The following is a 144,179-nucleotide window of genomic DNA, read 5'->3' on the forward strand; positions in this document are numbered from 1 at the left end:
ACTTAAAGCACTCAGGGTTCACGCTGCGTCTTTACGCTGATCTCGCTGCTGGATTTTACCCTCGTGCGCTGCGCCCCCGATGTTACAGGTTACATGTAACGTAATTTTGCGCACCTGAATTCAAGCGCAACGCACCACGCCCACCGAAGCACCGCTGGTTCTGTGTCGTTAAAAACAAAAGAGCATGAAAAACAATTACCGACTCTCCTACTGACTTTAATTGGGACATTTTGGTACGAGTGGAAGGACATTAAACGTAGCGATTCACGTTTTGAAGGCTGGCCGCTGATAAAAGCACCTTGCTCCGAGAGGGGGGGGGGGGGGGGGGGGGGGGGGGCGCAGTAAGAGCGGTGAAGCACAGAGCCGCAGCGCAGGTAGTTAAAAAAAAAAATCAGAATAAATAAGAACGAAACTTATAAACAGACTAATTGGCGTTTTAGACTGTATCTGGTTAGCAGATCTGTTTTCTGATCCAGCGTTCAGCCATGACTGGTTCTGAATGTGAAAGAAGCTGAACCAGCACCGCAGAAGGCGGGTCTAGACTTAGCTCTGGATGGACAGAGCTGTGAACGGATCGTATGGGTTTTGTTATTTTTATGTTATTTTTATTTTATTTGGTACAAACATTTACTCGCCATGTGGCAGCTAGCCCTCTGAAATTCACTCGCCAAACGGGAAATTTACTCGCATTTGGCGACTGGCGAGTGTTAATTTCGGACCCTGCTTATATGTAATGTAGTATGGCATAGCCATGTACTGTGCATATAAATGTAGGCTATGAATATAATCAATATCAATGTAGGCTATAAATTAAGTCCACTTTCTTGCATTGCTTCTGACCCAACAACTTCTATGCCGTTTAGTCTTTTATTGAATTTGCATTGTATTAAAATATGATAACCTATTCAGCGGTCACAGTAGGTAAATGCCGCCACTTGTTGTCCTTGAATTTGATGTTCACCAAGGTGTGGGAACCCTGGATTCTGCTTCTGATGGTGTGGTTCTGTTTGCCCGATAGAAGCTGCTCTATAATTTCATAGAGAGGAGTCCCTGAATATATTCGGTATGGCGGTATGATATTAGGAAAATATGCGATAGTAAGCAGTCTAACTGCTGGGAATAAAGGTTTTGTTGATAAAAGTTGCATAAATGCATCTTCTGCTATTGGCGCAAAGATGCAGTTTAGTTTTAGTTTCTGGATGACTTTAACAAATCATCTTATTAGCATAAACAACAAGCATCAGCAAATATACTGCTAAATAAAATCAAAGGAACACTTGAAAACAGGTCAAATCCTCCTGGATATCCGTTATGATCCACGTCATTAGATAAAAATTAAGATTCTCAGCCTACAGAGGGCTAACCTGTAAAACTGATGTGGTAGGCTAGTGAAATTTTCTGAAATATAATTTTAACTACTCCAAATGATACTGATCAGCTTGTAGGCATGCCTGACAACGTTGGGCCATGCTCCTGATGAGGTGGTGGATGGTGTCCTGGGGTCTTCTCTTCCCACACCCTGACCAGGCCATCTCTGAGCTCCTGAACAGTCTGAGGGGCAGCATGGGGGTGTTGAATGGACCTGAACATGTCGTCACAGAGATGCTCCATTAGGTTTAGGTCATGGCAGTGTGGAGGCCCGTCAGTGGTATCAACTCCTTTATCTTCTGGGAACTGTCTGCATGAGGCGGGTTATCGTGAACCAGGAGGAACCCAGGACTCTAAGGGTGCCATTGCTTATCCCGTACAGGTCTGTACGTCCCTCCATGGACATGCCACTCCAGACTTTTGATGTTGGCAAAATTATTTTGTAGGTTATAGAATATAAGCTATAAGATTCTGCTGCGCTTGCTTTACTCCTCCTGCCCCGGAAGAAAAGCAAGGCCAGCCTTCTTCCGACCTGATTTAGGTTATTAAATGCAGCACGCTCCTCTACGTCTAGAAAGCTGAAGTGCCCTTTACCTTTTCTTTTTTCCCTTCATTAATGGTTCTTGGTTTGAAAATAGCAAAAGAGTTCACAGTCTGCGATTTTAGGTTTAGACGAAACGTCAGTGTTGGGAAAAATGTGCTTTCTGTACACAAGGAAAATGAAAGGGATCCGTTTGATCATTAGCACCAAAATATCAATCTTACAGAACTGTGGCGAAAAGGTTTATGATGAATGTAAAATGCCCAAAACATCCAGCAAAGATATTCTCATTTGCAGATATTCTCCACAAACTTAGTAAACGCCTAATATTAACTTTTCATCTGCGACGAACAGATCCAATCTTTGGTAAATCACAGACGGTCTGGCCCACTAAACGCAGCAGCAACGGGGTTTCACACTGCAGCCTCCCTGGAGAGAGCAGCCTGTCTGCGGGTCTCTACCGCTCCAAACAAGTCCGAATACAGAATCAGAACTAATAATAATAATCCTGATGAACTGACTGCACAGATGACGTTTAGAGGTGTACTTTCTCCCCTAAAAACATATTGAAACTACTTTTTTCTGATAAATTAAGGGTGTAAAACTATCCATAGGCTTGTAAATGCCTCATATTCTCCGTACTCCCTCCTGTGGCGGACTGTTTAGCAGCTCACAGTCCCGCCCACTGAACAAAGCCCACTGAAAAGTCCTGCTCTCAGACCAGGACCTGTTTTCCTGCTACAGTAAAGCCCGGGGAAAGTGAAATCTCCCAAGTTGAAACGCTAGACTGGGCCTTTGAGGTTTAATGGAAAAGGGCCTGTTGTCTTCTTCAGTTAGCAATGGTTGCCTTAAAAGAACAGTCGGCTGCAATCTTCAATCTGCATCACAAAGCCTCGTGTAAGAAGCAGTGAAAGGAGGGTTCAGGACATCCAGGAGTCTGCAGCGTGCTGCAGAACAGTGGATCCAAGCAAAATGTGATAACATTTTATCATTGTGCTGCCACCGGTGCAGTGGCTGCTCAGCATCCACAGCAGAAGAATGGGAGGGCATCTGGAGATCATTTTTCCTGCAAAGAAAAGGTGAGAGCCACCATGAAGCCTGTGTTATTTGGTTACATCTCCAAGGAAGCGGGCTTGCTCACCTGTCTGTTCAGGAGCACCACCATGAATAAAGAGTGGGATGGGAAAACATCCCACTCACCCCTAACCACCCAGGAACTATCTGGTGTTGAGCCGTCTAGTGTTCACCAGAATTGAGTTCTGTGTAACAAGACAGGTTTGATGAAGTAGCTCAAAGATCAGACCGCTGAGATCCTAGACCAGAGGTCTGCAACTCCAGTTCTCCAGGTCCAATGTCCTGGAACGTTTGTCTCTGCTTCCAAACACCTGAGTCAAATAATCCGGTCATTAGCAGGACTCTGGAGAACTAGACTGAATACTGAGGAGGTCATTCAGCCATTTGCTTCAGGTGTTTTCGACCAGGGACACATCTAAAGGTTCCTGGACATCAGACCTGGAGAACTGAAGATGAAGACCCCTGTCCTAGACCAACAGCCAGATCTAAACCCAGCTAAGAAACTGGTCAGTTTGAAAAAAAGTCGATAAATAGAAGGTGTCTTCACGCAAAGTAGAACGCTTTAATTGTATGAAATGTTTAAGTTTTAATCGGTATACAATAGAAAACAGATCTTTGCATGTTAAAGTGAACTTTGCGTGAGCTCCAAACCCTTTGATGGAGGCCGTGTGGACAGTTAACCATCAGTGGCCCACATGCTGAGTCACAAACCGGAAATAAAGACAAATTAGCAGCCTAAAAATAGTTTGAGAGAAGCCATAAACAACATCCTGTGACTTGTTCATGCATGATGTACACCAGTTTGTTGTAGAGCCACCATGCCACTTCCTTCAGAGCAGGAGATTGAAGTGCTGTGAAAGTGTCTGCCTCCTCACAAATTTGTCAGATTACCTCTGGTTATGTCCGTGTGTGTGTGTGTGTGTGTGTCTGTGTGTGTGGTGAAGCGGTGTCGGTGGACGTGTGTCTAATAGTAATAAGAAGGGTGGCTGCAGGTCGGCACACTGCGGGGAAGCAGATTAAAAGTGCTTTTGACCCTCTTCCTTCCCTCTCCTGTAGCATTTCCTCTGTCACTTGTCCTCCAGACTGATTTTCATCCCCCGACTCTCTGTATTTCCTCTCTCCTGTCTCTTTTGTTTGCAGAGTTTTCTTTCTCCTGCTCTCTCTGTCCTTATCTCTGCCCTCCTCCAGTTGTAAGTTGTCCCTCCCGTTTCATCAATCTCCTCGCTCTCGTCCCTTTGTCCTCTTCCAATCACGTCGCCTCCCTCTCTGCAGCTCTCCCACTCCTTTCCTTTCAAACTGACACTTGGATTATACAAGTTGTGTGCTCTTCAGTTTGGTCACAAATGTTCAATGAAGTCATGTAGGATTTGGAGTCTGCTGTAAATGTAGCAGCCCACCATTATATGCCGGGCATCAAGGAGGAGCTGACAGGTTGTCAGGGGAACCAAATTAGCCCGCGGCGTATGATTTCCAAGTTCTTGTCGCCGATGTCAAACGGTGTGGGTAACGTAGAGGGAAGGTGAAAAGATAAGTTAACATGTAAACTTTTAATGGTTTTAGGTCATTTCTATTCTACTCGGGGCATAAATAGCACAAATGCATAAAAAAACACCAGATTTCCAAACATTGAACTGAACTGGTTTTTATTTTTGGAGTTTAGAGAATTGAATTTATGTCTCTGCAGTTTAAAAGGGATGGTTTGGCTAATTTAAATCAAAGATTGAGGGTTTTATGGGGTAAAGCAGGTTCATTGTGCTAGGTCCCCGGTTCAAATCCCACAGACTGTCACCCTGGGTCCCAGAATGCTCCCTGGGCGGCGCACATTGACAGCCCTGTGCTCCCTAGAGATGGATTAAATGCACAAGACAAATTTTACAAATAAAGATTCTTCTTATTTTTTAGGTGAGGTAAAGTTATCAGGAGTCGTTTCCTTACCTGTTGTAGTGGGATGTCATGTGGCGTAGAGTTTGTAGAGAAGTAAAATGAAACTGTAGAAGGCTAACAGCTAGCCTCTGTTTCAGCTAATTATAGCAGTTTGAAACAACTCCTGCTATAAATGTTTATATCCCAGAGATACAATGCTATATCAGGGAATATTGTTGGAAATGATCCTGGCGAACTGATTGGTGGGAGCAGAAAAAGCTCCTTCTGAACGGTCTCTTCTGAAAGGGTGAATATCCGCTAATGGATGAGAGATTAATCTGTTCTTATGGAATTATTGACATTTGCACAAAACCTCACTTCAGAAATTGAAACCAACGCTTTCATTGGATTACCTTGCATAGACTCATTCCTGCATGCCAAGTCTGAAACAAGGAGAAATAAGTCTGGTAATCCTAACTAGTATAAAACACGAATCATTTAGTCTGATCTATTGTCAGACAGTGAGAGGGAAACACGATAAATTTGTTTTATAGTGTATTTAACAAGGATGCACGACGCAGAGAAAGTGATGCAGCGCACGACTGTGGGAGCAGAGAAGCAATGGTCGGCCATATTTCAGCCCAAATATTCCTATCCGTGCATCCGTACAACTTCTACATCTGATTTCAGCCGTGGCTGTTGATTAGGAAAGGTCCTTAAACTACGAGGCTGTTTTTTCTTTACAATGCTGTCTCAACCTTTTCTGACTTTATATGATGTTGAGCAGCTAATACAACAGTAGCTGTCCTTCAGTCCTCCTGCAATAGTTGATCATGAGATTTTTGAGGCCTCTTGAGTTCATCTTGTCTCTTCTTTCAGACATCTAGAGAATATATACTATCTACACTGCAAAAAAGGATCTAAAAATAAGTAAAATGTTCTTAAAATTTGTGTTTTTGTCCTTGATTTGAGCAGGTAAATAATATCATCTGCCAGTGGAATAAGTATTTTGACCCCTAATATAAGATACTTAGACATCCTGCACTTGAGATAAGATGATGGAGATCAGTTCTTCTTATTTCAAGTGCAAAAGTCTTATTCCATTGGCAGATCATCTTATTTACCTGATCAAATCAAGGACAGATACACTCATTTTAAGAAAATGTTACTTATTTTTAGTTCTGTTTTTGCAGTGTATGTAGAATTATCATTGGACATCGCTCATGTTTGAATAATTAGACTTGGCTGGTTCAGAATCCTTCAAGTGGGGAAAAAAAATTCTTCAGAATGTATTTGATGTTCAAGATTAATTTAAACGTTTTGACTTTATCAGAGAACAATTGGGGGGGAAAAGTCCGACTTAACCTAGAGTTTACATTCCAGAATATTTGCTCACCTTCTTTTCTCTCCTCTCTCTCTCTCTAAAGTCCTTGTGTAACAAGTTCTGCCTCTAAACCCGGCAACCATAACCGGCTGCATCAAAATCCACTTAAAATGCTGCGAACACCATGGGATAGACATTTGTTTTCTCAATATTGAGTAAGATGTGGGCCGTTAATTTTAGCCCGACGTTCCCCAGCATCCTGCACTACGTCGACCGCAGCTTATGGTAAAAGGATTACGGCGAGAACAAACAATGCATTCAAGCATCAGAAACCCATTCCAGGCCATACATCAAGTCGCTGTTTGTTAGCGGTGTCTAATTTGATTTTAATGGGAAGTAAATGCCGCCTTCATGATGTAAACAGCAGCTGAGATTACAGTAGAGCGCCGTTTGTTTGCTTCCGAGCGGGCGCTGCTCGTCCCTTCTTTGCGTGAAACCGATTCGCTCGGACGGGCTCGGGTCTTCTGCCTTTTTGAATGCGTGACTCGGATCGATGGCGAGGAGCCGCTTAGGACCTGCAGAGGGCAGCAACAGGAGAACTCTGCATCCTCCCGGTGTCCTGATAATGGCTTTCGATTGCCACCTCCTGCCAACCTGAGGCCCTCTCCTCTCTCTTATCTCGCGTCCCAGGGGTAGGCCTCGCTAACGCGGCCCCTCTCTCATGCCAGACAGGAGCAGTGAAGCACAATCGTAAATGGCAGCAGGTGCAGAATCTTGAGAATAGTCCCTAGATGGGTTGTTATTTGTCTGATTAGCTGCCCTCCCCCCACCCCGCCCCTCCCCGTGGGTTCACTGCAGGCCCATGTGGAACACGTCTTCATGTGATTAGAAGCCCTGACGGCACAGAGATGAGAAGAAACTGATAACGCGGCTTATTTTTGGTAACTTGCCTCCATTCCAGAATCCAGATCTTCACGGTCGTGATTGTGATAGCTGGTGCAGAGGGGAGGAGGATGACTGGAAGTCTCACAGATTCCCCCCCCACTGCCACGATACGAAGCCGTCTCCATGATCTGAATAACCGAGCTCCGCTCCGTATGAGCCGAGCTATTTGCTGCTTTCAGCTCAATGAGTCCGGCTCAGTTGAGCCGTCCCGCCCTGATTTGTTTCATCTAGATAATAGATCACATCGCATCCGATATTTTTCAGCTCCTCCGCCTTTCCTCTGCCTCATCTCGCCTTGCATCTCCAGTAAACTAGTTCATTGTTCACGGTTTGTTACGAGGCAGCGACTAGGCCTGACGTGTCCTATATTCTGTTCAGAAGTGTCCGTGTCTTTCTGCAGGAGTTCTTTGAGAATCCGGCGTTCAGGCCCGACGGTCTGAAGCTCTACCCGACCCTGGTGATCCGAGGCACCGGTCTGTACGAGCTGTGGAAGACGGGCCGCTACAAGAGCTACACGCCGAGTGCCCTGGTGGACCTGGTGGCCCGCATTCTGGCCCTGGTGCCGCCCTGGACACGAGTGTACCGGGTGCAGAGGTGAGGGACCTGAAAGCTGGCAGCCTTTCAACTCAGATGTTTGAAAAGTGACTAAAAAGGTGAAGGCAACACCAGTCCGTTGTTAGCTTGCCGCTAGCCATGTAGGGGCTGCAGCAGGCTGTGGTGAGATTAGAGCAGAACTTCACTTGTTGGCCTACATGCAAAGAAAACCAACCCTGGACTCACCGTCCCTACAGCATAACATGGCGGTGGCAGTGTCATGCTTCGAGAAGGTTTTTCTTCCACAGTGACATGAAGGCTGGTCAGAGTTGGTGGGAAGGGTTAGAAGGGATCGAGCTGAAATCCAGGGAAATACTGTTAGCTGTAAAAGTCAGCAGAACAATATGTGCACTGCAAAAAAGGGAACTAAAAGTAAGTCAACTTTTCTTGAAATTAATGTATTTTTCCTTGATTTAAGCAGGTAAATTTGCCAATGGAGTAAGATTTTTGCACTTAAAATAGGAACATTGCATCTGTATCATCTTATTTCAAGTGTGGGATATCTAACTATTAGCCTGGGTGCCATTCCGAACTTAGTCCCGCCCAGAACGTTTTTGGTCGGGAAGTTCGGTCTGGCATTGCTCAATAGTAGCGCGAGTATGCTCGCCCAATATCTGGCAGGCCAATCAAATTGTCAGGGCGGGCTTTATACGATGATGGACAGATGATCAACAGTAACGTAATCAACCACGTCACCAAAGCGCGCTTGGGTTGAATTCGTTTACAATAACGATGGCTGCCGCTGGAGAGTTGAGGTGTGTAGATTCTTCTATTAGGTCTGTTCTAGAAGATATCGACAGGTTCGTGTGTTGAAGGACTCCTTGGATCCTTACATTCTTTTTGCAACACCGGCAAAAATCGTTAACGCTCATCTTCTTATGCTAGGCTAACCGTTGGGTTCCGTTGACAACAACTATGCGTCGCTAAACATACGTCACACACTCCGTTGCTCTTATTGGTTATAGGTCTATTCAATTGAGTGAAGAGGAATTTTTTTTCCTGGTTCGTTCGAAACACGCCCCATAATCACAGCTCTATGGAGCAGTATCAGACTCAAATTCTGACTAGAATTGAGTATGACCATGTCAGGCTATCTAACTATCTTATTTTAGGGGTAAAAATTGGCAAATAGTCTTTTTTAGCTGCTTAAATCTAGGAAAAATACATTAATTTCAAGAAAATTTGACTTACTTTTAGTTCCCTTTTTGCAGTGTATACAGCCAGAGCTACCAGGGAACGGCATTAAAGTAAAGCTGTGCTAGAATGGGCTAGTTAAAGTACACACCTTTATCTAATTGAGAGTGTTTTGCTTTAAAGTAAAAAAATTAAAGTAAATATTAGCAAAGCAGTTTTGCTAAATGTTCTTGATTTGTCTTCTAGGTGTTTTTTTTTTTTTTTTTTTACAATTGTGTGCTAATGCGTGTTGCTTTTTTCATATAAAATACTTTTAGGTTGGTGGTTGTAAAATGACAATGGGAAAAAGTTCAAGGTGTATTGATCCTTTAGTAAGGTACTGAAAATGCGATCTAAGCGGAGGAGTAACTGTACCCTAACTAATTAAGCAGTTTTCTGCCGCTCCTGTAACATTTTCTGCTCCATCTCCCTCCTGGCTGTCCCCACCGGCCCATCAGGGACATCCCCATGCCGCTGGTGAGCTCCGGTGTAGAGCACGGCAACCTGAGGGAGCTGGCGCTGGCTCGGATGAAGGACATGGGCACCGAGGTGAGACTCAGAGGCTTTTGGCCGTCGCCTTAAAGGTGGGATGTCAGCTTTTTTTCAGCTAATAGGCTTTTCCAGATGGTTTGCGATCCATAAAAGGTTCCAGTGGCGGCTACCAGCAGACAAGCGGCGATAGTCGGAGTCGCTTTCATTCATGACAGGGAAGGATGACAGAGTGAAGAGCCTCTCAGGTTGAAGACTGTTGGAGCGCAGAGTGAGTCTCCTCCTTCCTGCACGTCTAAGTGGGAAGTAGATTACAGCCTCAGCGACAGGAGGCAGGAAACCTCTCAGCTTCCCTCAGAGATGCACGACAAAATCTACCCTCAGATAAAAGCTGCGGGGTCCACAGCGCCCTGTTGGCGTCTGATAAAAACAAGAAAAGTAATAGTAACAAGTACAAGTTCAGTGCTTTCTTCGTTTTGTACTGCAGCATCTATTCCTTTTTATGCCCCGTTGCATTTGAATACAGAGTGGCAGAATCTGCCTCTGAGCCGCGCTGCGTTCGACGGCACACATCCCACCGCGTACAGCAAACCTGTTGTGATGCAGAGCAGAAATCCTCCAAAGTCTGACCCAGTTTCCTCCCGCCTCTTTCTTTACGCATAGCGTTTCGCCTGATTTGGAGCTTTTATGTGTTTATCTGTTGCCATCCAGGCAGAGAGGAAAGTTCTCCTCTCTGACTTCAAAATAAATCTAAAAAGTGGCCCTTTTTTTTTTCCCCTCTGGAAAGTTGGTACTTGTCCTTGAATCAAAAAACCTTTAATGTTATGGTCTGTACGATTTTAGACCTGGATGGGCACGAGGGGTTGTCATGGTAACAGCAAACAGACACCTTTTGTTTGATCCATAATCCTCCTCTATCATCACACAAGGAGCCATAGGCCTCTGATGTCAGTCTGAGACGCTGTAAAGTTTTAGGTTTAATAAATAATACTGCCTCACTGTAATTTTAGAGAAAGATTTGGAAGTTGACATAAAATCCTTAAGCTGTTCAGCTCACCTCTATCGTTAACCTCACAGCATAATTGCCTTTCAGCGTTTTCAGAAAAGGAAAATAAAACTCTTTAACAAGCACAATACAGCTGTTATTGATTTTGTAACCGTAAGCGAAAGTAAACTCAGTTCAATTTAAATGTTTGGTGTAATGTTATGTGATTTCTTCATGGATCTCCTGTACCGGTCCGTCTTACAGCTGATCTGGATAAACCTCTGACTGGACACACTCTGTTGTAGGACAGACTGATGAAGAGGAGGCTCAGGGTTGTCCATAATGGTCCTAATGTTATGAAAAATCATTCTTTGCAAAGTCATCTCCAGAGGTTGTAGAAGCTTGTTGATGTTCTACAGGTCAGTTGTTGTGATGCTGCTACCCCAACAGATGATGGCAGAGGAGATCACTCTCTCCACCACAGACTTACAGACCAGCAGCAGCATGTTGCTGCAAACCCTGAAGGATCTAAGCTTCCTCAGGAAGTACAGTCTGCTCTATCCCTTCTTGTAGACAGCTTCACAGTCCAGTTTGTTTTCCAAGTGAACATTGAGGTATTTATGCTCCTCCACCACCTCCGCTTCTTCTCCCAGGATGGTAATCGTGTTGGTATTGTTCCCATTTCTCCTGAAAATCTACATCTTCTTAGTTTTATCCACATTCAGAATGAGATGATTGTTTCCACACCATGCCACAAAGCAGTCCACCAGCTCCCTGCACTCAGATTCCTGTCCATCTCAGGAACTCTGTCTTGGTAGTCTGAGGTGTAAAGAGTGAAAATGAATGGTGAGAGTACAGAGCCCTGTGGTGCTCCTATCCACATCAGTCATGAGTTTCTGACAAAGCAAATCAGGCTGAACTGTATTAAATGCACTGGAGCAATCAAAGAACATAATCCTTACAGTGCTTTCGGCCTTGTCTAAATGACAGTGGGCTTGTTCAAGCAGGTGAATGATGGCGTCTTAAACTTTAGCAAACTGCAGGGGTCCTGATAGCTGCTTGTTTGCTCACTCAGGTGGGCCAGCAGGAGTCTCTCTAGAACCTTCATGATGTGGGATGTCAGGGCAACAGGCCTGAAGTCATTGAGGATGGATAGGTGTGTTTTCTTTGGTACCAGAACAATGCAGGAGCAACACTGGAACCTTCTGGGTCCGACTAAGGTTGAAGAGGTGCTGCAAAACCCCAGAGAGATGCTCTACACAGGCCTTCAGGACTCTGGGGTAGACACTATCTGGACCTGCAGCCTTACTCCGGTTCAGTCTCTCCAGCTGCCTTTTCACTTGACTTCTAGAGACAGACAAGTGAAAGTTTTGTGCCAGAGGAGGGTGTGATGACTCTTTGGCTGTAGGCAGGAGATAAGGATGCTGAGCTTGCTGCTGAACTGAACCTGTTGAAGAATGGGTTCAGCTCATTGGCTCTCTGTTCATTCTTCCATCTCCTCACAAGTCTCATCTTCTTCATCCCTGACCACACGTCTCATATATTGTTCTGCTGAAGCTTTCTCTCCAGCTTCTTCCTGTACACTCCCTTGCTTTCTCTTATCTTGACTTTAAGTTTCTTCTGTATACTCCTCCGTAATTCCTGGTCTCCCTTCCCGAAGGCTCTTTTCTCAGTCAGCAGGTCCTTCAGGTCACTGGTGATCCAGAGTTTGTTGTTGGAGAAGCATCTCAGTGTTCTGGTGGGGATGCTGTTATCCTCTCAGAAGTTTATATAATCACACACCCAGTCACGGCATTGACGTCCTCTCCATGTGGCTGGCACACAGCATCCCAGTCCCTTCCGTTATTGACTAACTAAATGGGTAGCTACGGTTTTCCACAAAAAAATGACTTTGACTAAATATGAAACGTTTCCGTTCAAAATAAAATATTATTTCTATTTATTGTATAACAATAATATTTCTAACTTTCTTACCTCAGAAGACATTATGCCCCACAACCTGTGAAGTCCTACTGGTTAGCCTTTTTCCCTCTTCTCATGCACATGCATGACACTGGTGTCATTTCAACTTGTCGCCAGAGGGGGCAGACGTCAGCAAAAATCCTGCAACGTCCACAATGCACCTTTAAATATGTAGCTAAATGTTTGATGTGTCACAAGTAAAACAATGAATAATAACTTGGATTGGTTGAAATAAGTCTGTCTCGCAACCAGCGACGCACCAATATAAACATTTTAGGCGAGTATCTGATATTAGTATTGCTGCTACCAATGTTTACCAATGTTATATATTGTCTATTTCAACAGTGAAAAAAAACAACCACACTGCTGACATTACTCCCCTACTTTATAACCCTGCACTGCATTACTATCACCATCTCATGCTCAAATAAATGGTCCTCACACTGCCCAGAAATACATAACTAAATGGCAACAAGAGGGAAATAAACATGGGCTGTTGCTATTGGCCCAGTTTTACTTATCCAACCGGTATGTTAAAATATAACATTGGCCAATACCCATTTTAATGCCAATATATTATGCATCAATGCTCACAACACGCTGGACTGTCATCTGTTTAAGTGTACCTGATTATAGGTTTTTCATCAGGCTCCATTTCTGCATCAGAGAACAGCGGTACGTCTTGCAGACCGACTGAATCTGAGCAAACTCACTGTGAACAACCTTCTTTGCCACGGTTCATTCTTGAAGTTAGAGAAAAAATTGGGATTTGCTGCTCACCGGTCCAGCCCTCATTCCAGTCATGAACAGACCAATTGATGCATTCAGGCACCTTTTAGCCTTGTCCTTTGCAACTTCTGCTGCTGTTCTAACTAACTGGAAACACCTTCCCTGCATTTCTAGAAGAGGGCTCTTTGTTAGCACACCTGTTAGTGGACCCGATGTCTTGAGATATTGCATCCTTAACCTTTATCGGTCCATCTGCTGCTCTGTCTGCAGTGTCGAGATGTAAGGACCCGAGAAGTTGGCATTCAGGAAATCCACCACAAAGTCAGGCCTTACCAGGTAAACCTCACAGAGGAGAAAGATCCTGTCAAAAAATGTATTTACTCTGCTTTGAGTGAATGCTGGTATGTCTCTGAAACCTGCATTCCCGCCTGACCTACACGTCCGTGCAGGTGGAGCTAGTTCGGAGGGACTACGTGGCCAACGGCGGCTGGGAGACCTTCCTGTCCTACGAGGACCCGGAGCAGGACATCCTCATCGGCCTCCTGCGCCTGCGCCGCTGCTCCCCTCAGACCTTTCGGCCGGAGCTGAAAGGCGGAGTGTCCATCGTCCGCGAGCTGCACGTGTACGGCAGCGTGGTCCCAGTGAGCAGCCGCGACCCCAGCAAGTTCCAGCATCAGGTGACGGCATTTACGCCCGAAACCGCCGCCCCCGGGCCGCATTACAGCAAACTCCTGGTGGTGTTTTAATGCTCCCCGCTGTCTCCCTGTGCAGGGCTTCGGTATGATGCTGATGGAGGAGGCTGAGAGAATAGCCAGAGAGGAGCACGGCTCAGAGAAACTGGCCGTTATCTCTGGTAAGAACACAAGCTGAATCGGTTACCTATAGTCCCGTTTATAATCGCCTTCAGTTCTTTAGTGGTTCCTAAACATCCCGACTAATTAACAGTCTAGGTCAGATGGATTTAGTTGGGTGTTCCAGCAGAGCAATGATCCCAAAGAGGCATCCAAACCGGTTAAAACAAGCTAACATCGGGCTTCTGGTATGGCCCCAACCTCAATCCTATTAATAAAAAGCTGGGTCTGAGGCAGGATGCCAATCAGATTATGAGAACCCTTCCAGTTTTACCAAGAAGATTGGTCAAACATCCAAGCCGAGTTATAGCAGAAGCTTGCTGATTGCTTCAAAAAGTAGCCCTGCTCTCTGTACAACTAGACACTTCTGACTGGAGCGGTGAGCAACTAGTGGTATGTCAGTCTAATGAAGGCTTACCGTGTCTTTAGTGGGAACACCGTCTTACCTTCACCGTCTTCTTCTGCAGGTGTAGGAACCAGAAACTACTACAGGAAGATGGGCTACGAGCTGGAGGGGCCGTATATGGTGAAGCAGCTGTACGGCGCAGGACTGGACTGAGCCCAGCCACGCCGTTCTTATCTGGATGGTGCATACAGAACCACATATACATACAAATTATCATTTTTTTTTTCTTTCTATTGAAACAATAGTACTGGGAAACAATCGGTGCCGTGTTTGCAGAGAAACTCTCCCAGCAGCATGGAAGGAGATAATGCTCGGGTTGTTTCCACAGGCCATTCATCTGCTATTATCTGAAGCTGCTGCATTCGCTCTGCTTTATTCAGATAAGGAGGCGCGCGAGAGGACACGGGGAAGTGGAGCTATTTGGGACAAAGCCAGCCTCCTCCGGTGGAGACTTTCCACATCAGAGGCGAAGGCGGGCCAGACGGGGGCGCTGACATCTGACATCTGAACCTTTGAAGGGCCTGACTTTCCTCACCGGTGACCTGCATTTAATGTCAAACAAGAGACCTACAGGGGGAGTTCTGATTTGACTTGAATAATCCGCGTTTGTCTGGGATTACAGTCACGGTTTCAGTTAATCGTGTTTATGTTGCAATCGTGTGAAAGAGCCCCCCCCTTGCTGGAGTCGAGCGTTCCTGAATGGACACCAGGAAATCCTCGCCGTAATTGAAAGATTGGAAACTACGGGGCGGGAAACGAGTCTTAGCGTTACATAAACTGCTTTTTAAACCCCGTCTCGCGTAATCGGGTTTGTTTCTTGTCTGTCACTCGTTCTGGAAGTATCCTAACGAACGCTTTCTTAAAGAATAAAGTATTTTTCAGTTATATCTGTCTCTATTTCAGCGTGTGACTCTTCCTTTCAGAGCCGTAAAGAGTGGCTTCGGTGGTTCCCAAACATCCCGACTAATTAACAGTTTGGGTCAGATGGATTTAGTTGGGTGTTCCAACAGAGCAAAGATCCCAAAGAGGCATCCAAACCGGTTAAAACAAGCTAACATCAGGCTAACAGCTAACAATAAATACTTTATTCTTAAAGAATAAAGTATTTTATTTAGGTATATTGTTACCCTGTGTCTATTTCAGCATGTGACTCTTCCTTTCAGAGCCGTAAAGAGTGGCTCCTGTAATGTATTCCACCAGGTCAAGGGTGCCCGGCCCTTCCAGGGGACCCCTGATGATTGCCCTCTGAGCCTGTTTACCTGCCTCATTTGATCCGGCCTTTCCAATTACGTCTCCATCAGCCGCCTGTCTGCTGAGCTCGGACTGAGGGCTGCGTTCAGCGGCGCCGTTACTGCAAAGGATTTGTCATCTGAAAAATAGCCAGCAGTAAAGGACAAAAAAGCCTGGTATAGATCCCAGCTCGGTGGGGGGGACTGAAGCCGAACGGACACGGCTAATTTCCTCGCCCGGCCCCCCCCTCCCCGTGCTGCTGTTGCAGTCTTGACGCAGTGAGCAATAGGCCGCGTTCAGGCTTCTTCTCCACGCCTGCTCGCCCTCCGCTATCAGCTGTGAAATCTGAAAGGACTCCCCCGCTCCCCCCCCCCAACCCGGGCTCAGGGTCCGTGCTGAGCCGATCCGGCGGCCTCTGCTCTAATCGTCACTGCAATGTAAGCGTGTGGAGGGCTCCTAAAACTCTGCTGAGCTGAAGGTTACAGGCTTTATCTGCAGAGCTTACGAGAGGAAGAGCACGCAGCCCCGCTTCCTGTTTGCACAAATCGATTTTGCTTTAATACTGGAAGCACATTCTTCACCGCAGATATATGCTGTCTATGTAATTGTCCGTCTATCCCGCTTGGGTTCAGTATTTTACCTTCTGGAGGTGTATATATGTAGCATAGCCTGTCCAGTTCGACAGCAGGGACCAAAGCTGGTGTGGAAAAAGCTGTCGCCAACTGGACTCTATGTGAAAGGTGGCAAAAAAGAAAGTACTTAAGAGGTTAAATCAGCATTTTTGTTCCACATGCCATGTAGAAGAAGCAGCAAGCTTGACAGAATAGTGGCAGCATCATGCTATGGGGGAGGCTTTTCTTCAGCAGACTGCGGAGCTGATGGGAAGATGGATAGAGATGATGAATCCAGGGCAACTCCACATAAAGAATATGTCAGAGGCCTCAAAGAACATTTAGTGGGGCAGAAGCTCACCATCCAACACGACGACTACCTTAAAGAGCCAGATGACGGACAGGGCCAAATACAAATCCAGCCAGCACTTAGGTTTTTATTGGTTAAAAAAAAAAATAAAAGCCATTTGTCATTCACCACTCTTGATTAAAGTTGAAAATGGTTTCTCCTGGTCCCATTTTTCCCCGTCACAAAAACCGCCACAAGTCAATACGGGACAAATCCGTCCGTAACTATATTAATGTCTCAGTTCCTAAGTGGGCATGAATAATTTACTGAACACTGATTTCACCAGTTTATTAATGAGTGTTTTTCATCTTTTAACCTTACCTGCCAAGTTCAGAGGGTGGGGCTAACTTTGCCCTACTCAGGACTACTGGTCCAGATGTCAGCCAATCAGATCACAGGGCCTAAACCTCTGAGCCACAGCCAGTCATGTCATACTTTATTTTAGAGTATAATGCAGCAGCCACAACGTGAAATAAATGGACAGCTAGCGAAACAATTATCCACGAGTTTCACAAATAAGGAATTTGTGAATTTTACTTAAAATGACATTTAAAAGATTAAATGTAAACAACTGTGGATCAATTTATTTTATTGGGTCAATAAGACACTGATCGGTCATTAGGTCTCAGAAGAAACCCGCTGCTAAAGAATAATCCCAAACTGGACCCCAATTAAGTTTCCTCAGGAGTGAAAGTTTGCTCTGTAATAAATCGGTCCACGTTGCTCTGAAAGTTTCTCGCTCTCGCTGGCCAGACTGGCCAGCTGTAAATTGATGCCTTCCTAATGCAATTTCAATTTTGAGTAATGGGGCTTAAGAGCCTTTGGCAAGTACAGATTAGTCAAATTAAGTTGGCGCGTCCTACAGACGTTCTTTTTAGCTCTAATGTGATTCCTCCAAGCAGCTCGGCGAAGAATTGAGAAAAAATATGAACTCCTTTGTGGAGTTTTTGTGCTGAAAATGCGAGCCTTAAAAACGCCACAGAACGGGTCATCACACAGTAACACCTTAGACGATGGACACAGCAGCAGAGGTTAGAAGATGTCTTTATAGAAATTAGATTCCATTTAAAAAGACATTTTGGATGAAATCATTTCAGGCTTTATAGAGAGCAAGAGAATAAAAAAAAAAAAAAAAAACAGACAAGGTGTACAGGACTGAGACAGATGACCTGTAATAAATACAGTGGATGTGGGATTGATCGGATCAGGACCACTCCTGAACCCTGGCTTTAATTTCCTGTTCATAGGAGGACAGTTTATCTGCGAGATCGCCCAGCTTCGTACTACTTGACTTTTTACCACGGACAAAAAAATATGAACTTAAAATCCTCATTATTGAAATTACACACAAAAAAAACTAAACACCAAAATTCAAGTAATACTTTAAAAGCAGAAAGTTTAAATATGAATCTCGTTATATGCTCTGGAAGCACTTTCAAAGAATTTTTATTTAATTAGCAATTCCCCCCATTACCTGAATAATAATAAAATTGTCAGAGGTAGAAAACTCTAGTTTAACTTAAAATTGCTTCCAAATTCATCTTGGATTTTTTTTAAAAACTCTGGAGAAAAAATATATCCAACATTTTGAGGATTTGAGCTGCCAATCATCTACATTTGGAAGGCCAAAAAGTGCCACAGTCCAATACATTTGCAAAAAGTATAAACTATTTATTGATAAAATACTGGAGACCAGTCCAGCACAAATAAATCGTAAATATCAAATGAGCGGAGAGCTGATTTTACTAAATTAAAATCAGACGTAGTCAGAGGCTCCAGGTCTTTTAACGCTGCAGCGCATTTTATAGTTCAGCTTCAGTCAGAGGAGGAGGACGGGTGCAGCGGATCGCTCCGCAGAGACGAGCAGCCATCGCATCGCTGTCGTAAAATCGACTCATCCTGTTAAAAAACCCGAAATCTTCCATTTTGACTTCAAGAAGAAAAAAACAAAAACAAAAAAACTTATATACACATGTACTGTTTTCCCACGTTAAAAATATCCCTGCAGACTGCAAAAGCACAAGTCAACTATAAAGAAGTAGCTGTGAGCTTTTTTTAAGACATGAAAGCTCAGAGAGCGCTACATTAGGTTAGACGTCCAAACATCCCAGGAGAGTTCAGCTCCTTTTTAAGCAGGTAAAATGTGTGTGGTGGTGGGAAAGGCTAAAGCAAAACTGATTGAGAGCCTAAAAGACGCAGAGAACCAACAGTCTGCGGTTCCAGGTAAAGAGCAGCAGCATCGGTTCATCTCCAGATAAACAGAGGAAACTGAAACTGGCTCGTTTTAGGGTCTAAGCAACAGCAGGGTGACCAAATGAAACTCATCTGGTCCCATTCCCCTCTCTCTGGACTCTGGAGAGCCACTGTGTGTTTTATACATGCAGTCATGGGTTCTTCAGTGACTGGACTGCTTCTTACTAAGGAATCACAACACGTTTTACTGAGTTTATCCATTTTCCCTTAACGTGGCCGCCAACACTCCACCGCCACCACCACAGCAGCGCCACCTGAAAATCGCACGCTTTCCTGTGTCTTTTTTTGGCCCTTTTCCCTGAGGCAGCCAACAAACTGTACAGGACTACGCAGCAGTCATGGTTTATTGGGGTTTCGGTGTCTTCTGAGGGCACGGCTCATCAGTCGGAGTCCTGTTTCAGAGCGGAGCGCACTCTGGCCTCCAGCTGGCCCGCCGAGGGCCGAGCATCGGGGTTGAAGGCGAGCATGTCTAGAAGCAGGGCGCACATGGCCGGGCCAGGAGGGGGCAGCGGCCGGGGCGCCCTCTTCATAGGGACGCTCAGCTGGAGGTCGGCGTTCTCCCACAGGGCTTCCCCCAGCGGCATCAGCCAGCGACCCTTGCACACGTAGGCACCTGCATGACAAGCAGACACAGGGGAGTCAACGGCGGCGAGCATGTCTGGACAGTTGGAGGGTCTCCTTCTCCCCCTGAGTTACAGCATGGATGTCACTTTAAGAGGCTTAGATGCTAAAGCTCATAAAACACAGAAAATTCCTACTGACAAAAAAAGACAGACTTCAGAAAACATGGGTTTATTATAATTAGTGTAAAGGTTATTTAAACTTAATACTAACGCTGCGGAACATACTCCATTGTCGATACCCTTTTAGATGCTGTAATAACCTGGCAATAATAAAGAGCAGATATAGTAACGGTTGCGTAACAACAAGATGTTCATTGTAACAAAACCAGAGAGTAGAAGGATGTTCAGCTACTGTTTAGAAAAAGTAGATCACTTCATTGAGATAGTCATCTCTTCTGGTTTAGGTTATAAACCTCTTCTTCTCATAAACTTGTAACCGTTTGCTTCTGGTGACTCTCAGCCATCTTTAAAGCGTACAGTGAGAGAAGTGGAGCTGCAATGAACGGACACTCACCGGATACATAAACACTGGAAGTGCGCAGCAAGAAGAAACTAGAAAGGAACAAACTCCTCATTGACTTTAGGTGAGCATGTCACAATGACTGGCATGTGGGACAACCAATAGATAAGGTGATCCCCCCCAGAACTCTAAGTCCAAAGAAGATCGTCTGCTATACCTTTAACTGAAACCTTGTTAGTTTCAGTCTGTGGTCCAACGTTTCTTTCCTTCCTCTCCTCACACCAGGGCAATGGACTTTTTCATGCCTTTCCTTTTCTTCGCTTATATTTTTATCATGTACAGCACTTTGAATTGTCTTGTTGTGAAAATTTGCTTTACAAATAAACTTGCCTTGCCTAAAAGTCTCAGAGCTCCTGGTAAGAAGCAATAAGAGGGAATGTAACCAGGCAGATCCTCCAACGCTCAACGAACAGTTTGGAAATGTTTGAGACGTCGATATAAGGGGAAACGCCCAGCATCCTAAACTTCAGTGGCCACCGTATGATTTAAAGTTTCGACTGATTTTAGTCAATGAATAAAGTCCTTCATTTCAGGTAAAGTCTCTATCAATATACCCATGAGCCGGTAGGGAAGAATGTTTTCATGTTAATTTGCTAAACATACAGTAAGCCTGTGTCAGGAATACTCTTCTATAGGTTTGTAGGCACAACGGCACATCTAACAAAGAAGATAATAAAACTAACTTTCAGTGCATTTCTTCAAACAAAACAGGCAAAATGTGTAATGGATGAATCAAAACACTGAAGACTTAACCAAATAGGACTTATAAAAAGGTCTAAAGTTAAAATTAATACATTTAAAGACCTGTGATGACTTTTTAAGACCTCGTAGAAACTTCATCTCTAAGTCGGACTGTGCCGTTTCCAGATAAACTGCAAAAAAGGGAAGGAAAACGAGAATCCAGGGATTATAGTTTAGACTTCGTCAATCTGCTAAAGCTAAAGGTCAGGCTGGTAACCCAGAGAAAGACTCAAAGCCTCTTAAATAATAAAGACAAGGTAACATTTCCACGTGAAACGATTTCTACAGCATTTGCTGGAACGCAAAAAGGTGTTTCATTATCTGTGACATCAAAACCAAAAATGTTTCTTGTAGCAGGAGCAGGCTTGTTTGTCAATATCCAATCGGATCGGGTCTTGCACTTCCGAAAATCAATACGACTCATTTTCACGGTTATGTCTCCATGATTCAATCACACTTCACTTTGATCACATCTGGGCCGTACAGAGCAGGTGTCTGTAAAATCTGGGCCACGCTGCTTTGACATGTTCGTGAAAAGGCCATCAAGTGACGAGTGTCACCGAAGCTACAGTCCAGCATGTTGACGGTTTTCCACCGACGCTGGTTCCTTTTTCTTTTTCCTCTTTAAGAGCATCAAACTACTTAATGTTTTTAGCGCTCAGGCTGATTGCTACACATGTCAATCTCAGACTGTCGTATAGAATTATGCAACCCTCTTGAGCTTCTCCGTAGGGGGAAAAAGTGATTGAAAGCCATAAGAGGTCTTGTTTGCAGTTTACTATCACCTCCCTTGGTAGGGGCCACACAGCAAATATTTGGATGAAAGTTGTCTAGCAAACAAAATATCCCAACTTAGCCTACAGCCAAAACGCTACGAGGGGAAAGCATTTTAGAGGGAAACATGGTGGCAGCATCATTGTGTGGGAAGATGGGTGGAGCTAAGTTTAGGGCAATATTGGAGGAAAAGCTTTCGAAAGCCTCGATAAATCCCTGGATCTGATACAGCTGGTCTGGGTATAGAAAGTTAAAGTGTCTTTTTTTTCCCCTTCACCTTCAGGCGTGATTCATGGTTTGAAAAAATATTAAAATTGTATCTTGGTTTGACCCACTCGGTTCATAGTGGTCCTTAAAATAATGTTGCTCTTCAGTTTTTCTGGACTTCTCGGAGAAAACCTTCCCGTTTCTCCTCGCCCCGCGGCCAATCACTGAAGAGAGGGGCGTTCACTCAAAACTCCTCTCAAGTCGGCTCGCATTGGCTTTACTCCTCGGCAGGGTCGCAAACACCTGAGCAGGCCCTGAAAAAAAATTGCCCCTGAAACGCTTGAAAGTGGGCGGAGCCATGTGGCCAGTACGAGCCAGTGGAGCTGGGGCTTTATAGGCTGAATCTGAATCTTCCAGCAGGACAGCTGAACATCTTGCCAGAGCTACAGGTGGGTAGTGGAGATCAACGGATCACGCGTCAGAACGGCCCAATCAAAGTCCAAACCCAAATCCTAACCAGAAACTGTGGCAAAACCTAAACGTTGTTGTTCAAAGACCTCCAAAACCGCAGAAGACTCAGGCCGTTGAAGAAAACGTATGTCACACATTTCACATTTATGTGTATTCGTCCTTCGTAAAAATGAGGGGAAAAAAAAACAATCTGAAAATGTGTATCATCTCCCTTCCACTCCACCTTTAAGTCGGTCCATCACAACACAAACGCCTGAGAAAATGTGAAAAAGTTCAGGGGCTGTGAATACTGTCCTCCTGTCAAGAAGTTGGGAAAACTCCTTTTTAATCTTTTCACCACATGAAGGCAAACCCAACCTCTTGTTCTTAGCGGCACATGAGATAAGAGTGCAATAACTTGAATTGGTCATTTGTCATGGCTGGACGGTTTGATTAATAGAAAAAAATTCTGTAGATTAATGAAGGTTAAAACGAGCGTTTTATTTGCATCTCCAAAATCTATCCGCTTCCAAAATGAGAGTGGATTATCCAGGAGGTAAATTAAGAAGGCATCAACCGGTAGTTAATCTTGGCGTTAGCATTAGCATTCATGAGCAGTTTTTTTTTTTAGGAGTTGTAACCATCTTTCAGCTTGTTTTTATTACTAAGAACCAATCATACGCTAAACAGGGGGTGTGAGGAGTTATGATTCTTTGTGTTGACAGTTTAGTTATTTGTCTGAAGCTTAAGGGGACAAAATCCAGAGCTTTAAACCCATTAAACAGGTTCCCCACTGTTGTCTTATCAAATAAACTGTGCATTTTGAAGAATGCATTTGAAGAATGAAGCAATATATAATATAAGCAATATTTGAAATATATTTTAAAGGTTTTTCTACCTAAACTGAAAAGAAAACTTCATGATTTATGGTTTCTTTCAAATCTCTTGTGCAGTTCAGGTTTTGAACAGGAAAGCTGTTTGATTTGTATGATCCACAAAAAGAAGAAGAAAATTAGACACTAAACATTGTACTTAATTTTAAACTTTATTTTTTAAACTTTTATTTTGTTGCAAAGAAATCTTATTTGCAGGGCCTAATTGTGTTACCCAGCAGGAATGGGCCCATATGGGATCCTGATTAAATTGTAACCATGATAACCCGATCTCAGTCAATAACGGTATTTTTCACAATTAAAATAGAAATGTGTAAAATTTTTTCATTACAGATGCAATAACTGAATGTATTTTTGTGCTTTTTACGCAGTGTATTATAAGTTTAAAAGACGTTATTCGATGATAATAATTGACAAATCGAGTGAGTCCAGGCTTTTTATTAAGCAGTGAACTTCTCTGCCAAAGACTAAACAGGCTGAGGAGCCGTCGCAAAGCAGCAGCTCCTCCACTGTGGGCACGACAGGGGATGCTAACAGAACAGCATGGCGTGCGTACAAGTGTTTGACAATTCACATAAGAAAATCTAATTTACACGATAGGTGACCATTTATTTAAAAGAAAAGTCCCTGGATGAAGCCTTGTTTCCTCCGGAGGATTGTGCACGAGCTTGAGCCGCATGTTTAGTCTCGTGCATGTCGGCTGGGAGGAGACCAGGAAGGAGATCGGGGACAGCTCCTTTCAGTGGACCTCTTAGTTTTTATAATATATGTCCAGCTGTGTAAAACGTTTAGGCATTTAAACATATCTTACTTTTAAAGTAGGGAAGAGCTCGGTAGCCCTTTCTGCAGCCAGCTAACAGCCAGTGTGCAGCAACAGGTTGTAACAGGGCAGCACTTTGTTACCCTGTGGCAACTTCTAGTCTCTCCAGTATCTTAAACGACATCATTACAAAGTGTTTCCTGTTTTGCAACCTGTTTTTAAGCTTGATACCAGTAACTGGTTCAACCTGTTGCAGTCAGCTGGCCTCTAAACCCCCACAAACCTGGTATGTGTGGTACCGTATTTTTGGTTCTTTCATAACTACAGCCAGGTAAACATGTCTCCTAACATGGTTTGCCAGGACAAAAAATAAATAGAAGTAAAGAGTCTTGTGGGGTAATGTTAATAAAATGCACCATCATCTTTTTGTTTCAGACTTTGTATGTAGCCAAAAAAAGACCCTGATGATAGAAACAGACCTATAAGGGCCTTAATGCCATCTTTCAGAGATATACGCTGGTGCTGGTCTTTGTAGAGACATATAGGCTAGAACCGAGAGCTTATACTAAACTCTCTAATATACAAGAGATCAATCAAGCTCCAAGTGGAATAACTAGGGAAAAACAATATTTAGAGGATGCAAAATAAAAGCATAACTAAATGTTTCCAGTATGACCTTAACAGAAGACAACATAAAACTTCCAATGTTTTCATAAATGATGAAATCACTGTTGAAGCAGAAGTGATCCGACTTGGCCAGCTATGCTAAGGCTGTGTCAAAGTATATCCAAGGTTCCTGATTGTAGACTTGGCAACGGTGGCAAAAGGAACAAGAGTTTCTGTTCCAACAGAAACGCTCTTACCCAGACACAGGCAGGGACTTCTGTCTCTTTATTCACTCAACTGAAGAAATGTAAAATACTGTGTCTGCGTAGTGGGGATGAGAAAAATCTGTAAAAGCACTCAGAATGATACAAAGACGTTGCATTAACAACAGAAAAATTAGGGGACCCAATGCGACACCTTGAGGTACGCAATAATGACGTGGACTAGCATTCAATGTGTTATTTGAAACGGCTACAGAGGGAAAAAATGTTTGATTCCAAACTCAGACATGGAAACGTCATGTGTTTGAGAATCGAACAGTGCTTCAGAATGCTAATCTAGATCTAGCCGGTCATCTTTGCTTCCGTGTTGAATAGTGAACTTTCCCTAGGTTGAAGGCAGAGTTAAAACAACCAATACCAATACACTCCTTGCAGAAAAACAGGGTGTCCCACCGCCCTCTCGGAAATCTGATGCATAGAAATGGACACTTAAGATTAAGATAGGCTTCATAGATTTACTATCATCAAAGAATGTCAAATATCTGATAAAGATACCAGACAGCCTCTCAACATGGATAATCTCATATGCTGCCTCTCTGCCTTGCCTCACTGACAGAGTTTGGCTACCAGGGCTAATTCCACTGAAAACCCTTTCTCCCCTTCTCACTCAGCCAAATGAACTATCAATGACTCAGAGAGGTCTGAAAGGCACTAAACTCCAGCGTAATGGTTCATATTCCCCTGCCACCAGCTCTGGCCAGAGCCATTTTTTGAAAATAAAATGAGACGTTTGTATTACGGCCATTTCATTACTCTGTGACAGTGGAGCACAGAGGCAGAACCGAGCCCTGCGCTTTGGTGTATTAAGACGTGTCATGGCTACACGGGGTTCTGACAGCACCACGGGCCAAAGCAGGGCACTTTTAAATCTCAGTGGTATGTGGGACATATATGGGAGGTGACTTCATTCATGATGAACTAGACGGAGATTTGGATGAAGTGGTTGGGGATCGCCATCATAACCTCTGATTGTAAAATATATCATCCAAATAATAACTGAGCTTGCTAATGTCATATGTCAGTTTTATAACAATGATTCAGCCTTTTTGCTCAGTAAAAAATTATAACCGTAGTGCCAAAAGTATAGAAAAGGATTCATAATCAGACGATTAAAAGAAGCTCTTAGCTTAGAAGTGTCTCTACTCTGACCATTTTCAGTCAACACACAGAAAGCTCCACATTACCGGCCCGACCTCCCACTTTATTGGTAACCTGAAATGTTCTCACACACACATCCTTGTTTTAAATGCAAAGTGAGGACCTTGGCTTGACTTCCATTCATTTTCAACCCTTTCTATGGCCTTACCCTGCCTCTAAACCCTAACCTTCACCAGAATATATCTAACCCTAACCTAAAGCTAATTAACACCTTAGTCCTAAACCCTAGTCCAGAAAAAAACTGAGGACCCAAAAAAAGGCCCTTACTTTACATCAGAGTCCTCACTTTGGAGGTGGTAAAATACAAAAAACATGTTCTCACTCAGATTTAAGTACAAGTCCATACACGCACAGCAGATTGGAAACCAAGTCCATAAGGGCTACTCTTTGCGAACACACACAAACGTGGACAAAGTCGATGGTATCCCTGATAAAGATGCACAATAAGCCTTAAAACACATTCAATCTCACAGCAGAAAGTTTGTTAAAGGTCAGCCTTTATAGCTATAGCCTGGCCATCCAGATTGATACGCTGTATACACGGCATATCCGTCTGGAAAGGAGCTGGTAGAGCCCCATTTTAAAGGCGGCACTAACAGGGTCAGCGTCAGCAGGTTACAACCAATCACAACTACGGATGTAACGTGAAAAACACCAAGCGGTGCGCTCTGTTTTTGTAATTTGTAGTCCGTGAAACAGGTCGTGCCATTGAGCAAACTCTCCAGTGAATGAATTTTTGCCACTTTTGTCTAGAAAGGCTGAGGATACATGGTGTACTCACATGTATCACATGGGCCAGCTGCAAGCTAATTTTCCAAGGCCCCAAGCAACAAAAAACTCTGTATGCATCTCGACTGTTAGGGGTCTGTCCCAATCCAGGGGCTGCATCTTTGAAAGGACCCGGTCTATGTGGGCCAGGTCCTTCGTGGACCATGATAAAAAGAAGACTGGAAAATATCGGCTTATAGATAACGACGGTCCAGCCTCCACCGACTGTCCCATCTTTACTTTAGCTTTACTCATGTTGCTGAGCAACCGAGAAGCAGCTGTGAAGCCGAACAAACTGAACCCGAAAATAATCCAGTTGGTCTGTAGGTCTACACTGTTTTGATTTTCCCCTGTACATATGCATTATGGACCACAATCCTCTATTTAAAATGTTGCTTTATCATCGTTTAATCTAGTCTAATTCATTAATCAGCCAAATGTTTAACTTTATGTTGAAATATACCGCCAAACGAAATTAATTGATGACAAATACCATTTGTGTAATTTAGTAAAACATTTTCTAACTTAAACACTAGACCATGACTTTCTGAGCAAAGCTTGAATCAGTTTACTTGAAGAAACATCGACATTAGATATCAGACTTATTTTTCATAGCGGAAAGCCAGCAGAGCCACAAAGCTAAGTGCCGGGAGAAAGTGATTTTATGTCACAGAAAGCTTAATAAATCAAAGCTAGTAAAAGAGGGACAAATTCGTCAGCCGCATTTGAAGGAGTATTTGAAGGATTGGTGAATTGGGACAGCCTTCGTCGCTTCGCTGTGACGTAATCGGCCAACAAATACGTCCTTTGAAGGATGCAGCCCTGAATTGAGACAGATCCATGGTCACAGAAAAGCACTGCTGCATTATGGGTAATTCTACCAGTGAGAGTGACGCATTGTAAAGTCCTGCCCTCCGCGCTGTGATTGGTCCGGTCTGATTTAGGGCGGAGAGTATGGAGCCTTACAAGACTGACTTACGCCCTATGTAATCCTGTTCAGAAACACTTAGATATATTAGCTGAAATGGTCCTTCCATCCTGAGTGTAGTCGATACATTATTTATTCAGAAATAGGATGAAAAGAATTCCTTCCCTCCCCCCCCCCCCTGTTCCTCAAGTTCTGGGGGTATCATTCTTATCTATTGGTTGTCCCACATACCATCATTCTGACGAGCTCACGTAATGCCAGTGTGTGTGAATGTTGCTTGTTAGTTTCCTCTTGCTGGCTGCACATGCACACTTGTAGTGTTTATGTATCCGTTTAGCTTAGCGGCTAGCTTCAGTGTTAGCCGTTCATTGTAGCTCCACTGTTCACGCCATAGACTTTGAACATGGCTGAGAGTCACAAGAAGCAAACCAAGTACAAGTTTATGAGAAGAAGAGGAAGGCCTCAGTAGAAAGAAATAAGACCAGAGTGGATTTGGGAGATTTTTTCACAATGCTCTTCAGCTCCTCCTGCAGGTGCTCCATAGGATTTAGGTCTGGGAACTGAGTTTGCCCTAAAGCAGGGGTGTCCAACTCCAGTCCTCGAGAGCCGGTGTCCTGAAACTTTTAGAGGTGTCCCTGGCCCCACACACCTGAATCAAATAGCACAATTAGCTCCTCAGTATGCAGTCAGGTTCTTCAGAGTCCTGCTAATTAACTGATTATTTGACTCAGGCGTGTCAGACCAGGGACACATCTAAAGGTTGCAGGACACCGGCTCTCGAGGACTGGAGCTGAACACCCTTGCCCTAAAGCAAGGGTTCCAGAGATGATTTAGTTTGAGAACATTCAGAGTTCTAACTTTGCTATGTTAGTTTTATATAGCAAATTTATGCCTCATCGTGGAAAAGGAATTTCTTTCTCAAAATGTACAAGTTTTGACATCAGAGAAAATCCAAATATTTTCTTACTAATATGCGAACTGAATCTAAAAATGTCTGGGTTTTTTTTTGTGGAAATGTACTCCACAGTGGCCAATAATGTTTTTTGATGTTAGGGAGTTTGTCCGGTTGCCGGTTCCATCCTTGGCTCTGACCGTCTCAGTTGTTGTGTCCTTGGGTGAGTGACTGGTGTGTAAAGCGTTTGTGGGTCTAGATAAAGCGCTATACAAGTACAAGCCATAATATTACGAGAATAAAATCAGAATATTGCCAGGACAAAGTTGTAATATCAGGAGAATAACGTTAGACAGGCTTCAAAGTCCTGATAATAGTAATAATTCAATGCTGAGCCCCCCCCACTACTCTCCTCTCCTCTGACGTTTCCTGGTCCTCCCGGCACCGCATCCTTTCGGCACGTTTTTGTATGAGATCGGCTGGAGTAAGTTTCGGGTTCGGGGGTGAGTTACACTTTAAAAATCTCCTGTCGTGTAGCTGTACATAACAGTGGGTATGAAGAGTTATGTTTTCTCTACATTCATCCCTTGGCTTGTACCAAACTCAAGCAAAACACTTTAAGGCAGGATTAAGGTGCCTTTTTGGCATCTCTATGTGCTCTGTGGAAAAGGCGAGGCAGCGATGGGGGTAGGAGTAAACCCGCATCCATTACTGGGCCGAGAGACACTTTAAATATAACTAAATGTTACATTTATTTTAAAGGAATCATTAGTCATACCGAAAATAATGCCACTCATTTTGTTAGAAATTTCCCCAATTATTCAGATCCTTCACTGAATTACTGACTGAAGTTAGAGGCTAGAGTTCCTAAATGTTTCAGTGAGAGGTTATTCTGCTGCAGTGACAGCTAATCAGGCTTTTTACATCTGTTTTTTGCCTGCGTGTCTTTGTCTTCTCTCTGCGTTTCTAACGTGTGAGTTTAAAAGAACAGCAGTCTAAAACAGAGCTTTAGTTTTACCGATGTAGGCTAAGGCTGATCCCGTCATCAACAACATCATGAGCAGCGGTAGGTAAAGCTGTGCCACGTTCATCTGATCTATCCTGCCTTAATGCAGCCTCTGTAGAGTGGAAGGCGGGAGCGTAGACCGTCAGCTGGTGTTCTGCACTCGGGCAACTATAATCCATATCAACAAGTAGATAGTAGAGCTCATCACTCATCTCTTTGCCATTTAGATGGGATTGCACCTTCCGCCCATGATGAATGTCTGATGTATAGCAGCTGACATTTTTAATATGCGCCCCGTTCGTTTAATCAAACTTGATTCAGGACCATGCGTCATCAACCCGCTCGACCCCGACACTCAACCTTTTCCAGCACTTCCTCTGAGCGCTTACCGAGGCATCACTCTCCGCCCACCCCTCTCCCGTACGGTCACTCACCCAGCTGCTCCTGCGTCGTGCCCTCTTCCACGAAAGTGATCCTCTCCAGGACGGCCCAGAACATCACGCCGAGGGAGAAGATGTCCGCCTGGGCCGTGTAGCTCAGCCCGCCCCACACCTCGGGGGCCATGTAGAAGTCCGAGCCGCACGTGGAGGAGAAGTGCTGCCGGCAGCGCTCGCCGTTCACCACTGCGCTGCTCATCTTGCTCAGACCAAAATCTGCCACCTTGATGAGATCAGAAGCAGACAAAAAGGGTGCTTTGTGAAAACGTGCACAGAGATCATGAGCCAAGCGGGCCACCGTGAAGGACACGGGTTTATTTCTGCACGCCGTTGCCAGAGGATTTGTGCGTCCGACTGGGGCAAAGTGGCCCCATGCGGTGATCCCAGCAGACACGCTCAATGACGACAATCTCAACACAAATGACAGGTCACAGCAAAGCACCCGTGAAGCCTGCTGGTAATCGCTGATCAATACTTCACACTACCTGGGCCTTTTTCCAATCGGTTCAGCAACACACCGAGCTAAATAAACGCTTCTTCAATAAGCAACAACGTGCAAAAGTCTTGAGCCAACGCTGCATTTCTGCTTGTGTTGCTTTCTTAAAAACCCTGAACACAGAGCGATATTTGACGTCGACCTTTCTGAGGGAGCCTCAGCGGCTTCTTTTTGGGCTGGAGTCATATGTAGGTTCTGCTTCACAGATTCGGTCACGTCTCCGAGCGGAGACCGAGTGACCCGGTCCGAACCACGCGTTTATTTCTCGCACCCACACGGGCTCCAACTCCAGGCATAACCATTCCCACATTGATCGTCGAGCGCTGCTCTAGTTCGTTTTTCCTCACCGAATGCCAAACATGTCAATGTCCCAACTCAAATGCTTCATTACTCCTAATACATTCTATTGAATATCCATGGCTTACATGACTGATGATGGATCCTCGCCCCCTGGGAAACGCTGATGGACATCCCTCTCTGGCCCCCCGATGCCTTTACAGCTCGGGCTATTAATTCGGGAGTGCCAGGATAATCATAATCAAGACAAACTGAATTGCAGCTCACGCCCAGACCACTAAATTCAACTCACAAACACACAGGCCGGCCGCTCCGAGCTCCTGTTCTGATGCCTGAGACGGGAGTGTGTGTGTGTGTGTGTGTGTGTTCAGGCAAGCGTTGTTTTCATAGCCGCTTAATTTCAAAGGCCTAGTCTGAAAGACATTGATTCTTGGCACTTGCTACTCTTCTTTCCAGACACGGCGTTGCGTTAGGCTCAGCGTTTGGTCAATAGCTACTTATTCAGGTGCAGCCATCAGCCATCTTGTTCTTACTTATTTGCAGTTCTCTGTGTTGTCACAATTCAACCGTGAACTTCAACGGACAAGGAGAGCCTGAATGAGAGGAGCAGCCAAGCAGCCGGTATGAGCATTTTTCATCGTATTTCCTCACAGCGCTAGGTTTATGGTCGTAGTACACAAACAGTGTTGGATTTACCAAAAGCGACCATATCTGAGGCAGACCCGGTGACTTACTAACCCTACCTTGATAACGGGGCCCTTGGGCGTCACGCAGACGAGGACGTTGTCCGGCTTCAGGTCTCGGTGAGTGATACCCAGACCGTGCAGGAAGGCCACGGCGCTGCACAGCTGAAGCAGCACACCGTGGTTCCGATCGGCATCCGGGGGTCTGGAGAGCAGGTACCGGTTCAGGTCGCCCCCGTCGCAGTACTCCATCACCAGCCACAGGGCGAGGCAGCGCAGAGATCCAGACTGCTCCTCCTCCTCCTCCTCCTGCTGCTGGGCCGATCTCTTCGTGGCTCGGCTCGGAGGCCGGCGCGGGGTGGAAGAATCCGACCCGGTCGATTTCTCCCTCGGATGGGGCTTGGCTCTGGCCAGGAGCGTGTTGGTCTTGTCCTGGAGCCTGGAGGCCGAGTTACACCTCCTCGGGGTGTTTGAGGAAACCTTACTCCTCTCTTGACCTCTCTGTGGCCCCACCACAGTGCCCTTCAGCACGGCCTCGACAAGTGGCAGAGGCAGCTTTCCAGGCTTGAGGGACTTGAGGCTCCTGGATCCCGTCTGAAGGAGGCAGCTGTGCAGCGCGATGACGTTGACGTGGTTCTTGGCGGTGGCCCTCATAGCCCACAGCTCCTGCAGGTAGAGCTCAATGCACTCTGGGTTGCTGCAGGGCAGGCGTTTCACAGCCACCCGGTGGCCCGTTTTGGCCATGTGGCCCTCAAACACAACACCATAGCTGCCTCTGCCCACCTCCCTGTCCAGCGTGTACAGCTCGTCCATGTTTCAGCGGGCAGCCTGGAAACAGACCGGATAAATCACGTTAGCCTCACACGAAACGTTGGTCGCCAGAAACGACGCGACGCCGAGAAGCAGCGACCTGGCACGCGCGTTCAGGAAGAGATCAAACTAGAAACATTACGCTAAAAACATAAAACATACTTCCCGAAAACGTCTTTAAGGTTAGCAGGGACATTTTTTTTTTAAACACAAACACTGATTCAATCTATTTTCTCTAACGTACTGAGCGTTAAACACAACGCTGCCTGCTGTTGTCAAAACGGATACGGGAAGCGAAACAAAGAAGGTCTACTTTTTTTTTATTTCCGACTTACCCACACGGCAGCAGTTTTTCTGACAAACGTCGAAACCGCAGTCGATGTAAGTTACAGGGCGTCTCGAGCGACTTTAAACCGCATTGCTTTGCTTTTAATGTGGGAAATCGACCGAAATTAAACAGAGGAAACCCTCCCAGCAGAAAAAACAAACAAGATAAACTTCCGAGTTTTCATTCGGAACATCCCGCTATTGCCGAAACGTCTGCTGTCATTGGCCAGTTACACTAGCTCGCAAGTTCTGATTGGCTGTGATTCGAATTCTCGAACGTGAACAATACAGCGATCCTATTGGTCCTACATATGTTGCCGTCTGGAAGACTGATTGCACACAAAGATACAACACAATAAATGACGTTCTAGTTTCAGGTCGTTGTATGCACAGAGTCCACAGACACACACACACACACATATATATATATATATATATATATATATATATATATATATATATATATATATATATGTGTGTATGTGTGTATGTATATATATATATATATATATATATATATATATATATATATATATATATATATATATATATACATACTTGGGTTACATTTTTTAAAAGTAGTTGAATTGAAGGCTGAAGAGTTTAAGAGTTTAAGATTGATTTAAAAAAAGGTTTGCGGGAGATGATCATTATTTAGCTTTTAACATATTTAGAAAACTTTAATATGAATCTCTCCCACGCTTAGTGACAAACAATATTGTAAAACTATTTATTTTTTAAATATTTTGGCAGTGGAATGAAGGGCTGGATTGTTAATGAAAGAAGGAACATATTTAGAAAATCAATTTAAATTAAGTTCAGAAAGCTGTCATGATTAAAATAAATAAATTTTTATGATCTATTAGATCAAGATTTAAGAAAAAAAACTGTAAAGTTGTTTTTGTGGTTCTCTGAGTTTAAGAACAAATTTTGTCAGATGGAGGAGCGATTACTTACATTCTGTGGAGAAAAAGGTTTCACTTATTTTTATTTAAAATAAAATACAGAGCCTCATCCTGGGGCTTTGCTGGACTCTCATCCTTTGTCCTGTTATCAGTATCAATATTTAAGTAATTAAGACCTGTATAAATAAAATAGTGTTATCAGTATCAATATTTAAGTAATTAAGACCTGTATAAATAAAATAGTGCTTATTTTGAGTAAAACTGTGTTGTGCTATTGAACACCATTCAATGTTCTCTCGTTCTGTTAGGTATTGTCCGGTGAATATCAGCCCAAGGGCTGATATTGGGACAATAGTTGAAAGAAGTGATTCGAGCACTGACGTTCTTTTAACAGCAAACTCTGCACACATACAGAATAAATGGCTGACAACTTCTTTTCAAGTTCAAGAATTTATTAACAAAGAACATCACTATAGAATTCTGTTTATCTGAATTAACACTATATCACTATATATTCAATCAATAAATCCTCTAAGGATTTGTTGATTGCTAAGGAACTATGTACACACAAAAGACAAAACAACATGGTTGATGATCATCATCAGAATAATTCAGTGAATCCTGGTTCACTGCAGATCTGAGATAAATAACCAAAGTTAAAGAACATGGAATAAATACCTGTAGCTCAGGTGAAAATCCTAATTATCCTGGTGATGCTCATTAGAGAAAACCTTCACTTCACATCTTGCCTTATGATGGCATGTTCAATTGTCTGGCAAGTGCTGGTCCAAATTTATTTATCCCTTGCTTTCTCATTGTGGTAGGAAAATCAAAAAATATATTGCAGCTTGACGGATCATTTTATTGCCGCTTGCTCTGAGCGGCGAAAAGACAGGATCCGTCGGCTGTTGTGGGGAAGTCAGCGGACCAAAAAGGGATCCAACCCCGTAAGGCTCCACGTCTCAGCCTTCCGGCCACTGTTTTCACTGCTCGCGGCTGCTTTAATCTTTCTGCACTAGTCGACTCCGGTTCTGATTTCAACCTGATATATCACTCGTTCGTCTGGCAGACCATCATCGAAACCGAGCCGCTGTCCACGCCCCTCCAGGTTTCCGCCCTGGATTGGGGAAGTCTTTTCAGGGTGACCCACTGAATTAAGCCCCTCGGATTAGTTATCTGGAAACCACAGAGAGCAGCCCTCCTTTTACGTATTCCCCGTAAAACATGCTTCCATTGTCCAGGGGTTTCTCCGGGTTTTCCGAAGAGGACGACCGCATTGATCTAAGCCAGGTCCCAGAACCTTACCTGAATCTGACGTTGGTATTTAGCAAAAGCAAAGCTAAGTCACTACCTCCCCATCGGCCCTACGATTGAGCAATAGACCTGCTGTTTGGCGCTCCTCTACCTGCCAGCCGACTTTATAATCGCTGAGCGATTATAATTGATATAATTCCCTCTGGAATTACATTAACGAGTCGTTAGCTGCTGGCCTCATCCGCCCTTTTTCCTCCCCTTTGGGAGCTGGTTTCTTCTTCGTGGGGAAGAAGGACAGATCTCTCCGCCTCTGTGTAGATTATCGTGGGTTAAACCAGATCACAGTTAAGAATAAATACCCGCCTCCCCTCCTCTCGTCAGCCTTCGAACCCGTCCAAGACGTCACCGTTTTCACTAAACCAGATCAAGATCAGAACCAGAAATACTTCAATAATCCCAGAGGGAAATTACAGTTCCAGTACAACCATCCATCACATACATCACAAACATTTTGGGGGAACAATTAACTGAGGCCTTGCTGCCGAGGACCCCGCTTGAGGCGGTTTCCATAGGGCACTGCCTTTAACTCTGTAGAAAGATAGGAGACACATTTGGGGAGGGAGAGGAAAAAAATACATATTTCACACTTTATCCTAATTCCAGGATACAGTTTGAGATATCAAAAACCTTGCACGAGAAAAGCACATATGACAAGACAACATTTATGCAGGTGGTTAATGCTCTAGACTAGTCGCATGAGGTTTGTGTGTTGTTGTTGTTGTGTGTGTGTGTGTGTGTGTGTGTGTGTGTGTGTGTGTGTGTGTGTGTGTGTGTGTGTGCTTGAGTGAAAGGTGTTATATTTCCATGAACACTCTCCAGAGGTCATTGTCCTTGATGTTGTCACCGGCCCACAGTTCAGAAAGCATCCACAGATGTCCGCGGGGGAGGAGGGAACGGGGGGAAGTTCTGAGCTCTCTCGCCATAACATCCAGGGGAGTTTTTTGATAGGGGAGGCATAATCCAAATACACAATTTGTTATGAGAACAAGCATACACCAACCTTTCCGTCAGGTTTGAGTCCTTTGTCGCCCCGTTCAGCGGGTCTACTGTCCTCCAGGGATTTCCCCTCCAAATCCATTGAAACTGGACCCCCGCTTTACCGGTCCCTATGAAATTGAGTCAATTGTTATAACCACAGCAGTTCGTCTTTGCCTCCCTCCGCACTTCAGAGTCCATCCCACGTTTCATGTTTCCCTAGTCAAACCTGTCCGATCCAGCACCTTAGGCCCTCCGGCAGAACCCCCTCCTCCCGCCCAGGATCGTAAGGGGTGCCCGGTTCTCCCGGTCCAATGGATCGTGGACTCCCGTCGTTGGGGTTGTGGATGGCAGTTCCTCGTCGACTGGGAGGGCCATGGTCCAGAGGACTGGACCTGGGTGCCCTGGGTGTCGTTGAGGTGACCTTGGTCCCCTCAAAGACACCTACTGGTCCTCTCGCCCCTCCATGTCCTCAGGGCTGCCGGGTGGCGGCTGTTGGGGGGGTGCGGGGTGGTGGTATGGTGTCAGGGTCCTGCGGGCGGTGCCCGTCAGGGTGCCACTATTTTCCACCCTCTCTTTCCGCAGGTGGCTGCTCATGAGCAGGGAGGCATGAAGCCGTAGGGGCTTTGCATTAGGTAGACTTGGGGGAAGCATAAAAACGGACGACTGTCAACACTACGGTGCCAGAGTGTTAGCCTTTGTGGTATGACTCAGTCGGTCTCTGTCTTTACAGCATCCCTCGCTCCGTTCGTCTAACCTGTGTTTCTTGTGCTCCAGGTTAAATCTGCTTCAGATCCCATTCTGCAGCATTCTCGGATATCCAGGAAAATCCCAAGCCGTGTCCGGTCGAAACCCTCCTTCGTGATCTCCAGCTGGCAGCCGGCCAGTGACACTTTCCCGAGGCAAGCCCGTAGGACCCTGCTCACCCTCCATTGCCCAGCCTCCCTGCCTTGCAGTCACCTTCTCCGCCCCAGCCCTGGTGTCCCGCCTTTGGCAGTTCTTCCTACAGAATCCGCTCACCTCCTTCCCCCTGGTGGATTCCCTACGTACCTGCGATAAGCTTAAGACTTTGAGAGTTCTCCCCGCTCGTTGTCTCAGCATTAACCTCTCGTTCTGTCTTAAGAGTTGTGACCTCGTTCCCACAGACCCAGACGTCCCCGTCGACTCCCTCTGCCGTCACTCACCTAGTTATTTAATAAACATTTTTGTACCCTCGTACTTTGGTCTCCTGAGTGTGATCTGCATGTGGGCCAAACACCTTAAAACCATGACAAATCTGATTTAACTTTTGGAATGGTGTGAAGTTTAGTAACCTAAGCATTAAAAAAATAAATAAAAAGAGGTTATTAGGCATAGTTAAGGTCTGTACTAAAATTGTTAGCGCTGATTTGAGAGACCTTAATCTGTTCTTCAGAACAAGAGTGACTAAGAAAGCTAGATCAAACCGATACCTGAGGTCTTTTATTTCCTTAGCTGTTGGGTTTTTAAATCATTCCTGATAAACTGTGTGGCTGATATTATTCTATAAATGTAGTTTTAATGTCTTGAGTTTTTGGGCGAGTGTTCACTGTGTGTTGACTTCGTGGACTCCTTTGTGGATGAATTGGGGAGAGCAAAGTATTTCAATTTAATTCCAATAGTCCTATGGAAGAGATTTACATAAGTCTTATTATTTGTTACCATGTCTCATACAATCCCAATAACAATGGACTGTTGTAAATTTTATTAAGCGAGTTCAAAGGGTATGAATACTTTTGCAAGGTGTAATGTCATGTCTGACACACAAAAAAGACCCTGAAGTTCAGATTACATCTAGATAACGCAGCATAGAGCCTCAATGATAGAGGAAAAACCTCACCTAGACGGCATTAAAAAAAAAAGATTTTAATGGTCACAAAGACCTGAAGGAGCAAAACACATGTTCGTACACAGACACACACACAATGAACGGGGCTGCTTCAGCACTGACTGGTATGTGGTGGAAGAACAGCAGCAACAAGGGCGATGACAGTTAGCAGGGTATAGCTTCGTGTGCGAGTATTCTTGGATAATATAACAGGATACATTGTGAGTCACTGCGCTGAGAGAAGCAGCTTTGATGAGTGTGCTGATGGGATCCATGGCTTTTATCAGCAATGCCAGTTATGAATACTCTTCATTACTTGGAGATGATGGAGTCAGTCACACTTCGCTTGTGTTTTATCTCAAAGCGGATGCTCTTTATTCTATTTTCATATCTCACTTGCTTTGAAAGGTTTGTTTTTTTATGTGGCAGATATAAGGTAAAGGATCAGAAAGCTTCTAAGATGAGGACAGAGAGCTAGAATTTGATTTATCCGGGCTTTTTTTAACTAACTGAAGAGACATTTCAGAGGTGCTGGAAGCACAGCTGTCAATGAGGCCAAAAAGAATTATAGTTGTAATCACCTATGTTTTCCGACTAATGGCGTTTCTGTAGGGGCTTTGCATGCCAATTAAGTAGTCCACCAATCAGGAGGGCAAAAGTAATTATTTTCTTGATTGAGGTCAGAGCCCTTGTGTTTAATCCCGAGGTCTATCCCGAGCTTCCCGACACACGGACGGCAAACAGCAGTAAATATTTTCCCGGCATGACATACTCACTTCCACAGCAGTCACTCTTACAAATGAGGATTATCTTCCTCAGCAAGACAGATCTCCATTAGAGTCGAGCTCTAGAGATACACAGTTCCAGACAGAGGTTTACTCATCGTGGATATGAAATTCAGATTAAGTTTGCGCTCGTTATTGATGTGTTAAATATATATATATATATATATATATATATATATATATATATTTTTTTTTTTTTTGCTTTGAGTTGATGCTCACACTTCACATGGAACTGTTCATCTCTGCGACACAGAACCCGTCTCCTTCCTAAACATCATGATGGCTACACGTAACTAGGTTTTTCTTTTATACCTACAGCCAAGAGTTGGAAAAGATGAACGTCTCACCATCAAGGAAGACCCAAATTTGTCAACAATTCTCTTCCTAATATCTTGGCTGGTTTGTTTCCATTTGTCTACAATGCCAAACAAAAAAAAAACAGGGATATTTGAGATTTCTCCAATGTTCTGAATTGCCCTAACAGTAGTCTACTATTGGGATTTCCGAAATTTGTTCAAACGAATGGTAAACCTTACTGTCTGTGAAACTTTCTCATGTTCCTGATATTCTAAACACGACAAATGTTGGTGAGCCTAACTGACCTACAACAGGAAACGTTTAATCGGTCAGACAAGGAGAAAACATTGGTTCATTTTCTTTTTAAACAGTATGTAAATATCTGGATTCAACTGTACATATATATATATATATGCCATTGGAAAGCCAGTATTAAATGGCGGATTATGTAACAGGCTCCATATATACGGAAACTTGATACACAGCTCTAAGTCGGACTGAATGCTTACGCTCAGAAATAAAAGTTGCCCGGGTGCCAAGTGGTTGACTCTGCAGATTCCCGAGCTGTGGTGTAATTCTTCTCTCCTGTGAAATTACGTCGGCTTCTTTTGGATGGAAATGTGGTCCGTCTTTTCTTGGGAAAAAAAAAAAAGAAATTCATTTTCTGTCCCGCTGTTAATAACAATCGGCTTTATCTTGACAGATGAAAGCCAGAGCAGCCATAAACCACAGTATGGATCGCTCACCGAGTTTCACATCATTGGATTTGATTGTGCGGCAGGGCTGTAAAACACATCAGCCGGATAAGAAGGAGAGGCTTTCGGATGCAGCTATCTGTTAGAGTTGTAGGAATAGTCGGCAGGAAGCTCATGAGCCACCAGTCGGCACTTTTTAACCCACCCCTACATCAACACTGAAAAAACCCCAACAAAAAACAAGAAAGCTCACTTTCTGATCTGCTTTGCTCCGTATTTTCATGAAGTCATTAGAGTAGTGCGGGGAGTGGAGGTTTAAGTTTTTCACTTTCTTACAGCCATTAGAGAAACAATTACGACCTGATTTAAGTATTTGTAGGGGGTGATGTCTCATTAGTTGAAAACACAGTTCATTACAAGGAGATCTCTTTGGGCGCATGAAATATGAGTTTTTATGTATATTTTTTTCTTGGAATTAAAGATATAATTTCCTCTTCATGGTTTTGCAACAGAGCATGATGAATAATTTGGATGTGTTATTTCGTCTTTATTTTTTTTTTTTAGGAACATTGTGCCTTCTTCGTTGTGTGAAAGAGATCAGTTGCACAGCTTCATTCATAGAAATCAATAAATGCTTATTATTTCCCATAGCTTTAATGTGGCGATGTGGCTGCTTCTCACAGCAATTACACATTTCTATCGGGGGCTATTTATGTTTCTAATCAACATATGTTGTTATTAAAATACAAAAGCTCATTCTCTTCACTACTGGAAGGGGCTGGCTCATTTCCATGGTGCAAATAATTGATATAACATAAATTCTCTTGCAAAACTATACACACACCGTAAACTGTTTCACATTTCGTGACGTTACAGACACATATTTGATTGGGACTTTTCACATATTTGGAAACGAGAAGAATAAAAATCTCTTTACAAAAGAAAACAAAAACCTGAAAGGTGTGCTATGTATTTGTGTCTGACCCTCATTGCTCTGAGACCCCTAAAAAAGTCCAGCGAACCAATCTGCCTTCAAAAGTCACCTAATCCACCTGTGGGATTTAATCTCATCATAAATCCATCTGTTCTGTGAAGGACCATACCTCTTATGGTGTTCGGACAAACGCTTCCCCAGGGCCGGGATCCAGACACCACCCAAATATTCTGAGAGACACAATGGGATGAGACAGTATGGGGGGGATTTCTATGCCTGGGTTTTTGAGTTTTCATCATGCTGTTGAGTAGTATGTTTAAAATGCAAATTATTTATAGGAACAATAAGTAATAATAGCACCTAGTTTTTCATACTGCAGTTTTTCAAACACCTGCACGACTGACAATAGCCACATGCCGTTTCTTGCTGCCGTGAAATTTCACAGAATATTTACTAACACAGGATGGGTTAATGAATTGTGTTCTGTTGTATTTCTGGCCCACTTCTCTTACTGGCTTCCACGTTGGCAAGCTGCTGCTCTTTTTCCAAGATAAAATACCAAATTCTGGGCCCTGTTTTGGGAACCCTGGGAACTCTCATATGATTGGCTAAGGAGAAGGAAATAAACATGGGTACATACCTCTAATTTTGATAGGAGAAAGACGTGACTAAGGCTTTGTTGATGGAGAGGACTGATTGTTCATAGGGAATGCTACTTCCATCCCAGGTGACAAATGAGAATGATTTAGGTTAATTTTGCTTGTTAAAGTACATTTGTATAGATTGATTGTGAAATTAGGTAAACCAATCTGTTGATAATGGTTCAGTCCATAACTAGTTGAAACTATTTAAAGGGGACATGTTCAATATATTTCGTTTTTGAGTCTCTAGGAGTGCAGAACATTTCAATGTAGTCTGTCCAGGAGCTGTGTAGATATCTTTAGTTTCCCATTAGGTTATATTCTCAGTTTAGTTCAGTTTTCTCTGTTTTCTATTACGTTTTTGAACAATTACGTCACAGTATTTGCTGCTGAACAAGGTCATGAACTTCCAGCTTACCTGTTTCGACCTGGAAGGGGGCGGGATGTGTAGCGCATCTTTTGCATTTAAAGAGACAGCACCAAAACAAGTTGCTCTCAGGTGCACCTCAGAAAACGGGTAAAAAGGAGGAATGTGGGGATAAATTAACGAGGAATTCAGACCAAAGCATTGCAGTTCCACTATATATAGGCTGCAACTAAATGATTTCCATGTTAAAAGGCAGAACTGAAAAGCATGATATGTCCCCCTTTAGGGCTGTCATTTGTCAGAGAAGGGTTTTGTTGCATGTTGGAACACTTAACATGCCAGTAACCGTCTATCGCTGGGCCAAATGAAACACTTGCTGCTACCTCCATGCCTCAGCCTCCATCTACACTCCATGTGGCAAAATGCCGCCTTGTTCCAAACTTGATGAGGTCCAAAAAACAGAGCAGTCAGGTAGTTGTAGAAGAAGTTTAAAGCAGAGTCGGGCTACAAAACGAGATTCCAAGCTTTGAACATCTCACAGAGATCTGTTCAATCTGTCATCTGAAAATTTACAGAATGTGGACAACTGCAAATCTATCAAGAAATTTTGCTCAATCTAGACTGAGGTTTAGGGCGAAGAACATTAATCAGAGAAGGAACTCTGCAGGACATGCGCAGATGCAGAGTTTAGGTGGGAGAATCCACAAATCTGCCTTGTTGCAAGGGGAAAAACACGAGATTTCCTTATTGCAGTCAACCACAAACCACGTAGCAGACACAGCAAACATGTGGAAAAAGGTTCTCTGGACAGATGAGACCCAAATTTGAAATGGAATCTGGAAAAGGGCACTCCTAAAAGAAAATATGAAGGTTCACCTTCCAGCAGGACAACAATCCCACACATACACTACAGTTAGAGGTACAATGGAATAGTTTAGGTCAAAGCAAATCTATATAGTCATCAAAAGGCAAAATATGAAAAAGTTGAAAGGTATAAATGTTTTTTGTGTCAAAAAAATACATTTGTGAAATAAAGAAACAAAAGGGTTCCCATAATTATTTTGGATGGAATGCTCAACTCTTCGGTTTCTATTATTTATTATTTAAACACTTCATGCTTTGTTCATGCCACAACAAGGGTTTGTGAAGTTAAGCATGACCGTCCATCATCAAGGTAATCACTGCCACTAGACCAACAGAGGAGCATTTATGTACACTAGACAGCTGGTGTGTAGCAGCAATATCAATGAAAGACAGGCCTCGCAAGGGCCGCTTGTGCCTCTGGGCTGCTTATCTCAGCCTCACCATGGACCCAATTCATCCATCACTATCAGACCACACGCAGGTTCCCATGGCCGGGCTTTCACACCTTCACAGGGGGCCCAGGCTATCAGCAGCTCAAGATGAGAAAACAGTCCAAGCGTTGAACTTCGACACCGTGAAAGTAGGTTTCTGCGAGGGCCTTTGTTACTATCAGGGACATAATTGTTGCAACAGCCAATGGCTGCTGATGTGTGAAAGCTGACCACAGATAGCACGCATAGTTTCATACAAAGCATCGGCCCAGATAGGAAGATTTCAACAAGAGCGCAATGAGCGCTAAAATTAGCTATTACTTGATCTGTAACTGGGGATGTGCATCCATCCATCCATCCATCCATCCATCCATCCATCCATCCATCCATCCATGCATCCATCCATCCATCCATCCATCCATGCATGTATCCATGTGTGGGTGAATGGGTGAATGGTGGGTAAAATGTATACCAGTTTAGACCTGCTGACTATAAAAGACAAAAAAACAGAAAAGAGAAGAAAGAAGGAGTCCCAAGTTAGCAAACTGAAAGAACCTCATTGAAAAAACCTCATTGTTATCATTAAGCATGGTGGCGGCAGTGTGATGGTCTGGGGCTGCTTTCCTCCTCCAAGGCCTGGATGACTAGTTGCAGTTGATGGATTCTCATTCCTAAAATCATGAAGAAAAATGTCCGACCATCAGCTAGTGAGCTTGAGGACAAGGGCACTTGGTTTAGGACAGTGATTTAAAGGAGAGCAGCCAGTAGAAAGGCTAAGGTGAAGGTTTTGGACCAGGCTTTTAAGATTCTTGGCTTAGATCTTTTTTGAGATACTGTAGCATGACTTTAAACCTTCTGTTCATGTTCAAAAGTCTTTTCATGGAGCGGTCCATTCTGGCAAGAAGAGGGGACGACCCGTTCTTAGTAGCTGCTGTTGTTTCATTTGGTTTAGGTAGACAGGTACCTTACACACAGGGCCATCTTAGTTTAGATAACATTTGCTCATAATATAGAAATCATCATTTGAAAACTGCTTTTTGTATTTACAGAGGTTCTCTTCGTCTGATATTACACTTTGTTTGATGAGCTGAAACATTTAAATGGCAAAAACCAAAAGAAACAGCAGGAGTCTTGAATGGGGAAAGAGGGAAGGGAGGGATGTGGGGGATGGGGGGGGGGGGGGGATTGGTAATAATTCTTTACCGCCATGAACAATTGGGGGGAAGATGCTTCTTAAGTAGATATTTTTTCCTTAAACCTCTGCCTTAAGTAGTGCTTTGCATTCAGTTTCACCCAGGAAGGTTATCAGGAGACCTTTGGGTCAATATAGATTAAAGACTTTGTGTTTCACAATAATTACCTAAGTAAAGTCAGTAATTAAACCTCCGACTTGATTAAGACTTCGGTAGAGTCCTGAGGCTTTCTCCTGAAATGTCTCGTATGACTAACCCGTCTCCTTGCATTGACCTCACTGCTCATCAGAATCCCTTATTTCATTTAGAAAGATAATACTGTCTCCCATCAAGGCTCGCCATCATTAAAAGCAAAAAAAAAACGTGTTATTTTGACCTTTCCCGACACAAAGAACCCGATCGACCCTCGATGATGACCACGCCGCTGGTGCTCACCTTCCATTCTTGGGGAAAGCATCTGACTGGAAACGTCATTGTCTCCCTGACCTTAAGAGCAGGTCAGCGTTGGCTGCAGCTTCCACTGACATCTCTTAAACACAGAGGTTCGAGATCAATCCCCATAGTGGGGGCTGCGTATTTTTAGAGCCCCCCAACCCCCCCCACATTAGCTGGCTCATTGAGGATGAAACGGGTGGCGTAGGCGATGCCTCCCTACGTCACCGCGGCCCGCTGGTTCGTGTGCCTGCGTAACAGAACGGGGGAATCCACCTCTTTCCCCCCTGCTCTCCTGTGATATGAATGGTGATGTACAGGAGAGGGGAGGGGAGGGGGGGGGGGGTGAGGGAACTGGAGGGTTGAGCCAGGAGGGAAGGGGTGTGCCATTATAAGGAGCCTCAGAGGAGGCACGCGTTTAGTTGTTGAAACCCTGAGCCTAAGGATACGAGCTGATCCACCAAACTCTCCCAGTGCCTGCAGAAGGGAGCCCTCCGAGACATCCTTACGTCACTGACACAGGTAAGGAGAAAACTTTCTTTTAAGCGACAGCGGGGGGGCACCTGGCTGGACAAATGTGGGTGTTTGTCTGCAATTCTCAACATAAAAAAGTGTTTAAAGATAAGAACATTCTTGGCTAGTCAATTAGATGAATCTTTATGCACATCTTAAGGTGATAAATGATTGTTTTTTTAAATCCAGCCTATCTTTCCTATTATCTTTGGCTTTATGATTGTGATGTATGACCTGTGAGGTGGTTCTGTAAACAGCCCTTCTTGCCCAGAGGAAGGTCTTTTTTTTTATTTTTCCATTACTCTGTGTCCCTGTGGCTCTAAAGCTACCACGGTCACCATCAACATTACGCACATTGCCGCTGATTACTACTTCATTAACAGGAAACAAAGTCGTGATGCAAAAGTGCAGCGCTGCAACCTGCACTGGGCACACACGCAAAATCCACAAAGAGAGAGAGGGGGGGGAATGGATTTAGAAATCATTTGGAAATGTCCCGTTTTCCTGGCTGGACGGGTGGATTAACCAAGAAGCGCACCGGCAGAGGTCAATGAGCTAATCACTATGCCACTCCTGAATCAATTTATTCATAGCCTGTTGTTGGCTAATCATGGATTATCGCACGTCAGATTAGACACACAAAGAGTCTCCAACAAAAGCTTGTTCATCGTCCCCGGAGCAGCTCCGGTGTCAACCTGTAGTCCAGGAGAGGAGAAAGAAAGGAAGAGCTTCAGAAGTGGAGCTGCTGTTATTATGCTAAATGCATAATGATGATGATTGTAGCGATAATGGTAATGAATGTGCATAATCTGTTCCCATTATCAGTAAAGACGATACTCGCGCAGACCGGGAGAAAATGGGCGCCTAATGTGCCATTCTCAGACAAAATGACTCCACATTAGGGGAATGTTTTATGATAACTGGGATGTTTACAGGACAGAGACAAATGTAGAGTTTTTGGAATTTGATTAACTGTATTTGTATATTTAGTTTGCTTTGAGTTTTGTATTTGCATAAAAAAAACATGGATTAGGGGAAATCACTTCTTGGGTTGTGGACCATTTGTTTTTAAAAAAAAAAAAAAAAGACTTCAGAACATGAATATGTGCTTATCTTGCCTTTCTCAATGTGAAGTGTTAACACTGTACAGCAATTATCTATTTTTTCTATCTGAAAAATCAAAAAACCTCGGAATTTTGTTTGTCTTTAGTCTTATTTCTGAAAACTGGCTTGTAGATGTACGCTGATTACCAGGGTCTTGTTTTGTTTTTGTTTTTTTGACACCTAGAAAATTGCCATCACATCTTTAATACAGTTTCAGATTGTTTTAATATAAGCCTGACAAAACAAGTCCCCCCCCCCCCAACCTGTTGCTGTGCAATGCTTGTTGGCTTTCTAGAATTATTCTTCTACATTTCCCTATACTTACAAAAAATCTGGCTTTTTGGAAAGAGTTTCGGTCTGGAAAAACCCAGACAGAAAATAGAAAATGGAAGGGTGCCGTTGATCGCCTTTAATGAGGCAACACCACTTTAAACCTACAGTTTCCAAGCTATAATGAACAGCCGAAGGATATTAAAATCTTTGACATTGGTAACTTAATTTAAAGGGTCTTCTTTTACATTTTGATGAAATCAATGTGTCAACATTTAAATAATAAATGAATATCAGAGATTAAATTTGTAGGGTTAAAATCAATATTTTATATCATTTAAGCAGAAATAACCAAAGCTGTTGCATTTTCCTTTTAGAAGAAAAGCAAATAGATGATATGATCTGTGTTGTTCTAAATGTCTGTGTTTAAATAGTGAAACCAGGGTGTTTTTACTCAAGGTTATCATCTCCAATCTAATATCAGCCCGTACCTACTGCCTTCCATTTATTATATCGACCCGAGCTCAAACAGCAGATATTCTATCATCTGTTGATCCACTCTGCCATCGCCTCCCACCCCCCTACATTCTGCAGTACCCCCCCCCCCCCCCCCTCCCGCCTCATTGTCGTCACCCCGGCCAACCTAAGGAGCTTGTCTTGGCAGAACAAGACTGCCTTCTCCAGGCTCCATGTCCAATGGATTGGAGCAGGTGCCACGGCATCTTAACACCAACCAGATCAATGATGACACCGCGTCAGCCGCCTAACTCCCCGCAGAATCTCTGCTGCACAGCCAGGGCTGGTTCCCGGGAGCGCGTCACTGCCGTCAGCGGCGCACAAAAAAAAGCTTTCCTCTTTTCCACCTGTCAGGCGATGATTGTGCTCCAAGGGCGGACACATTTCTTTGACAGTTTCGCCCAACTTTCTCTGAGTGCGTCCTTGCCGGTTATTTTCCCCCTTCTTGCCGGCGTCTGTCACTCCATTGTTGCGTCGTGGCAAATTACCGGAGCCGACAAATCAACATCATCTTCCTCTGCGGGTTCGGAGGAGGGCACAGCATCAACATTCCCTCCACAGCACTGTGAACCTGCTATCTCCTGCAGACTCTCATATCTAAACCGTGCATCGGCTTCCGCCTGTGTTGAGGGTTTTATCGGCCAGACACACTGAGATCTGCTCTGCGCTTGAGTAATATTGTTTTGGGGGCTATTAACCCGGCTTCATGGGGGCCAAATGAGATGATTGTTGGTGTGATTCTCCCACTATGAAGGGGCTTACGTGATGCTTTGGCTGACTGCAGAAAAAGTGCCACTCAATGAGCCTCTACCCCCGGGTGCAAATAGGCTCCCAGTTAAGACCTACCCTGCTTGTGTGTCTAATGGAGGCCGCGGTAACGACACGCTCATTTGATCAGATGTGAATGTGCCCAGAAAGACGGCAAACATGAATATGAGGAGCATCGTTCCCGTTTAATGTTTGGAATAAACGAGTGTTAGCGTAGCCTCTGCGGAAAGAGGCGTAAGGGTAAAAAAAAAGGCCTCAGTTTGTCTTATTGTGACTCAATTTGTTCTCTCAGCAGTGCGCGCTAGATGAGGTTTCCTAAATAACAGCAGTGTATGATAAAGACAGTAGCAGGGGTTGTGATTTTTCCCAGCAGATATGAAGAAGCAGCGATTCTTGCAAAGAGAATTAGCCAGACAGAAGGAATCACTGCCGCATGTGTAGGCATTATTGAGATTATCAGTACCTCCCCCTCTGCTCTGCGACCCGCCGGTTCTGGAACCTGTGCGTCAAAGGCGCGCGCGCACGGTTACGGGTCAGGGTTGTGGACGCAGTCAGGATCGTGGCAGAGACGGCCAAATCGGATTAGGTGCAATTGCTCCGATTCGTCATTTCTGGAAGCACCCTGCTAGGAGGGGCCCCGACACCTCGGCTGCCCGTGGTCGTCTGAACCCCCCCACCGAGCGGCACGCTCTTTATCAGTGGCTGCGCAGGATGGATTTACTCCGACAATCATCCTGTGACTAACTGTCTAAATCCACCACAGACTAAAAGCTTATTTAAAAAAAAAAAGAAGAAAAAAAGTGACCTGTAGGCACAGACCGAATGGGGGCCCGGTTGTCTTTACTGTGGAGTTTGGACTTCCGGGTTGTTTAAAGTAAAAAAGGAATGTGGACATTATTGTTTACTGGCCTATTCAAGAATTTTTTAAACAACAATCTTCTAGACTTCTAAAGGGTTGTGTTGATGTGTTTTCATCATACGCACCATTAGACTATTTAAGCTTAAGGGTTGGAGTTCTTTCTAGAATTAAGAATCGTTTGCTGTCACCACACGTTATTTATTTTTCCCAGACAAATAATTAAAACAGTTAATACATTTCTGACAGATGGCTCCGAATTTGCTCAATTGAAGGTAAAAATGGTAAAAACAGATTAAGGTGTTATTCCACTGGAGTTTGGGGCAGAACAATATGAAACAGAGATATGCTTTTGATTTGATTATCTACCTAATCTGATTTTTGTACAGCCTATTGAAAAAATAAAGTAAAAAGTAAATGTTTTCGGATGCAGCAAATCACCACAGAATATAAAATGTTCCTTGGTATTTGTCACTCAAAGACCCATATCTGTTGACAATGTCTGCAAAAGCATTCCTAAACTTGGAAGCTTTATTAATTGAATTTCTCCCATTACAACCATAAAAATTAGTATGTTTTAAGATTTTCACAGATAGATCAACTCAAAGTATTTCCTTTTCTTTTTTTGCCCATTCTTCTTTGTGAAGTACCTCATGCAATTGACGGGGCCATTCTAACAAATGAATATGCTTTAATCGGTCCCACTCCATTGTAGCTCTGGCGGCATGCAGAGTCGTCCTGCTGAAACTCCGACCATCCCCACGCACCATGATGCAGCCATCACCATGCTTCTCCATGAGAGCGATGTGTTCAGGGACATGTGCAGCATTGGTTTTCTGTCAAATATAGTGGTTTGCAAAAAGGCCAAAAAGTGTACATTTGATCTCATTTGACCAGACCACCTTCTTCCCCATGTTTGGTGTTCCCTCTGTATGGACTTCATAGAACAGCCTTATTCATACATGGAACGAAAAACGGGTGGACTCCATTTAGTGATCACAAGACTACCAAAGGCACTGGATTTTATTCACGGGCATCTGAGTAAAAAGGGCCTGATTGAAAAAGCATAGCACACTTTCTCAGATCTGTGAAGGACTAGGGTAATTAATGAATCTGTAATGCATTCCTATAACATCTAGATTTAGAATAGTTTAAAGCAGGGGTGTCAAACTTTTCGGTACTTTTCGGGCCAGAATTGTCAAGTCAAAGGAACTCGAGGACCGAAAAAGTGAACACAATTTTTTAAACCAAGAAAATTAGGTTAAAAAAATTCTTAAAGCAAAAAATATATACGGTCTACAAAATATGATCATTTTAAATAGATCAATTAGTCAGCTTCTTTGTAGGAAATGAAAGTGTAAATCAGTGTAGATCAAAAATTTTTAAAAAGGGTTTTGCTCATTTGTTGTATTAAAAGATGTTTGCAGATTATTTTGAATAATTTAATTGGACTCTTTCACGAAAATAAACTTTACTCTCTTTGGTTCAGCAATATAAGAAGAGTATTTGGGTTAGTTGATCTTTGAAAACACTTGCTGTAATTAGTCAATTTTGGTAATTAAATTTAAAACAGATTTAATCCACCAAAGTCTGCATTTGAGTAATCAAATATCATTGGATAGATGTTACTATGAAATTAAAGAGAACGTCAAAAGTGAGTTTATTGAAAGATGAATACTCTGTGTTGCACTTAACATCTTCAGTTGTAGGATTTTAACTTTTCTGTAATAGTTTTGCCTTAGTTAAAAACTGAAATCTTCCATCTGCATCAGCCACCTGTGCAGATCCCCCCCCCCCCCCCCCAATTGCATTTCTCGAAATGCAATTGGAGGGGGGGCCACACCCCGGGCCACACTGTGGACATGCCTGGTTTAAAAGAACTAACATTAAACGCAGGATTATTACAATTTGGCAGATTGTATTCTGCCATATTTTAATGAATTATTATGGTATCAACGCATGGTCACTGCTGAGTCCTGTCCTTCCCAAGTATTGAGTATTAGCACAATATTCCATCTGCAAGTTAATGCCCCCAAAAGACTCCTATTACTTTATGCGGGAACGATGAGTACACAATTCTATCCATTTCCGTCATAACAACCCTCAGTTGTAGCATCTAGACTTCAAGTGTTATTTCTCAGAACTGCTCTGTTTAATGAAGTCATTGCCTGTGAAAAACAGGTAATGGCTGCGTCATTCGCTGCACTGCTTCCTACATGTGATGTTTGCCTCAGTCACAAAACAGATACTGTATTTCACACAGCGGCAAGGAGGAAGCACTGTTTAAGCTGCCGCTGTCCCTCTGCCCCGCACCTTCACAGACGCAGCCAGTCTTTCAGCACCACAGGTGCGTGGTGGAACTCACCAGGGTTCAAACCAAGCACTATACATCATATGTTCGTCAGGCATCTGTTCCTGAGTGTTAATTATATCAGAGGCATTTGATGTGCTTTAAAACATGCGGCTCTTTTATTTATCTTTAATTGATGATAGTACACCATAGAGGCGTCTGGATTGTGACCAGAGTTCACTGCCGTGGCTGAAGAGTATTGATCCACTCTGTCTTTGCACACTGCAGCACCGTCCAATCTGTGAATAGCAGGAATTGTAAGTGCTCCCCACTTAGTGAAGACTTGAGGTGTCCCAGGGGAGGGGGCAGCCCATAACCCAACCTGAAAAAGAAATAAGCACATTATCACAGACACACAGTCGCAATAATACGTTCTCACCCGAATGCCCACACATGCAAACACTCATAACCATACATTCAATCTAATATTACACAAGAATGGATGCTGTACACACACTTACACTCACCGCACACATCCCATTCTCCTAGATCCAGGTACCCATACCCCAGGTACCCATACCCCAGGGTGAAGGAGATCACACCGCCTGAGCCACAAGCTGAGACCAGGGCCGAGGACTGCCCCAACCTTGGCAAACCCAGTCCATACGTCAACCCCCTGCCCTGACTCCAGCCCCGACGATCCCTGAACCTATCCATCCAGAGATGGGGTCAACACAATTCAAATGAGCCATCCAACCTGTACCCACCCCATGAACCTGGAGGTGCCTAGACCAGTCGGTCATGGTACCCCCACACATCACACCCCTGCCACGAAGGCTGCACCGAGCCAACCGGCTGGTCCCCCTACCAGGGCTACAAGCTGCCCAACCCACCCCAGATGGCAGTCAGAGAAGAAGAGTGTCAAAAGACCCCAACTGCCTCTGCCTGCTTACAACGGCTGACTAAAAGGGTAACTCACTCCATACCAGAGCCTTACTCACCCTTACCCACAACTAGTAAATGTGCCTGAAGGAGGCAGGGCCCGATGGTCTGGAACAGGAACTGTGCGGGGGATGAGGGCTAGGCGTAGTCTAGGCTACCAGAGCCAGTGTCTGTCTCATCAAAAATGTCATTATGTTAACACATGTGATGCGACAATAAAGATTCTTGATTCTAGAACCAGCCAAATAAAAGTTAAATAAACTGAATGCTAAGCTAGGAAATTGGTAAGTTGAAAATCAATAGAAAGATCACAATGCTCACTATTCCAACGCGCTACAGAGGCGTGTACGAGACGGAGCCGCTTTTAAACCCCACCGTGGCAGAGCTACTGACGTTAGTTTTTCTGGGTGTTGTCACAATATCTTTTGAGCCACCAGCGGTTTTAATTCAAATTTCAGATGCAGTACATGCGTTCAACATGAGGAGGGCGCCACACAGACAGTTTTAGACACATGAGCAGGATTTCAACAAATATGCAGTAAATTGTCAAAATAATGACCAGGACATGTAGACTTGCACTATAAGACATGCTTGTATACAGTTTATTAGCAACAAAAGAAAAACATCGTTTTGGGGGTTAGGTACCCAGGGTTAGTTGGCTTTGCTGCTTGATAAGACCGGTCAAGGTGCAACGAAACATTACTGGACTTCAGCTGTGAGGACTTCCTTTAGTACCAATACATTCCTAGAAATGCACCGTTTAGAATGGAAAATATGGGAAAACAGTAAACTGTCATTTGATGCATAATGCTTTATAATCAACCAGCATGAGTACTACACCCCTACTTTCTTTGTTTCCCCAACGGCAGCTTAAGTTTTCAAAGCTTACGGAGGCGCAGGACAAGCCCAGCTTTCTCAGTAAATAAAGAACGACCAGTGTTCTTTGAGTACACAAAATCTAAAGAAGCTCTATTTGCCCTTAAGATATAAACTAGTAAAGGCTGAATTTTAGTTTTTTTAAGGTGTAATAAGAAAAAGAATAGTCTAGAACTTTATGGGAGTATTAGTTCTTTTAATAGGAATAAACTAATTTCCCTTTGGAGGGATGAACAATAGGGCACAGATAGAGTAACAATTAGATGTAGACCACGACAAAACCACCTGTTTATTCCAAATACAGTCCTGTGGTCAAGATCAGACGAGATAAATTGTCAGTAATCTTTAATAGGGAACATTTAAATATCTTATCAGGCTGCCCAATTGACCTTTTATCCAAGCCAGGAGCTCCTGACCAGCCAAGGCTAGCAGTCACGACTTTTCGCTAATTCAATAATCCGTGTCAACAGTTTGAGCCATGGACCTACACACTCTCATCCCTGCTTTATTCTCAGTAACGATTCAGCCCTCCGTCTTGATGTTGTGCCACCGGCAAATATTGGCCAACCCATTGCCAGCAAATTTGCATGCAATTTCAGCCCTCAGCCTTAAACGTTTCGTTTCATTTGCATAATCTGTCTGACAGAGACAGCTTTGGGCCGGGCGCGAGGGGCTAATCTATGACGGACTGCGAAACGGGACGAGACCGCGACGTATGGCAGGCGACGCCAAAACAAAAGGGCCTTTTACCCGCGGAAGCGAAGACGACACAATCCATCCGACAGCCCGGGAGCACAGTGCGCGAAGGGTGGCACTTGAAAATAGATCTCCATCATGGTGCCCCTGCTGAGGCGACCTTGTCCTCCTTAATGAATGCTGGCATGAAAGCGGAGGGAAAATGGACTTTAATGAAGTGCTGGATGCGGCCCTGTTTTTAGACGCGTCTCTCCATCTCGTGGGGACGAATGCTTTTACCTGCTCCTCTCTGAAACAAGTATATCGTTGCGCGCTTCCATTAGAGTTAACAAAGACCTTGAAAATGTTATGTTTTCAAAAGAAATGTTCTTCCTGTTGAATTAGCAAAGGAAGCACAGGGGCCACTGCTCTCATGCATTTGGTTTTATTAACTGGGTCCATTTCTTGTCGGAGAGGATAATAACGCAGGAGCAGTAATGTCCGGGACTGTTGGTTTATAGTCTTTCAAAGGGACAGGGAGGCAGTCAGAAAAGGGTATTATAAATCCTTTCTTTGAGTGGAGACAGAGCAGACAGGGTCCATTAAACTTTTTTTTTTTTTAGAACTCCTTATTTAACTCTACCCTTATAGACTGCATTGTGTTGGAAAGAAAATAAATTAAAACAGCCAGAATTGTGCCTTTGGCAAATGCAGACTTAAAAAAAAAAAAACTCTCCTCTTTCCAAGCTTTTGTTCCACTGAAATAGGAAGGAGGTGTTTATGCGTTTTCCACCAATGCCTTGTTTTCTTGCTTTTAGACAAGGGGCGTCTCACAATGCCTCTACTTTTATTTTCTACGACACCTTAAAAAAAAAGGACAGGTGAAAGGATGAGGGTGCGATTTTTTATTTTTGTTCTTTTTTCAGATGGAGGAGAAACTTGGTGGGAATTAATAAAGCTAAATTAGCAGCAGTATCTCCGATGAAGGGGCGACAAAGGGCGCCAAGGTGTCATGGATGTGAGTGGTGGAGAAGAAAAGCCCGGTGCTCGGTCCTGACAAAGCCCTGACGCTCTCTATCTCATCCATTAGTTGTCTGCATGGAGCTGAAAAGCAGCAACGAGTCTGTTAATGCGTAGATAACCCGGAGGTCCCTATGTGTCTGTCTCTCTCTCTCTCTCTCTCTCTCTCTCTGTCTCCCTCCTCCTCACTCTTCTGCGTCTACTTTCACCTTCTCCTTACCTCCTTCTCCCCTCTTTCTTCAGCCACCCACCTATGTTTGCTCCCCTCGTTTCGCCACGTTCTGAATCACGACGGGAGCCTTTTATCTCCTGCGGCGTATTCCTCGAGATTCCAGTCCCTTCCCTTAATGATCTTAACCATCCTTAATAAAAGTCCAGAAGCCAAGGCGGATGGAGGGCACGGCGGCGTGGTCACTTTGTAGGAGGGAGAGATGATTAAAATTTCTGCTCTACCAATAACATCTCACGGACCATTAGCGACACTTGATTTATCTTTATATGCCGAGATTCACGAGGGTTTTATGTCGACACACGGTGTAATCGCTGGCGGAGAGTGCATTGATCTGAGATAATGGGCTGCTAAAGTGTGGGTAAAGGAAGCCCAAGAGCGCCGTTAAAACATTACCAACGGTTTAGATACCACGGAATGACTGGAAAGGTAAAGTATGTGATTTTAAAGGACAAAACGGTTTATTTTTTGTGCAAGTGAATTTGAAAAGAATCTGTAACAAGACAAAACAAGACCAAGTCACAGCTTGCCTAAGAAATTTTAGGGATTCATTGTGTCCTGGATTAGGTTTTGTTTGTTATTTTTCTGAATTGCTTTCATGTTCTGTTTACTCAGGTTAAGCTTTCATTTGTGAGCATTTAACTTGCTCCTGTTTTTTGTTCTGCCAGTTTTGAGCTTTTATATTTCAAATAGTGTGAAATCTTTTATTTTATCATGTTACACTAGATTCTTGGGGTCTCGTTTACTCTTTTGTGTTAATCATGTTCCATGACTTTCACCTTCTTGGTAGCAGGAATTCATTTGAATTTTTCCAGATGAAACCAAAACATTCTTTTTTTGAGAGAAAACAACAAAAGACAATTGTATTTAATTTGTTAGTTCAGTACATTTCTGCTCATCCATTCTCCATCCATCCATCCATCCATCCATCCATCCATCCATCCATCCATCCATCCATCCATCCATCCATCCATCCATCCATCCATCCATCCATCCATCCATCCATCCATCCATCCATCCATCCATCCATCCATCACCTCTTTATTTTATTTACAGTCACAGTTGGGGTTGAGCCTATATCAGACGTCATCTGGCATGACGTTTAGATGCTCCCTGGAAATGTTACCGGTCCGTTACATTTGCCATTACAGAAAAACATAATCATCTCTCTGCACATTTTCATCAAGACCACAAATTAATACAGGCCAATTAACTCTATACATATGTGATTTTGGACTGTGCAGGAAGCCAGGGAACAACATGCAAACTCCACACAGAAAGTCACCAGTCATTATTTGACCCCTCAGGCAACGGGTTCTCAAACCTTTGAGAGCAAGTATCACTTCAGTAAATGCCAAGTTTTCCCAAGTACGTCCATCTTGGCAGACATTTTTAACCCAGTGTTGCTACAGAACCAGAGCTTTTTTTGTTGTTGAGGAAGGCATTGAAACAAGAAAGGGTGGACAAATCTTATGTAGCGGCACTGCTTTCATTGGTTGAAGTATGCAGTTTACGTTTGGGATCCACCTTTACTCCAAAGTTGAAATGTCCAAGTTTGAAGGTGGACAAGTTAATAGAGAGACCAGTCACAATCAGAATTCCTGGTGAAAGTTGATGGTTTCTCAACAACCCGAGCTAAAAATCTGATCTGGCTGCCTCCCGTTAAAAAACAAAAACAACTACCGCTTCTGACATTTTGTATCCGATTAAAGGTAGAGTCAGCGATTTTTCCCGATTCCACTCTGGTCCCAAATCCACTCTGGTCTTATTTCTTTCTACTGAGGCCTTCCTCTTCTTCTCATAAACATGAACACGGTTTGCTTCTTGTGACTCTCAGCCATGTTCAAAGTCTACAGCATACCTCTCAACTTTTGAAGACTGTTGAGAGTGAGATTGTTGTCGGGGGGGGGGGGGGGGGGGGGTGCTTGCTGTTGGTCGATTTAAGACGGTCCAACGGGGGGGGGGGGGGGGGGTTCTGTTTTTCTATTCAACACTGTCCAACGGGGGGGGGGTAATAACACATGACGACTTACCATTTCATTCGCACACAACACGGACCGTACAAGTGTTTCACTTTGGATGAGGGAAACTTGTTTGCGCGGCGGCGGTCCTTTCAGCTGTGTTACCTCGACTACTGGACGTGCGGAAACCATTGTACCGCAAATTGGTTCCGCCATGACGCCATGAACAGCTAACACCGAAGCTAACCGCTAAGCTAGCCGGATACATAAACAATAGAAGAGGAAACTAACAAGGAACATTCACACACACCGGTGTTAAGTGAGCTCGTCAGAATAATTGGCATGTGGGACGACCAATAGATAAGGCGATTGGTTATAGTTTTTACAGGCCAGCAGCTCCCACATAGAATTTTCTAACCTTTTTTTTCTTAATACATAATGTATTTACTACTTTCAGGATGGAAGGATGATTTTACCCAGTCAAACAAAAAGTTTTTCTGAACAGGATTACCAACTGCAGCTTTAAATCTTTCACACATACGATGCTGGAACACTTCCTAGTGTACACTACACGTTTAGGGTACACTAAAATCTTGTTACACGTGTTGCATATCAGTGGCTATGTAAATATGTACCCTATGATCAAGCCTGCACTAATTCGCATAAAGAGACGAGACACAGTGTAGTCACAGAAAAGCTGTTATCCTTACGCTCTCTGGTTTATTGTTCGGTTCTGTTCACTTTTCCGCTGGCCTCAGCTTGCAGAAACTTTTTCGGGGACAGCACTTTTTGTGGCAAAATGGAGACACAAAAATTAAAGCCTGTCACGTAGCGTGCAACGCGGCCAGCCGAGGACTGCTGCAGCGATACATTCATGCTTTAAATGAACTTAAATGTGTGTACCCTGCATTTAACATGCCCTGAGGAGGAAACCATCACAGGTTACTCTCAGCTTATGGGATAAATTAGTGAACAATAATGGAGTGAAGTGTGTCATGGTTTATGGATGGAAGGTGTGCAAATAGATGGAAGTGAGCGACATAATAAACATCCATAAGTGGTGTCACTTTAACCTGCACTGTGTCGACCGCCTGATCAATACAGATCAGTGCATCTGGATAACTGCTGGGGGACAGATGGATGGGTCTATTGATCCAGGACACCCATGTCATGTTGACAGGTATTTCCATTATAGCTCCAAATGATGTGCCGACGGCCTCCTGTGTTCTTGCACTGTAGATATGCACTGAAAAAGTTCTGAGAAGGATGTTCTTTAATCTCCCCTACGTTTTCCCAGATAGATTTTTATTTGTTTTTATTTTTTGTTAAGCATACTGTTATGTGAAACATTTATCTGCTGACTGCTTCATAAAGCAAAGTTAACTCTCAGGCAAAAGCAGACTTTAAACATAAAGTACAGGAAGCTATGTTTGTTTAGGAAGTTTCTTACATTTTGATGGCCTGTTTGGGACATTTTATGCAGGACAGCCATTTAAAGGCTGGTTGCACAATGCTTTGCTCGACAGCATCTGAATGCTTGCAGGCGAACAAATGGCTCTCTTTTATCTAATTACCAAAATATAAATGCTGCACACAAAAAAAACAAAAAAAAAACATCTGGATAGAAGCTTGAAATGTCGCCCGCTATTCATGATGATTTCATGGAATTGTTATTAATATGTGAACGCTGCGTCTTTGTAACACGCCATCGCTCACACCGGGCGTCTGTTTAACTTGGAAAGGGCCACTTAAGGGGCGAACATGACAATATGAACGGGGCTTAGTCAGCAGGCGGGCAAATGATCATTGCGCAAAACATTTCAGCGAGCCAAACAAACAGCTCCCCCCCCTAATGATTTCCCATAAAGATGTTTAGAAATGAGCAGAGGAGCCATGCACGAACTGCCTCGTACGCCGCTGACTACAAGCGGAAATGTGACCGAGTGGAAACGGCCACGGTGTGCTTGTTTTCACCTATTCGTTCATTTTTAGCTCAGTGCGCTCATCAATACGACGGCCCGTGCAGCCCGTCGCCAAAAGCTTTCCCCCCCTTCTGCCCGCAGGACTGTGTGCTCACAGGTGAATGATTTACTGTCTGCGCGGCCTGGCAACACCGGGATATTGCTGATAAAACTGTTCACTGCAAAAAGAGAACTAAAAATAAGTAGAATTTTCTTGAAATGAATGTATTTGCTCTGGATTTGAGCAGGTAAATAAGATTATCTGCCAATGGAATGAGTATTTTTACCCCTAAAATAAGATAATTAGACATCCTGGACTTGAAATAAGATGATGGAGATGAATTGTCCCTATTTTAAGTGCAAAAATCTTATTCCATTGGCAAATAATCTTATTTACCTGCTCAAATCAAGGAAAAATACTCTCATTTCAAGACGATTTTTCTTATTTTTAGTTATATTTTTGCAGTGTTTTCCGTGTAAACTTTTCAGGCCTAGAACGGTGACAGGATTGCTGTAGAACACGGAGGATGCAGTCTTTTGTTTCTCAGCAGCAGCCCTCCTTTTTTGCAGGTAGCATTTTAAAGTCAGCTTCAGAGTCACTTCTCACCTCCCCGGCAGGTTTAAAGAACACGCTCTCGCTCGGAAAATTGCTTCCAGCGAGGCACAAAATCTCGACTGGCCAAGCATCCAGAGCCCATTGTTTGGAGCGGGAGTTTCCACGGACGTGATCGCTTTCCGCGCGGGAGCTGTGGGGCAGAAAGCAGAGGCAGGCGGATAGAACGAAAGCCCGGAGCTTAGCCGTTCAGGGGAGGGAAAACATGATGGGCTAAGTCCTGCAGACGGCGTATCAGCATGTTTTATTAAGCCATTATTAGTTTAACATAGAGTTATTTCTATTTAGTCAAGAAATCTACTCTGAAAAAGGGCCCTTCTTTAGCTTGCATGTGTTCGCCTGAACAAAGAGGTGGACTGGGTTAACATATTTGATTAACTCTACATTTTGGCCACATTTAGAGCTCCACAGACGACTTCATGTGTACGGACTCATTTTTTTTTAAACCATGATTTGCACATTTACTTGGTCCACGAGTGTTGAAACTGCAGTCCACCCGAGGGCCGGTGTCCTTCAGCAAAAAAACAAAAACCCAGAACTGTAGCTGGGCTCAGTAGAACTTTACCACATGCTGACAGGGCAAAGTTTAGATGGACTTTACTTAAACTTGAACTTTTTTTTATCATGTTAACCTCTTTACTGTATGCTGATTCCAATCCTGAAACTACACAGGAATCCTTTTTGAATACCATTACTTTTGTTTCTTAAGAAAGAATTTAATATGAGCCCAATAAGATAAAATATATCAAATATCAATCATGCGGTTATAAGGATTTCTTTAGATTGACATTATTTGTAGGAACTTTTTAACGTTCGTGTCTGTAGTTTTTAATTAAGAGCAGCAGTTTAGCCACAGATCCAAATATATAGATGCTAATGAGTAAAAAGCAATACGCACCATAATTAATTTTGGTCAGGTAATTAAAAGGCTTATGTGGTTGTGCTCATCTGCAGGACGTGTACACGAGGGTTAATTTTACTGCTTCCTTTTGCTACTCAATTATGAGAAAATGTCAATTATATGCTTCCATAACTTGATTTCTGAAGAAATCAGGAAACGGTCACAGATTTAGTCCTTTCTGCGTGGACGGTGCAGTGCGGTGTTTCAGACTCACAGACCTGCAGAGGCAACAGAAACGGCTCCTGCTGAGGTACCAGTCACTGAGCACAGGCAATCTATGAGGTTCTGAGAGGCTGTTTTCCTTCATCATCTCTGTGTTATCAGCTGATATATTGGGCGAGCGACAGAATAGATGTGGGTCAGGGAATGAAGGTCAAGCAGCCAACCCAGCTGTGCACCTGGCTCACGCAGCAATTCCCCAGTCAGACATCGGGCCGCTCCTGACTTTATTCACTTCCTTTTTAAAATCCCCTTACAGCTGATTCCTGTATTTTTAACAAATTACTTAAACGTATCTCTGTTGTTTTCTTTGAGCTTTTTCAAAACTCACATGCGCCATCACCTATATCCCTCCAGCCGTTATTGGACAGAGTGAAAATAGATGAGCGTAGATTATTGTTGCCGCCGGGTATGACCCGTGGTTGGGCTTTTAAGCTAATCCCTGCAGCCATATATATATATATATATATATATATATATATATATATATATATATATATATATATATATATATATATATATATATATATATATATATATAAACTGCAGCAAATCCCCAACCTCTGCTCTTGGAAAAAGTCCAATTTGTGAAGCAGCCCTCGAGCAGAGGATGATTCCTGCCCACTGAAATGTACCCATTTTCTCATTTATTGCCTTAGGTTGTGCTCTCTCTCAAACCCACCTACACGGTCCATCTCCTGATGTTGGCTGAACACTTTTCCACCACCAACGCTTTCAACTGACCGCACAGATCCAGTTAATTATCTAAAAAAAAAGAATAAATTGGTATTGATGCAACATTGCTGTCACTCTCTGTGTTCTCCCCTTGTAGGCTGGAGCCAGATCCCACAAGCATCGCCTCCCAGATTCTCCAGCTGCTGACTCCTTGTTTAAGACTCTGCTTCCTGCTGGGCTCCTGTCCCTCCCTGCCCGCCTGGCTGTGCTGAGCATGAAGATCCCTGTGTGGTGCCTGGTGGTTCTGCTGGGATGTCTCTTCACCCCTGCCCGCTGTGACTGTCAGGGGGAATGCGTGGCCTGTGGGCTGCTCCTACAGCAGCAGCAGCTGGAAGAAGCCTTCGATACCATAGTGAGTACACGAGCCCATGCGGGTCTATTTGTTGTGGGTCCAAATTGCAGCGTGTGTTCCTACAAACTGAATACGATGAATATTTTGAGGTTGCAATCAGGCAACTAGGCTTGTTTCTAATAAGGAGCATATTGAGCCACGACCGGCTGACCCAACAAATCCTAGGTTATCATCTTTAAATGAAAAAAAAAAAAAAAGTCAACATTATTCCTTGTGGTAGGAGCTTAAAATCCCCAATTTCACCATGGATACCACAAGATAAACGATATATATGAGTTTCTTCCAGATTTTCTTTTGTTTGAAATGATAAAAAATGCCAAATGTCAATGAATACATTATTTATATTAATGTTTATATATGTCAGAATTTAGATAAAAATCTGTCATGAATATAGCCAATAATTAAAAAATGTAATACGTTTATCCGTGTTTCTTTAAATAAGCCAATGATAAACATAATGAAATGATTAAAAGTGAAATTTGCTAATCATAAAACCTTTTTAACTGTCTCAGTAGCTTATCAAAGAGACTATAACATTTGAAATTATGCTGCTTTCCTCAGCCATTCCACAACCATCTTCCTATGTAGTTATCTCGGTTGAGTCCAGATCCAGATCCAAAGCGACCCGCCATTCCTCACTAGATCTGCTAAGACTAGAGGGAACGTTCAGGTTCTGGATCAGACTGTCAGTTAGGTAATAACATCAGAGACTGTATGTTGCTGTAATTTGTAGGCGGACCTGCAGTGAGGAGGTCTGCCAAATCAGCCGATGAGGCTAATTGATACTGCGTAGTCTTATCCGCTCGTTTCACTTCAATTGTTTTTGTGAATCAGTAGCTGTTTAATCGCTGTAAAACCAGTCCTTTCCAATAACCTGCTTCCAAAGCAAAGACCAAGCGTGCCTCTGGTGAGATCAGAGGACGCAGAGATCAGCTGATCAGAGTTCTTCTGAGGATCTCCATGTCTATTTCTCTCTGTTTTTTTTTTCCTCTTTCTTCACGTGGTTTAATTAAATTCACCATTGATAAGTGCTTCCCCATATTCAGCAAAAACTTCAGAACTAGATGTGAGAGCGTTGCATGGAACGAAACATGGTTAGGTGATTGGTGAGAAAGGACCAAGCCAGATTGACATCCGTAGTCTTCCTTGGCCAGACATCAGAGATCAATAACGTCAAACAAAACCCTGGAAATGTTCTTTTATTATCACTAGTAATCTTGTACCAACGGGTGCCCATATAGTGTAAAAAAAAATGTTTTATCCTTTCTGTGCACACAGGTGGTGCCGTTTTGGCATCCAAATAACGTGTTACTCAAATCAACTGAAAACATTCATAACCGTGACGTATGAACTGCACCCGGCCCCTGAATAGAGCATAGGTTTTATGCCTGAGCCCAAGCCCGACACGAGCCAGGTCGGGCCTTGATGACACGCGGAATGTTCGGGTGCGGGTCCGTACACAGGGAATCAGTCAAGAGGGCAGAGGTATCCAAAAACACTGGGCCGAGGCAGAGTCCAAGCCGAAAAGAGGCCAAAAAATCACTAGAGGTGAGAAAGCCCGGGGGAAAAAAGTCTGGTAGAACGCTGGCTGGTAGAAACAAAGAGGAACTGGCATTCTCTACCCCAGAATACGAACATGCGATAGATCCAAGGAGATAGAGCTAAACATGCCTGGCATACGGTTGCAAAAAGAAATGCGTGCAAAGGGAAGTCGTTTTTCAAAATTCCCGACCCATTGAAAGATACGAGTGTGCGAGAAGAAGCAGCACCGTTGCATGCCTACTGACTGACAGCTCACAGTGTGATGGGAAGGGGTGTTCACAGTCGTTGGTGCAGTTCCTACATCACTTCCGGGCTTCTGCTTCCGTTAATAATGACCGTGTTCAAGGATTGCTTATACTGCAAATGTGTTGGGGGCCGTCAGGAGATTATTATCCAGCATATTTCAATTATGAACGCAAGAATGTCTTATACTAAGAATACGGCACGTTTTACATAATGGTTGTATACTTTTGTCTGATTTTAACCCAGGTGAGTCAGAAATCGACCAGCTGTGGTGTTAAGCAGCAGACTGCAGGCTGGCTACATGAGCAGATAACCTGAACAATCAATCAGCTACTGGCATCTTGTTATAGGCCTACTATGTTACTCTTTAAAAAAATGGGTATTAATCAGTGTAAGAAAACTTTTTAACAATTTAATTACAGAACAATATAGAATGAATAAATCTTAAAGATAACAATATTATGACTTTAACAATGGCGATTTTAGCAGCAGAGAGGGTAAAATCTTGTTATACATTTTTTGTTTTCAATCTTTTGTTAATATTCTTAAAATTAAGATTATTACACTAAAAATGCCATACTGGTCAATGCCTTTAGGGAAACTAATGTTGTTTATTGTAAACCAATCTAAAATGGCTGCTTTGTTTTTAGAGTCATACAGCTAAACAAGCCAGCTGAGACAGGATATTTTTATAATCCAAAGACACTTATCAGCTACAGCTTTACTGAATTCATAACTAATAATGCAAAGCCACATATATCAAAACCCAGTTCCTCCAACAACAGGCACCAGCTGCCAGGTGGTTCACCTATTGACGGACCATCCTTGTCATGGTGGTTTGGAAAATGACCCAAGTGCAAATATCCTGGCAATAGCTCTTTCATAAATAAAATAGAAAAATGTACAGGTGTGCTGGCACAAGGAGAACAGAACATGCAGCAGGGACAGAAAAACAGGTAGACAGACAGAGAAACAAACTATAACGGGGTTAAACGGAACAGGGCTGCTGAGGGGGGGGAGACTAATTAACACAGAAGAGGCTAAACTAAGAAACTAGACGTCTCGTCACAGAAAAAGACAAACATTGAACTGAGAGAAAGAGCTCCTAATGCACCAAAAACAGAGCACAAGAATAAACTAAGAAACTAAACCCAAAAGAATAACTAATAAGGCTGTTAGCACAAAATAAAACCACAGGGAAATGATGAAAACACAAATATAACACCAGCCCAAACCCTAAAACCCGCGGATCATTGCGACTATTGTATAAGATTAAACAGTTAGAAGACTGGAGAGACCTGGTTTTAGCTGTAATAAATTAATTATTTTATTCCTATTTTGGACACGGTGTGTCTACATTTCGGCAAGTTTGGGCAACGCTTCGTGACCGACACTAAACACCAGCCTCTTCCTCCCTTCAAACCAAAACTTCAGCATTCACACAGTCTCATTTCCAAACAGTCCGAGAACGTCAGCGGCTAAAAATAGTGTGTGGGCGTCCATGAGTAACTGTAGGACGGCTAATTTAGCTGATAACGATGCAGAGAAAGACAGCTGGGACCTTTATGGAGTTGTAATAGAACTATGTAATTGACTGCTCCTCGGTAGCATCATCTCGGGCTTACATCGGTGACTGACACTTTTTATCAGCTCCTCATTGTGTTAGCCGCCTTCCCATTGAGCCGAGCCCCAGATGGAATCCACAGAGCAATTCCATTGTTTCCCGTCTCCAGACGGAAAGGAAGGTGTGTGTGAGGCCGCCGCTGTTTGTTATAATGTCAGGACCCATTGATTTGTTCTGGAGCAGATCCACACAACCGTGGATGAGACATACTGTAAACACACACACACACACACACACACACACACACACACACACACACACACACACACACACACACACACACACACACACACACACACACACACACACACACACACACCGTCTGCCTTCCTATTCATTACATAATGAATTATATTATTCTCAAAGGTAAATGCCAACTTTTGTTTACAACTAGGCTAATTATCTGTGATGTTGTGATTTGGAGAGCTCTCAGTAGCTCCATGCTTGACTCTGATTTGGGGTAACATTCAGGACATTGCATCAATGTAACATAATAAAAAATATATATACATTTTTTAAGCAATATGCATATATTTTTTAAATCTTTAGTATACTATAAAAATGAAATAAGATGCGCATGTGTCGTTTGGGAGATTGAAAAGTCTTACCGTGTCTGTGTGGTGTTGTTTCCACTGAAAGTGAAGAACTTTTAAACCATTGTTTTTATATTAACGTTATAATGACTACAAATTTTCTCATATATATATATATATATATATATATATATATATATATATATATATATATGTATATATATATATATATATATATATATATATATATATATACACACCCAGGTCCTTTCCGACCAAAACTGAATCCCACAGGGTTTCTGCAGTGTCTTAAAAACCAGTTAAGTCTTAAGTTGAACTTTGCAAATTTTAGGGCTTTAAAGTAAAAAAGAGAATCGTCCTTGCTTAAATTACTTTCAGTTAAATCCTACATTTTTGTAGCTTTGACCGAGAAATTTTGGTTTTATAACACTGTTAAAAAAAATTAACACTGACTGGACATTTTAACCAATCAACAAATTTTCTGTTTAAGGAAATTAAATTTATAGGGGAAATATCATGCAAAATTCACCTTTTTAACTCTTAAATAAGTTTTTGTTGTGTACATGGAATCTCTAGGAGTGCAAAAAACGTTGACATAGTCAGGTTTGGGTTGTTGAGATCCGTACCAAACCGCAGACAAGAGTTGGGAAGCCGCATGTTGAGTGAAAAATGGTTTAATAAATGAATAAACAAGACTTAGAGGCAGACAGGGAACCAGGAGCACGGCACGAATGAAGACAGAACAGAGGAGAATCATGGAGGCAGACGGAGGACCTAGCAATGTGTCTGGCAGAGTGAGCAGAACTTAAAGAGGAAGACACAGAGGGAAACATGGGTTGATAATTGGGCACAGGTGAATTAGAGGGAAATATTAAAGTAAGTAAGATTTCTGTAGGTCTCATAAAGTCTGGAAGTGGTCTCACAGTATAGTTATTTGTCTAAACTCCTGGATCTAATGTCAGGAGAATGTCCCCAGATGTACGGGGATCCATGTTTATCATACCACTGCACACTGGGAGGGCGATGATAAGGGTGGTAGCCACTGCTCACTGTTAGAAGAAATATTGACATGTTGGGCTCAGCTAGTCTCCATAAACCCATTAGGAATCAGCAAAAAGTCTTTTTGAGCCACAACCACTCCAGCCGGGTCTGGTGTGAAATAAAGGAGGTATATGTGGAAATATATTTCATGCAAACAAACTATTTTATCAAAATAGATATATGTGATCAAAACAAATTTCCCCCAGAATTTCTGGTTGTATACATACCAGAAAAATCGGATACATAAACACCAGAAGTGCGAATGCGCAGCCAGCAATCAGAAACTAGGAAGGACCGAGCTCACACACTGGTGTTATGTGAGCACGTCAGAATGATTGGCATGTGGGACAACAATAGATGAGGTGATTCCCCTGGAACCTCAGGGACAGAGGAGGGTGAGAGCAGGAACAAAACTCTGACAAATCCCTGCTCTTTGGTGTGAACAGCATTGATTGGTCAGAGTTTTTACAGGCCTGCTGCTCTCACAGAGATCGATTTAATTAACCTCCTTTCTCTGAATACGTAATGTATTTACTACTTCCAGGATGGAAGGACCATTTTACCCAGTATAACAAAAAGTGTTTCTGAACAGGATTACCCGCTATAGCTTTAATACTTTTGCCATGAGGGGCCGTGTCACTGCTGAACAATATAAGAACTGTAACTCCGACTTGGCCAGTCAGCCTACGGGAAAGCAGACATTTTGACCTAAATGAGAGGGGGAAACACCGTTTCAATAAAGGTGTTGTTTTACCCAGTAACAGACGTGCACAGGTGCTGAATTGAATTACAGCCTGTATTAACACACCCGGGGTGTTCCCTTCTCATTGAAGTCAAGTTGGCTGCCGTAAAACGGGCTAAACAGACGGATTTAGGGATGTGGGTACCCACTCAAAAGGTTGCAGATGCACTCAACAGCACCCCTACTCAAACTGAGTGGTGGAAACTGATAGAGTCAAGGAGAGGACAATGCACGCACAACATTCTTGACAATCAGGTTGTGAGAAACAGACGTTTACTCAGCGGCTGATCTAAATACATATCAACACCTTGACTATGGTGCAACCTATTCCCTCTTGAACCCATCAGAAAAATCTATGTAAAGGCCGCCGTTGCCCCATAGTGATAAAACGTCTGCTGCAACCAAAGGTTTTCCACAACTGCCTTCTTGGCCTCTCATGTATATAAAAACAAAACTAAAGTCCCCCCCCCACACACACACACACACACACACACACTCATTTCACTCATAAACTCCTTTAGATTGCTCCACTGATCTGACGTGGAGAATCCCCTTGGTGTGCTCATTCAATTTACGACGGATAATTAATTTCCGTTGATAGATCCGTGGCGGAACTCCCTCTTCTCCTGCTCCTTTGATGCGAGCAGGTCTTCTGATAACAATGGCAATTTATCTCGTTTGGGCGAGATTTGACGAGGAAATGGGATTTGCCTCTCAGCCTAAAGTGAAATTTAACTCAGAGCGCAGGGTTTAGGTAAAAGGAGCGATGTAGACGAGTACGTCTCTTAATCCTCTCGGCTGCTTTCAGATGATTAGAAGAAACCGTTTTGAAACATCTAGAGATATCGTTTTTCTTCTGTCATGTTTCTGATGTTCAGAAAAAGTCCTTAATATTTTAAGAGGCTTGCCAAAGTGCTCATACCCGTTGAGCCTTTACAAATCTTGTCATTTTACAACTTCAATCCTTAATGTATTTTATTGGGATTTTATGTCATACAGACCAAAGTGAAGTATTGCATACTGAGATTTCTATCGAAGGCCTGGTTCTTGCCACTCTTCCATAAATGCCAGATTTGGAGTGTGTATAGCTAATAGTTTCCCTCCTGGATCAGATTCATCCAACGTAGTTTGGGATCTCTGTATTACATAGGTCTTTTCCAGTTGTATCTTGACATTTGCATGTTGAGATGATCAACTGAACAGAGCTCTGCTGTGGAACCATAGGATTGGATATGAATTGGTCTTAATAGGTGCCAAGGGTAGTTATTGACAAGGTTAGCAGTTTAGCTAGCATAGCCAATGATTATGAAGTCGGGGTAACCAGCTGATTATCAGGAAATAACAGCCTGTTTTAACCTGCAGACCTTTAAAATGGTATGACATGAGGAAAACAGGACACAGAGCACTGGCAGGGAACCTGGCAAATCAGACGGGGGACCAGAGAGCAGGGCAAATGAAAGAAAGACTCTGGCAGTGATCAACGACAAGCACTGCAGCTTAAACACTGAAGCAGGGTTGGTGAAATGGCAAGTAAACTAGAGAAGCTAATCAGATGGAATGAGGAGCAGCAGCCGGAGAGAGCAGGTTGAGCAGATGATGGAGGGAGACTAATTAACTAGTGTGGAGCAGAAACACAGACAGAAGAAACCCAGGGAAACAGAAATCTAACAGAAATGAACTCATAGTGTACAGAACACAAGACTAAACCAAAAGGCTAAATGCAAAAAATAAACTAACGACACCTACTAACAATGATGAACACATAGAGGAAACAAACTGAATATGAAAATAACAACAAGGAAATTGTCACAAAAGAAAATCATAACCCTAACTCCTCTAGATTGTGACAGCTGTGTTGACTAGCCATCACAGTGGCAAACTTAAAGGACTGAGGGCAGAAATTTGGATGGAGATAGATGGTTGTCATGTCCCATTCCAAATTAACTTAGCTAACAACAGAGAAAGGAGCAGCTATTTAGCACCCCCGCTGAGTCCCACATGTACCTTTACGTAACACTAACACAATAATCTTAATATGTGTATGAGGTGGTGAAGGGCTGCAAACAGAACAAGCTAGGTTGTAAGCTAGGTTGCTAATGCTAAGCTGCCGTCTTAGCATTAGCAGAGCTTTGGCTTTAGCATTTGCTGCTGGGATAATGGAGACATCATTTAAACTGTTTATAAGGACATACCTTGTAGAAAAATTGTAGGCAGGTTGGTGAGAAGAGATGAAGGGAAAACAGAAACAATTCGGAGCAAGCTCGCTTTACTGCAGGGGCTCAGAAGGCCAGGTTCAGGCAGATGCTTTTATTCTTGGCTGGGATGCAGTCACTGGATATACAAACAGCAAACTGTTCTTTACTTTGGACCCAACTTGTCTTCGAAGTTGCAGTCTGTTAAGTTACGAGATCTAGATGTTCACCTGCGTCCGCCCCAATGCAGCCTATGGAGAGCTGCGGGCAAAGAGGAAGAACGTTGCTGCATGCAGTTTTGTAGGATTCCAGCTGGGACTCCTTCTCCCTCTGAGCTGTCATGAAAATTGGTTAATGCTGTGCATCGTGGGGTTCAGAGCTTTTATCAGTCTCTTTTGCTCTGTGTGTGCAGTTCAGTCCTTGTTCCCTCCATGGCTGGCCAGGACCCAACAGCTCTTTGTTATGTAGTTTCACATCTAAACCTTGCTTTACAGTCCCCAGACACTATTTCCTTGCTTGTCAGCTTTGCTCCACAAATGTTGTCAAGACCAGTCTTAAATCCCCATTTTTGTCTTGCACAAGGTGGACTCAAGATTTTTTTTCCTCTCCAAAACATTAATGACCACAGCGGCAGTAACATCACTTTCTTTTCTTTTTGTTTCTGACTGTGAAAAGCCTGGCTGCATTCCAATGACACAAATGAAGCATTTCACTTCCAAAACGTCGACAGCCCCACCTTCTATGTGACGAAGATGAGAGATCTACATCCTCTCCACTTGCTCTGTCTGCAGTAAATGCTCACTGTTCACTTTTAGCCGGATGTGTGCGCTGTTCTGAAGTCTCTGATCTGCTGTTGCCATGACCCGCGCCCCGGATAACTGGGAATTTCCACAGGCGTGTCTTTTTAACTTGTTAACAGCTTGCCAGATGCCTTGGGCAAGTGCCGTGTTGCCGAGGGTCTGCTTACATCCAGCACAGCAGCTGCAACGGAAATGCTCAAGACCTTTCCCTGAAGCGGCCAGTTGAGAGTTTGTACTGAATTTAGAAAGCGGGCGTCATCCTCGACAGTCGGTTGGGGGATGATCCAGGTAATTAATTTGCCTCTTGATGTGGTGAGGAAAGATGTATCGCCAGGTTACACCTAATGAACACCCACGCATTCCTTTAGACATTCATATCCAGATGCCAAAATTTCAAATGCCAAATATTAAAACTCAATAATATTATGATCATGGCAATGGTCTTGAAAATGGTCTCATATTGGTTTGTTGTTGGGACTAGGGACTAGGTCTCCCTCACCCCAGTTCCCGGTCTTATCTCAGTCTGAAGGGGTGTTGAGTACAACCGTCGCTAGTTCTTTGCTGTTTCTTCACTAATGTTCTCTGAGGCCGTAGCAGAACAGCTGTAAGTAAGTAAAACTTTATTTACATGGCACTTCTCTAGATAAAAATCACAAAGTGCTTTACAACAAAAGCTAAAAGCAGAAAGACAAAATTTAACAAAAGCAGATTTTAAAAGGTACGCTTCAGTTTCCCTTCAAAATAAGCAACTGAGTCTGCTGATCTCAGAGGCAGAGGAAGGGAGTTCTATAGTCTTTGGGCAAAAAAAAAAGAAAAAGCTCTGTCTCCTTTAGTTTTAAATTTAGTGTGGGGGACAATCAGCAGGTTGGGGGACAATCATCAGAGCCCTGATTTTGGGGAGTAGGAGTGGAATGGCTCAGCAATGTACACTGGTGTCTGTTCATGCAGAGCTCTCCAAGTGCAAACTAAGACCTTGAAATGCGCTCTATAATAAACCAGGCGCCTAAAGTTGCATAAGAAGCGGGGTCACATGACAAAATTTAGAGGATCTTGTCAGGAGCCTAGCTGCAGCAGCTTGTATAGGCTGCCACCGGTCTGTGGAGGCACAGAATGCATTGCAATAATCCAGACATTGTATTTATGCGTACTGAGATTAAATCACATTATGGTGGACTGTATTTACAAATTAGCGGACCTCTTAATGTTATTGGTTTGCACTGGATTTTATTTAGGAGTATCCAGTTAAACAAGGCTAACTATATTCTAAAACTACCCGCATCATTGTCCCACGAAGCGTACTGCGCTGGTTTTTGATGGTATGCCCCATGCAACTCTAATTAGAGACTTTCGTCAATCACTGTGCGCAAAATCTTTGTGCTAAAGCTTCCACTAGTGATGCTAAGAAAAGACTTACTTTGTATTCAGAATACATCCCGAAACTTATGCCCAAATAGCAAAGATGTGACCCTTTAAGAAATCTGACGGGAAATCAAAGAGTCAAGAAAAATGATGAGTTGACAGGAAAGTCATTAAAACTGCACTGCCTACCTGTTCTATATTAAAAAGTTGGAAAACATGACAGGTGTAATTTGAAAAGCAAAAACACATCTTTATCATAAGGAAAGAGTCAATCAGAAATAAATAGGTATCGACAAAGGAAATCATTTAGTTGCTGTCCTTCAGGCCAGTTTGGCTATGTCTTTCAATTTTGGAGCTGTCAGTCATTCTGCGGTCGCAGATTTCACGCTTGTCAAATGATGGACATCTCATATTGGTGCATAACTTTCCATATACGCTGACCGTAGCAGGAACAAGGCCCATTAAAACCCCTACAACACAGAAGCCATCCAGTCAGGCTCTGCTGCAGAGCAGTAAAGAAGTGATCGCATGCCATGTTTTTACAGCATGTTTAGAATACATTAATATTTAGTCATAAAGACAATTTATGGAGACGAAAAGGTCTGCGTGCTCTAACTATATTAACCTGTAGAAAAGATGAACTTGACCTAACTCGAATTCTTCACAGGACTGGGAAACTTGTCCCTGTTTTAGATGATTTACGGTCTAAAGCTGATCATGGCATCAGTAAATAACACGTAATGCAGGTACTGTTCATACTTATTTAGAAAAAAATAATACCAAGATTAGTGAATACTGGACTCTTGTCACAACCCTCCAAACACCAGACATGCATGAATATGTTTTTGTATGACGTTTACCAGACTTTTGTATTATTGAGCTTAGGAATCGTGTCCAATGTAAGTCTTTTCAGCCCTTAAATACTGTCCCAGTTTTTTTATGATAAGAACAAAAATAAATAAATAAATAAAACCATGTTGAAAGTCATGCTTGGCTGGCCCAACCAATTCACAAACGCATCTAGACATTGTTATTCTGACATCTTTTGGACCATTTCTGAATGTTGTTTAGATGGTAGGTGGGCTGCATGGTGGAGCTGTGGCCTTCCAACAAGAACGTTCTGGGTTAAAATCCCATCCTCAGGTCTTTGAAAGGAGTTTGCATTTGCATTCGGCGCTCTGTCTTCCTCCCGTAGTCTAGTTAGGTTAACTGGCTACTCTAAATTGCCCTAAGGGGTGTGTATGGCTGTTTGTCCCGTGTGTCTCTGTGTTGTCCTGTGATGGCCTGGCGACCTGCCCAGGGTGTACCCCATCTCTTGCATCAGCACCAGCACAACTCAGTTCACTGTGAAGAAGCAATGATGTAATAATAAGGGAGGGGAAAAGCTCCTCCACCATGATGTGAAAGACGAAAAAGTTACTCAGATAACAACTTGAGGGTATTGCTGCTAAATCATGGTGTTAGTTTTTCCCATGCCCTTAATGGTGCTGATAGAAACTGTAACTGTCTCGGTTTTCTTACGTATTTCAGACTAAATAAGTGAGAGGAAGCGGAATGAGTGGAATCGACAGAGCAGTCCTTCCCAATCTCTCGGTTGTACTAAACCCCCGCTTCCTTTCCCCTCTGCAGGTGTGTCTGCTGGAGTGTGAGGGTCACGTCTCCACCTCGCTAACATGGGAAGTGTGCAAACGCGCTGTGAAGCTGTCGCAGCATCCCACGCTCGCTGAGGGGGCCAGTCTGTTCAAGAGAGCTGGAGAGGAGCTGGCCCTGACCCCTCTAGACCTGAACGCTGACAGCCAAGCGCTGCAGTCTGCAGCAGCCAAGCAGCTCCAGGAGGAAGATCAGGACGAGACCCCCTGGGACCAGCGCAGCGTCCTCTATGACTCATCGCTGCTGGGATCCTCGGAGGAGGGGGAGAGCCTGCAGGGTCTGGATCTCAGCCTGACAGAGGAAGAGGCGAAGCAGAGGGGCTCTGAGAGCGACGGCCAGCTGGACGGGGAGCAGGACGACAGCTCCGAGGGGCTCGCCTTGTCCAAGCGCTTTGGCGGCTTTCAGAGGGGGCGCCACGGATACAGGAAGCTGATGGGCTCACCCATGAGGGCCCTACAAAAGCGCTACGGCGGGTTCATCGGCGTCCGGAAATCGGCCCGCAAATGGAACAGTCAGAAACGGGTGAACCAGCTGCTCAGGCAGTACCTGGGCATGAGGAGCAACCGCAGCGGCCGGCCCCGCAGCCTCCCCACGAACCGGGTCTGGAGGCAAAACAAACTGTGAAGCGCTTCTGTTTGGCCCGGTTACCTCAGCTCCTCAGCTCATCGTTTTGGTTCTCAGCAGGTCCTTCGGTTTGAACTGTGACGTCAGCATCGTGATCAGAACAACAGACTCTCATCTCCCCGCGCCTCTCTTTGTGTCCCTAAGTAACTGCGAATGTTTTGATGTCCCTCCTATTTAACACATTTCCATGCCATTCTGTGAAATAAAAGAATTAGAGAAGTGCAATTGAATATATTTTTGTGTGTCGATATAATAAAAAGGGGCCAAGTGACACTGGAGAACTGGCTGATTGTGAGGTTTTTCTGACGGAGACGCTTTAAAACACCAGGAATGCACTTCCTTACAAAGGCCCGGGGGGGAAGGTATTCACACCCCTGGAACCTTTTTACATTTTGTTGCGTTGTAAGCTTAAACATTGGTGTATAGTTGTTGACATTTTATGTGTTAGACCAACACAGAGTAGTTCATAAAGGATGGCTTTCAAGCTTTTTTTGTTGTTTTTTACAGATAAAATCTGAAAAGTGGAAAATGAGTTTCTATTCAGCACCTTTTCCTCAGATGGCCGTTCATAAAATCCTGTACAAGGGGTCCACCTTTGCGTAATTTATTGTCAGTATGAATCCATGGTCTTCCAGTATGAAGACCAGCGAACACAGCAGACAGGTAGGGGATTAAAACGCTTAAAGCAGCATTTGGTTTTAAAACAGTAAAACACAGCTCAGATGGAAGGATCTGTCTGTGCACTCCACAAGCCTGACCTTTATGGAAAACAGCTGCAGTCGAAAAGAGTCATTAAAGATCCTCTCTGAGGACTGCCGCAGGCCATGTAGGGGGTACTGCACATCTGGGATAAAAAGATCAGATAAGGCCACTTTTGATCTTATTCTTTAGCCAACATCCAAAACACTATGTGGGATGGGAGAGCTGCAATGCATGTCACCTCGAACACACCCGCCCCCACAGTAAAACATGGTGGTGGCAGCATCATGCTGTGGGAATGCTTTTCTTCAGCTGCTCAAAGCTGATACCTGCATGTGTTAGGGTGGGCCGGCTAAAGTCCAGACCTGTGTTCTATTCAGTATCTGGGGCAAGATGTGCAAACTGATGCTAGACAATGCTTTCAATGCAGTCTTTAGTGTATTTAGCAAAAAAGGAGAGGCAAAAAAGTCAGCTTCAAGGTGTAAAAAGCATTAGCTGGAGCTAACGGTGGTTCTGCAGGGAGGTGGAGTAAAGAACAGGGCCACAATTTACAGGCATGCATTTCTATACAAAAAAAAAAATTATATATTTTTTTAAACCGTTTAAAAAAATAAACCGTAAAAAAAAATATAATTTGTTTTTTCATTCCCTTTCAGTTACACACTTCTTTGCGTTGATCCTTTACATAAAATCCTGATAGAATAGATTTGTGGTTGTGACGTGACAATGGGGACAGAATGCTTTTCCACGGCACTGGACCTCGGTGAATAGTTCTGCAGTTTTCTGCACTCTTCTGCAGGCTGGACCGAAATGGACTCATCAATTAAACTAGCACAACACAGGTTTCTGTTTTTTTTTTTAAAGGCTATTTCCAGATTCTAAACTAATCCACAGCTTTTACCTAACTATAAATTCCAAGTTTCCCAAATGTCAGCGCAGATTTAAGTAATTCAATTGGAAATGGACCAACAACACTGCGTTTCTGAGATAGTTCAATTAGATGTAAATAAGGTTGGACCATGGGACTGCTGAAGCACAAACTCTTAATTACTGCTAGGAGAGTCCAATTTTCTGCTTAAAGAAATTTAATTAATTAAACACAATGGCGATAAAATTGGTTTTCTGAACTTTGTAAACTCAACAGAACTGCAGACGATTCAAGCAAGGAGGCTGAAACAAATCACGATGCTTGTCTCGTTTCTGCTGCCTTTCGGTTTTGCTCATTATGTGGAAGTTTTCATTGCGAGCTCCGCACATTGTGGGTTTGTTTGGCAGCCGTGAACGGCAGGCTCCTGTCTGTGGAACATCACTGCCCCCTGGTGGCTGAGGAGTAAACCACACCGTTTGACCTGAGAAAAGAAAATGCTGCATTTTAATGAAAATGCAGAACTGGCACAGCAAATGTGGCATTTGTTCAGTTTACTAAAAATTGATAGTCTCAAGATTTTCTGCTTAGTCCAACAACTTGAATTCCCCTCAGATACATTTAGTCTGAATCTAAATATCATAATTATGACATCTCTTATTTTCAGCAGTTGTTGTTTCCTCATATTCTTCAACGCTTTCTTCTATCAAAACCTGCATTTTTTTTTAAATTAAGGATTTTTTTTTTTAATTAAGGACTTCAATACTGTAAGTGTTGCTGTAACAAAACAAAATATCAAACAATAAGTGGGCCATTTGTGGGCCCTTGTACTGATTTTGCCCCCCCCCCCAACTGCCTTTCAAGAAAGATTTGGTTCACCAGTCCAGGTGGCTGATGCAGAAGGAAGATTTTAGTTTTTATTTAGGGCAAAATTCTTAAAGAAAAGTTAAAATCCTACAATTGAAAATGTCAAGTACAAAACAAAGTATTCATCTTTTAATAAACACGCTTTTAACATTCTCTTTCATTTCATAGAAACATTTTTCCAGTGACATTTAATTACTCAAATGCAGACGTTGGTGCATTAAAATCTGCTTTGAATTTGATTATTAAAATTGGCTAATTACAGCAACTGGCCCAAATACTGTTATATTGCTAGACCAAAAAGGGTAAAGTTTCTTATTGTTAAACAGTCAAATTAAATTATTCAAAATAATTTGCCAACTGGATGACCATCTTTTAATACAACAAATGAGCCAAATCCTTTATATTTTATTTTGGATCTACAATGATTTACATTTTCATTTCCTACAAACAATCTGACTAATTTATTTAAAATTATCATATTTTGTAGAACAGGTGAAAAATAAACACTATTTTTTTGGGTTTAAAAAAAAATTAATTTTTTGGTCCTCAACTTCCGTTGACTTGACAATTTCGGCCCATGTACGGAAAAATTTGGACTCCCATGCTTTAGAAGAAAAAAAATCCACCTTGAAGCAATAGTTCAGGATATTTTAAATGAGGTTCTGTTTATAGGTCAGTTAATATCTTACCTGCAGTAGATAACACACTTTGCATCTTTGTTTAGTATAAATGCAGATTAGTTTGGCCCAGGAGGGCAAAGCTAATTCTTTTTAAGCTTTTCTAAACAGGGCCAACTCAGACGTCTATTTTTTTTTTTTTTAAAGAGACCCCAGTCTTAAAAACATCCTGGTGGTTTATTCCAATGGGATTTTCAGGAGCCAGTAAACTGTTGCCGTGTACATTGGGTCATTATTTGGACAGAAACTGATGAGTATTTACAGGAAAAATGGAGCTTGGAGCGATGCTCAATGACTTCTCCGTTTCCCAGGTAAAGAATAATCAACCTCAGAGTAAACAATCGCCAAATGCAAGCGATGGCGGTGTAAAGGTTCATACCATACCATTCACATAAACCACTGTTAGAATTTTGACATTGGACTCAGTAGATCTAGGTAAACATCTGGATTTGAACTCAGTGAGGACACAAAAAGTTGTCTAGTGTTAAAATAGCTGATTTTTCTAATTATAGCTGCTTATGTGTATTTTATAAACATTTAAAGAGTGATCAGTTTTGCATTAAGCACATTTCTATGCAAGCCAATAATATTTTCCACAGCATATGGAGGTAGTTCACCTCTGAAGATCAACCTGTGTAAGACGTACAGCAAACACCTACAGTGTTTCCAGTCAGAGCAACTACCAAACAGAAATGAAGTGAAGAAAAAAAAAAAACACTTAAATATTGTTCTTAAACCACTGTAACGTTTTAGATTATATTTGGAAATGTTCTCTTCTTAGTACGTTTCATCCAGGAAGATCATTGGCATCATGCTACCTCCTACTGTGTGAATAATCATCAACCTCATTTAAAAAAAAAAAAAAAAAAAAAAAATCTCCTAAAAGTTCAAGGTTCCCTAAAATAGCATTTGCATAAACCACTGTTGACACTCTTCAGATCGGAGCTGTTGTTAAGACGGGTCCGGCCGTCAGATTCAGCCTCCAGAAACAATTGATCTGGATTTATGAGGATGCCTAGAAAATGATCTACTGCAGAGATCCTAAAACATCTCTTAAAGTAGCCCCTGAGCAGAGAGGAGCAGGGGCAAGTCTGTTACTACGATGCAGAAAACAATGATTGTGCTTAATCAGCTACAAAGCTGTACTCGTTTTTCCACTACGAGAAGGGTCAAACCCATTCATCTGCATCTTAATTGTGTTGAAGTGTTTACTGGGGGTTTGATTAAAAGATCCGGTGCTTCATGCTAATGGCTGCGTGCGCGCTTTGAGAAGGCGTAGAAAGTGGATTTTTCCAATCAACGTTTAAGTCCCCACGTTTGACATCTGACCGTTTTTCTGTGATGTCATAAACAATAGAGAAAAAAATAAAAGTACACGGCAGCTTTTAACGGCTAGTCCGCACGGGGTTCTGGTGGACCTCCCTACTGCCTTAAAACTACGCCCGTCTCAAAAATGTCACAGTGGTTTAACGCAAACGCGTTTGCAGAAGGAAACAGAGACGACGTGGGAAATTCTCAGTGCTTTTTTATTGTGTTGGACAATATATTTCCTATAGTACAAACTCATTCCCCTGCCGCTTTTCCCCACCGCCGCGACTCCAGACATGCCTTCACGGGTAAAACCGCTAACACTGGTTGTGTGCCGACGCGTGGGCAGGAAGGAAATCAGCTTCATGGAAGGAACTTGGCTGAGTCAAACCAAATGTAGCTTATTCTTGTGAGAGAATTTTCCAACAAAGTGCCAAAAACATTTAAAAAAAAATAAAATTAAAAATAAAACAGTCGGCCCAGTACACGGGCTAAACGAGACGATAAAAAAAAAAAAAAAAAAACTAAAAAGGTATAAAATGTTCGTACGGAACTCAGAGCACACGATATAATGTACATCATAATCACGGTGTAACCACTGGAAGAGAAGACTGGAAGAAAGGAGACAGCCAGGTAGCAGTGTGAGGATACAGTGGAGCTACAAGGGCAGTAATAAGACCTTTGGATTAAAAAAAAAAAAAAAAGGAAGAGAGGGCTTAGCACATCACATGGTCAAAGTCAGTCAACAGCACCATCGCAAACTTCAGTTTTCAGGATCAAGATACAAAGATACATAAAAGGTCCATCTGCATTCCTTTTAGGAAAGAAAAAAAAAATAAGAGGAAAACACAAGAAGTTTGTTTTTCTTGATGGCTCTTAGGCCCTGGTTTATAATCTTCTCTTTTGATAAAAGTCTCTGTCCACACTCATCCATCCGTCCGTCCAGTTTGCTCCCTTGGTCAGCCGGCTGCCACTAGTCGGGGAAGCGCTGGCAGGCCTTTTTCCAGCGGCAGGCGGTGCACCACTGGTCCTTGCGCTCCACGCCGTACACCTTGCGGCACTTCTTGGCCTCTCCGCGGCCCTTCCTGCAGCGGGACCAAAATGGACCGCTGTTAGAGCGAGATGCATCAAAAACTAATGCGTTACTTCATTCCTATGTGAACGATAAAGCAGCGGGGGATTTCATAAGGGAAGTGTGCATCGACCATGCATCGTCCTCCTGGGAGTTTGGAACCTACTTTTGTAGGAACCTAAGCCGTGATACAGCTAGGATGTTATTTGGTAGAGCATCAAAAATTCTAGCACAACTATTTATTAAAAGGTCAAACAGGTTTTTAGGTTAATCAACAGATCATTAACAATTTGGAGCTGGGGCGGTCCTAGATAATTAAAAAAAAAAATTGTCGCCATTGCCTGTAGCAAATGTATTAATTAAACTGGAACGATACGGAATTAGAAGGCTTTTACTGCAGCAGCTGGAAATGTAAGGCAAGGCAAATTTATTTATATAGCACAATTCAGTACAGAGACAATGCAAAGTGCTTTAGATGATTAAAATATAGGAATAAAAGCAAGTAGGGATAGAATGTAGAAACAAAAAAGAACATTAAAAACAGTAAAACAGTTTAACTAGAACATTCAAAGGCAATCCTAAACAAATGTGTTTTTAATCTTGATTTAAAAGAACTCAGGCTTTCAGCACTTTTACAGTTTTCAGGAAGTTTGTTCCAGATAAGTGGAGCATAGGAACTAAATGCTGCTTCTCCATGTTTGGTTCTGGTTCTAGGTCTGCAGACCAGGCTGGAGCCAGAAAGGTACCCGAGTCACAGCGAAGATCACACAAAGTTGAGACAATAGCTCAGAAAATGTTTTTGGTGTTCCTCAGGACTCTCTAATGGGTCCAACAGGTTCCATTCTCTACATAAATGACATTTGTAGAAGTTCGTAATACTCGCAGATAATGCAAATATTCTTTATTGTGGTAAAAAAAAAAAAAAAATTAACAAGTTTCAGAATGGTGCAAAAGAAGAAGGTGGCCTGACAGCAACAAAAGCCCATTTGAGCTCATAGTTGCACAAGTAACAACCACAAACACAACCAACACCCCGTTACCCATCAGTTTGGTCTTTCACATCATCTGAAGAGATCATAGACTGTATAAAATGTATGCAGCCAATAAAAACCTGCTCCCTGCTAATTATACAGAATCATTTTCTAGCAAGCATGGAGGCTATAAATTGATGGGAGACTTGAACCTTCTGGGTCACTGTCTGTTTTAAAACAGAACAAGTCGGCTTTGTTCTTGGCTATTTCATTCACTACCTGTTAGCTTCAGCCTCTGAGGACATCTAATCTGGAGTTATACTAAAGCAAGACGCCAAGAGAGTTATATACTGGGCCTATATGTAAAATATTTTGCTTTAGAAATTCTGAAATATTCTTTTAAGACCACAAATACCAAGTTCAGAGTTCCATTCCGTAATAACATAATTAGTGAATTTGTTTACGGCATCTATTGGAGGAGCAATAGACGGTGAAAAAGAGCGAACTACTCCGACACTCAAAACATTTAAATGTCACTGGTTTTTATGGCAGTTCCCAACATTTCTGTTGAACTGAGACAGAAGGGGTTTGAATAAAGAGTTTGTGTGTACACGCACTTTGAGGTGATTTAGCAAAAAACAGAAGAGGGAAAAGTAAGAACTTTGTATTGGAAGATTAAAGTATATTTTATATTATGTTGAAATAATAAGAATAATAAAAAGGAAAATGTTCCAGGCTAAGACTTAAAGTGGACACAGAAGGTGTTCAACTAAAAAAATAAAAAAACAGGGCTGGCTGTTTTCCCTTCACTCCCTGCAATATTAATATTGTAGAAAAATATTTGCAGCAGCTTCTGATGTACAAAAAGTGTTCACACCCTTGTTAAAAGTCCAGGCCTTTGTGAAGAAGAATGAGACCAGGAAGAATCTCTGCAAAGCTTTTGAAGTCACGGACAAAAATTGTCGGTAACCCCTCTTTTAATTAAAGAAAATCCCACAATGGTCACTGAAATAACCCAAAACTGACAAAAGTAAAAATAAATAATATACTGAAAACCAACCATTGAAAATCAGACGTTGCTTTTGAATTGTTCAATGGATGCATCTAAAAACAACTAAACGAACGAAACAGACCTGGACAATGAGATTGAAGATAGTTTGACCAAAGTGACGTGTTAAACTGAGGCGAGTCAAACTGTGAAACATGGAGGAGGCTCGGTTCTGCTCCGGGGCCGATCTGCTGCGTCTGGCTCTGGGTGTCTCAGATCTTTCCATGAAATTGCGAGACTATCAAGACATTCTGGAGATAAATGTGCTGCCTAGTGTCAGAACAGTCGGTCTCAGTTGGAGGTCATCTTCCAACAGCATAACGACCCATAAAACACATCTAGAACCACCCAAGAACGGCTGTATGACTATTCTGAAGCAGCTTCCTATAAGCCTGATCTAGATCCTGTGAACATCTGTAGGAGCTGAGACCCGCCGTCAGGAGAAGGCACCCTTCACACCTGAGATATGTAGAGTAGTTAACTCATGAGGACTGGCTCAGGATACCTGCTGACAGGTGCAGAGGTTTCATTGACACTTACAGGAAATGTTTAACAGCAAGTGATCGCCTCCAAAGGCTGAACAACTAAATATTAAATTAGCTTTTTTGTCAAGGCGTGTTTCATTAGTTTTCTTTAAATTATTCAGTTGAAACACAATTCAAAAGCAATGTCTGATTTTCATTGGGTAATTTTCAGTAAATTTTACGTTTTTTTTGGGGTTTTTTTCCCGTTTCAAGTGATTTCAGTGACCATTGTGGGATTTTTTTTTTGATTAACAGATTTAGACCCTAGAAAAAAAAACCAAAAAAAAAACCCTGTTGCATAAGTGTTCACACCCTTAGCTAACTACTTTGATCCAATATCTGCCTTTAGACTTTCTCGATAGGATTTGGGATGCATTTCACATCTGGATTTGGTAATATTTATCTTGCAAAAGTGAAGAAAAAAAAGTGGATGTCTGCTCAGACTCAGTCACAACCCCCTCCCCATCCCCCCAATTTCTTGTCATTTTAACAATTTTAGAGAAAGGTAGTCTTTCTATTGCCAGTTTTATATTTTCTCTAGCTAGATGACAGTTTACAATACAGTGTTGCGCTCTTATCCTGCCTGATACCTTGAACCTATAGGGCACACCCCACCAGGGAGACTTTCTATTACTCCCAGTGCTGCAGGCCTGTCTGGTGGATGCTTTAATACCTGAAGGAGCAGTGGGTGCGGGAGGGCGACGCGCTCATCGGCTGCAGCCTGTTCTGCTGCAGCCACTGCTCCCCGACGCTGACCGAGCGGCAGCGAGGTTTCACCATCTGAGGAGGAGAGTCACACGTTAGGAACAACAGGGGGCCACGACCAACGTCCTGGACAGACACGTTAGAAACACGCCACTGCCGAGGGCCCCGCTTGTCCGTCGCTGGGAGCTAAGCTTTAAAAGGCCGATTCCGTGTATGTGTGTGTGTGTGTGTGTGTGTGTGTGTGTGTGTGTGTGTGTGTGTGTGTGTGTACAAGCACATGCAGGCGCGGACAGAAGACCCACCGGAGTGTTGCTATGGCCGGATGCTGAGGGCGTGGGGGTCCAGCCCTGATTGCACACGTTTTTGGGGGCCACAGATACCTGGACAGGGCTGCAGGCCTGTGGAGAAAGAGAGAGAGAGGAAAGCACAGGATTCAGTCACACACGCAGAACCTTAAACCGGATGATGACTTGTTACACATTCCTCCCTTCTCATCAGGTTACATCCTGCTGCTTCCCACAGGTGGGTAGGAACTAGTTACATCTACTTGAGTAAAGTTTTTGAACAAGAGGTACTTTTAGGAGTAGTTTTACTGCACTTTAGTAATATTGTGTAATATTATTAAGAAATGTCACTACTCTGAGTAAGATTTCTGCCTACTCTGCTCCCCGTGAGTAGCTTCACTGAATACAGACCAGACTTGTCATAACCAAAAATGCACCAGAGACACACGCTTACATTTATGTTAATGTGAGACTTCTTGTTTGTGCAGGAACTTTATTTTCTCTGCTGAGCTCATCGAGGCCAAGTGAACATCCAATGGACAGCAGATGCTTTTACTGCCAGAACTGCAGTTTGTGTATTTTATTTTGCGTTATGTAGATTTGTGTCGTTAAGACGGACCCTTATTTTGAAAACCCAAACAAGGAGTTTGGTGGGACTGATTGGCTTTACTTGCACACCTGTGACTGACGGGCTAATTATGTGAGCAGGACGGGTTATTAGTAGAGAAGCTGTGCTGTGGAGCAGCAGCAAGGGAGGAAGATGAAGATGTCAGTTTGTTCTTCATTTCTACTTCTATGCCTGGGTCAGCCAGCGAGGTAAGTTTTTTTGTATGTCAATATAACTTTATCTTTGTTTACTGTCTTACTGTCACTATAAGTTTATGTTGTATTTCAGTTCGACGGTGGCGTAGGTGGCGTTGCTCCAGTTGACGTAGCACCAGGCAGTGTCATGACGGCGGCATCCTGTAAAGACTGTGCCAAGAAAAACAAAGACATCTTGCCATCAGTCTAACAAACTCTTTTTACTGACATCTGGACAGCTAAAGAAGAGGTACAAGGGACAGATGCTGTCATCGGAAGTACTTTGCATTGCTCTAACATACTGTATGTACATTAACTGCTGTAAGTTTTATGTTAAAAACCTATTTAGAAGAGTGTTTCTTCTGCCTAAATTTATTGTGTAACTTTTTATATTTTCATATTTTAGTTTTTAAAAGACCTGAATTTATACATAACTTCATATTTTTGTCTGTCCATTTACGCCATTTTTAAATAAATCAGATGTCAGATTAGCTACTCAGTACTTAAGTAGCCTTCTTTACTCTTACTTGAGTAACTTCTTGGTACTTTTTACTTTAACTTGAGTAAAAATATGTTGAAGCAGTGCTGTTCTTACTCGAGTCAAATGTTTGGCTACGCCATCCACCTGTGCTAGCTCCCATAACCAAGGACTAACTTTAGTTTTTTTTTTTTTGCCTCATTTCATGAAGAAAACAAACAAACCCCACAACTATCAGTTTACAACAGTATTCATCCTGGAGACGTTCCTGCAGCTTCCTCAACACTTCGATGGGCAAATGGATCAGGAAGGTTCTGCCAGTGATGAGCATCAGCATGTTATTACTCTGTAGTAACACACAGTGATGGCACTGTCACCCTGTGGGATGTTTTGTTTTCTGACAAAAGTAAAATTGAATGAAGTAACAAAATTAATAACGATTCATTTGTAACGATTGTGTTGTCTGCCTTTATTTGCTTCAAGCAAACTGAAGTACCATTACTCTCTCTGCCATTACACACAGCGGTGGCAGCATTATGATGTGGGAAATGATATATATATATATATATATATATATATATATATATATATATATATATATATATATATATATATATATATATATATATATATATATATATATATATATATTTATTTATTTATTTATTATTATTATTATTATTATTATTATTATTATTATTATTATTATTATTATTATTATTATTATTATTATTATTATTATTATTATATATATTTTTTTAATCGTTCCAAATGTAAACATTACAGATTGTTTTTGACCTTAGGTGAAGGTATTAATCAGGTTGGTTTTGGTAATAAATACGAACAAACCTCTAAATGACGGGTAATAAATCTGCTGACTAAACACTCTCAATATCTCTCTGATGAATTTGTGCCCTGGACAGAAAACAGGAAGACAACTTTGTCTTTCTAGCACAAACAGGAACAGGAACAGGCCCGTAGATCATTAACTGCACATCAATCTCTGTGGGTTTGTTTAAACCAGCGTTTGTTTTCACATCAAACAGACAATGATTGGGGGGGGGGGGGGGCTAAAATAATTTTTCGGACCTTATTCGCTCATCCAGTTGGGGGACACTATACAGGAGAGCAAACACTCTCACTTTTATTTTATGCTCACAGAAGCAAACCTTGGGCAGAGACGCAGACGCCAATAACCTTAAAGATCAACAGACAGATTGCCGCAAAAAAAATAAAAATAATGGCATCAGTCTCAGACTTGGTACGGCGACCCGCCCTTGCGACCAACAAATGAATTGTCACGCAGTTAATGATCGTTTCCTGTGCCGTTTCACCATTTCCTCCTCTCTGAACAAGCAGGGCACAGGCTGCTGCCGTCCCGACATCCCATCACACCGAGGGCTAAAAAAAGCGCGATAAAGTATTAACTGTGTTAATCCAAGCAGTAAAAGCCCAAACGGCTGGATAAGAAATCATACCCCTCTGGGTATAACCCTGGTTGTAGTCCTGCAGCTGAATGCAGGAGGAAATTCACTAGATACAGTTAAATTTTTCTAACAATATTTGTGATATTAAAAAAACCCGGAGCCGATGGGATCGTTGCTTTTGGCGGAAACGTGGCGTTCGGCACAGGGCAGGCAGTATGCACTGCCCGTCAGAGACCGTGTTTTCGCTGCATTTTGTAGGCCGGTGAGAGTCTCGTCTCCCAGAGAGAGAGAGAGTCAGCCGGCATCTTGCTCGCCCTCTGTCACAAAGCATCCATTTACGGGCTCCCCGGCTCAGGGTAAATGCAGGTCACCAGTGAAATGTGCTGCTTTGTGATGCATAAACAACACTGTAGCTCATTGGCTCGTTAGAGATGTTGTCTGCTGGGGGAGAGCGTGGGGGGGGGGGGGGGGGTCGTCTGGGAAGGAGGGCCTCTGAAACAGCGCAGCGAGCATGTGACGCGAGACTCCTTCCGCGCAGACAATCCGGCTAAATAAAGGGGAATGTATGGCAGCGGTTAAACTTTCAGCTCTGTGCTCAGTTCAATAAACAATAAATAATTATATGACGATATTCACGATTACTGGCAAACAAGTCCGGTTCCGTCTGCTTCCATTTGCTTCAAACAATCCCAAGAACACTGCCCTCAGTTAAATGACTCGACACTTCTGGGAACTAAATCAGTCTTTCCTGAAATTAAAATCTTTAACTAAAAAAAAAAAAAAAATAAGTCCACATGCCACAAATGAGCAAAATGTGGAGAAAATCTGGAGAAATGACCATAAGGTTGCCATATAAGGACAGACTAGATCCTAAAGTTCTCTCTACACGCTAAACGGGTTTGGACATATATGGCTATACAAAGTGGAAATCTCTCTCGTTTTTAGAAAGCAGATTCGCGTGGCAAAAAACGACAAAACCAAATTCTCCCATGTAAACAGAATCTGTCTGAGAACATGAACTAGGGCGAATGGATCTCAAAAAGCGACGCACCATGGCCAGACCTAAAGAAATTCAAGAACAGCTGAGAAGCTAAATAATTGACATCATTACAAAGCCTTTCTAAGGCGAACCACAGCGAGGGTCGTTGTCCTCGAATGGAGCAACCAAACCGCGGCGAACGTCCTCAGGAGAGGCCAGCCTACCTAAATTACTCCAAGAGTGCATCCAGGAGGTCCAAGAAGAACCCAGAGCAACAGCTAATGCACCGCAGCCCTCGCCTGCCTCAGTCAGTCAGTTCATGACACAGCTGTAACAAAAACAGACGGCAACCGCCGGAGAGCCAAAACCCCTGCTGACTGAAAAGAAAACACCAAAAACATTTTGATTATCCTGTCAGTTTAGGACTCAAACTCAACGCTCACTGTGGTCCCAGTTTCTCCTGCGGCCAATCGTGTTTCTGCCGTGTCCTGCACGTTCTTACGCTGCACCCACCTGATAGAGATGCTCGGTGTGGATCTGCCAGAAGCTGCTGGGGGCCGACTGGCTGAGCGGGCAGGGCCTGCTGGGACCCGGCAAAGAGCTGGAGTTGGACCTGGGCCTGTGGGCCACGTGGACCTGGAGCTCGGAGCCCGAGGGGGAAGCGCACGAGGCCCAGCTGAGGAGAGCAGGAGGGGCCTGGCCTGGAGTCTGCTGGGCTGGCCCCGGAGCAGGACCGGCCTCCATGGTCTCGCAGCAGATCTTGGTGTAGTAGAAGTCCTCCTCTCTCTGGGACTGATCCGATCCAGTGCTGCGCGTGTGTGCGTGGCGGGACATGGCAGGGGACACACAGGGAAGAGGGAGTGACTTGTGTGTTCGGAAGTGTTACTCAAAGCGCCACTCGCAGTGGCCCAGATCTAAACTCTCACTTCTCCTCATCCAGGCCAGAGCTCTTCAGCGAGCTGAAATTTTTATTCCCTCTTGTTTTTTTAATGCTGTTTTGCAGCTGAGAAATGTCTTTGAGGGCTGAACTGTCTGGTTTTCTCACCCGCTCAGACTGGATAGTGGTCAAACAGTACGCACGCAACCGTCTGACATCAGACTGCCGTATGTCGCCGCAGCAAAGAAGCAGTGGACACATAAAACTCCTGAACCAATACGTGCAAAACGATTTGCCTTATTTTTACCACGATACATTAAAGCGGTGTGATCTGGACTGAGGCTACATGACATCTTTTTATTTCATTTCACTTAACATAAGTGAAATGTAAACATAAATGTCTAATTGACACTAAAGGAAACACAAAGAACGGCCAAATTGCATCGTCACAAACTCTCCATACGGTTGATTAGAAGTTTCAGTTTTCTGTTGGGGAAGATTTAATATTTAGAAGAATGAGAAAGTTTAAAACTGTCACAAACTGACTGTTGTTAGTCACTTTAACATGAGCTAAAATTTTTGTTTTCCCTTCTACAAATTAGCCCAATGAGGAAGATGTAGGTGTTAGGAACGCAGATGCACTGATCTGAGAATTTCTGGCCGATTTCACCGATTTTTATAACGCTCTGCTACGCAGATTTTTGCAGAGCAGATTTTAGGCGGTTACGATTTCGCTTTAAGAGCTATGAATCACAACAAAATACTTTTTTTTCTGCTTTCTGCATAACTGGAAACTTTACCCATCCTAACAAATAAACAAAGCTTTTCCTAAATGTAGCCCAGATTAACAAACGGTCTCCAGATCACTTTTTGCACGCCTTAAAATATGGATGTGTACCACATCAAAATATATTCTTTTTTTCCCCCTATAGATTATTTCAGGATACAGATCAGTTGGTAAAACTAGATATTTGAGCAGAAAAAAAACACTGATTTACTGTTACGGATTAAAAAGCTTGTGAATTTTAACCATATGAGCATAAAGCTGGGTTTCTGTGAATGATCATTAACTACTTACATTGGAATCAAAAGCGACGTCACGCTGTGCGTATGAAAAGAGCAGTCGCTGTTACACAGCTCTGCAGTTAAACCTAGCTTGTATAGTTATTTCAAACTGTCCGGTGCATCTTGTGTTAGTGTTTTATGAAGATTAGCGGTTAGAGTTACTAACTGGAAACATTGGGCTGTGTGTATTTCCTTTGGTGTATAGGCCCTTAGCTTCACTGTGATAAGGCAACCACGGGGTTGTTGTTAGCGCAACCTGTTAGCACTTAATGGTGCTGCATTCACTGATACAAAGAAGGATGTGATTTTTGTCCTTGAGATGTGACACATTCAAAAGAAGACTGGAAATTAGTAGCAAAGACACGGACAACAAAATCTGACAAAAACAGCCAAAAAAACAAAGTGAAGATTTTGAAAGAAAAATAGAAAACCAGCCAAAAGAATGCAAAAAAACCTATAGACCGATAGTGCTAGATATTACATGAAGCTACGGGTTGTTTGCTTCATGTAATATCTAAAAACATACTTCACATGCATTGTGGACATCACAGCTTTGGGATACATAGATATGGAGACTGATAAAGGAAATGGCCAGTTATCTTGGAGCAGCTCGTACACTTGGACTCCATGCTATTCCACAGTCTGGCAGATAATAGCCGACTGGAGACACATTTTCTAATGACGACAATGGGAGGAGCGTGGAGAAGTTTGGCTTCTCTAAAGACTCATGTGACCAGCATTCTGGGCTCGCTCCGCCTCATTCCTTTGTCCCTGTGTACAGTAGATAGCTGTTAATAGAGTCTCAGTGCTGATCTATATCATGTCTCTGGCCTGTTTAGATTAAAAGTGTTCAATTATTGTTTCTGTTTCGAGAGTAATTTCTTACAAAAGAAGTTATTCAATGCATGACTGCTTCTCTGGGGTAAAAGGACCAGGCAGGGCGCAGAGGCATCCAAATGCCGACAGGGGGCGATAGCTTTTACAAACGGTGTCTCCGCCCGGCGTCGACAAGTCGCAATCGGAAGGGAACGAAATAAAAGAAAACGCAGCAACACAACTTGTTACTTGTAAGCGGTGCGTCTACTGATCAGAGAAAAGATCTGACTTGAGGTTTTCCGACTGGCTGATCGCCACAAAAGAAATTGTCTGATTCCGTTCGCCGGACAATTTCTCGGCCCGTCGCTAGCTAGCGAGGAGTCACGTATTTAAAATGGCCGCCAAAGACAAACAAAATATCCAATCTGAGAAAACAAAAACAACCGAGATTAAGTGCTAAAAGCTATTTTTTAGACAAACAAGAGCTCTTTGAAGAAAAATGCAACCCAGGCCAACGAGTAGGGCTGAACAATTTTGTAAAATAATCTAATTGCGATTATTTTTCTTAATATTGTGATTTAATGTGATTTTTTTTCCTGTTTAATTTATCATGTGTTTCAAAATATATACAAACAACAAATCAATTTGTTTCCTCGCCATGTGAATTAGTTGCTAAAAGACCCACAGCATCTAAACTCGGAGCAGAAATGATTGCATTCTCCCTACAATATATTTCAATCAAAATTGCAATTTTGACTTTTCTCTGCATTAACCACAAGCAACAAAAATGGCCTCTAAATAAAGTTGTTTGTAAACAAGGACTATTTTAAATATGAACTTTTAATGTTTCTATTGATCAGAATATTATTCAAGAGAACAGCTTTTAATTTAATTGGACATCAATCCTTGCTGAAGATAAAGTCCAACCAACAAGCAAGTCTATGTATTAAACTGATTGACCAGAACTTAATGCTTTGTATGATTATATAAACTCTAAAACAAGTAATAAAATTAGATTATCTCACTGCTGCAACTGTCTTCCCTTCCATGTGGAGGCAAACCCACTTCAAACATTTTACTGACACCTAATGGACGTGTCTAATTCCCTAATTGTTACATAGCCAAAAATTGCAGACCTCTGCGATTTGGAAATTGCGTTTTTTTAAATCGCGATTATATTGAAAATGCGATTAATTGTTCAGCCCTACAAACGAGCATAAAGAAAAACACGAGCTTACGTAGACGTCAGGAGGACACAAACGAAGTAAACACGAGACGACGACAATAAACTTTCCCTCCATCTGCCGACTTTGTGGTTAGTTTTTAAATCGCTACTGAACAGCTGAAGGGAATTCTGTCCCCATCGACACTCGGGGCCCTTCACTCCATCCATGGGGGTTCCACTTTAAGCTTATTTTTTGTCGCAAGGTTAGTGGAGGAAACACTATAAATACACCGATAGAGCAAAGGTGAGTGGTCTTGTGGTTAAAGCACTGAAAATGTCCGCTCACCCCAGGTGCATCACACGGATGTGTCTTTTTATTCCAACAGAAGACGTTAGCACTTTGCCGCAACTGGGCCACAGACACCTATACACGCATCGCAGAGAGCTCTGGGGAGGAAAGCAGAAAGCAGCGGTCAAGCACAGGGCAGCAGAGAGGGCGACTGGCTAAACGCTTCCAGCGGTTCCCGGCGGACGGGTACCTTTGGCTTTTTGGCAGTGAGCTCCCCGCCCTGCTCCAGCTCCATGTGCAGGCCTTCATCGGGGCTGCTGTCGACCTCGGTGACGGACGGCGAGGGGGCGGGGCTTACGCTGCCGTGGTCCCAGCTCCAGTAGCCACTGCTGCCGCTGTCCGAGAGCTCGCCGCCGCCGCTCTCCATGTCCACAGACGAGCACGATCCAGCTAGAGGGATTGACAAAAAAAAACAACATTTTTTCTTTCAGAGATGCATTCCGAGCCAGAGGCAACGGCGTTTCCTCCGCGGCAAACGATGCCGCCTCCTCCACAAAGTCAAAACTAACTTTGGGATGTGTTTTAGGAAGATAAAAATAGCGTCACTGCAGTCGGAGCAACGTGCTTTGCTGCTTCCCCCTGTGCTCGTTCTCCAGAGCACAGCAGGTGTCCCGCACTGGTGGTAAAGACACGTTCAGCATCACCGCAGCATGTTTACACCTTTTCTATTCCTTCTTAACTGACTAATGAATCACTATATTTCACTCCGGCAACTGATGCAACTTATTTCAAATAAGTGGCCTTTATTCTGCCACAGTCGTTGCAAGAAATGCTTAGTGATGTTATGTTAAATTATATAATAAAAGGCTCAGATCTCAGACTGGGGTCTACTTAAAGCCCCTGCTGGTGCTCCATATTACAAAGAGTATTTTTCTGTCCACAACAGGACAGATGACTCTTTGGTGAGCTTTCGCTGCTGTTAATGTGTTAAATCGTTCTCGGATTGAGCCCACACTATAAGACGTTGGCGCTTACATGTTCGGGGTTAGCATTTATCAATGAGCGGGGTACCTCGTGGGAACTGTAAGGGGTAAACCTCTCTGGGACAAACAGCTGACTCAGCTGCACTCTGCACAAACTCCACTGCCTCAGATTAGCACTAAAGCGGTTTCTTACTAAACAAACTATGCTTTAATGATCACAATAATCACCAGCATACCTTATTTAACTTTATGGTTTCGTATTTCATTCATAATTTAGATCGTTAGGTGTCATGTGGTTTTTTTTTTAACGTTTTTATGCCACTTAAAGCCCATATAGGGGGGAAAAAAAGGCTATAAATGCTGGTATTTGTTCATGTTTTACAATTGTCCCAACAAAAAACACTCTGAAAAGCACCGGTCGCAGAAGAATCAACGCTTAATACCACGAAAGGAAGTCAGACCTGGACCCGGCTCCGTCTGTGGAGGGCTCTGCACCACCGGGCTACAGGACAAACTGGTCAGAACCATGGCCGCCATTATCTCGTCCATCTCCACAGACTCCGCGCTCCGGAAGCTGAAGAGCAAGACGGAAACCTCGTTAGGATTACTGCTGACCACGACACCAGCACCACCCGGCACTGCCTCCCCCCCCCCTCACCTGTACGGAGCCTCCGCTCTGGTTGGCACGTTGCTCAGGTGCGCGGCAGCTCCCACGCTCTGCAGCGGAGCAGCAAAGCTGCCCCAGCCCGCCGCCTTGGTCCTGGGATGATGGCCGAGCGCCTTGTCAGGCTGGACGCAGCTGTGAGTCTGCACCTGCGGGGAGGGACACGTCGTGGGACGGCGTTAAAATGCCGCTTCACCTGATGATCAGCGGTCTTCTCTGTGGCTCAGGAGGTTTAGACACAGGGCGTTTAAACCGGATTAAATCAGACTTTGATGCTAGCCTCGCCGTCGCCATGAATAACACAGCTAAGAGAATATTTCCTGTCCATCTGCGGCGTCCCGCCTGCAGATGGCAAAATCTGCCAGGGGAAAAAAACAGCAGGAGAGGGAAGCCGGGCTGGCAGATTATGAGCCGGGCCGTGTTAACGGGAGAGAAAGCGCTGATCCTATTTGTGGGAATGCTTTGTTTTCCCCCGGGAAGAGCTTGAACTTTGTCAGTCTTTCCTTTGCAGAACAATGCAAACGTGCTGATAATCCCAAACCCCATGGCGGCCTGGTGTCTGAATCAGCACATTAAACATCAGAATAAAAACAACCTAACTGAGGAGGGGGTGCATATGTTTAGAAGAATAATTTGACTCTTTGAATGAAGAAAGTGTTGTGTATAAAAAGCGGGGATCCTCACCAGAGTCTGCTGGCCTCTGAGCTCGCCGTTGCTGTGCGTTGCTGCAGACGCGCCGCCCTGCCGTCCCGCCCGGTGGGCCGCCGTCCCGCCCGGCCCCGACCCAGCACCGTTCTCCGGTCCCATAGCTGCCATGGTGCTGTCGCACACAATAACGGGGACTCAGCACAACCTCACACTTGGCTGCAGACAAAGACACCTGCAACAGATTTGGGCAACCCTGATTACTTATTCAGTCATAAAGTTTTAAATTGTATCCCCCCCCCCCCCACCCTCAGCACTTCTCGTCTCATTCCGCAAAGTTTTATGTATTTTATTGGGTTTTTTTGTGATTTGCCAACACAAAGTGAAACATAACCGTGGGGTGAAGGAAAATTACATATGGCTTTCAGTTTTTATCTTTCTACAAATAAAAGAAAAAAAAGTGTGGCATGCATTTGTATTCAGTCCGCTTTATACATCTAGAGACTGAAGTTTCTGCCCGTTCTTCATGGTAGAAAAATAAATAAAGCTCAAGCTCAGCGAAGTTGGACAGAGAGCATCTGTGCACAATGTTTTTTTGTTTTTTTTTAAGTCTTGTCACAGTTTCTGAATTGGATTAAAGTCCACATTCTGACTGGGTAATTTCACCAGATAAATACACGGTGATCTAAAACATTCCACTGTAGCTCTGGTGTCATGTTTAGGCTTGTGCCCCTGCTAGAAGATGAAACCTAAAAGGACTACCTTGTTCTTAGCTCTGTCCATTTTCTCATCGACTCAACCATGTTGTCAGTACCTGCTAAAGAAAATAAGCCTGCCCACAGCATGATGCTGCTACCTGTCAACAGATTCTCCCATCTGAGCTGTGGATCCCTGCAGCTCTTCCACCACGGCTCTCTTAGCTTCTGCTCTGATTAATGCTCTCCTCCCCCAGTATGTCAGTTTAGGTGGACGGCCATGTCTGGGTAGTTGCGTTACAGCTGCAAAATATATATGGAAATTGCTGGTTACCCAATTTAGGTGTTTGCGCGTGATCTAGACAGCAAATGTTGTTTGGATGAAATATTTGGTAGACTTATAATATGTTTAGTAGCAGTTGGATAGTATTTCAATATCCTCTTTTGGAACATCCTTTCATTTAGTAAACAACTGTAATGTGGACTGGGAGGCTAAAGTCAACCCACCAGTATTACACCCCTGATCCACTTCATGGGGTAGTCATAAACCTGTAAGCTCTAAAACTATAAGAGGTAATGTAGGACTGCAGAGCCATTGTGACACAGTGATATAATGATAAAACAAAAACGGAGCAGAGCCGCTGAAGGATCATCCATCCGTTCTGAGAAATATGTTGACCAACAAGATCTAGTGCAGACAGTTGTTGAGGATGGCGCGCGACGGCTTTGTTGGTCTTTAAAGCACCGAACCCATAACTCAGCCAGATGCGGAGGGGAATGCACCCCACGCATTTCACACATATTGCTCGGGTGGATGCTGCTAGTTGTGGGCTGCATGCTGTGAAAACACCCGTGGCCCTGTGATCGCCACACATCGACTTGTATGATATGAAGGAGTCAGAGGGGTCAGCCTGAGGGAAATGTAGTTGAGTTGCAATCAATATCATTATTTCAGAAATTCAGTGTTTTCGCAACTTTCAATTTTGCCTCGTGCTTTCCTTTTTCAGTTGATGTTTATAGTTCGGGGTATTGTTTTAGAACCCTAACCCTGCCCAATAACTTTCTCCCGGACCAGTCTGCCATGTTACTTGGAATTAGCGATGGTGCTTGTTCTGTAAGGTTCTCTAACAAAGTTCGGAGGGCTTCACAGAACAGCTAGCCTCGTGAGACCATCCTGATCTCGTGAGCTTTCAAGGTTTCACTCGCAGATCAGTTTGGCTACCCTCCGTTAAAGAAAATTTGGAGCCGTTCACCAAACGAACGTCCAATCAGCGTTGGCTTTGAGGCGGGTTGAGGTGTGACGCAACGGGAAGCGCGACAGTTCAGTCTAAAGAACATGGCGGCTTCAGCCGATGAAACTAGCGTTAGCGTGGCTATCGAGCAAGTTTTATCGGAATTACAGAGTATTTATTTGCTGAGCTAACGAGCCTTTACCTGCAGCAGCAAGAGTAGCTTGGCTTGTGGTTGTGTTTTCGTCGTCGCTCTGTTACGAGCGACGACGAATCTGATTGGTTCATTTGGCCCGTCTATCACCAACATAGGCCAATCAGCTAACCAGTATTTTCGCCCCTTCCCAAAGTTACTTCAACGGAAGGTTTCCAGATGGATATGCGGAGCAAATCTATCTGGCGGAGTCAGGTAACAGAACAGCTGGATTCATAGCAAAATCAGATTACTCAAAGAGGGACTGTATCTACTTATGACATTTAAAGGCTGTTGCCTGCACTGAGTTTGATTTAAGGGTAACATTACAGAGGCCTGCATAAACATTTACACCACTTTCAGATTTCCTATTTGTAAATTATTGTGAAAAATCTTGGATAATTTTCACTTCCTTCCTCTTTTGTGTGTGGTTGTAATAGGACACATTTTTCAAGGTGGCAAAAACACGTGCAAAAGGCATCTTATGCGAACTCAGGTCTCCACATCTCCAACTAAACGCGATGTCAAACTGAAGTATAACTCGTTTTTTTTTTTCTGTTAGTATCGAAACGCTCTTAACTAAATCAGAGCAAAAACATCATCATTATAGACAGGTGTCTGCTTCAAACACTCATCCTGCATCTTTGAGCCCGACAGTGAAAAACAACAGCACCACAGGAGGTCCGAAAGGATTAAATAAACTTGAAAGAAGGGATTTAGCTAATGGTTAATCCAGATCTTACTGTTGTTTGCTTGACTCCTTCCCTGTAAACCATGGGAGTGATCAAACTCTCCACAGACGTAATCTGAAGTCTGGCTGCATGTACTTTGGCCTGTCGCCTGAAAAGGTGAAAAGGGCAATGCTGCATTCAGTTCAAGTAGGGATGACCCAGGAAAAAAAGCCGAAAAGCTTAACGCAACAGGCCTACAGCGAAGATATAGCTTTTTTTTTTCTTTTCAAGCGTTCAGCTACTTTTAGGCTGTCAAATTCCAACACACTGCAAAATCGCAACTGAAAATATGTAAAATTTTTCATGGAATTTGTGTATTTGTCCTTGATTTGAGCAGGTTTCTGCCAATGGAATAAGATGCATTTAGGAACAACTCATCTCTATCTTATTTCACGTGCAGTACATCTAATTACCTTATTTTAGGGGTAAAAATACTCATTCCATTGCCATAATCTTGTTTACCTGCTCAAATCAAAGACAAATATACCCATTTCAAGATTTTTATTTTTTTATTTTTAGTTCAGTTTTTGAAAGCAAATTTGAAGAGTCACACTGGTAGATATTAAAATGCCAAACCTGTCAAGAATATTTTTAATGTTGTAAAAAGAGTTCTTTTACTGTGCGTTCTAGTAGGAACAATCAGCTGGAAACGTTAATTTAGGAAGTGGGGGACTGCAGCTCCCCTGGGCTGGCTAACGGATGTAGCAGGCTAACTCGATTCAATGTTTACAAAGTAGCAAAGCAGATATTTGTAATGTTTTTTTAGTAGACTCTAACAAAAATGTTTGTTAGGTATGTTGTACAAAAAGAATCAAAATAAAAAAAATCACACACAAAGCTCAGTTTCCACTTTCAGTTTAAGCTAGGGCCAAGCTAGCGTTAGCCCTGCCGCCTAGCATTCAGAGATTAGCAGTTGAAAACTTCCATCTGCATGGAGCGTAAAAGCTTAATGTCTTTCCATGTTTACTGAATATTTGCTCGCTAGTAGGTAGGCTATCAGGCAGATAATTAAGGTATGGAGTGTATTGTTTGGTGTTGCTAAGGATATTTAAAAAATGGCTATTAGTCGCCACCATGACAAGATTCTGCCACTGAGAGTGTGATTACTAAACACGTTCCCTTTTTATCTGCCAAGTCGTGCACACATTATACGCATATATGTATTTACATTAGGGTGACCAGATAATCCCTCTTTTGGATGACCCGATTCCAGCAAAAGCTGATCCCGCAAATGTTCCCGATTTCAAAATTTTACGAATGAGAAAAAAAATGTGTGCAACATGAGCTAATAATGTACCTGGACGCTGCTGTTAGTGTTACGGAGCGCGCCGTCCCCCCAGCCTGCGCCCCGTTGACAAAGGTTTATAATTACATACCATTGGAGAAAATAGTTTAAAATTTAATAAAATTTGCCGATGAAAATAGTGCACTTGAACTTCAGGCTGTGGCGACCTAATGAAATGAATGACCTGCATAGAACTGTGGAGCATTTATTAGTCACGAGCTCCCTTTAATGTCTCAATGCTGAAATTGAAATTGAAACAGGAACATGGTTAGGACTGAAGGAACACAAGACTAATAATGAGTTTCTGTATATTGCGTTAAATTTGGGCATCGCCATCCATTTGGGCAAAGTAAATAAATAAATTAAGATAACAAAACAAAACAGAAGGGACATTTTTTTTTTTATCTTTAAAGGGTAAATTCGTAACGGTGTCAATTCAGATTCTACTTCCGCATGAAAGCGTTGCCATTCCTACTTCCTTTTTGTACTTATAAATAAACCATTTTGTAACCACGTACTCAAAACTAATCTCCAGTGGTTTGTTTTTATTTGTCTTATAATTTTATTAATAATAGAGACAAACAATTATAGAACGGCGACATCTAATATATAACTTAATTTATCCTAATAGTAGTTTTGAAAATCATCATCATCATCAGGTCCATTTATGTTGGTTCTAACCCCCATTTGCGGTAGATAACTAAAAAAAGGGCGCGATCCGTTGTCAATTCAGGGTGTAAAGCAGGTCTAGACATTATACAGTTTCATGCCCAAAGACCTTGGGTATAAAGTAACAAAAAAAAAATTAAGTTCTACAAATGCTATGAGACATCCACTTATCGACAAGATACTTGAATTAGACAAAATTCCCCATTGGCTCTGATCATTAATCAGGTCAAATAAAGGCAACTCTGATTTCTCCTTCTATTCATTTAATGCATCAACACTAAGAACCATCACTGATTTCAGTCAGCAAATGCATCAACCCAGCATGTATTTTAATGCATTTGCTGAGTTTAATCAAAATCAAACACATATAGGGTTTGTTAAAAGGCAAAAATGAGGATAATTCTGTAGTTGCTTCATTTACTGGTAGACTCCCAACTACTACCTCTATCAAGACACTAGCAGCACAGGCTTTATTTTTATGTCCTCAGGGAGGAAAATTATGTCAAACTTGGGAGTTGGTAGATCAGGCTGCATTTCGCAGTAAAAGCCTAATCGGTGTATCTCTAAAGACAGTAACAATAAAAGTAATCCAAAAAGGAAAAAATAAAATAAAATACAGTACTTAAATGTATAAATAAAAAGGCATTGCATTGCTAAACAGATTTGCTGAGCAGCACATATTATAGCACATGCAAAAGAAGATGTTTATTAGTCTGTAAAAGTAGATTTTTTTCCTCCTGCTATTTCCCCTTCGCTACACTTATCAAAACCTCTGCATGTGGAAGTTGTTTGCTCCATTTTAACCTACCCCCAGTGGTGTGTGGAACAACAAAAGCCCAACTGTCCTGTTCTTTTCCACGCACCCAAACGCAGCACCTACCCCCGAATCTCCGCCAATCAGCGGCCGGTGTTGGTAGTAAACAAGCGGCACAGTGTGGGCGGAACGCGACAGCTGATTGGCTGAGCTGCGCTTTCTCAGGTACACACCCCCGCTTGAACAACGTGTTCGGACACGAGTTTCGCCGGGAGGGACTGAGCTGGATTGGGGGGGAGAGAATATGGCTGAAAATGTCCAGAGTTTTTTTTTTTTTTTTTTCACGCAAAGTCACGTAAAACACACCGCAAAAAGGCAAAAGCGCAAATAACGAACACGGTCCAACACGAATGTAAAAAAAAGGATCGTAAACATCATCGGTCAAATTTAAATAAAGCGCGATAAATATCCCAATCTGTGCATATACAGTGTAGGACATTGCAAAAAAGATCATATTTCTGGTGCATGGTCGAAGGCTGCAGACATCTTTGCAGGTATGAAAACATGTAGAAGAATGTAGACGTGGAATCGGAGTTAAGCTAATGCGTATTTTTCTCAGCGCGTGAAAAGCGTTACCAGGTCCGTTTTATGAAAAAAAAAATAACAACCGTGAACGCCCCCAAACAAGCTCACCGATCTCCACCCGGCAACGCAGACCGAGCTCGGGAGAATCACCTCGTCCCTCCCCCATGCGATGAAAGAAGGCAGATTTTCTGCAACCAGTAATCCGCTCTACGTCGATGACCCCCGCGTACAAAAATATCATGTTTTTTTCCGCACTTACTTTTAAAAACCTTCGTCCTGACCGTCCGGTCCGAGCTGCTCTTGCAGCGGAACGTCGCTGCCTGCCTTGCCTGCTTGCCTGCCTTGGCTGTCCCGCCGCTCGCCGGCTCTGTAGTCAGCCGGAGGAGGAAAAAAAAAAAAAGGGGGTTGGTCGGAAACGTGCCTACGTGTGTCTGCTCGGTGGACCAATGCCGGAGGTGACAGCTGGGCAGAGCGCAGAGATATCAGCCCGCGGCGCGCTGTGCACAAAAGGATGATGTAGGTGAGGGGTTACCAGAGCAGCAGCAGCAGCAGCATCCACTGTCTGTCTGTTTCCTGTCAGCCTGCCTGTCTGCAGCACGAGCAAATCTCCTTGCTGCTTCTTGCTCGTGTGTTTCAGTTTGATAAACATCTAACATGGCTCCCGTCCAAGAAAACATAAACAACTAAAATAGGTTATTTTTGTGCACTGCATTGCTGTAGCTATTTTTTATTTTTTTTTTTTTGCACCCATGGATTAGATAAAGAGTGATGCATTTGCTTGCAAAACGCTTGCACAAATAAGATGTGTTGGCTGGAAGAGATGCCGAATCTCCATGTAACCTCAACTACCATGAGGTTATAGACATGAGCTCCAACTAATGCTTAAAAACAAAAAATCTGCAATCCCTAAAATGTACAGCGCATGTATATTTTCCTGTAGATTTTTGTCTAGACCGTGTAATCTGACTGCCATTAATCCAGTGTAAGAGAAGAACTTCCATTTTAATGTGACTGACAAATGAAAAGGTCGGCATTTTTTAGCATCAAATAACAGTTTCTATCAGTTGGGGGAAAAAAACAAAAAAACAACAAGCCTTACAACCTTTGTATTCTGGCATTTCACCCCCTAACATCACACGGCGGATTGCCTTCATATCGCACAGGACTCGACTGTGTGTTATGCGTGTTTGTTGCTGTGTTGGAGAGTCCGGATTAGTGTCGGCTGTCTGCACCCTCTCCACCAGACATCCAGTCAGCAGGGATTTTAGGCTCTGAGCACCGATACAGTCTGACTGAGTATAACCGGGGCCTTTTTCCCCAAATCTACACATAAACCTGACGGGGTTTCTCTGAATCAAACGCTTACAGGACGATGCCCAGGCCTCGACTGGATTAGAGCTGATTCATGATGAAGAAATGATGAGAGCAGGAGCTGTGCCAAATGTTCGCAGCAGTAAGATTTAACTGGCATCTAACGAGACCTTACTGGGTTGTCACGGCATATATGACTACATTTTCTTTTCAGGGGGAAAATATTGGGCTCAGACGAGACCAATATTTTTGGCATAACCCTCAAACTCAATACACATCCCATAGAACTGCGTCACGTTATCTAATAAGAATTATGTGGATGTAAAATGTCTTCACATGCATGATGTAGTCAACATTAATGTGACCTATATTCTTTATTCAACTAAAGACAAACAAATTCCCTTAAGGGGGGGCTTCAATAAACCGATTGCATGGGTATGCAAAAAAAGTGACAGAAAATGTAACGTAGAAAAAGCACCATGGCAAGCTGAAGACATTCATCAATAATTGAAGAAAACATGGAACAACAGTTACGTGACTAAAACTGGGCCTCTCTACCTAATTAATAAATCGACGAGACTGAAACTTGTCTGCGCTTTGGGAATTTCCGGTTAGTTGTGGTTGTGCTTTCATCGCGACAGTGTTCCTCTATCTTCTCTATGTTACTGCAGTAAGAAGTAAGGCTGAAATACAGAATCCTTTCCCCCTGAATCCAAACACCAAGGCCAGGTTAAAATCACCCAAAAACCTTGTTGCAGAATGCGGTTTGGTCTGATGGGATGAAAGGGTCATTTTTTTCACCAAAATTCCAAAAAACTAAATTTGGCACGTCACCACAAAAACACCATACCTGCAGTGAAACACGGAGGTAGCAGCGTCATGCTTGCTTTGGGATGACTTCTCCTCTGATGAAATGAGGCTTCCCCAGAAGACCTGGAGGATCACATATGGTGTGATATTTTAATTTGTTGGATATTTTTGTAAACCGGCAATAACCAACAATCTCTCTCTCTCTCTCTCTCTCTCTCTCTCTCTCTCTCTCTCTCTCTCTCTCTCTCTCTCTCTCTCTCTATCTATCTATCTATCTATCTATCTATCTATATATATATATATATATATATATATATATATATATATATATATATACATATATATATATGTGGGGACTTGGAGACAGTCACAATAAATGTTTTTGTCACTTCTCTTCAATGCATGAAGATGCTAAGTTGATAAAGCGCTTTTTAAGCCAGGCTGACAAAATAACGTAAAATCAGTATGAAGTTTTAAATCTGTTTTCATTTAAACTTGAATAGTAAATGGCAGGTGGGGAAATGATTTGTGCCCTTCCCTATAATCAGTGGAAAAGTGTCTCTTGACATTACAGCAATCAAACCCTTACATTTGCTAACCAGCTTTGAGCCTTTAGACATGAGCTCTAGATCAGGGTATGAATAATTTTGGCCTTAACTGTAACTATTGGTGTATTGTAATTTCCATGTGTAAAAAAGAAAAAAAATGTGGGTAGAGCACCAGAACTATAGCCTTCTTTCACCCAGCTGACCTTCAGTGCAGAGAAATAGTGCTGCATTGCTCTGTTGCATACAGCCAAGACAGTCCTGTTCATTAAAAGCATTGTTACCAGTGAGCAGCCAATGATTATTCAGTAGCATGTAGAGCCACACTCAGGAGGAATTGCCTGGAGGATGTGTCCTACCAACACACTGAAACAGGCTTAGGGTCTGGACTTTGACTGGGCCACACTTTTCTGTTTTATTTTTTTCCAGCTGTTGTGTTGCAGATTTGCTGCAGTAAATAGGATCATCGTATTGCGGCAAGACCCAATTTTGGCCAGGCTTCAGCAGAGTCTGCATTGTTTCTGGCTCTGAAATTAACTTGGTGATAACTACAAATAATAACAAAGCACATCTTCAAGAGAAATTCCATGCTAGTTTTATTTCTCAGCACGTCTTAGTGTAGACGGAAATATGAAAATATTAGTGAATACTCAGATAAGGGTAGGATAATTTTAGTTTGTTGAACTTCTAACTCTGTAGATATTTTTTATGATTATCTGTGCTCTATTTAAATACCCAGTGTTTTTATTTTTATTTTTACAGTTTCCATCTGCCCTTTTTATTCACGTTCTAAGCTTTGACAAAAAAAATGCAATTGTAGTGAATGACATTTATTAATCTAGGTCATGTGTCTGGAAAAAAAGCCCGAATCAGCAGATCACCACCACTGTGTTTGACGACTGGTGTGAGGTTTTCATGATGATACGTTGTTTGGTTCGTAAACATTATAGCGAGATGAGTCTTTCTCCTGGTAACCCTTATCAACAAACCCTACTTGTTCCTTCTTTTGTCTCGCCAACCCTTCAGAACCTTTACTACAGTCTCCCCTTAATATTTTCTTTATTTGACAGTGAAGCCTGCAAACAAAGGCCAGTTGGATTTACTTGAACAGAAACAGACTGCCAGCGAAACAGAAAGCACTTAAAAATAAGTATTTATGAGGAAACAAGAATTAATCTTAAGTGCTCATGGCATACTGTATTTTTTGGACTATAAAGCGCACTTAAAATCCTTAAATGTTCACAAAAATTGATGGTGCGCCTTATAATCCAGTGCGCTTTATAATCCAGTGCGCCTTATATATGATTATTGTTGTGCTTTTTATGTGGTACAATGCGCTCAAAATCAATTCAAATGTGTAAGTAAAACTTTGGTTGGCAACGAAGCCGCTCTGCTCAATCAATATTCGGAGCATTACGGTACACTGTGTCACCACCTGATCGGCCCCCTGAGTCGTCTATAAGACTGCCTGACTGTGATGTCTAAACTAGAAGTGCATTCATTTACTCAGGCGTACTTCACTCCTCAGAGGTCATGTTTTATATGTGACACTGAGCCTGATACACTGAGCTGCTCCAAGCAAGCGGTCTCAAGGACACACAGCATCACATCCCTCTATGTTCTCACTGACAGGTGGGAGCCTGCTGGAACAGAAACGGCTCTAGGTGCTCAGCTAGCTAATCACACATTTTACCATCCGTTCCACCACTTGGTCCCACTGGCAGAAAGTCCTGGAATTGTAGGAATTTGCCACAAGAAATGTAGCCAACAGTACGCTGGACTATGAAGGGTAAAACATCCGTGCAGAGTCCACGCAGCTCATAGTATGCGTACAGTAAGGTGACCAGATTTCTGAAATCAAATCTGGGGACATTTCTTGCTCGTACATAAAAAACAATACATCTCATCAAGACGAAATTAGGAAACGGGGACAGTAATGGTTTCATTTATTTTTACATATTTATTAATATTTAAACAACAAAAATCAAGTGTGAAAGCCAGGAATGTGCCTCTCCACACTTTTAGTATATCCTAAGATTAATAAAATTAATAAATAGTGTTAATAGAAAACTAGAACTGTGTCTTTGGGTTGGGGTGGGAGTGGAGGGGTCTAAGGTGGTTAGCAGGGTTTTTCAATTTTGTGTAGCCCAAAGAGCTCTGCCACCTCCTAAGGGGAGAGTAACATGAGGAAAAGAAAAACCAGTAAATACAAACATTTAGACTGTGGCTCTCTGTGAAGACAGAGTTCCTCAACCTTTTAAAAAAGTGCAACAAATACTTATTCTGCTCATGTCTACATACCTATGAGCAATAGGTTTTCTGCATTAACATAAAAAAGAAGTAGAGGTCAAGCCCGCACGTAAAGGGTGATACATGTTTCTTACTGTCACCTGGCCACATCAGGGGCCTGTGCATCTCAAATAAGCAGATTAATTTCTTTCCATAATGGGCTATAAGCACAGCTCCACTACTTCCTGAACCTCAGCAGCTCTTTTGTTTCCTTTCTTTCTTTACTGGACAGACTGATTAATCCAGATGTGTCTGGCTGGTTACTGAAGTCAGACACACCTGGATTGATCAGGAGCTGCTGAGCTTCAGGAAGAAGTGGAGCTGTGCGTGGAGCCTGTTTAGGACAAGAAAATGGGTTTTGGTGATGTGAGGTGAAACAAAGGCACAGACTTGGAGACCCCTTGAATCAGTGTGCAGCATGAGCATGTATAAACTTACACAAAGTGTGTATAACTACATTATGTGTATGGTAGTAGTTGATGTGCCAGTATATTGTTTGCTCCTATAAGGTGAGTTAACTCCGGTCAGTGAGTCAGCTAACATGAGATCATCTCTGGTTTCTTCAAGGCCTTCTGTGTCTGAAGAGCCATCAGCCCCGGTATCCAGAGGTCTGGATAAAATAAGAGGAGAAGAGAATGTATTATGTGCAGAACTGACATTTTTAAGACACAATAAAAAATACAACTAATCTGCCTCTTAGTTCTGCCACAGCAAGGAAAGTGCAGTGAAACTCATGTTCAGTGCAGAGACTCAGAAAGAGGTTATATCCTCAGACAATTAGGCTTCTCAACTCAAACCTGAGTCACCCTGTTTTACATAGCAAACTTCACACACTACATTACTCAATACGTTACTTTATCACTTAAATCATGTCAACGCTTTATCACTTGAACTTTAATAATCCTCTAAGTAAAATTTTATCTCTTCTCATCAAGTGTTCTTTCCATCAGTGTTCCTATTTTCCTCCACCCATTTAATCTCCTTTCTGACTTTCTATCCTCTTCCTCTCTCCTCTCGTATCAATCTTACATTATTCTAAAACAGACATTATATAATTAAAATCAGTTCCAAAAACATTAGAATGTACAACATGAAAACTTCCAATTATTGTTATTTTTATTATTATATCATCTAATTAAATACTACAAATCTAATTACCACAATATTAGGAGCTACAAGCAAAAACAACATGATAAATTGACATTAAACAGGTGGTTATCTCTTCCTCCATCATTCTCAGATCATGTAGATCTTTTCTCATTCAGTTCTCCTGTTACTGACTCCTATTTTTTCATGAGGAGCTTTCATATATCCAAAGTGAGCAGTAGAAAAGCTAAACCTAAGCCTGGAAGTCTATGCTCATAAATCAGCAAAACAACTTGTAATAACTCTACTTCCAACTATCTGAAATATAAACTAAAGGTCACCAATCAGTTCTAAAACATCTTTAGAGGAACCCTTGTTGATCCCTGGATAACCAGCGTACCAGATTAGTGCCTTACAAAGAGTTTTCAATTATTCTGTTACAATTTATCCAAGTGTCTTTTACTGATGTGAGCAGCAACTCGTGGTCTTGTCTTACTTTTTATTGATCATTTTTAACCTGGACAAAAACCAAACATTTATCACAGGATCAGCCCGATCAAAATACTTACCATGACACAGGGCAGCTCCCCTTGTAACAACGAATTTCCACTTGTTCTTCTTCTGTTTTAAAAGTGGTGCGCTCTTCTTCTTCTTTTTCTTCTTCTTCCTCTTCGTGTTTTAATGGCATCTGACATCCAAAAGGATCATTACCGCCATCTTGTGGTGCGCGCAGCGCACCCAGTTACCGCAACACTTATTCCCCCTCGGTAAAATCGGGGACATTTCCGGGGACAGCTTTAGCCGGGGACAGGTGGTCCAAAACGGGGACAGTCCCCGGAAATCGGGGACGTCTGGTCACCCTAGCGTACAGTACAGCAGAGTATGTGGGAGTCTTTAGGAAGCCCGCGGCCAGAGTACGAGCTAGCAACAATAAACCTAGTAATTTAATTCAATATAAAAGTTATGTTGATTTTAGCATTATGTTCGAAACAGTGCAGTGTAGTCCAGCTACTCTGCCAACAGAGACGGATAGCTCTCCCTTTCAGGAGAGAGCTGTGTACGCGGAGGGGCGGAGTAATATTACACACTTGGGAAGAATATTTAATGCGCCTTTATAATCCGTTGCACCTTATGTGTGTGGAAAGACACACATAGACACATTAATTCACAGTGTGCCTTATGGTCAGAAAAATGTGGCCAATTCAACAAGGTTTCAGAAACACTCCTGGGAGATATTGCTCCGTATTGATGTAAAAGCATCACCAGGTTGCAGCAGGTTATATCTGGCTGCACATCCATGTAGTGAATCTCCCATTCCACCACATCCCCGAGTGTGCTCTTTCGGATTGAGATCTGAGGACTGTGAAAGTTGTCTGAGTACAGTGAACTTAATGACATAATGAGGAAATCAATTTGGGATCTTTGATTTCCTACTACTGTCAGGGTTCAGTTTCTGCCTGTCTCACCCTGGACAGTTTCTGGCACTTTCCACCTCCCATTTACCACAGTTCTCCACTCCACCTTCTGATCAGTTCCACCTGCCGTCCCTAATCAAGCCCGGATTCTTTCCACCTGTCAACACTCCTACTTAAGCTCACCTCAGTCAGCTCTTCCCCGCCGGATTGTCATCATCTCTACCGTTTTGATGCCTCTTCTCACGTTTCCCTGCGACTCAGCTCACAACCCCTCTCAAGCTCCTCTTGTCACTCTCCTTCCTGCTGCCTCCCCGCATGCACCAGCCTTCGTCCCTCGCCACCTTCCTCACCACCTTCCTCTGCCTCAAATCTGCTTCACTCATACCTCGTCCTGATTGTGCTTCCTTCGTCTGCCTGCCAGCATTTCCCACGTCTGCCTGCCTGTGCTTCCCACCTCTGTCTGCCGGTCTTCATCCAACTACCAGCTCCAGCTCTGCCGCGTCTCCAGCCACAGTCATTATCACCATCTCTGGTCACCTCCTCCACAACTCATTACCCTCAATAAAACTCTTAGAACATAACTCTGTGTGTGTGGTTGTGTTCGGGTACATCAGGACATATCCTGACAACTAGAAGTAGCCATAAGAAGAGCCACACTGTGATAATAATGGCATGGTCATGGTCAGCAACAATCACAGTTAGGCTGTGGTGTTTGGAGGATGCATGACTGGCACTAAGGGACACAAAGAACGTTTAAAGCAATATTATGCAATGCATTACACCATCACCAGCAGCGGCTTTGAACCAGTAAAACAATTCAGGAGGCGCCTATGATTTCATGTTTCTTTCTCGTTCTGTTAAACTTCAGGAAGTCACCTTCACTAAGTCTAGATGCCTAAATGCAATGAGTGGATGCCGTGTGATTTGCTGATTTACTTTCTGTGTTAACAAACAATTGAAAAGGTGTACTCAATAAAATGGCTGGTGAGTGAATATGTACGCAGTAATTACATTACAGTAAAGGGCCTTTGTCAATCATTGGGTATACTTCAGCAGCATATGCCTATGTTGCTTTGCTAAAGTAATTGATCAAGATCACCTAACATTGTTGTAACTGGGTCCAGAAGATAGGCTACTGAGAATTCTGCAACTAAAACATTTACAGTGGCTTTCAAAAGTATTCATAGCCTTTGAACCTTTCCACATGTTGCCACATTAGAACCAAAAACATAAATATATTCTATATTTATGTTGCATATACAACTGTGAAGTAGAAACTTATACAAGATTTCTTGTTTTTTTTTTTACATATAAAAAAAATTTAAAATGCATTCAGCACCTCTGAGTCAATACTTTGTGGAACCAACTTTTGCTGCAATTACAGCTGCAAGTCTTTTAGTGTATGTCTCTACTAGCTTTGCACATGTAGCGGCTGAAAGGTTTGCCCATTCTTCTTTGCAAAACAGCTCAAGCTTAGTCAGATTAGCTGGAGAATGTTTTTGAACAGCAGTTTTCAGATCTTGCCACAGATTCTCAATTGAATTTAGGCCTGGACTTTGACTGGACCATTCTGACACATGTGAATAGGTTTTGTTTTAAACCGTTCCATTGTAGCCCCGGCTTTATGTTTAGGGTTGTTATCTTGCTGGAAGGTCTCAAGTCTCAAGTCTTTTGCAGACTTCAAGAGGTTTTCTTCCAAGATTGCCCTGTATTTGGCTCCATCCATCTTCCCATCAACTCTGACCATCTTCCCTGTCCCTACTAAAGAGAAGCACCTTTAGAGCATGATGCTGCCACCACCATATCTGACCGTGGGGATGGTGTGTTCAGAGTCATGTTCAGTGTTAGATCCCCGCTACACATGCCGTTTTGCACTTTGGCCAAAACCTTCAATTTTGGTCTCGTCTGACCAAAGCATCTGTGTTTGCTGTGTCTCCATTACGGCTTCTGGCAAACTGCAAACGGGACTTATGTTTTTTTTCTTTTTGCCACTCTTCCATAAAGACCACATTTGTGCAGTGCACAATTATTAGTTGTCCAGTGATTCCCCCCACCTGAGCTGCAGTTCACCCATGGGCCTCTTGGCTTCATCTCTGATCAGTGCTCTTCTTGTTCAGCCTGTAAGTTTAGGAGGATGACCTTGTCTTGGTCAATTTACAGTTATGCCATACTCTTTCCATTTCCAGGTGATGGATTGAACGGTGCTCCATGAGCTGTTCAAAGATTGGGAAATCCTTTTATAACCTAGGCTTGCTTTAAACTTCTCCACAACTTTATCCTTGACATGTCTGGTGTGTTCCTTGGACTTCATAATGATGTTTAATCCCCAATATTCCCTTAACCAACCTCTGAAGCTGTCACAGAGCAGCTGTATTTGTACTGAGATTAGATTACACACAGGTGGACTCTGTTCAGTCATTAGCAATCATCAGGCATATTCTGGAGGCAATTGGTTGCACTCAGACAAAAGGGGGCTGAATACCTTTGCACACCGCACTTTTCAGTTTTTTATTTGCAAAAATGTTTTCAAATGAAGGATCACTTTCTTTCTACTTCCCAATTGTATACCACTTTGTGTTGGTCTTTCACATAACAATCAAATAAAAATGTATGTGTTTGTGGTCGTAATGTGACAAAATGCGGAAAGGTTCAAGGTGTATGAATAATTTTGCAAACCACTGTAGATACCAAAGCTGTAGATCCCTGTTGAGACGCCTCAAACATACAGAGGAGCTTGGTCACTTTATTTGTAAAATAAGGGATTAAACTTTTTAGTCTGGATTTAACAGTCCAGCTAAAGATGGAGAACTGTTAGTGATTGTAGAAAGCAAAGTGAGATTGGTACGAGTAGCAGAAATCTCATTGGTCTTCAGTTAATTTGAAGGTCTTCATTCTTTAAAAAAAAAAGGCGTATACCTAAGGGGCATTCCACTCAACAAACCAAATCCCAGGGTGCCTGTGACATCCAGCAGGCCCAGACCCACCCGTCCCTGCCCTACTGGTCTTTCTTGAAAAAGAGCAAGACGGTGGGAGAAAGAGGTGGAGAAAAGCATGTATATGTAACACACAAAAAGGTCAGGAAAGGAATAAAGGGCACCACAGTGTCCTTGCTGCAGATACATGCCTTCACTGTAAGGACTCAGCTGTACTATGGAGTAGTAGAGGGTGAAACAGCTTACATTTCATGGCACCACCTCTGAAAACTGTTGAGATTTAACACCAAAACCACATTTGTCAGTTTGTGTTCTTGTGCTCATAAATGCTTGATAATATGTGAGAGACTTACTTGTGCTGCTGCAACAAGTCAGGAAGTCAACTCAAAGATTCCTCCTCCTAACCCTCTGTTGAAAATCCAAACCTGTCTCACTAACTGCAAGGAGGTGTGGCAGCTGCTCTGCAACCCAGAAGTAGACCACGGGGGTGCAGAAAATAGATGCATTGATGGATGCGGGTCTCACAGCTTAATTTTAACTCACAGTTTTCAACACTGGGGAGCCTGTGTGCAATTTGGAGGTGTGTGTATATCACCCCTTAAAAGAAGGGAGAAAGTATAAGAAATGATCACAGAAGATCGAATCACTGCTCTTCCATTCATTCGCTTGCACTGAGTGTGTATTTCAGAAAACAATACACAAATATTAAAACTAATGGTGCTAATTAAAGTGCGAATTGAACCAGCACATAATGTTTCACATCGCCTTTGCATTAACAAATAAAATACAGAACACAGGGATCTCTGGTCACACCATATTTGTATAATCTTTAAAATAAATGATTTAAGCTATATATATATTTTAAAAACAAAACAAAAATAAGTATTTTACACTAAATGTATTTAACAATTTTAGGCATTTTATTCTGAATTATTGAATGTTTTTATAGCACAGTCAAAATTAATTTTCTAAGCAAGAAATAGAAATAATCCCAATCAAAACAATTAAGAAAACACATTACTTGTACTAACTGCACAAATACAAACAGGCAGCGCATTACTCTTCTTTATACAAATCAAACTGCTGGCGCCATAGCGGGACATGAGGCTTCCTGCCACTAGCAGCAGTGCTAAACTGGTTAGCTTTACTTCTCACGCAGTAAATAAGCACCGAACAAAGAAACCCCGTCATGCAAAGCAAAACATACACATACATGCAGGGCTAGTACACATCCACATGTTATTCTCCTAAAAGTTTTATCCCTTTAATTACCTTAAAAGAAGGGAGATAGTAAGAGAAATTATCACAGAAGATGGATCACCGATCTTTCATTCACTCACTTGTGTGTGTGTGTGTGTGTGGGGGGGGGGGGGGTATGCGAGTCCCCCTAGCCTAGTGGATCATGTAGGTAATAACGCTAAACTAACCCCTATTCCAAAGTAAGACCACTTCATTACTTTTGTTTTTTTGCACATTTTAAAGCAAATTAAGTAAACACACAAATGCAAATAATCAAGATATATGAACCTATTATTCAGTTCAAACTAATCAGGATTATACCCTGCAACATGTGCACTTTGTTGTGGCCTTAACATTGCCGGCCCCACAGAACGGATATGCAGCCTCCACGCTCCAACCTTTCCTCACCGGGGACTCTAAAATGATGCCAACACATTAACATACCACCACAATTTCCATAGGGAAGTGTTGGGTGTACTGAAAATATTGAGGGAACTCTCAATCTCTAGAACAAATGGAGCTGAAATGGGACATCCGTTGTGAACCAACAAACTATTCCAACATCCTTGAAATATAGCTTATTTTAAACATTATAAGGGATCTAAAACTGGTATAAAAAGCCACCAAGGAACACAGGTCAGAGAGAAAGTTATTGAGAAGTTTAAAGCAGGGTTACATTATAAAACAATATCCCAAGCTTTGAACATCTCACAGAGCACTCAATCTATTATCCAAAGGACTATGACGCAGCTCCAAAACTACCAAGACACGGCCATCCACTTAAACTGACAGGCTGGGGAGGCTGGAGAGAATCAGAGAAGCATCCAAGAGGCGCAGGGTAACACTGGAGGAGCAACTGAGATGCACAGCTCAGGTGGGAAAATGTGTTGAGAGGCAAGCAAATTTGTCATGCACTCCAAAAATCTGTCCTCCATGGAAGAGTTGAAAACAAAAATCCACTGTTGACAGAAAGCCCTGTTTGCATTTTGCCATAGGCCCTGGTGGGACACAGCAAACATGTAGAAGAGCAAGCTCTGTTCAGATGAGACCAAAATCTGACTTTATGGGTAACTTTGGAGGAAGACTAACACTCTATATCACCCTGTACACAACATCCCTGTATTTAAACATGGTGGTGGCAGCATCAAACTGTGGAGTTGTTCTTCTTCAGGAGGGACAGGAAAGCTAGATGGCGTTGATGGATGTAGCTGAATACAGGGCAACGCTGGAAGAAAACCTGTAAGATACTTGAGACAGGTGTGCCGGTTCACCTTCCAAGAGGACATGGGGAATGGTTTAGATCTAAGAACAGAGGAATCACTGAAAAAATCCTGCATATAGTGTAGACAGGAATGGTGCCCAAACTGTGTTGAAAATGTTAACCTTTGAACAAGTATTACAAAACTGACAAACAAAAAGAGCTAAATTTCTGCTTTCTCTACACTCACCTTTGCTGTTGTGATGAGTTGTCAGAAAATGAACAGGGGCAGGCTTCTCTAGCAACCAAAACCTTCATTAAATCTCACTCCTGCATACTAAAGTTCCAAGAAAATCTAGAATAAAGAAGTACAAACAGATCTAATCTGAGATTGAAACGAGTTAACAGGGGAGTAACTATGAAGACAGAGGAGTAAAAACTCTTGGAGGGTGGATGTGTGGATGCAGCTGAGTGATCACTGACAGTGATGACAAGGAGATGACAGGGTGAGACACAGGATCTACAACATTAAGCTAACCGAGGACATCTAGAGGCAATGACAAGCACAGAACCCAAACTCAGACAAGTGTTTTTTGTTTGGAATAAAATATAAATAAACCAATCTAGAAAATAGAGTTGTGTGTCCCTAAACCCAGCACATATTTAAATTAGTAAGTTTCTGCTGTCACCGTTTCTTTTGTACCTTTGTCCTTCCTCGGTGAGATCCGAACAAAAAACATGAATAGTGTAAAGTCTGGATTTTCATAGCCTTCAATACTTTATTGTACTGTGGCAGAAAGATCAGGCTCACTGACGAACAGGTCTCTCACTCGGGTCTGTCATATTTAAACGGGTCAGTTGATTTATGCGGTATCGGATGGGATGACAACAGGCATTACAGGAATGATGACTCCACCTTGCTTTCAAGCCTTGTGACCTTGTGATCCCGACAACCTCAGCTGGACTCCGACAACCTCAGCTGGACTATGAACACCATGTCACTGGTGAAGAGGGCACAGAAGCGACTGTACTTTCTGCGGAGGATGAGGAGAGCCCGCCTGCCCCCGCCCATTCTCACGACCTTTTACAGAAGCACCATAGAGAGTATTCTGACCAGCTGTCTCTCTGTGTGGTGTGGAGGCTGCAGTGCCTCCGACTGGAAGAACGTGAGGAGAGTGGTGAGGACAGCAGAAGGGATCATCGGGGCTCCTCTTCCGTCCATTAAAGACATTTCATCGCAGCGCTGTGTGTCTCGAGCCCGTAACATCATCAGAGACCCCTCACACCCCCACCATGGACTATTCTCCCTGCTGCCCTCTGGAAAGAGGTTCCGCAGCATCCGCTGCAGGTCCACCAGGTTCTGCAAAAGCTTTTTCCCTGCTGCCATCAGACTGTTGAACTGCTGAAGTATAAAAACGGACTGAGTACCACACTCGACCCGCTAATTTGCACATTTGTATGTATCCTTCAATATCGCTGCTGCACTTTTTCCGGAAACGTACTGCAAAACTGTTTACAATGCAACTGTCTATTGTTAAATCACTGCTGCACCTTACTGCATATTTGTTTACATTGCTTACATTGTCTTTACATTTCAATCTGCCTACTGCTCACTGCTGCACTTTATCCGAAAGTTAAATTGAAAGTTATCCTGTATTTGACTGTGATTTACCACTGCATTTTTCTTATCCTGTACTGTAAATTCACTGCAAGGTATCCTGTAGAGTTACTGCAATCTTTCTGAGCTGTATGAAAAAACGAAATTTCGTTCTGTATGCACTCTGTGCTACAAAATGACAATAAAGAAAGTCTAAGTCTAAGTCTAAGTCTAAGTCTTTGCTTCTCTTTGAATTGTAGAAGGTCCCTGTCGGCTCTCCCGTGAAATCAACAGTCCGTTTACATTACAGCTCACGTTTAGCATAGACCTCACCCAACCAGAACGGAGGCTGCAGTGTTCAACCACTGGAACAGGAAGAAAGTGATATGACCGCTAAAATGCATAAAACATAAGTAAAATAGGATGACCTCCAGATTGTGATACAAACTGAGAAAAACATCCAGAGTTAAGTGCTTCACAGAGCATGAAACATTTGTTATCCAGAAAAGAAAATGTAAATCTCATTTCTGGTGTTTATTAGCGGCTAGATCAGTAGCCGATAAAGGAGCAGAAACGTTTAATGGGTCAGCAGGGAAGCTTCTGTAGCAAGAACCTATACTGAAAGTAACCCAGCCCATTGCAAAACACAGCTTGAAGCTTTAGAATCTCAGCTGAGGGAGTAATAAAACTAAAGTTGCTTTCTGTAACAAGCAGTAAATGTCTGTTTTTTTCCAGTAAAATAAAAAAAATAAAATAAAAAATTGGTAGATGGAAAACTACAATGAAAATTTCAAAATGTATCTTTGCCAAACCATTTTTTTTAAAGAAAATTAGCTAATGGCATTTTTTTTTTTACATAATTTTAATCAGTTTGTTGCTTTTTCTTCCACAAAGGTTAACTTAACATTCCTCCCCTATGCAAGCCGTTGTGCAAAAATAAAAACTATGTCGTCACTCTGTTGGTTTACCAAAACTGAAACAAATGGATACATTCACTCTTTTTTATCAAACACTCAAATTTATACGTGCTTCTAAATTGTTGCAAATTCAATTTCAGAGTGATCTGTCGTAGACTAAAGATAAACATAACCACCGGTTGGAACCTTAAATGGTTGGGAAGCAAGGATTTATTCTACAATGAAGATGGTTTTCATTATTTTCTATCTTGCCATCTATGGTGGTGTATTGAAAAACACACAAGTCTTTCAAGGAAATGAAAGCGACTATCTGGAACGTCCAATCTTATTACGCTTTGAAAGTATTTGTGCCACTGTAGTTTGTGCCCCTAATGTCTGAATACTGCATGTATACTGGGATCTAGTGTGTGTCATTCACACACTAGATCCCAGTATACATGCAGTATACTTATTCAGATTTTTATTTGCTGAATTAACCTGAAAGGGGGTCTAGCCATGCATTCACTTTAGGTTACAAGACTGAATTGAGGTGAATCTTCATCAGTGCAGAACAAGTGTTTGCACAGGGTTCTGTGGAAATAAGTAATGCTATTTTTGGGTCATTGCTGCAATGTTTGAGTAGCAGCCATGTAAACACTGTGGCTGTATACTTTATTGACATGTCCAAAACCTTAATGGCAATCTGGTTTGGCTGGTGATCAAATTATGTATGCTACAGTGTCACATGTGAAGGCAGCGCTTCAACTTTAGTTACCCAAGGCATTGGAATGCAAAGCAGAAATGTAATAGTGTGACGTCAGGTGAAGAATATTAAACAGCTTACTGTACTGAGCAAACATGTGAAAAGTTATTTTAATAAGATATTACATGACAAGATAGCAGATAGCACCAAACAGGAATATTGTGTACTCGCGATGATTCTAACAGCGTCTTAAAATGACTCACAGATGATTTAGCTTAAAGACTGGACAACCTAACCACTTTTCTAAAAGTTCATTTAAAGCAAAAAAAAGGGGGGTTGCTACTTTTCATTGATCACAGTTGCATATTCTTACACTTACATACTGTTGTTCAAGCAACATATTTTGAAACAGCTCTGCTAGCTATATACATAGGTAAATACCAGAAACCTATTTTCTGTTCACATCAAAGAGCAGATAGAAATTGGATGTCTGATATACAAATAACTTAACAAAGGAAGTCTTTCATAAAAAAAATTGCCCAAATCAGTAAATGCCTGCCATAGTGAGAAAATGCTAGCTGGATGGATGCTAGCTTAGTGCGCCCGAGGACAGGCCCAGGTCTTCCTCCCACTCCGTCTCCCCTTTTTTGTCCATTTATCCATTTGGTCCAATGTCAGGTCAGGAAAACTGGATGACGAGATTATGTTGGTTTTTTTTCTTGTCCGAGAAATTAGGTTTACTTGAGGCGTGCTTGTGACATCAATGTTGGGGTGAAAGGGTGACTGGCTCGTTTGTTGCTTGGGGTCTTTTCAGTGAGGATGGTGGCATGTCTTTGTGATCCCTCCAAGTCAACTGGAAGTCGAGACCTGGATTAGAAAATTTAGAAGGCAACTGTCAGTGCCTTGGACATACGGTTTTATGTTTTTACACTAAAATTATTTCCATTTACAGCAAACTTACCTTCTCCGTTTGTGTTCTCATTGGCCTTTCTATTCTGTTACAAAGAAACACACAGAACGTTTTTAAGGCAGTAAAACCACAGTACATACTAAGAATAGATGTTTGAATTGGAGCATTACATATATTTTGAAAAGACTGAGTACAGCAAGCACCTTGTTAAGTAAAAAAAACAGGTAAAAACATGGTTTAAAAATAAAGCTAAATGTGTCCATCAGAATTCTGAAAGTATGCTAGCTCTTGTTTCATCAAAACATAAATTAAAAGTGTAAACAATGTCACTATGTGATTATTCAGAAGGGCAGTAAATATAAAACCAATAAATGAAGTCATGTTTCAAGTTAGCTGTAAGAACTAGCGACAGCTTTAGCTCCATACAGACATGAGTGTCACAAATCTTCTCATGTACCTTATTTTAGAACCAAATAAGGACCACATACAGTATTCGGTTTATTTTTCTTAAGTTAAAATATTTTAAAAATTGACATATATTTATGTATTTTTAAACAACATTTATTACTCTTTTCACTCACCCATTTGCAAAACATCCTTTTCAAGCTCCTAAAGCCACAATGTTCAAGCAATTTCAGCAAAGTTGCAGCAACTTACTTTGTTTTTAAAAACAATTTCTAAGGTGAGATAATTACTTGGTTAGGATCTGGAATAATAATTTTAAAACTAACAAAGGGTCACTAAGATAGAGTTGTCGATAATATTAAAAGGTTTCTACAAAAAAACTAATCATGTAGATTTCTTGGATCTATCTCTGTAAGATTGGAATACGGTGATGTAGAAAATGTTCAGCCTTCTCATTTCCCTATTTTCTATGGTATTCTTCAAGTTTCTATTCTAAGATCATTTGAATTAACAATTTACAATTAATATAACCTCTCCATTATACAATTGTTAGGTAAAACTTAAATTAACATTTATTGTCCCCAAATGGCAATTTTCTGCACAGTCAGCAGTTACACACAGGAAAAAAAAGAGCATACAACAACAACATCAACAACAATCTTTCAGTACAAAAAATGTGTGACAGTTGAGTCCTACATGCTGGAATAGTATCGATTTTACAGAGTGGCCTTCTCCGCCATCATGGAAAAAGTTGAAACTCAGTCCATAGTGGAATGCCAGCATCGCATACAATAATCTTTATTTAATGATCTAATATTTTAGAGCTCATCAAAAGGGATGCCAGCGATTTTACTGCATCTGTTAACAATGTCCTGCAAACATTAGCTATTCCTGACTGAAAGGGACTCATGCCACGGCATTATTAAATTGTAAATTATGTCCTTCTGCTGATGACACCACTCTGTCTACATTAATTTCACCACTGACACAACAGTTTCCCTTTCTGTTCTGGACTACGGTGGTGTAATTTATGTGAGAGAAGCCATCCCTTAAACCTCTAGGGGCAGGAACTCACCCTGTTTTAAGATTCCTCACTGCTCATTTCTGTGGTACACATGATTGGGTAATGGATCAAAAATAGGCCTGTTGATTGACTTACAAGCCAAATACAAGAACAGAAGAAGAAGAAGAAAAAAACACTCTGCGTCTTTGTCATACCTTTACAATCATTCTAATCTCAATTGTGGCTAAGTTCCAAAAACTTCAAAAAATCCCTACAGGGTGGGTCAGATCCATATCTTATTGGAATGTGCCAGAGCAAAGCTTTGAACGGACGCCTGTGATTCCTCTTTCTCAGTTTCAATGTTCAATCCTCCATCTTATAAACCGTCATTGTCATCAGTATTTAGCTGTTATCTTTGTTTTACTTTAACCTATTGTGTACTCCTTGGGACCACTGAAAATGCAAGTTCTCCCTCAACAGGTCTCCTGAGGATGAAATAATAATAATAAATGACTAGAAGCTCTGCAGATGCCCTGCTAACAGTGCTCCTACAAGCTAGCCTTCTGGACCTTTTCTGTTGAACTTGTGCAAAGACTCAAAGATAACAAAGGATCTTTTGGCTCAGTGTGTGTGTGTGTGTGTTGAAATTATTTTAAGTGATCATCAGAGCCATTATTTTTACCCTTGTAAAACCTGCTTAAAATGGTGAAATTTGACTGCTAAAATAGAATCTTAAATGAAGGTCTTTTAAAAAAAATCTGTAGCTGTAGTGAAAAGGCTATCTGTATTCAATTGGTGTTTCAAAATGCATTGATGGAAGAGATTAAAGACTGTAGGGTCGTCCCGTGTAGTGGTTTGAAGTTTACAACAGTGAAATAAAATAAAAAATATTTAACTCCGGCTTCAGATGTATGTTTCTCATCCCCAGCTTCTTAGTCTATTGAGATTTTCTACATCTGCCTGCAGTCTGTCAGCTCGCGCGGTTACATAACTGATTTAGGACGATGAGCTACACCAACAAGAGACTCTTGCAACATTTTGGAGCTTCCTAAATGACTTGCATGCGGCAACGCCTCCAGCTCAAACTCACAGAGTAAGGTCATTGACCACAGCACCTGAACGCAGCAACAAGCAGAGAGGAATGAAATACCTCCGCTCAGTCATCAATGGAGGTTTTTTCTCTGTAGAGGCTGTGATCTCAGTTTCCTTCAGTCATGCATGTGCTGTCTCCGGGCGTTTGACATTTCAAGCTACAGCAGCATCTGATAAAGCTGCAGCTGTCTGTCTGAGTGGGTGGCTGTCACTCCTTTGGCATTGACAAGTGCAAGAGTTTGGTATGTGTTGGTTAGGAGTAATGCTTCCTTGATCGCTGATGTGGGGGTTTGCAGTATTTTCCCTTTGGTTTTGTTGCCTGGGAGTTCACAGCGCTCCTGCTTTCTTCAGTCAGTGCTTTAAACTTTCAAAGCTGTTTCCTAAATTCTGTTCCTTGACAAAGATGCCAATATTTTAGCTTATACTTTCTGCTCAGGCTTGCCAATAGCGATCTATTTTAATGGTGCCACACCTCAGTGTGGTATTAGAAACAGCAGAACACAAAGCAAAAGTGATTGGATGATCTAAGATACGGACGGGGGCGTGGTGAAAAGAAAGACCGTCAGTTCTCAACAGATTTCACTATTATTTAGTTTTGTGAGAAACTCAATAATGGCGTTAGTGGCGCAGGAGTTAGGGAGTTTGTCCTGCAATTGCCGGGTTGCCGGTTTGATCCCCCACTCCGTCCGTCTCAGTCATTGTGTCCTTGGGTTAGCGTTTCACCCTGCCTGCTGCCGGTAGTCAGACGTGCCTGTTGGCACCAGGCCCATATTGGGACAATGTGGTATACCTCAAACCCCCCCCCCCCTTTACCCGTGCTGTCCTCCGGTCAAAAACATCAGACATAATCAAAGGGATTTCTGTAATGTAATTTACTATTTACTAACTTACACAACTACATGTAGGCATATGAGCAGTAAGCAATATTCAAATATCTCATTTTAAAATGTTGAAATCAAAAAAATCTTGATTTATTTATCATCTATTATTATTGTGACATCAGTGTTCACAAAACGAATAATGGATGGTCTTTCAACAATTTCAAGTAAATAATATAACAATTTATGAAAAATATATTTTTAAAGCATGTGTCATGTGGTGCCCCCCCATGGTTGGTGCCCCTGGGCACTGGCCCACTGGCCCTTATGGATAATCCGGCCCTGGTTGGCACTGATGTATGGTAGCTACTAACTGCTGTAGCCCACCACCGTCAGGGTGTGAATGGGTGAATGACTGTAGTGTAAAGCACTTTGGGGTTGTCGGACTAGTTAAAGCGCCATACAAGTACAAGCCATTTATTATTTAAAATGCTAGAACGTAAAAAATAAACATATAATTGAAAAGTTGTTTGAAAATGTCCCAATTATAATCAATAAATTAATAAATATCTTAATGTAATAATGACATATATTGGAAAATAAAAAAATTGTCAAACATACTAAGAATTGTTTTACATACGTATACATACGTATAATTTCTGAATTTTATTTTATTTGTCAAAGGTTCCTGCACTGTAGTAAATTAGGAAATAGTTTGAATCGAACTGGACCCTAACATTAGGATTGGTTTGCCTGCACAGCAAAGTAACTTCGGTTCAGTTATTCTCACTAGAACATCAGCAGCCCTGCTCAGTAACTCGTATGGGTAATTCGGACAGACTAATTAACAATTACTTAATTAATGTTACTTCAATAGATAGGCACTAAGTACGTACGCCTATTTCCTACCCGCCACATATTTAAATAGCTATGCCCTTGAATTATCTCTGTCTTTATTTATAACAAATGAATGACACCCGTAAGCGATGTCAGTGATTAATGAACGGCCTTCATACAAACACTAGACGTTGAGTACTTTTTTCTACAATGAATGTCAACAGCTAGGTTCTATAACCTTTTTCATAGATAGATAGATAGATAGATAGATAGATAGATCGATTTTGTAATTATTAAAGTAATTAAAAGATTTTTTATCTACAGAAGTATTAATCCAGTTCAGAAAATCATCACTGAATTGCGGAGTGTTTCTAAAACTTTGTTTTTAAGTTGTCTCAGCTAGTTACGGACAGTGAGCTCCATTTCCATAGTCATGACCCTGTGGTGTTTAGACCTTATGTGACTAGCAGCAGCCACGGTCTCAAAACCTCATCCATCCTCTGGTCGATTGCTGACCAGCCACTAAGTGCTGTGAATTAGCTGCTAGATTACTACAGCAGAGGGAGATTGTCATGTCTGTGCGGTGATGCATGAAGTGCTTCTCTGGAGAATAATTGATCAAGTGATGAAGAGAAACGTGACAGCAGAAAGAAAGAATGATGGAATAAAGGAAGGTGCTCATACCTTTGGATCGTTCGGGTCAAAGCTCTTTCTGTAGATGTAAGAGAAAAGAGGTAAGGTAAGAAATTGCTTTATTGCCACACAATGGGGAAATTGGGGCGTGACATTGGCAGAGTTTCACACAATTAAAAGTAATGGAAAAAAAAACAAGCTAATCTAATATAAAGTTAGTTCAAAAGCAAAAGAGGATGAGCGTTATCAGAAACGGCAAAAATGTGAAAAACATGGTTGATCATCAAGTGCAATGAAGACATTTTCATGATTCACTCTATGTTTGCTTTCTATGGATCAGGCATTACTTGACCAGGACATTTTGATTCATAGCTCAGAGCTGGGACCTTGTATCATCCTTCGTTTTCACCTGTAAGTCTTATTGACTTATTCACAGTCGTTTCCTGCTCCCTGCCATAAATCTCGGCGTACCTGTGATAGTTATCCTCCTGCTGCTTCACTGCCCATCCACCATTCCAGCGCACTGAACTGCTCATTCCCGTTTGTGTCGACACCATGCCCAGCCTGGGGTGAATTACTCACTCAGCTGCTTCAGGTTACTAGCGGCTCTACAGAAACGAACCTTCAGCCTCAAAATATAGAGAATGCTCGATCCATTTTGACTTATTTGTATTGTGCTGGAATATTGCTCTGCTTTGGCTACTCTCAAGAACCAGATAGGAGCGAAAATGACAGGACTCAGTGGAATGACTTCCATGTTCATTAGACCCAACTCGAAACATTTAGAATTACAAATCAACGCTAACATTAAACTAATTAATAGGATATCTGGGGTTTCTAATTTGTAAACCTTTTTTCTAACTAGTAAAGAGAAGACCAAAACTCTTCTATCTTTAGACGACTCCAGTTTTTAGAATGGTCAAATTGGATCATGGCAACTCAGTTCCAAAAACCTTCAAATGTTCAGCATATTTTCATGAGGCTGTTGTTCACATTGAAGGAAAATGGAGGTAGCATCGCCAAGTCTTCTTGGGCAAGAAAAGTGCTTAAGATGGACTATAGCTTTGAACTGTTTTTGTTTAATATCAGAACCTCTGTCAGAAATGCTTCACGTATTCTGTTCCCAGACCATGTTTCCCACAGGAAGATCACTGGTGGCGCACTGCCTCCTACCTCCATTTCCTGGGTTGATATACCTCAAACAACCACCCAATGTGAATACGATAAAGTTTTAAAAGTTCATCAAATACTGTTGGAAAGTTTATTTTAAAACAGTATAAGTCGGGTTTGATGTCCCCCCCTTTTGGGCTATAGCCATTAGCCTCAGCCTATAGGGCCAATTAATGCCAAGAGGGTTATATACTCTGGTTAAGATATTACCTGATAATAACCTTAAAAGACAACCTCCCTTCAAAAGCTCTGAATCTTGGGACATCTAAAAGAAGCCAAAATGCCCTCTTAAAAATAAGTTTTAGCAGTTTATGTAAATGCTATTTTTTTAACCATTAGACCTTCATTACATTTGCATATTTACACTGAAGCCAGTGATTATTTGTGCAGAAAATAAAAGTATGAAGTTAAGCACTACCAGTGGTCTTCCAGTCTGAACCATGTGGAGAACAGACCAAGCAAAGCGTTTCCAGTCAGAGTAGCTACTTAACAGAAAACCAGGGCAGCCTAAAAGCCGTCAAATAGTGTTCACTGTAAACAGTTTTGCTTTTTATATCAGAGAGTAGCCAATTCTGCAGTAAACTCGTTGGTGTGGCACTGCCTCCTTTCTCAATTTCCTGCATAGATTATCACAAGCTTCTGTCTGTATAACCGGCAAATCTAAAAGTTAGAATGATTTAAAGGCTTTTAAAGCAGCATTTGCACAACCTGCCATGATGTTTTGGAGATCGGAGCTGTTTCAGGATGGCAAAGGTCCTCTATGTTCTCAGGCCTCTGTTAGACCAAACATGTAAAGGGTTTCTGTTCATGGTGACTAGCTAACAAAATAGTATGGCTGTTACAAAAATGGAGCTCATTTAAACACTTATAGCTACTTTACTTTCATATCAGACAGTAACTCACACCAGAAACGTGTTCGCTTCTCAGTCGGTGTTCCAGTCAGGCAGCAGAGCGCCGCCTCATAAATCTATTTCCAATTGAAAATAATGATTGACGTGGCAATAAATAACAGCCTGATGCAAATATGCCAAAAGTTTATTGGTTCATAAAATGCAATTCGCAGGAATGACTATGATGTTTTTAAGTTTGCTTTTTTAAGATGTCAGAATGTCCGTTCTGGTTTAGCCTTCCTTGGATTAGCCATCAGCTTCAGCCTTCATCTAATCCAGGTTTCAATTAGGAAACCGAGAGAGTTATCCAGACCCACCTGTCCCTTTAAAGCAGGTCTGTCTCGTAAATGAGAACTGGTGTCTCAAAGACACTCCCTGGATAACCATAAAGCAAAACACCTTTGTGCATCACATCTTTTCTCCTAACTAAAGAGCCACTCTGGTTTGTTGTTGTTTTTTTTTTAGTATTCTATCAGCTGATCTGTTCAGTTGAATAACCATTTCTTTCCTCTGAAAAACAAAAACCAGAAACAGATCAGCCGGATATTCAAGAACAAGCTGCCAAGAGAAAAAAAAACAGCCGTCAATGTTTTCTTCCTCCGTGTCTCTCGCTGGCATGTTTGGTGTGACAGCCGCAGTAATTCACACAAACACATGCCGACAATGTGTGCTACGGTTGTGCAACACTCACGCTTTACACACAAAGGCCCGGCTACCCTCCCTCTCTCTCTCTCTGATTGCTTCCTTCTCCTCCTCAACCTGCCGACGCCCTTCATCTGAAAACCACCTGTCAGGTCAGACTAGTCTCCCCTGCGCTTTCAGATGAACGGGCGACAATTAAAGCCCTTTAGGAAGAGAAGATATGAATCACCCGTGATGCATACCGCCCCAAACAGAAACTTCTTGGTCTCAATTTAATGGTTTATCTTTCTTGCTGACGCTGTTTTAATTCCTGTAATTCCTGCTACACAACGAGGCAGCAAAAGCATTTAGCTAACAGCTCTAATTATTATTCTTTTTCATCAAACAAGAGAAAGCCAGAGTTGACGTAACAAGAACAGATTGAAACTGAAGTCTCGTTTTTTTTGTCCTCTCACCTGCATTGGGTGCAGAGGGCGAGGAGAGTGATGCTTAGGATGAGGAAGGCGACCAAAAAGATGATGCCCACTTCTGGGGACGAAACCCAGCCCGCAACGCCATCCATGCCTACTGGAGCCATGTTGTCCCAAAACGCTCTGTCGGGGATATAAATTCAACAGATCACACGTTACAATTCATCCTAGTTCATTTATGTAGTTCAAATTCCCAACACCTGTCTGTTGGCAGGGCACAGGTCCAATCCTTAGCTAAACATCTGGACAAATGTAATCAAAGCGTTCCGGTTTACACCACTGCAATACGATAAACAGGAGATACAACTATGTACGGTTCAATTAATTTAAAAATATTATGCAAAGGCAGCAAGAAGTGCTCCCCATCCACCACAAACAAAACTGCATGTACATTTCAGATAGAAATCTGACATAGGGAAAGGCAAAACTTTGCAGTTTTAAAAGGAAAACAACAAGAAAATGCCCAAACCTACAAAAAAACAGAGAGAGGGAAACCCAGTCCAGAGGGTCTGACTTACATTCTTTGCAGCTCGGCTCTGATGAAACTCCCGTGAAGCTCTCTCACCAACTGGCTGTCAGTCACGCTGCTGCCTCTGCTTTAAGGGCCTCGCAGCTCTCAGGCAGGTGAGGGAGGGACTCTGATCGCTGGCATCCTGTCTGCTGTGAAGGAGGTGCTGACAGAGGCCCGCCATTGTCTGCTTTATCACATCTCAATTGCCTCCGCAGCCAAACGCCTTGGTAGCTGTCATGCTGGGGGGCCCCCGAGGAACGCAGGAATGTACTTTTTTCAAAATGTGTAACTAGTAAAACACCTGGCACTGTAACAGGTTCATCAATGGAATGTTTAAGCTGACTAAAAGTCAAGCGTTTGTATAAAATACCTGCGAGGTGACCCTGCTGTGGACGCTGACCCACGTGTACTCTGTTATTGATCAATGGATACGCGTACTTAGCGCATATGAGCACTGGCAAACATAAACGCACGCCAACAACAACACACCCTAGCAGCAGAAAAGGAGACTGGGTTGCTTTCTTCAATGGACTCTCTGAGGTTATTCTTACAAATAAAAAGGACACCGTGGTCCATTTAAATTGCCATCAAAAAGCTAATTTATTTCAGTCATTTAATATAGATTCATTAAGGACAAAGTGATGTGAAACGTGTGAAATACAAAGTGAGGTATTTCACACGTTTGTTTCTGATCGTTTTGATTATGGCTCATAGATTAAAAAAAATTCAAATTATCTGAAAAAAACTGTTTTTAAATTCAGTTTTTCAGATAATTAGAATATTACAAAAGTCCAATAAAAAATGTTTTTTAATTGAGGAATGTTAAATTATATCCATGTTATAGGGAGGACTGACGACCACAGTTACTGACTCCTTCGGCAAGGTGAGGAAACTGGTCCTACCTGAACCCCATAGGGAATCTATGATGTGTTGTCAAGAGGAAGAGGAGAGACACCAGAACCAACAACGCAGATGAGCCGAAGGCTGCTTTCAAAACAACCTGGGCTTCCTGAACACCTCAGCACAAGCCTGTGGTTCTGCTGAGCACATGCCATGTCGCATTGATGCAGTAATTGATGAAAAAGGAGCTAAGTGCTGAGTACATATATTGTTGAGTACACAAATCTACTCATCAGCAGATCCTTTCTGTATTAAACTGCTTTTTTTATCAGTCTCATTACACTAAATTCTATGAAGCCAAATTTGAAATTTTCATTATCTGTGAGCCACATTCAGTAGAACACCTGAAATTCACGTAGCTTTGATGACACTCTAATTTATTAAGATGCAGCTATAAAGGAAGATTTATGACAATATAGGTTTAAATCATGTTATTGCATGCCTTACATAAATAAATCTCTTTGTTGTAAAAGGATTCGTCTAAATGTTCAGTATAAATTTGTCCCAGTTGTCGTTTCTCCGCCACTCTGTCGGAGCTCTGGCCGCTGAAATTATTCTCACAAGGCAGAAATTACAGATAAAAAGGGGCATCTTTGTTCCGTTGCAGAGACGGCTCAGGGCGGGACGGCGGGTGGAACCCGGGTCTAATTGGATTACTGCGGCCGCGCTCTCAGCGCTGTCCCCCAAAGCTGAGCCACTGAAGGCATCCGAGAGCGTGTTGGTGTTGCTTAATAACAGCGAGGAAGGAGATCAGGCCCTGTAATGTCTAAGTGCTGAGATTAGGGAGAACCGTCTGCGCAGAAATGTGACAAGAATCTCTCGACAGTGTTTGTTTGTGGGTGTAGCAGGTGACATACCAGTGAAGGATTCAAGCCACTCCTGCACAAATATGCCAGGACTGTGGCCCTTCTCTACTATTTTCTTACTACATGTAATTAGCAGGAAATGATGTCACCGGGATGCTATTTGCATGACAATTCTGCTGAGTTTCCATTCAACTTAGGACTGAACTACAAAACCAGTGAAGGAAAAGATCAGTCACTTTTAATGGTTTTGAATTCTCGATCAGTTTATATATTTACTGCAAAAAGTTGAAAATCGAATGTTCTTAGTAAATCTTTCTATCTAGTATATGACGGCAGCAAAGGTCCAGAGGAAACTCCTTGGGACCATGGGTGGTGCAGCGTTACTAAAACTACTAAGAGCTTTAAACCAGACCAGGACTTTATGTGAAGCCACGTGTGACCAGCGTTAAAAAGAGAAACTTGACCTGGTGCCATGAAGTTTGAGCAAGTCCAAAGCTTAGATACATCTTAAGTGAGCGCCAACATCATTGCCAGCAGGTACCAACCTTGAGAGTTTCACTGCCTCCTCCCCATCTTGTTGAACAGCAGACAGACCAACAGACTGACACACTGGATCAGATAAAAATGGTTTTATCTGATGATGTTTTAATCCCTTTTCTGGTCAAAGAAGCAGTCACCTAAGTAGGACAAGCCTTTTTTTTTTAATCAAGAAGGTCTGACTCTAGGTGGTGTAGTGCATACAAACAGCTCAATATTGATCTTTAACACACACCTTTTACTGCTCCCTTATATAAGCTTAAAAACTCCTCCGCTCGACTCTTACGCGGCGGTGGCGTCCTGTTTCTGCGTTACAAAAAGGTTTTTTTATGATCTCACTGAGCTGGTATAACCAAAAGTGGCTCGTTTACGTGCCTGCCAATTTTGTCCTCGGTTTTCTGTGCATCCCTCGTTCTGCTGTTTTATAAGACGCTTTAGATAAAAGAAACTATGTGGAGCTAGAACGTTTTTTTCTTATTGGATGTTTCATGCGATCTGCCTCTGTGTTAATAGACAAGCCTGTGTTGTCCTGAAAGTTTTTTTTTTTTTTTTTTTTTTTGGAAAGTGCCTTGAGATGACGTGTAGTGAATGACCTCTTTGTAAATAAGCTTGATAAATAGGAAGGGAATTGAAACTGAACTGAATTGAAAGCTGTCCACTCTCAGAGCTGTGAGTAGATGCTGACTCAGAGAAAGAAACCCTATGTAAACCTTTAGGTTTAGAGCCCTCTAGTGGTCAAATTGAGTTAATACCATTTAACCAGTTTCAACACAAGGCACTTAACACAATCTGTGCCCTCATTTACCCATCCACACATGCATTCATACAGCATTTGTAGTGAGGGTACACAGTTAGCTGTTAACTATTATACACCATGGTCATAGAGGACAAATGTTAATATGGTATTTAATATACACCACTCAAAAAATAAAGGGAAAGCTAAAATAACACATCCTAGATCAGAGTGAATGAAATATTCTTGTTTAATACTTTACATAGTTGAATGTGCTGACAAACAAAGATAATTAATGGAAATCAAATGTATTAACCCATGGAGGTCTGGATCTAGAGCCACACTCAAAATTAAAGAAGATTCCAAGCTGTTATAGATGCATAGGGGGGGGGGGGGGGGGGGGGGCAGAAATAAAGAATAAAATAAACAAATAAATCAGAAATAAAGAATAAAATAAACAAATGGAATGCTATGAAAGATGGCCACATTATGGTTTGGGATGCTTTGTCTTAGCGGGGACTTTCATGTTCAATAAATACATAAATAACAGGTACAACTGTGCAGTGTTTGTCTTCACTATGCATCTACGATGTACAAAGTAGCACAGATAAGAAAAGTCACTGAGAGACAAAGGTGTGTCCACGTGTTTGACTAAGTGCATGATAAGTTTGCTTTAAAATATAGTCTGTATATTGATACACACACTCATCTTTTCACCGTTATATTTTCAAATATAAACTTCAGCTGCATCGCCTCAACCTGGCCTAACGTTCTGCTGAAACCAGAGGCGACACGAACTTTACCTGAACCGTGTTTGTGACCGCAAAGGAAGCCTGGTGGGCGCTCTGCCACAGCGGGGGACATGGAGGAAAAAATCCTTTCGGACATTCTCTCCGCTATCCCCAAAGCCTGATTTGTGGACTCAGGAATCCCGCTAACAAATACCTTCTGTTTATTTAACCCGACAGAGGAAAATCGGATTACTGCAGAGCGCACACGTTTCCGCTGCGCTGTTGCAGGGTTTTTTCGGCCTCTGCAGGAATACATCACTGATTTATACTTTATATCTCAAGTAACAAAACATTTAATAATAAAATTCTCTACATAATTGTAGCCGTTGGTCAAAACGTCCTTTACTTTGTAAAAAAACAAAAAAAAACATAAACCCGACACTCATTGGTCAGATTTAAAAATACAACCAGCAGGTAGTTTGGAATAACAAAAAGTAGTAGAACTACTACACAACTTTAAGTGAATATTGAATGTCGCACAATAACACATTAAGCCAGTGCAAAGTTTTAAACATAAAACAACGGCTTAAAAAGGAGCCGTAGTCACATTTAGCACATGTGCCTTCCCAGGTAAATGGTAGGTACAACACTGACAAAGCTGAATGGCGTCCTTCAATCTGCCGTCATGCTGACAGATAGATCGCTTCTTCAGAAGGAGCTCTGAGACGGGGCTTCTCTGAAACCTGCCAGAATGAACTCCACATACTTGGTACTAAAGGTGTGTCTTCTGCGTCAGGATGTTTTCAAGACAAAAAGTCTCACCTTGCAAAGAACCGGTAAAACCACACAGAAACACAACTACAGGCTGACTGGGTTACAAGGATCGGCTTCTGTTTAATAACTGTACCTGGGTGCTCAGAGCTCAGGATGTGAAGTTCATGTAACAGGATAGTAGAGTAAGATCTGTGCTTGCCTTGTCATTTTACTGCTTACCTGTTACACACGCTGAGAGAATTTGTGACCAGGTTAAACGTTTCTGCTCACAAATTTCTTGTAAGTTGGGCTGATCGGGCATTTCACCCGCTTGAAGTCTGATATGCCAACAAGCCCTCATTCAGTCCGTGTTTGGGATGAATGAACCCCTTTGTTCACCTAAACCCCAGATTCTGCTTTGTCCACTCTGCTGAACACAATAACCCCGATTTGCTCATTCACTCTGTGCTCTCCTCTGTGTGCTGCCTCAGAGGGCAACCAGACTAATATATATATATATATATATATATATATATATATATCTATAGATAGATATAGATATATAGATAGATAGATAGACACACACACACACACACACACACACACACACACACACACACACGTTGGACAATGAAACTGAAACACCTCTCATTTTAGTGTGGGAGGTTTCATTACTAAATTGGAACAGCCTGGTGGCCAATCTTCATTAATTGCACATTGAACCAATAAGAGCAGAGTGTGAAGGTCCAATTAGCAGGGTAAGAGCACAGTTTTGCTCCTCAAAATATTGCAATGCTCACAACACTATGGGTGACATACCAGAGTTCAAAAGAGGACAAATTGTTGGAGCGCGTCTTGCTGGCGCATCTGTGACCCAGACAGCAAGTTTTTGTGATGTATCAAGAGCCACGGTATCCAGGGTAATGTCAGCATACCATCAAGAAGGACGAACCACATCCAACAGGATTAACTGTGGACGCAAGAGGAAGCTGTCTGAAAGGGATGTTCGGGTGCTAACCAGGATTGTATCCAAAAAACATAAAACCACGGCTCCCCAAATCAGGGCAGAATTAAATGTGCACCTCAACTCTCCTGTTTCCACCAAAACTGTCCGTCGGGAGCTCCACAGGGTCGATATCCACGGCCGGGCTGCTATAGCCAATCCTTTGGTCACTCGTGCCAATGCCAAACCTCGGTTTCAATGGTGCAAGGAGCGCAAATCTTGGGCTGTGGACAATATGAAACATGTATTGTTCTCTGATGAGTCCACCTTTACTGTTTTCCTCACATCTGGGAGAGTTACGGTGTGGAGAAGCCCCAAAGAAGCTTACCACCCAGACTGTTGCATGCCCAGAGTGAAGCATGGGGGTGGATCAGTGATGGTTTGGGCTGCCATATCATGGCATTCCCTTGGCCCCATACTTGTGCTAGATGGACGCGTCACTGCCAAGGACTACCGAACCATTCTGGAGGACCATGTGCATCCAATGGTTCAAACATTGATTCCTGAAGGAGGTGCCGTGTATCAGGATGAAAATGCAGCAATACACACAGCAAGACTGGTGAAAGATTGGTTTGATGAACATGAAAGTGAAGTTAAACATTTCCCATGGCCTGCACAGTCACCAGATCTAAATATTATTCAGCCACTTTGGGGTGTTTTGGAGGAGCGAGTCAAGAAAACATTTTCCTCCACCAGCATCACGTCATGACCTGGCCACCAATTTGAGGAGTGGGACTTTTGTCATTTTTTGCAGGACACCTCTTGGGGGCTTGCAACCCCCAAGAGGTGTCCTGCAACCCCTCGGGTGGTCCTGTTCCCCACTTTGGGAACACCTCTCAAAGTGGGGAACCTTCTTACTGTAAAAGGACCTCAAGCTCTCAGGGTTCTCCTACAGCAGTGGTTCCCAACCCTGGACCTCAGGGACCCCTGTCCTACCTGCTTTAGATGTCTCTATTCCAGCTCGCCTGATTGCATGATTAAGAGCTTCTGCTTCAGGTGGTGCAGAAGCTCTTAATCATCCATTTATTTAAGTCAGCGGTGTGGCAGCAGGGAGACACCTGCAGGACAGTGGTCCCTGGGGTCCAGGGTTGGCAACCACTTCTCTAGGAGAACCCTGAGAACTTGACGGTCATTTAAAGTATCTTTGCTGTTCCTATGACTGCGGTCTTCTGGACTCAGATCTCTGATGTTTCCATCCGTCACAGACATTTAGCAGACCATCAGGAGCACCAGCTAAATAGTTAATAGGAATTTTCAGATGACCCAACAACTGGACCAGCATTGGTTCTGTTAAAAATGGCTTTATTGTTTGAATAATAAAATTAATCACATTCTTCAGAGACACAGCCGCTTAAATACATAAATTAAGAAGGTTGATTTCAGTTGAGTATCCTAACAATTCCATTGGTTCTTTTTTGCGCACGCACATTGTCACTTGTCCTTATTTGCTCTCTGCAGTTCTTTGTCCATGTGCCTCATGGCGATGAGAGCGGTGAGAACGCAACACACACACAGAGCGGGGAAGGAGACGCAAGCCCACCACAGCTGCCTCTCTCCGAACACGTCCAGCACCGTGTCCCGCCGCCTGGCATAGTCCAGGAACAACGCCTCCAACTGGAACATGGTGCACAGGGACAGGAACACGTGGAAGACCTGGTGACCCTGGCCCACGAAGTCACAGCGACCTGGAAAAAAACGCTCCGGAACGGGGCAGGAGAAGAAGAAGGCGGCCAGAAGGAACGAGGCAACCTGCAGAGCGTGGAAGGGGAGGGAGGCCTCCTGCGTCCAGGAGGCGGAGAGCAGACGGTGGGCTATGGGGCTGATGTCCAGCACATAGGCAAGGCTGGTGGGGATCAGCTGGCAGATTTTACGCTGCGGCGGATATGGCCGCCTGTACCTGGCCTTGGCGAAGCAGCAGCCGGCGCAGGAGAGCCACCCGAAGAAGGCGGCCCCGGGCAGAAACAGCATCCCGACGACTTCCCTCCACCCCTGCTCAGACGAGTAGAAGTAATGGCCGAGCGAGCAGCCATACTGGTACACAGCCACGCCCACGTAGTCCAAAAAGAAGAAAAAGTAGTGCGCCCGCTCGGAGTGGGACTGCAGCAGGTGAGCCGCCGTGCTCAGGCACAGGTACGCGAGAGAGGACGCCATGAAGAGGGCGAGGGGCACGGAGGCCGCATCCAAGGCGTACCCCAGGGCATCCGCGTTGGCCCACCAGAGGAGCAGCAGCACCGGGGCGGCCAGCAAATGAGTCCACACGTTCAGCGACTCGTTGTGGCACTGGAAGAGGCTCAGGAGGTAGCAGCGCCAGTCCTGCTGGATGGGGCGGTACCCCGTCAGGATGTAGGGCTCTTGGAACAGGGCGGGGACCTGGGAGGCAGAGACGGTGGGGCGGGGCGACGGCAGGGAGGAAGGGAGGAGGTCCGAGAGGCGAGGGAGTCGGCCGAGCTGCTTGACACTCAGCGTCAGGGTGCTGATTCGCTGCAGAATGTCCGCCGACATAACTTCTGAGTGTTAGATTAACCCTGTGGGCGAACGACAAGAAATCAATACAAGACGTCTGAATGCTGCACACTGAAAAGTACATTGTTAAGAAAAAAGGGGCTAAATTGGTTTTAGATGGCACTGAGGAAAGCAGCTCTACAGAGAACTTTGAACTTACTAAAGCTTTAATGCAGGACAGAGCTCTCCCTGGCGTAATTAAACATTGCTCTATTCGGCAGGTTTTTGCCCTCAAATGCGAGTGCTTGGTGACAGTAGAGTGTGTTTGTTCATGTGAATTATGCACGGACACATGTCTGTTACACACAGTTGCTTCTGTGGGTACCTTGCATCAAAACGTGCACCTCTCTGACCTTACACCTAAAAAGCTGATTATGCAGAATCGTTTGTGAACCCCGGCTGCAACGCCAGAGCCTGCTGCAGGCAGGGAGTGAGTCCAGCAGTACAACAGAAACAAACTGGGAAATAAAGCTGCAGCTTGATCTAAGTTTTTCTCCCAGACCAACAGGGACAGATTAAATGAATGTTGTTTCATTTACATGACAATAGTGACATCTTTTTTTCTTTTTTTTTTAAAGAGAACCCAGTATTTGGTAAAGAGGAACACCAACTTTGCAAAGGTTTAAGGGTGGCCTCGATTATAAATGCAACCCTCACAGGAAAATTGTCAAACGTTTAGGCTCCTTAAGTGTTGTTGTTATTGTTTATTTTTGACAATTCTATTAAAAACACATTTTACCTGAGCAAAGAGAAGAGGAGGGAATTAAATACATTTATGTCTGGTACCTGTTCCAGGTTAAAAAGGTTTGATGATGCTAACTGACTACGGACTCACTGATCTTTATATTTATTTGGTTGTTGTTTAAAAAAAAAAGAAAAAAAAAAAAAGACTTTTCCCAAAAAGTGCTGCACGATCGATAACTTGCTCATGAGGGAACAAAGGACACGAATGGATTCGGTTTTACTCTGCGAACCGAACGTAGAACTAGATTCTGGTTGTAACAAAAGTCCTGTCCATATTCCAAATTCCTCCACTTGTCAAACAAAGACGAAGAGAGTCGCCTGCCTTGGTCCCTTGTGACCAGGGACCATGGTATGTGGTCAAACTCGCAACCACTGCCTCCTCCAATGACAGCTGCTGAAAGGAATTCCAACCACCTGTACTGAGGCTACCTGTGAAAAGAGCTGCTTCTTCCACTGGGTGTGCCATCACCCCTCCTTCTGTGTTGTTTGGCAACACAAATAAAGACAGTACATATCCGACCGTGAGCACTAACAAAAATCATAAAATATATGGTATATTAACAATTAAGGCGAGAATTCTGCTTTTAAAGGTGTTTTTTCAGACTTTAAAAGTTCCTCCCCCCCATGCATGTGGATTTTGCAGGCTGAACTCCTCTTAAAGATAATCAAATAAATCAATAAATGCACCTACTCATCTACAGAGGAGAAGGACTCTTTGTACGACACTTTGGTGGATGAAAACACGCCTTTCATCGCGGATGGCCTGTGTTAGAATAAAACAGGAGCGCTGAGAGGCAGGAGGGACGCCTTCTTACCTGCGGACGGTGCACCTGTCGCTCTCCTGGACTCTCGCCTCCCTTCAACAAGACGCGGGGAAGAGGCCTGCTAAAGCTGCCGTTTATCCAGCCCTGCGCGTCCAGGGGACTCCTTCATGTTGGGCTGAAGAAGAAAAAAGCCCAGCGGCTGACCTGAGCCGACGCGCCAGCCCCGCAGACAGAGCTGGAAGAGTGGGCGGGGTCTGACCAGGAACTGCCCGCAGGAAACTTTAAATCAGGACCCAGAACGGCTTCCAAGTTTACCTGAATTTTCTATAAAAGACATTGTTTTTGGAACTCTGAGAAAAGAAAAGATATTTGAAAGATTACTAAATGTAATAATTATCATGGGTAAGTTTTTCATTCACAAATGTCGTTTTCTTAAAATCAAACCATCTTTCCTCACTTTTCACAAGGAACTCTGCCATCTCTTCTTATCTCTGAAATTCATGGACAAAAAACAAGATGCAGAACTGTATAATATGGTGAACAGTTTGAGACTAATGGAAAACCCCTAATTATTATTAATATTTTTATTATTATTATTATTTTATTTATTTTTAATTTTTTTTTCTTTTTATTGTCTTTTCTCTGCAAGTGCGGAAGCAAGTTGGATCGGCTTCTTCAGGTTTTTCAGATTTGTGTACATCTGATGCCGACACTATGTTTGTCATATATGATGTTAATAATAATAAAAACAAACAAACAAACTCTTGTGCCTTGCACAAGTTAAGTTGATGTCTTGTATAAACTATTTTATTTCTCTTTTTTTGTAAGAATGCAAAGTGGAGATTCCTATTTGAACATGTAATTAATGTTCTGATCAATAAAGTTGATTAAAAAAACCTTTACAGATTCAAGAGCATTTAAAAAAAAGGTGAGAAAGGTTTCCTTTTTTTATTTTTTTATTTAAATGTCACTTATTTGAGTTGCTGTAACATTCAGGATGTGTAAAAACCTTCAAAATGCAGATCCTGGAGCTAAAATATCCGAAAATAAGGATTTTCTTTTTTAACATTTGCACGTTTGTCTCCATACATGCAACAAACCTCTGTTGATGGTGATATGTTTGTCGGATTTGTATGATGTGTCATTATAATTCTTAAAGGGAAATGCGCAGGGACATTTGTCTTCCTCTTCCACATGTTCCCTTTAAGCGTCAACACAGCGTTTCCTACTCTATGCCATCTTCTTATCCTATCCCTTGCATGCTCCTCTTGTACACCAGCTCAACTGTGCCTTGTTAAAAAAAAAAAAAATATCATGACCTTTTTTACTTTTTAGTCAGGTCCCAAACACAGAGTTCAGTGTATTTTAATGAGATTTTTATTTGATAGACCAACACAAAGCAGAGCGTGGTTGTGGAGTTTTGTGCACTTTTCCATTTAGCACAAACTCAGTCAGGCTGGATGGACAGCTTCTGGGAAGAGCAATTTTCAAGTTATCCTACAGATTCTCAGTTGGATAAAGGTCTAGACTTTTACTTGGCTTCTCTAACACAATAATTCCATTTTAGTTCTGGATGGTTGTTTAGGTTTGTTATCCTGCTGGAATGTGAACCTCTGGCTTAGCTTAGGTCTTTTGCAGCTTCTGGGTTTTCTCACAGGATTGCCCTGTAGCCCCATCCATCTACCATTCTCTTTCCAGTCTTCTGAAGCAGAACATCCCCCCAGCATGATGCTGCCACCACCATATTTTGCAGTGGGGTTGGTGTATTCTTGTGTATTCTTGTGCAGTGTTCATTTTTTACAATAAACATAACATCAAATATTTTTCGCCTAAAAAGTATATGTTAAAAGATGTTGCCATTATTTACACTGCAGTTATTCATTCTGCTGTGTGTGCATCCATCACTGTGGTTTGGATTATCCACAAAACAGAGCTGCTACAACAAACTACAACTACAACGATCAGGTCAACAGAGTGGACTGACCTGTCCAACCAGGACTTGCGGGGGTCTAGGGTCAGGGAAAAAGGGGGCAGCTAACAAGTCTGCAGACCCCCCAGGTCCTGGACAGAAAATGTTTAGATTATTTTTCCTTAACCGGGTCCGTCCTATAATTTTAAGAATTTCTACGCTAGAAGCACTCTCTGGTTGCATTCAAAGGTTTTCTGATTAACTTATCACACAATGTTGGCTTTTTATATTTTACTTCTGTGCTTTTTTATTTGTGAGTAAACAAAGAGCTTTTATATTTCCCATAACAAGAACACATGAGTAGCGGTGCCATATTGTGCACCTGCACAATTCGTCAAGAAAGCAATGTCTATAAAACACACAGATTTATATATATTTATATATATATATATATATATATATATATATATATATATATATATATATATATATATATATATATATATATATACACAGACAGACAGACAGATAGATAGATAGATAGATAGATAGATAGATAGATAGATAGATAGATAGATAGATAGATAGATAGATAGACACACACATACACAGTGATCTGTTTCTTTTCCTTTTCTGTTTCTACTTATATTTAAATTGTCTTTACATAGAGCAAATTAGAACCAAAGTTTTTTGTGTCAAACTGAGGGATTAAAGCTGATTCTAATGTTTCTTAAAAGGTTCTCAGTCTGAGGAGATTTGCTTTTACTAAAATAAAGCTATAATCCCCACGATTTTGGTGCCGTTGTTTTGCCCTCCAACTTGATGGGATCTTTTTGATTAGTTTTGTCCCAAGTGTTGAGTTTCAGTCACTGAAAACAGTTTATACCGCCACCTCCTGGACAAGAAGAGAAACGCACACTCCTCCCTTCGTTTCCGCAACGACCAACGGCCCCGCCTCTTCCGGCTGTTTTCGCGGCACTTCTTCGGGAGGGCGGAGTCAAGCGTCATCCCGGACATTCTATTGGACAGCTTTACGTCTCCCCGCCGACTATGCAAAACAGCGCCTTCCGTGTCAACCAATCGCGCGTCACGCTTTACTCGCTCGCGGGACGTAGTGGCGCGAAAACCTCTCAGTCGGCCGTGTTTTGTCGAGCCAGCAGCAGGGAGAGCAGCTCTAAGTGTTTACCGGCGTTTTAGAAGAAATCCATTTTATCAGGCGAAAATGGCTACCGACTCCGCAGACGACCTGGAGATGAGGGAGGCCCAGAGGGATTACCTGGACTTTCTGGACGACGATGTAAGTGTGGCTCTGGGTCCGGTTAAACACGCACGCCGTGCGGATACAGCGAGAAGGAAAGCATGTGGCTAGAACAAAGAAACTAATAACTAAATCTTGTCATGGCTTGGAAAAAAAAGACGCTTCTCGCTTAAAAGCAACACCAAATACTTGTGATCCGTCGTGAGTTGGTGTCAAAGTTAATGCGCATTGTTTAGCATATTCATGCAAGAACGTTTTTTTTTTTAAATATATTTTTCTGTATCCTGTTCACATCGCAGCAAGACCAGGGCATTTACCAAAGCAAAGTCCGGGATATGATCGGCGAGAATAAAGCCCGGCTCATCGTGAACATCAACGACCTGCGGAGGCGCAACGAGGCCCGGGCTGCCAAGTAAGACACAGCCAATCAGCTGCTCGTTACTCTGACACGCCGGTTCTGACCGCTGCTCACTGACACACCAAACACCCCGAACCTGTAGCGCCTCATCACGGCGGTGTTCAGAGGAAAGCTCATTCTTTTTTATAAAGACATATTCTGGGGAGGCTGCAGTTATTCATTACTCTCTACTGCCTCTTGTGGCCGAAGAAAACACGACAGCTTTTGCAAAGTTCCTAACACACATTAAACTTTGACACGTTTCCCTTCACAACCACAACCTTTGTTGTGTTTTATGTGAAGGACCGACACAAAGTGGTGCATTAGTTTGAAGTAAAGGGGGGAGTGTTTTACCAAATATGTGGTCTGAACTTGGATTCTGCCCCATTTACTCTGTTACCCTTTTACAACCCAGCCAGCTATGACCCAAAAACCTAAATGACAATAGACCTGTTCTCGGTCTCCCCTGGTTCTTTTATCCGATAATGTGGTGTTTCTATTGTAGACTTCTGTAGTAATAATAAAAAAACTCTTCAAACTGTAACTATATTTTACCATATTTACCCTAAAAGGCAGAGGAATGTTTACAGTTTCAGTACTGGAAAGTAGAACACTAATTAGAAAACTAGTCAAGGGACCTATGGTTACTCTTGAGGAGCTGCTTTGATGCACAGCTCAGGAGGGATAATCTCTTAAGTCAACTATTAGTGGGGCAGTCCTGTAGTTGTGGGACTGTGTGTGAAAACACCCTGAACCATGGAGAAGCACGGCGACGGCAGCGTCATGCTGATGGGATGGTTTATTACCAAAGGAACGAGCAAGCTGCTCAGAGCTGATGGGTGAGGCTAAATTAAGCTGCTGAAGACTTTGAACTAACAGTCTGAGCTACGTTAGAAAGGATCAATAGGTTTGCATGGCCTAGTCAAAGTCCAGACCTGAATCCACTTAGGAATCTGTGTCGGGACATGAAAATGCTTGTTGACAGATGATCTCCGTCCAGTCTGACTGAGCTCGACTTGTTTCACAAAGAAGACGAGTAAAAAGAATCCAAAATGAACCGCTTCTTTATTTTTGGTCTAAGAAACAAAGCTTCTGGTTGAAAACGGGACAAACCGGGAACGTTTTAGGTACCGCTGGTGGTTTTCACAATCCCCCCCCCTGTGCCTCAGGCTGATGAACAACGCCTTCGTGGAGCTGCTGGCCTTCCAGCGGGCTCTGAAGGACCTGGTCGCCACCATAGACCCCACCTACGCCAAGCAGCACGAGGACTTCTTCGTGGGCCTGGAGGGCAGCTTCGGCTCCAAGCACGTCTCGCCCCGGACCCTCACCTCCCGCCTGCTGGGCAGCATGGTGTGTGTGGAGGGCATCATCACCAAGTGTGAGTCTCTCCTCGGGCTTCTGTGTGTGTGTGATGGCGGCGGCGGGGGGGCGGAGCTTGTGTGTTGATTGTGTTGCGTCGCAGGTTCCCTGGTCCGGCCCAAGGTGGTGCGCAGCGTTCACTACTGTCCCACCACTAAGAAGACCATGGAGAGGAAGTACACGGACATGACCTCCCTGGACGCCTTCCCCTCCAGCGCCATTTACCCCACCAAGGTACGCACTCTGGGGTCAGGAAAAGGAGGGTGTGGGGGGGGCACCACGTGTGTTTCATCCTGAATATTCTGACAGGACGAGGAGAACAACCCCCTGGAGACGGAGTTCGGCCTGTCCATCTACAAGGACCACCAGACCATCACGGTGCAGGAGATGCCGGAGAAGGCCCCCGCCGGCCAGCTGCCGCGCTCCGTGGACATCATCCTGGACAACGACCTGGTGGACGTGGTCAAGCCCGGAGACAGGGTGCAGGTGATCGGCACGTACCGCTGCCTGCCCGGGAAGAAGGGAGGATTCACCTCCGGCACCTTCAGGTGGGGCGGCGAAGCATGGCGGTGGTGGCGTCATGCTGCGGGGACGCTGCTCTTCACCAGGGACGCTTTGATCTATGTTCTCTGCCCCCCTACAGGACCATCATGATCGCGTGCCACGTGAAGTCCATGAGCAAGGAGGTGTCGCACGCCATCTCTGCCGACGACGTGGCCAAGATCCGCAACTTCAGTCGCACCCGCTCCGTGGTAAGCCCCGAGGCCGTGACCGCTCCGCCGTGACCGCCGCCGATCAAAAGATGCTGAGTCAGCTGTCTCCCCCCTCTCAGAACGTGTTCGACCAGCTGGCCCGCTCGCTGGCTCCCAGCATCCACGGGCACGAATACATCAAGAAGGCCATCCTCTGCATGCTGCTGGGAGGGGTGGAGAAGGTGCTGGAGAACGGCACGCGCATCCGAGGAGACATCAACGTCCTGCTCATCGGTACCCGGCCCCCCGTTCTCCGTGGCTTTATCCCCACGGTTCCTGCGCAGTTTCCCAGAATCAAGTTTAAATCTTTCTTTTGAAGCTCTTCTAAAGCTCTCCTAACGTTTTGTGTCTTCCAGGCGACCCGTCGGTGGCCAAGTCCCAGCTGCTGCGCTACGTGCTCCACACGGCGCCCAGGGCCATCCCCACCACCGGGCGGGGCTCCTCCGGCGTGGGTCTGACGGCTGCCGTCACCACCGACCAGGAGACGGGTACCTTCCGCTTCCCTTTCCCCTAACCAGCCTTTCCTCTGCTTTTGGAACGTGGCAACAATGGGATGCTCTTCCCCCGGCAGGAGAGCGGCGCCTGGAGGCGGGCGCCATGGTGCTGGCCGACCGCGGCGTGGTCTGCATCGACGAGTTCGACAAGATGTCCGACATGGACCGCACGGCCATCCACGAGGTGATGGAGCAGGGCCGCGTCACCATCGCCAAGGCGGGCATCCACGCCCGGCTCAACGCCCGCTGCTCCGTGCTGGCGGCGGCCAATCCCGTCTACGGCAGGGTGAGTGCAGAGAAACGCGCGCCGTCCCCGCCGCCGTGGCGACGAACGCCGTCGCTCACCGTGTCCCGTCTCCCCCGCAGTACGACCAGTACAAGACCCCCATGGAGAACATCGGCCTGCAGGACTCGCTGCTGTCGCGTTTCGACCTGCTCTTCATCATGCTGGACCAGATGGACCCCGAGCAGGACCGGGAGATCTCTGACCACGTGCTGAGGATGCACCGCTACCGGGACCCCCGCGAGCAGGAGGGAGCAGGTACTGCAGGCCGCCTCCGGCTGCCCGACCACCGCTTTGATCACACCACCGCGTTCTGACGCTCCCTCTGTCCCGGCCCCCCCCCCCCTTAGCTATGGCTTTTGGCGGCTCGGTGGACGTGCTGGCCACAGATGACCCGGACGCCATGGCGGAGGATCAGGAGGAGCTGCAGATCTACGAGAAGCACAACAACCTGCTGCACGGGAGCAGGAAGAAGAAGTAAGGAGCAAGATTAAAAAAAAAAAAAAAAAAAAAAAAATGTGGAAGTGCAGAAGGTGCTCAAACAATGAGATGAATTCCTCTTTTTCTTGTTCCAGGGATAAGATCTTGAGTAAGGAGTTCATGAGGAAGTACATCCACATCGCCAAGATGATCACACCTGTGCTGACCGAGGAGGCGGCCAATCACATCGCAGAGGAGTACTCCAGGCTGAGGAGTCAGGAGCAGGTGGCGGCCGACATCGCCAGGGTGAGCGCTCCATGTCCGCCTGCAGACCCCAATGAGACCCCCCCCCCCCCCCCATCCAGACCTCTGACTCCTCCCCCTTCCCGTCCAGACCTCGCCGGTGACGGCCCGTACCCTGGAGACCCTGATCCGTCTGTCCACGGCGCACGCCAAGGCCCGCATGAACAAGTCCGTGGAGCTGGAGGACACGGAGGTCGCCGTGGAGCTGGTCCAGTTCGCCTACTTTAAAAAGGTTTGTCATCCGTTTGAGCGCCCTGACCGGAAACCCACCCCACGAGGAGTTCAGCAGCATCATCGCCGTTGTGCTCTTCCTGGTTCAGGTTCTGGAGAAGGAGAAGAAGCGCGCGAGGCAGGAGCCCGACTCTGGCTCGGAGGAAGAGGCCGACAAGGAGGCGCCTGCCAGCCAGCGCTCGCAGAGGACCAGGAAGAGGTAGCGGCTCTGAAGTTCCTACCAAACGTATCAAAGATTTTTAATTTTTAGGGTTAAAAAGCACAAATGATGTCTTTATTAGGATTTCTGGATCAACACCACTCCGTGTACAACTATGGAGTGGTGGAGAAATGATGCATGGGGTTTAACATTTTTTTTCCTCTAATAAACAAACTGAGTTCAACCCCCCCGGCGCCCCAAACTAAATCAGTGCCACCGCTCCAGTCACCTAACAAACTGCTGCTGTGTGATATTTGATGCAGCGGTGGCATTTTCCATCACTTCCTTCCCGCTTAGCAAACGGGTCTTACTTGCTGCTCAGAGAGAAACTCAGTAAAATATCAGAGGACTTAAAAAAATGCCAAAATGTTCAAAGGTTTCTGCTTCTGTTGCTCAGCTGGCAAATAAAACCTTTTTCTTGTGTCCTGCAGGGGGCGCCTTGGCTCCCAGGGCAGCGAGCCCTACAGCCCGTTTGACTTCAGCGAAGAGCAGGACGTCCCCGAGAGTAAGCGGCCGCGTCGCCGTCCCACAATGCAGTGGGACTCTCTGAATGACTGCTGACCTCCTTTCAGGGCGTGAGCCGGCTCTCTCTCTCTCTCCGCCTGGCTCATCGCTCCGCTTATTCTGGAGATGCATCTGACTTTACTCTGAAAACGCTAAGCACAGATTAACTCCATCCTTTAGGCTTTTAATTCACCTTTTCTCTGTTCTGAATGAAACGAGATGTAGGATCTGCCGTTTTTCGGCTTTTCTGTCTAGACCTCTGACCCTGAGTTTTTATCCCGTAGTTCACGCCGGCACCAGGAAGCCAGCCGCAGCGGCGCAGGAGCAGGAGGAGCCCATGGAGGCCGCTTCACAGGCCGAAGGCGCCGAGCTCTCCGCAGAGAGGTGACCGACCGATTTCTAAAGCCCGCCGGAGACTTCGCTCCGCGGCCGACTTGTCGCGAGCCAATCCGGTGTCTGCAAAGCCCAAAACGACTTCCCTCTGCTTTCTCCTTCCAGGCTGAAGGAGTTCAAGTCGTCCCTGTTCGCCGTCTTCCAGTCGGCGCACGCGCAGTCGGTGAAGATGACCAAGCTCATGGACGAGGTCAACAAGGAGCGTGAGAGCGGCTTCACCAGGGCGGAGGTGCGCGGCGCTCTGGCCCGCATGCAGGACGACAACCAGGTCATGGTGGCCGACGACATCGTCTTCCTCATCTGAGAGGAGGCGCCTTACCCATAACCGCCTGGAGGCTCCGAGGGAAGAAGCAGCGGAATACGGACGTCTCGTTTAGAAAAGGAGCGGCAGGTTGACTCCTCATGCTGTTTGTCGTTGCATCTTTAAAGGTTTTACCGACCTGGTTGTCGCCGGAGGTGTGTCCTGATCCCGCATCCGATGAAACGGACACAACGCGGGTTCTGCTTTTGTTATAAATCTGTAAATAGTTCCTGTTTGTTCAAATAAATGTTGCTGATATAAATAAGTGAAATAGAAGTAAGCGTGGTGGTGTGCCGACACTCATTTCCTCGGGGTTATGGGTGGACTACAACAGGATAGACCTTTATTGTCCCGCCGTGGAGAAATGCAGGCGTTTCAGCAGCGAGTATGGGGAAAAGGTTCACAACAGAACAAGGAAATTAAGACTGGCACACATTAAACTAAATCTACAACTAAGTAGGGGGATTTTTCGCTAATCTTTTTGTTTTTAGAAAATAGAAAAGGCCCATCTATTAAAAGGCAACCACAGAGATGGAAACGACTTATTGAGCTTGATGGTGCAGCGGTTTATATAAAGTCTAAAAGCTGGTGGGAGGAGAGATATGTGATGACATTATGTTTTGCATTCAGAATGCAGTAGTCTGCCCTGAGGGAGCTCTGCTGCTTCATGTGTGGGTGGGATTATCAAAGTTTGTCACACTTTACGGTCCAGCCGCTGCTCAGAGTACTGTACATGTTGGAGATGCTTAGACAAAGAAGAAAAGTGAAGAAAATAACCTCTTAGGCCTCCTAGGTTAGACCCTGCGTACGAGGAATTTAGGCAGGGACCTTTCACATGACATGACTGTTCAGAGAAAATAAAGAATGACTTGAACAGTGACACGTGAGTGTATCAGTCACCAGAAAAGGCCGAATAATTATGCTCAGGTCAGAATAAGCTAGCTCAGACAGCGCTGCATTATAATCATTGTGTTTAAAACAAGCAACTGTACAAAAACTCACTACGAAGAGATGTGGAAATGTTTTAGAAAACACCCCTGAACATTTTTAACATTTTGTACAAACCTTAAATGCGAATGATAGCAAAAACAGTTATTAATGCATCATAAACATCAAACTCAAACATAGGACTCTGTGGGGAAAATGCAAATATGCGATGTGTACAACATAAATAATCAGTTACATTTTTCAGGTGAACATATGTAGACCGGATCTCTTCTCTCTGGACATTTTCCTTAATTTCCGTCAGGTGGGATGTGTTTATACGTCACAAATAATTGTGGGCTTCATTATAGCTCCTTAGCACCAGCACAGTGTTGTAACTTAGGCTCCATCCAAATTGAGTAAAGACTCTTCAGCCAAAGCAGAAGTGAGCCTTGATAAGTGCGGTCTGGGATAAAAAGAGAAGTGTTGTCTGAATAGTGCAGTCAGTATGGAAGGAGGTAGGAAAAGGAGCCTGTATGCTTCCTCTCGTAGCTAGTTTAGCAAGGAACCCCGCAACGTCCCTTATCGGTGCTAAGAAGCCTTCGTGTCATAACTTATAAGTTATAAGGACAGACCGCCTCACAGAAATTAATGAAAATGTTCGGACAGAAGCGATTGTGCACTTTGAAGTTCTTTTTCAGGAGGCTGTAGGCCCGGATTTGACTCCCATCTTCCACGTGTGTTTCCATCACGTAATGACGTTGGAGTTAAAGGTTGTCCGAAATCGGCACAGCTGTCTGAGGCTCCTTTCCTCTCCATGATAGAGTTCTTACTGTTGACCCGTGAAAGGTCAAGGAACAGGAGCTAAGACTTATTATTAAGGGTATTCAGAAGACCTAATTTACCATAATCTGTTTAGGGCAGACCCTGATACTAGAATGGTTGGGCCCAACTTCCAGCTCAGTGCTGGA

At 43.1% G+C, this 144,179-nt stretch overlaps 6 protein-coding genes across 10 annotated transcripts in view; 3 read left to right on the top strand and 3 right to left on the bottom strand.

Moving 5' to 3' along the window:
- elp3 (elongator acetyltransferase complex subunit 3) overlaps positions 1-15,193 on the top strand; it is a 39,169-nt gene extending 23,976 nt beyond the window's left edge. The window contains exons 10-16 of the mRNA XM_012851887.3: positions 7,516-7,709; positions 9,341-9,431; positions 13,318-13,383; positions 13,497-13,724; positions 13,819-13,900; positions 14,366-14,485; positions 14,685-15,193. Coding sequence (XP_012707341.1) covers positions 7,516-7,709; positions 9,341-9,431; positions 13,318-13,383; positions 13,497-13,724; positions 13,819-13,900; positions 14,366-14,457 — 753 coding nt within the window. The 3' untranslated portion in view covers positions 14,458-14,485; positions 14,685-15,193. The remainder of the gene's footprint in view (positions 1-7,515; positions 7,710-9,340; positions 9,432-13,317; positions 13,384-13,496; positions 13,725-13,818; positions 13,901-14,365; positions 14,486-14,684) is intronic.
- A 2,327-nt stretch (positions 15,194-17,520) lies between these two features.
- On the bottom strand, positions 17,521-32,618 carry si:ch211-63o20.7 (uncharacterized protein LOC566836 homolog). Its single transcript, XM_012851888.3, has 4 exons — positions 32,413-32,618; positions 31,328-32,095; positions 29,789-30,014; positions 17,521-19,360 (listed from the first exon to the last, which is right to left on the bottom strand). Exons 2-4 carry the CDS (start codon positions 32,078-32,080, stop codon positions 19,128-19,130), a joined length of 1,212 nt encoding a protein of 403 aa, XP_012707342.2. The 5' UTR covers positions 32,081-32,095; positions 32,413-32,618; the 3' UTR covers positions 17,521-19,127.
- Positions 32,619-44,472: 11,854 nt separating this feature from the next.
- On the top strand, positions 44,473-73,533 carry pnocb (prepronociceptin b). Of its 2 annotated transcripts, none has more exons than XM_012851885.3 (3): positions 44,473-44,605; positions 60,630-60,884; positions 72,611-73,533. In XM_012851885.3, the coding sequence occupies exons 2-3, from the start codon at positions 60,747-60,749 to the stop codon at positions 73,253-73,255; spliced, it is 783 nt and encodes a 260-aa protein (XP_012707339.2). In that variant the 5' UTR covers positions 44,473-44,605; positions 60,630-60,746; the 3' UTR covers positions 73,256-73,533. The 2 variants fall into 2 exon arrangements, with proteins under 2 accessions (XP_012707339.2, XP_021165920.2); XM_021310245.2 differs by lacking the exon at positions 44,473-44,605 and adding an exon at positions 58,555-58,634.
- A 4,338-nt stretch (positions 73,534-77,871) lies between these two features.
- On the bottom strand, positions 77,872-99,133 carry znf395b (zinc finger protein 395b). Of its 4 annotated transcripts, XM_036147685.1 has the most exons (11): positions 98,865-99,130; positions 95,325-95,421; positions 92,504-92,699; positions 91,814-91,968; positions 91,599-91,729; positions 90,423-90,622; positions 90,230-90,330; positions 86,474-86,768; positions 82,294-82,389; positions 81,960-82,066; positions 77,872-78,756 (listed from the first exon to the last, which is right to left on the bottom strand). In XM_036147685.1, exons 3-11 carry the CDS (start codon positions 92,633-92,635, stop codon positions 78,645-78,647), a joined length of 1,329 nt encoding a protein of 442 aa, XP_036003578.1. In that variant the 5' UTR covers positions 92,636-92,699; positions 95,325-95,421; positions 98,865-99,130; the 3' UTR covers positions 77,872-78,644. The 4 variants fall into 4 exon arrangements, 3 of the variants coding, with proteins under 3 accessions (XP_036003578.1, XP_012707336.2, XP_021165915.2); XM_012851882.3 differs by lacking the exon at positions 95,325-95,421; XM_021310240.2 differs by lacking the exon at positions 95,325-95,421 and having other exon boundaries at positions 91,617-91,729; positions 98,865-99,129.
- Positions 99,134-130,756: 31,623 nt separating this feature from the next.
- paqr8 (progestin and adipoQ receptor family member VIII) lies at positions 130,757-133,737 on the bottom strand. Its single transcript, XM_036147688.1, has 2 exons — positions 133,533-133,737; positions 130,757-131,996 (listed from the first exon to the last, which is right to left on the bottom strand). The coding sequence occupies exon 2, from the start codon at positions 131,971-131,973 to the stop codon at positions 130,903-130,905; it is 1,071 nt and encodes a 356-aa protein (XP_036003581.1). The 5' UTR covers positions 131,974-131,996; positions 133,533-133,737; the 3' UTR covers positions 130,757-130,902.
- Positions 133,738-136,493: 2,756 nt separating this feature from the next.
- mcm3 (minichromosome maintenance complex component 3) lies at positions 136,494-142,564 on the top strand. Its single transcript, XM_036147691.1, has 17 exons — positions 136,494-136,687; positions 136,948-137,060; positions 138,215-138,423; positions 138,508-138,638; positions 138,714-138,952; positions 139,048-139,156; positions 139,237-139,390; positions 139,513-139,644; positions 139,728-139,936; positions 140,017-140,191; positions 140,284-140,410; positions 140,509-140,659; positions 140,748-140,888; positions 140,977-141,086; positions 141,518-141,591; positions 141,875-141,974; positions 142,089-142,564. Exons 1-17 carry the CDS (start codon positions 136,613-136,615, stop codon positions 142,285-142,287), a joined length of 2,448 nt encoding a protein of 815 aa, XP_036003584.1. The 5' UTR covers positions 136,494-136,612; the 3' UTR covers positions 142,288-142,564.
- The last annotated feature ends 1,615 nt before the right edge of the window (positions 142,565-144,179 follow it).

Source organism: Fundulus heteroclitus, chromosome 15, assembly GCF_011125445.2.
Source record: "Fundulus heteroclitus isolate FHET01 chromosome 15, MU-UCD_Fhet_4.1, whole genome shotgun sequence".
Lineage (NCBI taxonomy): Eukaryota > Metazoa > Chordata > Actinopteri > Cyprinodontiformes > Fundulidae > Fundulus > Fundulus heteroclitus.

Bases quoted from the DNA above. Each gene is read 5' to 3' on its own strand.
- si:ch211-63o20.7 (XM_012851888.3), bottom strand. From the start codon at position 32,080: ATGGACGAGCTGTACACGCTGGACAGGGAGGTGGGCAGAGGCAGCTAT. The intron at 30,015-31,327 runs GTAGGGTTAGTA...GATCTCATCAAG, and splicing joins CCAAGGGCCCCGTTATCAAG to GTGGCAGATTTTGGTCTGAG. The intron at 19,361-29,788 runs GTGAGTGACCGT...CTTGTCATGCAG, and splicing joins CACGACGCAGGAGCAGCTGG to GTGCCTACGTGTGCAAGGGT.
- pnocb (XM_012851885.3), top strand. From the start codon at position 60,747: ATGAAGATCCCTGTGTGGTGCCTGGTGGTTCTGCTGGGATGTCTCTTC. The intron at 60,885-72,610 runs GTGAGTACACGA...TCCCCTCTGCAG, and splicing joins AAGAAGCCTTCGATACCATA to GTGTGTCTGCTGGAGTGTGA.
- znf395b (XM_012851882.3), bottom strand. From the start codon at position 92,635: ATGGCAGCTATGGGACCGGAGAACGGTGCTGGGTCGGGGCCGGGCGGG. The intron at 91,969-92,503 runs GTGAGGATCCCC...CCCTCCCCGCAG, and splicing joins TCAGAGGCCAGCAGACTCTG to GTGCAGACTCACAGCTGCGT. The intron at 82,067-82,293 runs GTGGGTCTTCTG...TCTCCTCCTCAG, and splicing joins CCGGCCATAGCAACACTCCG to ATGGTGAAACCTCGCTGCCG.
- paqr8 (XM_036147688.1), bottom strand. From the start codon at position 131,973: ATGTCGGCGGACATTCTGCAGCGAATCAGCACCCTGACGCTGAGTGTC.
- mcm3 (XM_036147691.1), top strand. From the start codon at position 136,613: ATGGCTACCGACTCCGCAGACGACCTGGAGATGAGGGAGGCCCAGAGG. The intron at 140,889-140,976 runs GTTTGTCATCCG...TTCCTGGTTCAG, and splicing joins AGTTCGCCTACTTTAAAAAG to GTTCTGGAGAAGGAGAAGAA. The intron at 141,975-142,088 runs GTGACCGACCGA...TTCTCCTTCCAG, and splicing joins GCCGAGCTCTCCGCAGAGAG to GCTGAAGGAGTTCAAGTCGT.